This window comes from Aotus nancymaae, unplaced genomic scaffold, assembly GCF_030222135.1.
Source record: "Aotus nancymaae isolate 86718 unplaced genomic scaffold, 86718_ANA_hifiasm-v0.15.2.pri h1tg000016l, whole genome shotgun sequence".
NCBI lineage: Eukaryota > Metazoa > Chordata > Mammalia > Primates > Aotidae > Aotus > Aotus nancymaae.
This window is the reverse complement of record NW_026988428.1, coordinates 72,349,502-72,493,680: the sequence shown is the minus strand read 5'-3', so window position 1 is coordinate 72,493,680 and position 144,179 is coordinate 72,349,502. Positions and strand designations below refer to the sequence as shown.

General features: G+C 44.5%; 1 protein-coding gene, 4 long non-coding RNA genes and 3 pseudogenes across 10 annotated transcripts; 4 read left to right on the top strand and 4 right to left on the bottom strand.

Moving 5' to 3' along the window:
• Window positions 1–7,194: 7,194 nt before the first annotated feature.
• Window positions 7,195–13,680, top strand: LOC105707863 (splicing factor U2AF 35 kDa subunit-like protein; annotated as a pseudogene).
• Window positions 13,681–44,903: 31,223 nt separating this feature from the next.
• Window positions 44,904–66,618, top strand: LOC105712379 (WAS protein family homolog 2). Of its 5 annotated transcripts, XM_064377613.1 has the most exons (12): window positions 49,710–49,728; window positions 50,105–50,185; window positions 54,699–54,852; window positions 62,693–62,804; window positions 63,010–63,156; window positions 63,334–63,470; window positions 63,713–63,848; window positions 64,110–64,311; window positions 64,400–64,555; window positions 65,262–65,420; window positions 66,176–66,244; window positions 66,385–66,618. In XM_064377613.1, exons 3-12 carry the CDS (start codon window positions 54,704–54,706, stop codon window positions 66,516–66,518), a joined length of 1,401 nt encoding a protein of 466 aa, XP_064233683.1. In that variant the 5' UTR covers window positions 49,710–49,728; window positions 50,105–50,185; window positions 54,699–54,703; the 3' UTR covers window positions 66,519–66,618. The 5 variants fall into 5 exon arrangements, with proteins under 5 accessions (XP_064233685.1, XP_064233681.1, XP_064233684.1 ...); XM_064377611.1 differs by lacking the exons at window positions 49,710–49,728; window positions 50,105–50,185 and adding an exon at window positions 44,950–45,057; XM_064377614.1 differs by lacking the exon at window positions 50,105–50,185 and having other exon boundaries at window positions 49,705–49,728.
• On the bottom strand, window positions 47,872–49,092 carry LOC135275425 (uncharacterized). Its single transcript, XR_010343048.1, has 2 exons — window positions 48,770–49,092; window positions 47,872–48,013 (listed from the first exon to the last, which is right to left on the bottom strand). It is a non-coding gene; the product is annotated as an uncharacterized LOC135275425 (long non-coding RNA).
• A 165-nt stretch (window positions 66,619–66,783) lies between the features above and the next one.
• Window positions 66,784–101,215, bottom strand: LOC105710516 (gamma-tubulin complex component 5-like; annotated as a pseudogene).
• A 1,018-nt stretch (window positions 101,216–102,233) lies between these two features.
• LOC135275423 (uncharacterized) lies at window positions 102,234–108,147 on the bottom strand. The gene is made up of 3 exons (XR_010343044.1): window positions 108,009–108,147; window positions 104,081–104,308; window positions 102,234–102,969 (listed from the first exon to the last, which is right to left on the bottom strand). It is a non-coding gene; the product is annotated as an uncharacterized LOC135275423 (long non-coding RNA).
• A 2,530-nt stretch (window positions 108,148–110,677) lies between these two features.
• On the bottom strand, window positions 110,678–135,332 carry LOC135275424 (uncharacterized). 2 transcript variants are annotated; one of them, XR_010343047.1, is made up of 3 exons: window positions 135,228–135,332; window positions 111,030–111,101; window positions 110,678–110,797 (listed from the first exon to the last, which is right to left on the bottom strand). It is a non-coding gene; the product is annotated as an uncharacterized LOC135275424 (long non-coding RNA). The 2 variants fall into 2 exon arrangements; XR_010343046.1 differs by lacking the exon at window positions 135,228–135,332 and adding an exon at window positions 134,940–135,084.
• On the top strand, window positions 120,062–132,840 carry LOC105707507 (uncharacterized). The gene is made up of 2 exons (XR_010343045.1): window positions 120,062–121,579; window positions 131,912–132,840. It is a non-coding gene; the product is annotated as an uncharacterized LOC105707507 (long non-coding RNA).
• A 3-nt stretch (window positions 135,333–135,335) lies between the features above and the next one.
• On the top strand, window positions 135,336–137,847 carry LOC135275344 (putative POM121-like protein 1; annotated as a pseudogene).
• Window positions 137,848–144,179: the final 6,332 nt, after the last annotated feature.

Below are 144,179 nucleotides of genomic sequence, written 5' to 3'. Positions count from 1 at the left end.
CATATGTAAAACACCCACTAGGTGCAAAGTAATGTAACAGAATCTATGCAGGCCACATTTAGCATAGATAATAAATTATCATTTCTATAATCAGGTGGATTCCAATCTCGTAGAGTAGATATGACATGCACGTGAATAGGCAAAACACAAGTCAAGATTTCTGTAAGAGCTATTCAAGTCAAGTGCCATAGAGTTCAGGGGAGGGAGAGGTTTCATTTGACTGTTTTGATCTGGTGAGTTCTGATAGAGGTGTTATTCAAGTTGGGCCATGAAGAATGGGAAATATTTCAACAGGTAGTCAGAACAAGGGGCCAGAGATGAGAAAGATATATCAGGCAGCAGGGAAAAAGCTAAGGAATGGAAAAATAGCACTTGGTTTAAATTAATTTGACAGGGAAATGACCCTTTTTCTTTTCTTTTTTCTTTTCTTTCTTTCTTTTTCTTTCACTCTCTCTTTTTCTTCCTTTTTTTTTTTTTTTGAGACAGGGTCTTACTCTGTCATCCAGTCTGGGGTTCAGTGGCAGGATCATGGTTTACTGCATCCTTGACCTCCTGGGATCAAGCAATCCTCTAGTCTCAGCTTCTTGAGTAGGTGAGATTACAGATGCATACCACCATGCCCAGCAGAGGAAGTGAAAATGAGTTGTTCTTTCTTCTTTTGTTGGAATGGGATGAGAAGGAGGCAAGGCTATGGGTGCCCTTCGCATGTTTGTTGTGCTGTTCTGTTCTTCACATACATGTACATCAGGCACCCTGTCAACCTTCCATCCCCCCAGGGTAGGCATATTTATGGGTACCATGAGCCCAGTGAGCTGGGCCACCCCTCACCAAGTGGTGCCAGACTTGAATAACCTTATGAGAAGGAACCTGTGCTCTGCAAATATATTGGTTTATCTGCATTTGTGATGTGTTTTTATTTTGCTTTTCTTCCATTTATCTTCATAGCAAACTTTCTCTGCTGATTATTTCTTTTACTGTGCACAAGCTTTTTAGTTTAATTAAGTCCATCTGTTTATCTTTGTTGCATTTGCTTTTAGGTTCTTGGTCATAAACTCTTTGCCTAACGTCTAGAGAAGAGTTTTTCCGATGTTATCTGTTAGAATTTTTATGATTTCAGGACTTAGATTTAAGTATTTGATTCATCTTGAATTGATTTTTGTATAAGGTCAGAGGCGAGGATGCAGATTCATTCTTCTACATGTGGCTAGCCAATTATCCCAGCACCATTTGTTGAACAGAGTGTCCTTTCCCCACTTTATATTTTTGTTTGCTTTGTCAAAGATCAGTTGGGTATAAGTATTTGGCTTTATTTATGGGTTCTCTACTCTGTTCCATTGGTCCATGTGCCTATTTTTATACCAGTACCATGCTGTTTTTGTGACTATAGCCTGGTAGTATAGTTTGAAATCAGGTAATGTGATGCTTCCAGATTTGTTCTTTTTGCTTACTTTTGGTTTGGCTATGTGGGCTCTTTGGTTCCATATGAATTTAAGGGATTTTTTTTCGAGTTTTATGAAGACTGATAATGGTATTTTGATGGGAATTGCATTGAATTTGTAGATTGCTTTTGGCAGTATGGTCATTTTCATAATATTGATTCTATCCATCCATGAGCATCGAGTGTGTTTTCATTTGTTTGTGTCATCTATGATTTCTTTCAGCAGTGTTTTGTAGTTTTCCTTGTAGAGGTTTTCACCTCCTTGGTTAGGTATATTCCTAAGTAGTTTGTTTTATTTTTTGCAGTTATGTAAAAGGGGTTGAGTTATTGTTTTGATTCTCAGCTTGGTTGCTGTTGGTGTATAGCAGTGCTACTGATTTGTGTGAGTCGATTTTGTATCCTGAAACTACTGAATTCATTTATCAGATCTAGAAGCTTTTTGGATGAGTGCTTAGGGTGTTCTAGGTATACAATCATATCATCAGCAAACAGCAACAGTTTGACTTCCTCATTACCAAGTTAAATACCCTTTATTTCTTTCTCTTTTCTGTTTGCTCTGGCCAGGACTTCCAGTACTATGTTGAATAGAAGTGGTGAAAGTGGGCACTTACGTTGTTCCATTTCTCAGGGGGAATGCTTTCAGGTTTTCCCCCTTCAGTATAATGTTGGTTGTGGGTTTGTCTATGGACAGCTTTTATTATCTTAAGGTATGTTTTTTCTATGTCGATTTTGCTGAAGGCTTTAACCATAAAGGGATGCTGGATTTTGTCAAATAGTTTTTCTGTATCTATTGAGATGATCATGTGATTTTTGTTTTTAATTCTGTTTATGTGGCGTCATTTATTGACTTATGGGTGTTAAACCATCCCTCTATCCCTGGTATGAAACCCACTTGATCATGGTGGATTTTCTTTTTGATATGCTGTTGGATTTGGTTAGCTAGTATTTTGTTGAGGATTTTTGTATCTATGTTCATCAGGGACATTGGTCTGTAGTTTTCTTTTTTTTGTTAAGTCCTTTCCTGGTTTGGGTATTAAGGTGATACTGGCTTCATGGAATGATTTAAGGAGGATTTCCTCCTCTATCTTTTGGTATAGTTTCAGTAGAATTGGTGAGAATTCTTCTCTGAATGTCTGACAGAATTCAGTTGTGAATTCATCTGCTCCTGGACTTTCTTTTGTTGGCAATTTTTAAATTACAGTTTCAATCTCACTGCTTATTATTAGTCTGTTCAGGGTTTCTATTTCTTCCTGGTTTAATCTAGTTTGTATGTTTCCAGGAATTTATCTATCTCCTCTTGGTTTTCTAGTTTATGCTTGTAAAAGTGTTCATAGTAGCCTTGAATGATCTGTTGTATTTCTATGTCATTAGCTGTAATATCTCTTGTTTCATTTCTAATTGAGCTTATTTGGATCTTCTCCTTTTTTTTCTTGGTTAATCTCACTAATGATCTATCAATTTTTTTAATCTTTTCAAAGAAACAGCGTTTTGTTTTATCTTTTTTATTTTTATTTTTTGTTTCAATTTCATGTAGTACTGCTCTGATCTTTGTTATTTCTTGTCTTCTGCTAGGGTTTGATTTGGTTTGTTCTTGTTTCTGTAGTTCCTTGAGGTGTGATCTTAGATTGTATATTTGTGCTCTTTCAGACTTTTTTTTAATGTAGGCATGTAATGCTATGAGGTTTTCGGCTAGCACTGCTTTTGCTGTATCCCAGAGGTTTTGATAGGTTGTGTCACTATTGTCATTCAGTTCAAATAATTTTCAAATTTCCATCTTGATTTCATTGTTGACTCTAATATCATTCAGGAACAGATTATTTAATTTCCATGTATTTGCATAGTTTTGAGAGTTCCTTTTGGAGTTGATTTCCAACTTTATTTCACTGTGGTATGCTCAAAATTATATCAAGAGCATACTTGATGTAATTTTGATTTTCTTAAATTTATTGAGACTTGTTTTGTGGCCTACCATATGGTTTGTCTTGGAGAATGTTCCATGTGCCGTGAATGGCATTAGAGTTTATGTCCATCGTTTCTCTCTTGCCTTTCTGTCTTGATGATCTGTCTAGTGCTGTCAGAGGAGTATTGAATTCCCCCACTATCATTGTGTTGCCTTCTATCTCATTTCCTAGGCTTATTAGTAACTGTTTTATAAATTTTGGAGCTCCAGTGTTTGGTGCATATGTATCTAGGGTTGTGATATTTTTCTGTTGGGCTAGTCCTTTTATCATTATATCATGTCTCTCATTGTCTTTTTAAACTATTGTTGCATTAAAGTCTGTTTTGTCTGATATAAGAATAGCTACTCCTGCTCACTTTTGGTGTCCATTTGAATGGAATATCTTTTTCCACCCCTTTACATTAATTTTATCTGAGTCCTTATGTGTTAGGTGAGTCTCTTGAAGTCAGCAGATACTTGGTTGGTGAATTATTATCCATTCTGCCGTTCTGTATCTTTTAAGAGGAGCATTTAAGCCATTTACATTGAATGTTAGTATTGAGATTTGAGGTTCTATTCTGTTCATTGTGCTAGTTGTTGCCTGAATACCTTTTGTATTCAGGATAATTATTTTGTTTAAGGAGGCTAAAGATAGGACCCCTATCCCTCCTAGCTTGTAGGGTTTCTGCTGAGAAATCTGCTGTTAATTTGGCAAGGCTTTCCTTTATTGGTTACGTGATACTTTTGCCTCACAGCTCTTATGATTCTTTTTTTCTTTTTGACTTTAGATAACCTGATGACTATGTGCCTAGGTAATGATCTTTTGGCAATGAACTTCTTAGGTGTTCTTTGAGCTGCTTGTATTTAGATGTCTAGATCTCTAGCAAGGGCAGAGAAGTTTTCCTTAATTATTCCCTCAAATATGTTTTCCAAACTTTTAGACTTCTCTTCTTCCTCAGGAACACCAATTATTCTTGTGTTTGATTGTTCAGCACAATACCAAACTTCTTGGAGGCTTTGCTCATTTTTAAAATTCTTCTTTCTTTGTCTCTGTCAGATTGGATTAATTCAAAAGCCTTGTCTTCAAGCTCTGAAGTTCTTTCTTCTATTTGTTTGATTCTATTGTTGAAACTTTCCAGCATATTTTGCATTTCTCTAACTGTGTCATTCATTTCCAGAAGTTGTGATTTTTTTTTTTAATTTATAAGATATATTTCTTTGGAGATTTTTTTTTCACCCATATCCTATATTTTTTTTAAGTTTCTTTAAGTTGATTTCCCTTTTCTCTGGTGCCTCCTTGATAGCTTAATAATTGACCTTCTGAATTCTCTTTCTGACAATTCAGAGATTTCTTCTTGATTTGGATCCATTGCTGGTGAGCTAGTGTGATCTTTTGGGGGTGTTATAGAACCTTGTTTTGTTATATTACCAGAAATGTTTTTCTGGGTTTTTTTTGTTTTTTTTTTTTTTGATTTGGGTAGACTATGTCAGAGGAAAGGTCTAGCCACCCAGTGGGGCTACCAGGCTCTGGACTGTTACTGGGGAGTGTCTGCAAAGAGTCCTGTGATGTGATTCATCTTCAGGTCTCTCAGCTGTGGATACCAGCATCTGCTCTGGTGGAGGTAGCAGGGGAGTGGATCGGACTCTGTCAGGGTCCTTGGTTGTAGTTTTGTTTAGTGCACTGGTTTTCTCAAATGCTGGTTATATTAGCAGTGAAGTTGTTGCATGGACAGACTCAGGGCCTCTGGGTAGCCAAGATATTACAGGCAATGGAATTAGCTGTTGTTTTCTCCTTTCTTGGGGCAGCATTGTTCTGTTATGAGTTGCTATAATGGCTTCAGTTGGTTGGCCTCCAGCAAGGAGGTGGTGCTTTCAAGAGGAGCATGCATCCATAACCTGGCTCCTGTGCCCCTTCACCTCTGGAACTCCCACCCTCACTCTTGTTGCTGGATCTCCCTGCTGGATCAGTCTTTCCTTCAGGTGAAACCTCTGGCACTGTTTGTAGGTAAAATCAGGGCCCCGGCTTTATTTTGGGAAGTTCTGAATAATAATTACTAGGGAAAAAAGGGAGGAAGCAACCAGGTAAATCAAGAAAGTAAGGAGTAGCCGCTGCTGAGGTCTCCACCTCTGTGTTGTCACTGTGCTGTCATGGTGCTGCTGTCAGCACACCCGGGCCCACCCAAGCCTTTTCATTTCTTAGCTACGTTTGGTCTCATTAATTCACATCTAGAAATATATTTGAATGAAAAACAATCCAGGATATATGCATACATTAATTTTCAGGGATGTTTAGCAAGGCTACTTGTGTAGAAAAATTGGAGCTAGGTAAATGACTAACAATAGGCAACTGATTCTAAATCATGGAAATTTGTTAAGAGGAATTTTTGTTTTTAGACAGGACCTCACTCTGCCCAGACTGCAGTGCTGTGGCATGATCATGGCTTACTGCAGTCTCCAACTCCTAGGAACAAGTGATTCTCCTGCCTCAGCTTCCCGAGTAGCTGGGATTACAGATTCACACCACCACCCCTGGCTAATTTTTAAATTTTTTTGTGGCGACGGGAGCCTCTCTGTGTTGCCCAGACTTGTCTTGAACTCCCAGGCTCAAGCCATCCTTGAGCCTTGATCTCCTGAAGTCCTGGGATTGTAGGTGTGGCCCACCACACCAGCCTTTTAGTAGAATTTATTGTTCACATTTAAAGTCATTTTAAGGGAGAATATTTATAATCGACAGAAAATGCTCACTATAAGTCAGGCAGGATGGCTCACGCTTATAATCCTAGCCCTTCGGGAGGCCAAGGCAGGCAGATCACTAAGTCAGGAGTTTGATACCAGCTAGGACAACATGGTGAAACCCTGTCTGTACTAAAGATACAAATATTAGCTGGGCATGGAGGTGTGTGCCTGTAGTCCTAGCTACTTGGGAAGCTGAGGTGGGAGAATTGCTTGATCCCTGGAGGCAGAGGTTGCAATGAGCTGAGATCATGCCACTGCACTCCATCCTGGGCAAAAGAGTGAGGCTCTGGCTCAAAAAAAAAAAAATGCTCACTATATATTGAGTGGGGGAAAGTGGTTTACAAAATAGGTTTTGGGAATGGGTGCGGTGGCTTATGCCTGTAATCCCAGCACTTTGGGAGGCAGAGGTGGCACGAGATCAGTAGTTCAAGACCAGCCTGGCCAACATGGTGAAACCCCATCTCTACTAAAAATAAAAAAATTGGACGGGCGCAGTGGCAGACACCTGTAATAACAGTTATTTGGGAGTCTGAGGCAGGACAACTGCTTGAACCCGGGAGGTGGAGGTTGCAGTGAGCCAAGATTATGCACTCACTGCACTCTAGCCTGAGGGAAAAAAAAACAGGTTTTGGCTTAAAAAGAAAACAGGGAGATATAATATGGATAGACAAAGACAGGAAAGTGATATCTCTAGGTGGCTGGATGCTAGGCGTAAGTTTTATGCCATGTTATTTTTGTTTGTTTATTTGTTTTGAGATGAAGTCTCATTCTTGTTGCCCAGGCTTGAGTGCAATGACGCGATCTTGGCTCACTGCAATATCTGCCTCCTGGGCTCAAGCAATTCTGCTGCCTCAGCCTCCTGAATAGCTGGGGTTACAGGCGCCTGCCACTACGGCTGGCTAACTTTTGTATTTTTAGTACAGACAGCGTTTCACCATGTTGGCTAGGCTGGTCTCAAACTCCTGACCTCAGGCGGTCCACTGCCTCGGCCTCCCAAAGTGCTGGGATTATAGGCGTGAGCCACCATACCCGGCCGCCATGTTATTTTTGTAAAAATAAGATTAAAAATGATATTTTTTAAATCTCGGGGTTGAACACTCGGGGGTGGTCAGCAGTTCACTCACCAGTGCTTGTGGGCTTTGTTCCCTCCCTGGAAAGGGATGGAGAATTCCATGTCCAAAGGGAGCCTCTGCCGTCCACGGTTCTGAGCTTCAAGTCACTAGGACTTCTTTCAAACATGTGTGATGAGGAGACTCCAATGTTGGTCTCAGTTCCCAGGCTGAACTCAGCAGATCAGCCCATGAAAACTTCTGTATTGAGACAAAAGGATTGGAACTGTCGGAAAGCAACACCTATTGTCCTGGTCTTGACACCAAGGAAGAGGACAGATGACAAAGAAACTGAAGACAGGTATTGGAGAGAGGTATAACATTCCAGTCCCTCAATCTAGAAATGCTAGCAGGACCAACACAGCTTCATAGACCCGGCTAGGCACGGTGGCTCATGCCTGTAGTCCTGGCACTTTGGGAGGCCGAGGCGGGTGGATCACCTAAGGTCAGGAGCTTGAGACCAGCCTGGCCAACATGGTGAAACCTTGTCTCTACTGAAAATACAAAAATTAGCAGAGGTTGCAGTGAGCCAAGATCGCGCCACTGAGCTCCAGCCTGGGTGACAGAGTGAGACTCCATCTCAAAAAACAAAAACAAAAACAAAAAATAGTTCCAGGGTCAGAATCCCCCGGTGAAGATTCTTCATAAGAAAAAAGACAGGATTGTAACTCATCAACGGTTGCAGGGCAGGCCATGGGGAAAGAACAAAAATTTTCCAAATTATCAAAACTGGAACTCTAACTTTTCAGGTCCCAGCTTACTTTTTAAATCTCAAGCTAATCAGAACTTTGCCAGGGCCAAATTTAGTGAGCCTCCATCACCAAGAGTTCTTTCTAAACCACCAAGCTGTTTCCTTTAATTCTTCAGATAAGGAAATAATGACATTTTAACTTAAAACCTTACTTAAAGTACAGGAACAAAATAAGATAAAGTACTAATGTTTACATTAAGCTACATTTACAGATAATTGTAAGTTGGTCTAAAACAAATTCACCAAGGGATTAATGTATTTGTGTAGAACTGTAAATTAATGTAAAAAATATAATTGACTTCATCTCATTTGTTTCATGTGTTAGGTGCACTGTGATGTAATGATAGCATCAGTGCAACTTAAAGTAACTAAATTAATAATTGTACTTACTGTTAAGTGTTCTCAAAAATTTTTTTTTTTTAGGCATAGTCTTGCTCTGTCACCCAGGCTGGAAGTGCAGTGGTGCAATCTCGGCTCACCGCAACCTCTGCCTCCCAGGTTCAAGTGATTCTTGTGCCTCAGCCTCCTGAGTAGTTGGGATTATTGGCATATGCCACCACGTCTGGCTAATTTTTGTATTTTTAGTAGAGATGGGGTTTCACCATGTTGGCCAGGCTGGTCTCAAACTCCTGACCTCAAGTGATCCACCTGCCTTGGCCTCCCAAAGTGCCAGGATTACAGGCATGAGCCACTGCGCCGAGCCTCAAATGAATAACTTTTTTTTTTTTTTTTTTTTTTTTTTGAGACGGAGTTTCGCTCTTATTACCCAGAGCTGGAGTGCAATGGCACGATCTCGGCTCACCGCAACCTCCGCCTCCTGGGTTCAGGCAATTCTCCTGCTTCAGCCTCCTGAGTAGCTAGGATTACAGGTCCGCGCCACCGTGCCCGGCTAATTTTTTGTATTTTTAGTAGAGACGGGGTTTCACCATGTTGACCAGGTTGGTCTCGATCTCATGACCTCGTGATCCACCCGCCTCGGCCTCCCAAAGTGCTGGTATTACAGGCGTGAGCCACCGCGCCCGGCCTCAAATGAATAACTTTTAAGTGAAACCATTCAACTTTAGATTTGGAGACTGGCAAGGGAATCAATGTTTTCTATTGAATGTTGGGGAAAAATAGTAATATAAGATTATTATTCAGGGACAGTAGGATGTTGAAAATGAATCACATTATAAACATCTACCTAAGACATAGGATTGAGAAGTAGGTAAACTTCTGAAAGTTCAGAATACTAGCATCACTTAAATCAGTAATATGCCAACAGCCTGATGAAATCCGGTCTCTACTAAAAATACAAAAAATTTGCCGGGCGTGGTGGCATGCACCTGTAATCCCAGTTACTCGGGAGGCTGAGGCAGGAGACTCACTTGAGCCCAGGTGGCAGAGGTTGTAGTAAGCCAAGATCATGCCACTGAACTCCAGCCCGGATGACAGAGTAAGACTCTGTCTTAAATAAATAAGATGTAAACTCCTCCATAATACCTTGATAACATGTTTTTTACCAACCCTAGGGGTAAATGCTAAATATGTTAACCCAATAGCAAGTAAAATAAAATGTGGGTCAATTTAAAATTTTTGGCTGGTGTGGTGGCTCATGCTTGTAATCCCAGTACTTTGAGAGGCCACGGCAGTTGGATCAGCTAAGGTCAGGAGTTCAAGACCAGCCTGGCCAACGTGGTGAAACCCTGTCTCTACTAAAAATATAAAAATTAGCTGGGCGTGGTGGCACACACCTGTAATCCTAGCTACTCGGGAGGCTGAGACAGGAGAATCACTTGAACCCGGATGCCAGAGGTTGCAGTGAGCCAAGATTGTGCCACTGCACTCCGGCCTGGGCAACAAAGTGAGGCTCAAAAAAAAAAAAAAAACTAAATAAATAAAATAAAAATTTCAATTGTTAATGCTGTTTTCTAATTTGGCACCTTTTAAATGTTTATAAGCAGATGGCTGAGTTGTATTTTTCTACATAAATTCGGATGAAATAATATTGTCCAAACTAAATACTGATATTCTAAAGAAAAGTTTATGAAGTATTTAATGTCCATAATATGTATTTGAAGCAGGAATTTTTTAAACCCCCATCATGCCCCCAACTACAGAAGAAACTCAAATCTCCTCTTTAAATCCTGTCTCCCTCTTGTCCCCCGAGAGGCTGTCAGGTTTGAGAAGTGGAAGGGCACTCACTCCTGCCATAGCCCCCACATATGGAGAACCCACGCATCCAAGGAGCTGGGGGACAGAGATAAAGCTGGTGAGACCCTTGCCCTCTGCTAGGCTGTGGAGAGAGCAGGCCTTTCAGGATATCCAGGCAGGCTAGTGTCATGGCCGGAGTACAGGCATCTGTACCAGCTCTGGTCCAGGCACCATCCCAAGGCTGCCCTGCAGGGGGAGCATGTTCCAAAGTGTTGAATTCCAGAATCCATCAGAAATTATAAGGCCAATTAAATGCCCTCGGTTTAGAGCTCTGATGAGGCTTAAAAGGCTTCAAACAGCTCCTTCAATCCCAACTTATTGTCCCCAGAAATTTCCCAGTGCCTATCACTGTGAGTGGGAGGGAGCAGGGCCTTGGTCTCTCCTCCAAGTGGCTGGGGAGTGACCACCTTAGTGTCCCAAAGCAGGGACTGGATCGAATCCCACTCAAGACCAGAAAACCAGGGGGATGCAGAAGCTAAGGCGGCTGCTGGTTCCCTGGGGACATAGCCTGGGGAGGGTGTCCTGGCTGACAGCCTGTCTCAGGGACATCTGCTCACAGGTCCCTGGGAGCTGTCATCATCTTTTTCAGAATCTGTCATGTTGCCATGCACCCCTAAACAAACAAGACACCCCTTCATGCTAGTCTCTCCAGCTCTGTTGCCCTTTTGGAGGTTGCTAGTGACAGGAAGAAAAGAATGCCTTCCTTGAGTTTTCCCATTCAAATGCTTATTGGCTTTGCACCCTGTGCCATAAAATTGTAAAATAAGCTACCAAGATGTCCAGACAAGATGGACTGTCTGTGCCTATTAGAGGAGCTCCAATTTTCTTTTCTTTTCTTTTCTTTTTTTTTTTTTTTGAGACAGGATCTCACTCTGTCACCCAGGCTGAAATGCAGTGGTGCAATCTCAGTTCACTGCAACCTCCAACCTCCATCTCCTGGGTTCAAGCAATTCTCCCACCTCAGCCTCCCGAGTAGGTGGGATTACAGGTGCACACCACCACACTCAGCTAACTTTTTGTATTTTCAGTAGAGATGGGGTTTCACCATGTTGGCCAGGCTGATCTCAAACTCCTGACCTCAAGTCAGAACTCCACCTCGGCCTTCCAAAGTGCTGACATCACAGGCATAAGCCACTGCACCCAGCCAGAGCTCTACATTTAAAAGCAGAACCCTGTGGCCATAGCAGGATGAGAAAGAGTACACCTTGGTTTCTCAACAAGCAGCTCTTGACAAACATCCTGCTTTACAGCTCTGAGCCAGAAAAGTTTTAGTAACCACAGCCAGGATAAACTGTAGCCAGAAAGCTACTCCTCGCCACCTACCCAACTCTGTCCCCCATCCCACCCCTACCCCCCAAAATGAACAGCTGACAAAGACTTTTGGTTTGGGGCTTGAAACTCTCCCAATCAGGGCTGGATTATTTGACCAATCAGAATTGAAGTAGTTTTAATCCTTCATCAGCATCAACAGACTTAAGACTATGGGCTAGAAATCTTATTTAAGCCAGACCCTCCCTTTGTTCTTTGAAGAGGACACTTTCATTTGTACTGAAAGGCTGTGCCTCCCAATCGGTGAATGTTTTTTATGGAAAGTAAAGCTCTCTCTTTTTCCTCTGCTGATCTCATGGTCTTTTGTTAACCCCCACTAGGCCTTTCTAAACAGGGCCACAGCAGGAAGGTCTGATAATGGTGAAAGGTGACTGAGACAAGGCCTACCATGCATATTTGTAGAAGCCTTAGCAATAATAATATAATCCAACTTCCTCATGTGACAGATAAAGAAACTGAGGCTCACTGGAGTGATGGGCCAGGCATGGGTGGCATACTAGCTTCAGCCCACAAAGACAGCCCTGATAAAGCCTGGAGAAGTTTGTTAGGAGGGTTTCCCACCTAATTTCCATCCACCTAGCTACTAATGCCTGGAAAATTGTAGTTTCTACCTATCTTGAATGAAGACCTGTATATAAGCTCCGTGTCTCTCTTTCTCTCTCTCTCTCTCTGTGTGTGTGTGTGTGTGTGTGTGTGTGTGTGTGTGTGTGTATGTATTTGCTGTATACAGACTTTGCATTTTTTCTGACTTAGCATTACATGGTGAGCTTTTCCCAGTGTCATGCAGGAGGCTCTCGAATATGTTTGTAGGAAGAATGCCAAACAGTCTTTGAAAAAGCTCAGCTTTAAGAGCCACCCCATATTCAACTGATACAGTTGAATGTGTCTCACAAGTCCTATTGCTATGCCTTTAGGTTTTTTAAATCAGTTTTACCTGTCAAAAAAAGTGCTGCTGAGAACATCCCTGTTAAGTCTTTGCATTTCTGACTCTTTATAAGTGATTCCTAGTACTAGACGTCACATTAAAGACCACAGATCTTTTGGTGCACAGTGCTTAGTTGCCTACTAAAAGGACTGTGCTAGTCTATACATCTAGAGGAATGAGGGTGCTCACTTTCTTTCATTGCTGGTGAGGCTGACAATTTGTTATGAGAGGAGGAAAGTGACACAGTCCATATGCAGCTAGATGGTGGTCACGTGGTGTATTCTAGGGGCAATTACCTTCTTTGCTTGTGCCACTGGCCCATTGTGCTTGGCATCTCCAGTATACCCAGCACCATGCATGTTGCTGACTTAGTGAATGTGTTCTTACCTCACGTCCTATCTCTCATCCCAGCTCCCATAGGTCACAGCCCGATCGATCTCTGGGGCTGTCATTTTTCCCTTCCTCTTCAGTGGAAAACAGGAAGACACGTCCCGCGCGGGCGTCGGCAGGGTTGGCAGCGACAGCAGCAGTGTCTGAGGCGGCGGGTGGGAAATGGTGGAGTATCTGTCCTCCATCTTCCGCACCTGAAAGGTAAAGTCAACTAACTGTTCATTTTATTTCAAAATTGGAGCATGTCGTCACGGAGACAGGTGCTCTCGGTTGCACAATAAACCGACATTTAGCCAGACCATCTTGATTCAAAACATCTTTCGTAATCCCCGAAACAGCGCGCAGATGGCTGATGGCTCACACCATGCGGTGAGCGACGTTGAGATGCAGGAACATTGTGATGAATGTTTTGAGCAGGTTTTCACAGACGTGGAGGAGAAGTATGGGGAAGCTGAGGAGATGAACGTCTGTGATAACCTGCGCGACCACCTGGTGGGGAACATGTCCGTCAAGTTTCGCCGTGAGGAAGATGCGGAAAAGGCTGTGATTGACTGGAATAACCGTTGGCTTAACGGTCCGCCGATCCAGGCCGAGCGGTCCCCGCCGTGAGGGACTTCAGAGAAGCCTGCTGCTGTCAGCACGAGGCGGGAGAACACACGCGGGGCGGCCTCTGCAACTTCATGCATTTGAAGCCCGTTTCCAGAGAGCTGCGGTGGGAGCTGTACGGGCGCGGTCGCAAGAAGCATAGAGCAAGATCTCAGTTCCGTGAGGTCGTTCCCGTGGTGGTGGCGGGGGCGGTGGCGGAGGCGGCGGCGGACGGGAGCGTGACAGGAGGCGTGGAGAGACCGTAAAAGATCTGCGCGATTCTGAGCCATGCCATTTTTACCTTATGTCTGCTAGAAAGCGTTGTAGTTGATTGACCAAACCAGTTCATAAGGGGACTTTTTAAAAAACAACAACCAAACACAAAGATGGGTTTCTGAATAAAATTTGTAGTGATAACAGAAAAACAAACAAACCAGGAAGATACACACGCTGCCAGCACCAGGCATAAGGACATCATGGTGTTCTCCTTCCTGTCTTTGCTTTCCCATTTGTCCTTTTGCTTTGTGTCCTTCCCAGTGCTGTCATATGCCCTGGGTGGCTGCTGTCACTTTTACTTAGGGATGTTTTGGTTCCACATAAAGGACAATAAAAGGAAGGGCAGATCTCATCTTTCCTGTACTCATTCATTTATTTATTCATTCAACAAATATTTCTTTTGCCACCTATTGTATATGGGCCAGTATGCTTATTGGAGACGTAGAAGGAAATAGTATTGGTATGAGTATCTGACAGTGCTGGACATGCACTAAATGACAAGCACTGTATTCAGGATAAAATTACATACATGATCTTATTTAATACTTACCACAGCCCCGTGAGATAAGTACTGTTATTTCTCCCATTTTAAAGATAAGGGAAGTGATACCTACAGAAGTTAAAGGTCACAGTTGATTAACTGGTGAAACCTAGATCTCAATCCAGGCCATCGGCATTCAAAGGTAGTTTCCACAAAGGTAGGCAGAAGGGGTGTCATTTCTGAAGGCCTTGATAGGGCTTGTTAAAGAAACGGTAAGAAAGTGAATGTGGCCAGGGCACAGAGTTCTCAAAATTGTACCTACAATATTTGTGATTGTACCTCTATCATAATGTGAATGGCAGCTCCTCCTAATCTCAGCCTGCTCTGTGTTTTGCTTGGGTACAAACTCAGCCATGACTTTAGGGCTAAAGCACTGAGCCTCCTGCAGGCTCCACTGAAGTCCTAAGCATCTGTCTACTTTGATGACTTTGTCCACTGGAATTGCCAACTTTCCAGTGTTCCAGAAGGACACTCTAAGGGCCCATGAAGAGCTCCATCAACATCATGGATGCTACTTTACTTTGACCCCAGTTGTTTTTCCAGAGTTTCAAATATCCCTTTATATACTTTTTTAAAAACTATGTTAAGTGAATAGTTATCATCAGATGCAGACTCAGGTAGGGAAAAGAAATATGAGCAGAAAAACTAACTCAGGAGGTCTCTAAATCCCATCAATAATAAAGCTCCATAGTAAAATGACAGAGCTGTGTTCTGTTGGTATTCATTATTCCCAATGAGAGCACCGCTTTGCCCACAATCTGCATTCTAATGTTTCTTCTCATGAATGGCTTTATTATTTTGCCAAGTCACCTAGATATGCACTCCCATGTTACAGGGGTTGTGAGGACAAATGAAATAAAGCAGTGGTTCTCAAACTTTCATACAGATTCCTGGTCCCCTCCCTAGACTTTCTGATTCAATTCATTCTACTTTCTATGTGGTGGTCTGTCTTCTACTTTGTCCTAGTCTATTTTAAAATTTTGTTAGAAACTGGTTCAAATTATTTAAAGAAGGCCAGGCACAGTGGCTCAGGCCTGTAATCCCAGCACTTTGGGAGGTGAGGCCAGCAGATCACTTGAGGTCAGGAGCTCCAGACTAGCCTGGCCAACATGGTATATTATAATAAACAATAAAAGATGGCTATTACAATTACAACTTTGGGGATGTGTAACCACACTTAATAACCACATGAAAAAAGACACTAAGAAGAAACACATGTTACTGCTGACCAGTAGCACAGGTCATTGTTCCTTAGGAGCTGGTCCACCATGTCCTCCACTGGGCACAGCTGGGCACTGCTCTGTAAATGAGGGGAGTGTCTCTCACATCACCAAGTACTAATCAATAACCTTATCACATACCTCTATACATATAAATTCAATTCTCTATCCTGTATAAACACAGAACCCCATCTCTCTATCAGAGACACACATACGACATTCCCAGAATACATAACCCTAATAACCACTTACTAAAAAATACAAGCACATAGCCCCACAAAACATTCATCCAAACTGCCATGCCCTTGAACACACACACACTCAATACTCATGTAGTTCTCTACATGCCCTAAATATACCCACAATTAACTAACACCACAAATATGTAAACATGCCACTTCATATCCCCAAATACACATACAGTTCCATAATACCTGCACATATATAATCACACTTCCAAATGCTCACACAAAAATAACTCCTCCATCTTCCAAGACACAAGAATCATACAAACTCCACCTCACAACTGCACACATTCATCCTACCAGTTCCCGAAAAGTCATGGATCTTCCCTCACACATTGAAATAGCCATACACAACCCCTGAAAATCATGAAAAGAAACACACAAAATCATGCAACATGTCCTGAGCACACAAAGGGCCTTCCTACATTCCCCAAATATGTAAACCAAACAGAGTATACATCCACAAAAATACAGACACAAACACTTTCTCTATTATTGCCCACGTGCAAGTTATAATTCTTCCAAATATTCCAAACATTAGACACATACAAATCCCCAACAATCATTTCAGAAAACACATCTTCACAACCTAAATCACAAATATCTAACCCCAATTCTTCTGGCATACATATATTACATCTAATATCTTCCAAATATAAACACTAGCTCCTACACACTTGTGGGTAACACCCCCCATGGGCACCGAGGCAGGAGAGCTGTGCAAACCCTAGGCACAATTAGTGCCTGAAGAATATCTTAGTTTATAGTGTTATTACTCAGCTATTTCCTTTATATAATCCTTCATATATAATCATATATTAGTTTATAGAATTAGTGCCTGAAGTATAACTTGCTGCTTACATATATCTAGCTTATATAATCATACTTAATACTTATATCTAACATACTTAGTTCTATGTAATCTTTCTATATAATCATATAGGTATTGTAGTCGGAGCTGTACTGATGCATTTAGTGCCTATTTATATAATCCTTCCATACAACCATATAGTAGTTCGTAGTGGGAGGAATGCCTAAAGCAGTCACAGAACAGAAGCAAGTACATGGGAAAACAGCCAGACCAGGACAAGAACCAAAGACCCAGGCAGTGGCATCCCTGCCTGAAAGGACATACACTGCATGGCAGGCTTAGAGAAAGAGGGTCTCCTCCTGATAAAGGAGTTGTAGTACCTTGCATCCAGTTCCTGCGGAAAGTAGGCCTCAGGCCTGAGATCCAGGAAATAATCAAGGGAGAAGAACTCCTCTGGTGTGACCAGTCACGGCAGCTGTACACCCTGTCAGACTTTTCTCGCTTCTGTGCTGGCTCAAATCATCCTCCCATAAATATCTTAAGAGAAGAGCACAAGCCTGTCAGCTCCCACTGCATTGGCTTACAGTATCCTTCTATTAGAAATGCTTTGAAGTCTCCAGCCCCCAGATAAGACGTGTTGTGCATGACACCTGTTGCGCACGACACCTGTTACACACAGCCCACCTCCTTGCCTCGGTGACCTAATGGGGGTGGACCCCTTTTCTGTACATGACCCTCTACTACTGTGCATGGCATGGTCCCCTACTGCGCATGGCTCACCTCTTTGCCCAGGTGACATAATGGGGTGGCCCCCTCACTTGTGACTCATGTGATTTTGTATGCCCTATCACTAAGCCTATAGATGATGACCTCACTCATGACCCTTCCCCCTGCTTGTACCCAATAAATACGGACACTTCTGGGCATTCAGGGCCCCCACTGGTCTCCGCTCATAGGTGGCATGGCCCCCCAAGTCGAGATGCTCTTCACCAGTTCTTCAGTGTCCTGTCTCTTTACTTCTCAGATCCTGCACTTCAGCACAGCATAAGGAACACCCCACAACCCTATTGGGGGCCCAATAGCCCTACACACATTCTCACAAAAACAGTTATGAATAGTTATGAAGGATCTTTTTTTTTTTTTTGAGACAGTCTCGCTCTGTTGCCCAGACTGAAGTACAGTGGAGTGATCTCCACTCACTGCAACTTTCACCTCATGGGTTCAAGCAATTCTCCTTCCTCAGCCTCCTAAGTAGCTGGGACTATAGGTGCATGCCACCATACCTGGCTAATTTTTGTATTTTTAGTAGAGATGGGGTTTCTCCATGTTGGTCAGGCTGGTCTTGAACTCCTGACCTCAAGTGATCCGCCCACCTTGGCTTCCCAAAGTGCTGGGATTACAGGTGTGAGCCACTGTGCCCAGACCAATTATGACCTTCTTTAATCTGCAATCTCCACACAGACACCACCAACCCACATATGTGAATACATATTAGATTCTCACCAGTTAAATACATTTCAAATTCCAATCTAAGAAGTCATATAAATACATTTTTCACATACACACAACCACCCCACAAATCTCATACCCCCCAAAATCCAAAACAAACCTTTCTTACATTCTCAAGTACACACACTCCAACTGCCCAAGAAGACACGCACATGTGTGCAGTAAATTTTAGATATAATACATGTGTAGCCTACAATTTACAAATAATAATATGCACTACTTTTTATTATAAATTCCACGTAAGTAAGCGATTCTCATAGAAGTTTTTGACTTTGGCCACACTCTTGCATCCACAACCAACTTCTGCTACCAAGTGAACGGACTATGACTGAAGGCCTGTTCTTCCACTTTGCATTGACAAATGCTTCATAAGTGCCAACAGGGAGTATTTCAGGAAATGATCACAGTGTGCACCCCTCCATCTGAAAGCTTCTTCCCTTCCCCAACCCCCTCCCATCAGTGCAAAATTACTGCGGCCCAGCAGGGAGTGACCTGTGTGTCTCAGGAGATTTTGTTGCTGTGCTCTCAGTACTCACTCCTCATCTCCTCTGACCAGTTTCCTAACACTCCTCCTGTTCACAGCACAGAACATGAGTGCTCTTTCCTGCCATTTTGATGCTGATAAATGGTCAGTGATTCTCAGTGTGAAAATGAGAATGAAGCAAGTTTTTTTTTTAAAGACAGGCTACAATAATTCCCATGCTGAGAACGACATTCGATGACACTGAATTCCAAAGAGCAAGGCTGTATGCTGAAGACAAGGCCAGCAGTGAGCAGAGAGAGGCCTGCCAGGATTCTGATGTGCACAGGGGTGTATGGGAATGGGGATGGGACATTGATGGAGAGCATCCTGGCTTGTTTCAGAATGGACATGGGTAGTGGATTCCTAACTCCTGGAGAAACCAGAGCTCTAGGAATTGCAAGCCGCTTTATGTGAGGAAAGAAAAAGATGGTGTTATATCCTCCTGTCCCTTACATCTGGGCCTACTGCCACTAAATCTAGAAGCTGAGAAGGGTATAATGGCGACTCCAGACTTCACTGCATCAAATCAGCCTGCTATTTTTTCTACAATGGTTGTGTTTAGCGGTGTAGCCAAGATTCACACTTGAGTCTCCTTACTGCAAGTTCTCACTCTCACAGTGGAGACTTGACAATAATCACTTAATATGTTACACTTTTTTGGGAAGATCCCAGTGAGTTGTGAATAACACAGATGAAGGACAAACAGATTTGTTGTAAAAGTATACTCTAAATATCATATGGATCACAAGTACAATAAAAACTAACTTACTGTTTACCTTGAATTCAAATTCCACTTGGTATTCCTTATTCATACTTACTAAATCCTGCCACTCTTCTTCCATGCATTTTTAATTTTGAAAAGATGTTACAGTGTCTCATTCTAGCAATTTACCTGAGGAAATAAAGACAGGAACCACATTACTGACACAAACATAGTCACTGCAAATAACAGAAAGCTGAAGCATATTAATATATTAATTTTTACCCAAAAAAAATCTGAAAGCATTTTTAGACAACAAAAATAGCTTCATTATGCTTTTGTTTGCATAATATATCTCTGGAAAGATGAAAAAGAATCAGAAGACCCGTTTGCTCCAAGAATGAAAATGTTGTGGACAGGGAAAGAGGTGGGAGGAAGATGGGTCACTGCCTATTTCACTGTCCACAATTTGAATTTAGAATCATGCAAAAGTGTTGATTGGTTAAATTAAAATCATTTGAAAGATTAAAAAATAAACTTTTAATACCAGCACAATATGCTGGGAAACAAAATGAAAGGCTTTCTGGCCACATAGCCACTCTTTCTCGGACTGAGGCTTTCCAGCAAAGGAGATGGGAAGTAAGGATGGCCTGCGGGTGTGGACAGATTCCAGCAACATACACGGCCTGGGGGCACAAGGACTGCTTCCATAACAATAATGAGCACACAGCCACCTAATAGCCTAGATCCTCTGAACCAGGCACAGGATACAGACGTGGATCATCTGACAAACACAGGGGTTCTTAGGACGGATTCTAAATTGTGTTTAGGAAGTGCAGCCCCTGTTGAAATTCATCAAGAGTAGGAAAGAGCCCAAGTGGGAAGGAGCATGGGTTCAGGGGCACAAAAGTAGGTCTGTTGATAAAGAATGGAAGTAAAGGGGACATCAGGTTGAAGCTTTGTGCTGTGAGTCAGAAGGACAATTTAAAAGTTGCCTAAAGAAGCGCATGCTGTCTGTGTTGCTGCCGTCCAGCTGGAAATGAACCTCAGTTCTTGCCTATTGGCTGGAGCCCTTCACAGAATGTCCCCCGCCCCTACCAGTACCTGCTGCAGCGCCCCTCCCCCTCTGCAGAATGTCTGGGGTCCTATGTTCTAAACTTCTTTACTCTCAAATTTTAACTGATCTACCTGAACTCAGGAGAATCTGTTGAGGCAGGTCACTCTCTGGGTCCTGCCCTTGACTTTTCTCATTGTGGAAACTGTCAGACAGCGGTGATCAGCACCCAGCCTGAGGGGATGGCTTCAAATGGAGGTGAGTCTGTAGGGACAGGGGCATTATCCAAGTCTCTGCCATGTTTCAAATCCTTGGGAATTCAAATTTGACACTGCCTTGGGGACAGTTGATAGGACTGATGTTGAGGGAGAAAGGGAGCACTGGATGTCCTCAAAGACATCACACCTGGGGAGGGCCATGGTATCCTGAGTCTGTGGTTAGGGAGGACAGCTCCTTAGAGGTGGACCAAGATGCCTGGGGAAATACACCATGTAGGGGAAAGGACGGAGTGGATGTATTGATTCTTTCTAGAGGGGGACAGGTCACGTCACTGCATGTTTGTAGGGAGTGGTGGGATGGTGTTGTGCTGGTGGCCCAGGGAGGATGACAGGCAAGCCTGAGCCCTGTGTTGTGTCTTCAGGCTCCTGGAAGGTGCCCTTCCATAGTGTTCAGAGGGATTTGGACTGGATTTTTCTAGATCTTAGGGAGGAGTGGGGAGAAGTGGTCTCAGCCAGAAAACTGTTGGGTGTGTTGGCTGTGACAGAGCACGCAGTGACAGCCTCTGGGTGGGTGAGGCTGGGGGCTACTGTAACTGCCGCAGCCTCTCAGGTCCCTCCCCAGAGGTGGCTTCTCCATCAGTTCAGGTGGCTGTTGGCTTTGATTTAACAAGGGTGGGGGCAGTTGGGGAAGTTCAGGCAACACGGCCTGGGCTTCCCAGTTTGTTCTGAATTGTTCATCCTTTTGTGGAAGCCCAGGTCTTCAGACCCACTTCCTCTTGTCTGCTAGCTCATGGCCTGTCCTCTGCATGTTGTTACTGTGGAGATGAAGGATTTGCTTCTATTCCATGTCTACTACCTCATGAACAGGGGACAGGTGTGTACTCTTGCTGGTTCTCAGTGGAAGGGTCTGGAAAGACTGGTTTCCTTTTCAGTAAAGGAAGGAGAGTAACGCACAAATAGGAAGATGGTCCTCTTATTATTATTATTGTTATTCAAGTTAGGATGTGTGTCCTGACTGATGAGGTGCATGTGCTGTTTCCCTTATCCCCCTAGACTGGAGACTGCATGAGGTCCTAGTGAACAAGGATGAGCTCCAGACAATGTTGCCCACCTGGCCCGTGGCCCAAGAACCTCTGGTTCTTGGTTGGTCACTATATTCAGTTACTGGGAACTCAAAGGAAAAGGACCAGAGGTGGGGACACGCATGTTTCACCCACAGTACTGAGTTCACTTGTCAACACTCTAACACTGAGGACTCGAGGGGCAGTCATAGAGGCCACCTGGTGGCTTGTGTTGATGTTTGATATTGGGGACATTTCCTGGAGGCTGAGGAGCCCATGTGGGGTAGAACAGGACAGGGACACATGGCAGGTCAGGTTTGGGGGGGACAGGGGCTGGGTGTTGGGACCAGGTGGGCTTGGGATGGAGGGTGGGCTTGTGGACTAGGACTGACTGTACCATCTTACAGCCCAGTTCTCAGATCCCTGGCCCGGCGGAAGCCCAGCATGACCCTGGAGGAAGGACTGTGGTGGGCCATGAGGGAATGGCAGCACACAAGCAACTTTGACAGGATGATCTACTATGAGATGGTGGGAAAGTGAGTCTGGGGTGCAGGGGCAGAGCCCGCGTGGCAGGGTGAGAGAGGGTGACAGAGGCCAGGTGGCCATGGTGGCTTCTCAGCATGGAGCATGAGGAGGGTGTAGACAAACAGGCCCTCCTGGGCCTCTGGCTCCCTCAGGAAGCTGCTCCTCCCTTCTAGAGTGCTCTGGGGTCTCTATCCAGCCCTGGTGGGAAGCCACACCCTGCCTGGCCTGGGGCCAACCCCTGCCTTGACACTGGGGGTCATGGAGGGAGCAGCCAGCATCACGGCCCAAAGGAGATCACCACCAGCTGTGGGGATGGGGAGAAGGGATGCTGGTGACTATAGACAGAGTGGGGTGCACTCTCCTCACAGCAGTGGCCAGAAGTCAGTTTTCACCCTTCCCAGCCTGGCCAGGATTGGAGAAACCTGCGTTGGGTCAGGGGAGACCTGCGTCCAGGACACCATGAGACCCATCTCTGGCCTGCGTGCCTTTGCTCCTGGGCAGTCCCCTCCATTAAGACAGAAAGACAGCAGCCTCAGGGGAAAGGGGCCCTGTCTTCTGGGACCAGCTTTTGCTTCCTCCTGAGCAGGGGTGTCCCAGGCTTCATTTTCCTGGGTTATCCTTCAGGGACCCACAGTCCCAATCTCAGGACTCCTGCATCTGGACAACATTCCTGACACCTTCTGCCATAAACCCCACCCCTGGCCAGCTGAAGCCTGGAGGAAGGGTCCCCCTGGTGCCCTTCTGGGCCTCATGTCCCTGACTTGGGTCAAGAAGCCCTGTTGATGCCATGGGCTCTGCAGGGGCCTGGTGAGGGGCAGTGAGCCCAGAACTCTGGGAGCAGCTCCCTCTGGGATGGGGAGATGGGCCCCATAGAGGGCCTGGACAGCCCACCAGAGGCACTCCTTCCCATCCCTGCCATTGGCTGCTGCCTGGTCCTGGGGGAAGGGGGCCTGGACCCCCTCAGCACAGCCTGCACCTTCTTCACCCCAGGTTCCTAGAGTTTGAGGCTGAGGAGGAGATGCAGATTCAGAAATTGCAGTGGATGAAGGGGCCCCAGCGCCTGCCTCCTCCAGCCCTGCCGAGGCTTGAACCTCAAGGATCTCCAGCCCCTGAGGTGGTCAAGCAACCAGGTATGGCTTTCCACATTCCCACAGGAGCCATGGCAAAGGCCAGAGGGGCCAAGGGAGGCCACTGTCCCCACACCCCATGCCTCCCTTCAAGAGAGGGATTTGCTCCTTCCAAAAAGACAGCTCAAGAGAGCTGGGAGGCTGGGCGGCTGTGGTCATGAAGTGGGTATTCACCTGGTCACGTTTCCTAACTACTCTCTCCCCTCCCCATTCCAAAACTCAACATACAATCTGCCCAGGAAGCAGGGATGAGCGGGTAGAGTACTCAGCTTATCAGTGACTCCAAACTTCCTCCAAAATGATGCTGTCTCACATGTGCCCCTCCTGTGGCATCTCCTCTGGGGGCACTGTGGTTCAGGTGGTCCTGACCCAGCTGAAACCCACTTCATGTCCCTGAGCCCTGCCCTTCCCTGTGTGGTGCAGGCAGAAGGAGCAGCCCTCACCATCCTCCTCCCTCCCTGCCTCAGTGTACCTTCCCAGCAAGGCCAGCTCCAAGGCCCCACCTGCCTGCCTGCCACCACCCAGGCCCCAGTGGCCAGAGGAGACTAAGGTCTCTGAGGAGATCCCCCCTGAAGTGGTGCAGGAGTATATGGACATCATGGAAGACCTGCTGGGGCCTCCCGATGGGGCCATGGAGGAGCTTGAAGGACAAAGGGAAGAGGGCGAAGTGGAGCAGGAAGAGGATGGGATGCTTTCAGACCCCGACCTCCTGAGCTACATTGACAAGCTGTGCTCCCAGAAAGACTTCGTCACCAAGGTGGGCTCACCTGAAGTGCTGGGGTCTGCAGGATTCCAGGACATGGCACTTGCAGGTCCTTGGAATTAAGCTCTGTTCCTTAGCTACTCTACAGGGGGTGAGTGTGTTTCCGTGGATTTGAGTGTCTGTGTATGTGACTGTGTGTTTGTGTCTATGATTTGTTACTATGTGTCTCTGTGGTTGTGAGTGTGGCGTGTGTATGTTACTTGTGTCTGTGTCTTTTCATGTGTCATCTGTGGGTCTGCTTGTGTGTCTGCATGTGGATTGTGTGTCTCTGTCTGCATGTGTGTATGCTACCAGGTCTGTGGTCTGTATGTGTAGCTGTGGTAGCCATAATATGAGACAGCTCCAGAAGGGTGGGGACGGGGAGCTCGCTGCTTTCTGCATCTCCTCCAGGTGTCCTTGGCTCCAGGTTACTCCCTGCCCAGGAAGCTCACATCGTCTTCCTTCTGTTTCCAGGTGGAGGCCATCATTCACCCCCGATTCCTGGAAGAATTGCTTTCCCCAGATCCACAGATGGATTTCTTGGCCCTAAGCCAGGAGCTGGAGCAGGAGGAAGGACTCACCCTTGCCCAGGTAGAGCAGGGAAGGAGGGGAACCCAGGTACCCCGGGGACAGGAGGCACCCGGCATACAAACCCTACCTGATTGCTTACCCCACCCCACGGGGATGCCCGGCTTCTTGGGGAGCCACTCCGAGGTGGGGAGGTGCAGGTTCAGATGGAGCAGGATGGAGAGGAGCCAGGGAGGGGAGTCAGGATGCAAACTACAGTGAGGCCCAGCAGGATGCCTGGCAGAGCCACACCCTCTGTCTTTGACATGAAGCCCAGCTGCCTCAGGCTTCCCTGCCTGCCACCCAAGTGCCCTGGTCTCCACCACCCTGGGCCCTGCTCACACTTAGGGCAGTGCCAGTAAGTGCTCCCTTTCCTCCCATAGGTAGCAGAGAAGCACCGCCTATCCCTGAAGGAGGAATGGTGTGCAAGGGCAGCTCCTAGTCATGGCACCGCCCAGTTGGACTCAATCTCTTCTGAGTCTGCCATGGGCCAGGGAGCAGAGATGTCCCTGACCCCCAACAAGGGGAGAGCATGGAAACCTGCCCACCCCAGACAGCTGCCCGTGACCCTCAGGGACGAGGCAGAGCATGCACTGGCATAAGCAGGTCCATAAACCCTGTTGTGCTTTTGGAGAGACTGGATTCCAGCAGGCTGAAGGCTGCCCAGTCAAATTCTCCTCCCCAGGACCACAGACCCACCCCACAGAGGGCTTCCTGGGACCCTCAGGGATGAGACAGAGCACGCACTGGGATGGCTAGGTCCAAAAACCCTGTTGTGGTTTTGGAGAGACTGGATTCCAGCAGGCTGAGGGCTGCCTGGCCATACTCTCCTCCCCAGGACCACAGATCCACCTGCCCTGGTGTGGGGGCCAAGGACACCTGGTGTCTCCCTGGAGCCTCTCCTGTCAAGGAGTCATGCAGGCTGTCTAAGGGGTCAAGTGAGGAGGAGAGGGAAATCCCTGGTATAGTTTCTGTCATGGGTACCAACTACAGGCTGCGGCCCTGGAAGCTTTCCCAGAGCTCTGTCCCTGCCTTGGGCCTTCTCAGCGCAGAAGGGCGGGGACCCCAGGGAGCTCTTCAGTCCCAATCTGCAAAGAGAAGGGGCCTCAGCCCAGCACCAGCTCCTGCCACCAAGTCCAAGAAGCGAGCTCTCTTCAGAGGCCCATACCCTGCTGAACAGACACCCCACCTAGGGCCTGGGCTCAGAGCCTCTGGGGCGCAATCCATGACTTGGGGGCTGGGTGGCCCCTCACAGTCCCAAAAGAGAAAGGGTGACCCCTTGCTCTCTAAGAGGAAGAAAAAGCAGCACTCTAGCCAGTAGAGGGACAGGGCAGGCTCTCTGGTGCCAATCCTCAAGGGTGGGGCTCTAAACTCTCGGACCCTCATGGCACTGGGTGACCCAAAGAAAAGACTTCTCCCCCAGTGCTGATCTTGCTGGGCATTAGCTTTGGAGGGTGGGGGAGGGAGGAGAGGGAGAGAGAGGAGGAGGAAGAGCATGGTTGAAAGGGAAGGGAGGGCCTGGGGGAGGGGGTAGGAGGTGGGGAGCAAAATCTTGGGGGTCTCCTGTAAATATAAATAAATATAGTTGTGTTGGAAATGCTCTCGGGGCTGCTGCCTCTGTCCTCAGGGCCTTGCTGTTCAGTGGAGGGGGTCTGTGAAGGAGTACAGAGGGACCGGGAGATGCCAGGCACTGGAGACCCAAGAGATTATTTTAGAGTTGTATTCACAGTAGGTATACCATAATTCGTGTCATCACCTGTTGCTGGACGTTCTCGTTGTTTCCAGGTTCTGGGTATTTTGAATAAAGCTGCTGTGATTATTACTGGACAAGTTTTTGTGTGGACATATATTTTATTAAGAGTAAAAATATAGAATCGAAATTGCTATAGCGTATAAAAGTATGAATTTAACTGAATAAGAAACTGTTAAATGGTTTTCCAAAGTGATGGTACTCATTCTTATCTTTGCAAGCAATGTATGAGAGATTCAGGTGTTTCACATCCTTGTGAACATTTGGTATTTCCATCCTGTTTTTATTTAATCCATTTGAGTGGGTGAGTAGTTATATATCAGTATGGTTTTAATAAGTGTTTTCCTCTTGACTAATGCAGTTGAGCATCTTCCCATGGGTTTATTGGCCATTTGTGCATCTTTTTTGCCCACCGTTTCTATTGAATTGTTGGTCTTATTTGTGCGTTGTAAGACTTCTTTATATATTCTGGAAAGCAGTCTTTGCCAGATGTATGTATTGCAAATATTTTCTCCTAGTCAGTGGCTTTCCTTTTCATTTTCTTAATATTATCTGTTGAAAAGTGAACGTTTAGGCTGAGCATGGTGGCTCATGCCTGTACTCCCAGGACTTTGGGATGTCAAGGTGGGTGGATCATGAGGTAGGCATTCGAGACCAGCCTGAACATGGTGAAACCCTGGCTCTACTAAAAATATAAACATTAGCCAGTCATGGTGGCATGTGCCTGTAATCCCAGCTACTCAACAAGCTGAGGCAGGAGAATCATTTGAACCTGGGAGGTGGAGGTTGCAGTGAGCCAAGATCATGCCACTGCACTCCAGCCTGGGTGACACAGCAAGACTTCATAAAAGAAAAGAAAAAAAAAGAAAAGTGAAGGTTTTTATTTTGATGGAAAACTTAACAATTTTTTTTCTATGATTCATGCTCTTTGTGTCCTATCAAAAATCGTTTGTCTATCCCATAAACATGTTCTCCTAGGTTTCCTTCTGGAGATTTTAAAGTTTTTTTCTTTTATGTTTAGGTCTATGATCTATTTCACAATGATGTTTGTGTTCAGTATGATGAGTTAAGGTTCATTTCTTCCTTAAATGTTTGACAGAATGAAGCCATGTCTGCCTGGAGGTTTATTTGTGGGCAGATTTTAAACTACAAATTCAGGTTAATAGATATAGGGCTATTCAGATATTCCATTTCTTTGTTTATTCATTTTAGTATTTGTGCCTCTGTAGGCAGAATGGCCTCCCAAGAATGCCCACGACTTAATCCCCTGAACCCCGCCTGTGTTACTGTACATGACAAAAGCGACTTTAAAAATGTGCTCAAAATAAAGATCCAGAGATGGAAAGTTAATCCTGGATTGTGTGGGTGGACCCAATGTAATTACAAGTCTTTGTAAGAGGGAGACAGGGGTGTCAGCGTCAGAGAGATGTGACCGGAGAAGCAGAGGCTGGAGTGATGTGGTTGCTGCTGAACCAGAAGCCAAGGAATGCTGGCAGCCTGAGGACACTGGGAAAGGAGGAAGAAGATTCTCCCCTAGAGACTGCAGCAGGAACCCAGTGCTTCCTCGATTTCAGCCAGCTGAAGCCCAGTTTAGGACTTCTGACTTCTGGAACTGTAAGATACTAAATCTGTGTAGTTTTGAGTCTCTATGTTTGAGGTCATTTATTACTGCTGCAATTAGAAACCAGCACAGTGTCTTTCAAGAAATGTATCTATTTCATCTGCATTTTCAACCTTTTGGGCATTAAGTTGTTTCTAATGCTTTCCTATTAATGTTTTAATGTCTGTAGGCTGTGTCGTGATGTCCCCTATTTCATTCTTGATATTGGTAATTTGTGGATTTTTAGAAAATCAGTCTGGCTAGAAATTTATCCATTTTTATGATTTTTCAAAGAAGCAGATTTTGATGTTCTTTTTCTCTTTCTCCATTTTCCATTTCATTGATTTCTACTCTTACCTGTACTGCTTCCTTTTTTCTACCTACTTTTGTTTCCATTTGCTCTTCTTTTACTAGCTTCTTGAGGTGGAAGCTTAGATTATTGATTTATTGAAAAGAAAGAAAGAAAGAAAAAGAGAAAGTGTTGGACTTTGTTCTCGGGATCAGCTTGATCCTTTCAAGACCTGTGCTGAAGCTTGTGTGGGGCAAATCTAGAGCATTTGCTACTCCAGGGTGAGTTTATTCCTACTATAAGGTGTGATCATCTGTCATCTGTTTGAATGCCATGGAGGTCTCTTCACTCTGGCCGGTCAGAAGCCTTGTGTGAGCCCTGCCCATTGTCCAGCTTGCAGCCTCCAGTCCTTATTTGATCAGTCTCGTGAAATGTCTCCACATACATGTGCAGCTTAGTGTTCAGCCATGGATTCAAGGAGGGCCTGGGCCGATTTCTGGAGACCTTTCTCTACATAACTCTTGCTGGCACTCTGTGTTCTGTATTCCAGCCGCCTCAGCCTCCCCAAACTCCACTCACTGTGTCCTCAACTCAGAGAGACCATCATGCTGTGCTTTGGTTCCCCTTCCTGCACTGCCATCTTTGAAGTTTCTGCAGGCAGAGGGCCAAGTTCATTGGGGGGTTCTCCTGGTTTCTTTGTCTTTTCTTTGGAATCATGGTCCTGTGCTGCTCATTAAACATTGGTTTTTAAGTACATATGTAGATTGGGTGGAGCCATTTTCTTGGCATTGATAGTAGAAGGGCAAGCGCAGTTCCAATTTTTGGCTTCCAGACAGTTTTTCACAGTGAAATCCCAAAACACTAGATCTAGTGCACCTGAAATGTGGAGAACTCCTGGGGCTAGAAGGCAATAAAAGTAATACCTTGCATTTGTGCCACACTTTTGAGTTCAGAGACATCTTCATGTTCATGACCATTTAATCCTCACACCCACCTCTGAGCAAGGCAAGAAAAGGGTTATTGTCCCCCTCTTAGGACACAAAATCTGAGGCCCAGGGGAGTCATGACTTCCCTGAGGAAGGACGGTTGGTAAGCAGGGCTACTGCAGCTGGAACTCCAGTCTTCACACCCTGATGCTGGACTCGTATCTGCAGTGAGAGAAGTGGGGATCCCCAGAAGGCCAGGCCAGAAGCAAGTGTGGGGTTCTCCCTCCCTGAGCCACACCACGCAGGTTTGCTCTGCTGGGCCCACGCTGGGTCTGCCTTCCTCTCCTCTGCACCCAGCCTCTCTTGCCACATCCTGCCCCACCACTGTCCTAATGAATATTAGGCTCCAGCCAGGCCGTTTCCTCCTCCCACACCACAGCTGTCTTTCTCTTGCTCTTCACTCTGTGTAAAGTGTTTCCTCATCCTGAATCCCTGCATGCCCAAGTCCTGTCCCATCAAGGCTCTGCATCAATGCCACTATGCCAACGGTAGCTTCCATTTTCTGTCCCATGATTCTCATAGCACCTCACCTATATCCTTCTTTGATCTTTACCACTGTCTTTGTTGTGTATGTGTAAAATCCTTGAGGGAAAGAATTAAAGCACTTACCCCACACTCCAATCTGCGCTGTCTGAGCCTTGAGCACAATGGGCGTTCAAAAAATATGCGATTCATAAAAAAGTAAGGAAGTGGTGGGGAGGGATGAGAGAGAACGATGAGCAACTATGCTTAGTGGTTGAGACAGACGCAGCCCTAGAAAAGGGCACTTTTCCCCTGTGGCTTGGAGGGCTCACTTTTTACGTGGCAGTGTAAGATATTTGATTGAATTGTGTGTATGTGTTTGTATATATGTCTATATTACATGTACATATGTTACATACATTACATAACTTTTTCTACATGTATGTATAATCAACAATAAAATGTTTCAAAATTGAGATTATAGAATGAGTCCATCTCTAGATTTCCTTTTTTGGCTCTGACATGTATGCTTTAAGATCATAATTTCAGAATAACTTGATGGGAACAGAAGGGCTATTGATGGAGGCTTTAATGTCCAAAGACCACCTGCAGGAACAGCAAGGCATTTGGTTTTTCTGTCCCATGTACTAATTCAGTGCTTCCCTCTCCCTTGACCACCTGACAAGAGTGGAAGACACGGCCTCCCTGCCAAGGAGCTGCATCACCCCAGGGAGACTTTCTCCTACTTAAGCATAAAAGGCCTGGTTTCCCACCAGGCTCAGGCTGGACAGCACTCTAGATGGGCAGAGGGTTGGGAAGGGACATCTGCTCCTGCCCAGACATTCTGATGAGTCCTGGGTGACTAGAGAGGGTGTTCAGGGCCATTTTGTCCAGCCCTCTCCCTCTGGGCTGAACAGCAGCCAACCTTGCTGTAACCACTCATGCACACCTGTGTGGCTATTGCTTCTGGCTCACATACACTTCTTATGTGTTCTGTAGCTGGACTTGAGATAAATCAGGTCATTATCCCGCAGGGAAATGAAGCAAATACAGCCTTTCCTTGTGACCTTTTGAAGCTGTTTTCATAGGTGTTTGCTTTATTAGGCCATCAAAATAGTGATGATAATCTGAGTCAGCCAGCATTGATATTTTACTTTATGGTTCTCAATTTATCTGAATCTTGGTTTCCTCAACCATGGAGTGGGGACAATAACTGAATCCACATCCTAGGTTACTATAAAGATAAACAATGCATGTTAGTGCATACTCATTTTATTTGATTCGTAGTGAGTGATACACGAGATGTGCACAGTTATTATTCCCGTTTCTCAGATATGGCCAGTGATGCTCAGATATAGTAGATGACTTGCTTGAAGTGATATGGCCAATGGAGGCACAACTGGGGCTGAAACCTATGTTTCCTACTTTAAGCCCTTGCCCCTATTTCTCTGCACCACACATTAGGACATCTGATGTGGAGAGAGTACCTGTGGAGTTAGCAATGACCCTGAAAATGGATGCTTGATGATGTGATGTCAAATATGCAAAGGGAACAGAGGCACACAGAAATCAAGTGGCTTGCTCAAAGCTAGTATATAGCAGAGCCAGAAACCCCACTCAGACCAGGTTGCCCTGTGTTTTCTCAGCCAAGGGTTCTCTTAAATTCAGCCTGAGGCACAATTGTTTTTGCATTTCACATAGCAACAGTCAATTGAGGGGATGCAGTGTACAGCCTAGAGATGGGAGGGCGTCTCTGGGTCCCTGCTATAGTCACAGTTGCATTCTGAGCTAGAAAAGCCCCACTCTCCCCTGATGCCTGCCTGATGGGTGGAGCCAGTCCTGCCAGGCACTGAGCCATCTGGAGTGCCCAGGCCCTCACTCCTTTTCCCAGGACACTAGTGTTTTTGAGCTTCCCTGGATTTAGGAGTGGAATAAGATAGTGGAAAAGAATATGCATTCTGGAAAAGGCAGGCATGGCCTTGAACCCTCATTCTGCCCCTTCCTGGTGCTGTGGTCTTGGGGAAGTTATTTAACTTCTCTGAGTCTCAGTTTCTTCCCCTGTACAATGGGTAGAATGGAGTTGTTGTGGGAGCACAATGTCTGGCACAGAGTACATGCTGATCAGGTTTTAGTGTTCAGTAGGGGCAGTGAAAGTTTTCCTGGAGCCAGAAGACTGAGTTTGCCCCCCTGGTCATGGTACCTGGGGTGAGTTTTTTCTCTCTCTGAGCTTCCCCATCCTCATCTATGAACTGGGTTTGTGTTGGTATACCCTGAGCTTACATCTGTAAATTCTATGTGAACAGGAAAGTGCTAGACAAATTGTTTGGGGAGTGAGCCCAGATCTAAATTTTGGGCTCAGCTATAGGTGGGAACATCTCTCCCGCTTTGGACCCCCACCTCCGTGGCCCCAGCAAATGACCTGCCTTGAATTTGGAGAAGGTTAGAAGATTCCATTACAGACATGTTAAACAATCCAGCAAGCCCTGCTGTGAGAAAGGCACAGAAAGAATCTTCCTCCTTTTATTTTTTTTGAGACACAGTCTTGCTGTCACCCAGGCTGAAGTGCAGTGGCATGATCACAGTTCACTACAACCTTGACCTCCTGGGCTGAAGTGATGCCATCTCAGCCTTCCAAGTCGCTGGGACCACATACATCTGCCTACATGCCCAGATAATTATTGTATTTTTTACAGAGACAGGATCTCCCTGTGTTGCCCAGTCTGGTCTCGAACTTCTGGGCTCAAGTGACCCTCCTGCCTTGGCCTCCAAAATTGCTGGGATTATAGGTATGAGCCACTGAGCCTGGTCTCCTCCTTCTTTAATGCTGGCTTTGAGGAGGGCATGACGTCAGTGAGTTGAGTAGCTGAAGGTACACATCAGAGAATCCTGGTTACTGCTCTAACCTGTCCTCGCTGCACCCACTCCCTGTGATCTGGGACCATGCTCTGCTTTTCCCTGGGCCTTGAAAGTCCCACAGTGGAGCCAGGTGGAAATGGAATCACATGATCTGGGAGGAAGGACTGACTGTGGAGCTCACCCACTCTAAGACGACCTTCCACCCCATCAGGCACCCACCACACCATCCCTGATCAGCAGTCTCTGCCCAAAATTTCCCAGGACAACAGCTCTCTGCATCACCAGATGACTATTCAATTTTAGGATGATAAGATGGCTAGAAAGATTTTCCTTAGATTGAGCTGTGATCAACCTTCCTTTGTCTTTCGCCCACTGGTCTGAGTCCAGCTCTCTGAAGTCTCATTAGACAAGTTAATCCTTAAAACCCCTTCTAGTTCTGCCTTCCTGGGGAGAGAGGAGGAGACAAGAAGGAGGGAAGCAAGAAGGAAGCCACATTCCAAGCCACCCAAGCTTGCTTTCTTTCTTTCTTTTTAAAAAATTAATTCATTAATCAATTTGCTTTTATTATACTTTAAGTTCTGGGGTACACGTGCAGAACGTGCAGGTTTGTTACACAGATATCCACGTGCCATGGTGGCTTGTTGCATCCATCTCCCCATCATCTACATTAGGCATTTCTCCTAATGTTATCCCTCCCCAATTCCCCCACCCCCTGCTATCCCTCCCCTTATCTCCCCACCCCTTGACAGGCCCTGGTGTGTGATGTCCCCCGCCACCGTGCAGACACTTTTCAAAAGAAGACATTTATGCAGCCAACAAACATATGAGAAAAAGCTCATCATCATTGGTCATTAGAGAAATGCAAATCAAAACCACCCAAGCTTTCTTACATCACCCTGGCTACACACAGAGTTGTCACATTTGACAAATTGTTTTAAAATCTTCTCGTCTTCTGATTGCTGCCAACTCTTCCCCTCAACACCCACAGAAACATCGCTAAGAATGACCCAGGAAGTGAGGAGAGTCACAGAACCCCACCTCTGGGGACTTCTGTTTAAATAGCTATATTCAGTAGCTTTCAAATTTTTATTGTTATAATTCTTCAGAAGAATTCTTTTATTAAATAAACACTTACATGAAACTCGAGATGGATGAATAGGTGGATGGGCAGATGGACGGATGCCTGAGTGGATGGTTGGATGAATGGATGGGTGAATGGATGGGTTGGTGGGGAGGGAGGGAGGTAAAGCAATGAGAACAGTGTAGTTAAGTAGACATACCCTAGAGCCACACTACAAAGGCTGGAATCCTTGCCTTGTCATTTACTAACTGTGTGGCCCTGAGTATTTACTCAGACATTCAACACTTCAGTTTCTTGTCTGATGATGGGCATAAACATTGAAACCCATCTCATAGGAATATTGTGACTACTGCATGAGTGAACATATGTGAAGCATTTATGGTGGCACCTGGGGAGAGGGGTGCCCTGTAAGTGTTTCTTATTATTATTTTTACTGCTGACTGAAGCTGAGGAGAATCTACCCTGTCCCAACCGGTATAGTTCCTGAGACATTGGTGCTCCTGGGAAACATTGCTTTTAGGCCACTTAACTAGTTCATGTTCTCATTTAATGGGGCAAATAGTGAGACCCAGAGAGAAGACATCACTTGCCTAGGCTCACACGAAGCCAGATTTTGAACACAGGTCTCCTGGATCTTGGGCTTTGTGATTCTCAGAGAACTTTCTACATGTGCTGAACTGTGGGCTGGAAATCAAGGGAGTACATGAGGAATTTGAGAAGATCCAGCAACCGGTGGCTCTGACTTTGGCTGAGCTGCTCTGTCTGCTCCCAGACCCCTCCAGGATGGGTCCCAGAGGTCTTCTGCTAATGATGTAGCAACTTGAGCCCTCTTTTGGAGTGGGGATGGAGGTGGAGGGATGCAGTGAGCTATGAAGCTTAGTTCACACTTGGACGATGTCTTAAGAGCACAGGCTACAGGTGTTACCTGCAGTATGTGGAAAGTGCAGTGATTAATTCACAGATAGGCCTTGTCAGCTTCTCCACCCCCTCATGCCCTCGCTCTCACTCTTGCTCTGACATGTGAGAGCAAGTGTCTCTCTCCTTTCCAGAAAGAGAGGCGATCACAGGCACTGGTGCCCCTCTGACATTTATGTGGGATCTCCAAGGTGATGGAAGAGGGAGGCCTTTAGTTTGTATCAAAACCAGAAGAACTGCTTATCTTCTATCAGGTGACAATCCTTCATTCATTACTTAACACATATTGATTAGCATCTACTATGTGGCCATATGTTAGGCGGGGCCACCGTCTGAGTCCTGCGAAGTTAGTTGCACAGTGTCTTGCACTCAGAATGCCCCACATTTGCTTCAACACTCTGCTGTCACATTAATAATGATATCTTTACACTTCTGTTTTGTTAGCAAAGTCTTATAGGACAAGGGAGCATGTCCAGGAGCAGAGGAGCTGCGTATGATGTGCATGGCCGCCACTTGCTGCTGCCCCATTCATATAATCTTCTCCACACCCCTGGAGAGCCATGCTGCCAGGTGTGCAGGAGACTCTGCCATGAGTGGAGTTAGGGTTGTTAGTCAGTGACCGAGTGAGCAGGGCACCAACAGACTGGAGGGGCCTCAGTTTCCACTGAAGCCAGAATGTGCTTGTACACAGAAAGAAGGCAATGACATTTGAAGAGACACAAATGATGAGGAACCCTGTTGTATCCTCTGTTATTGGAGTTACTTTCCTGGGCTAGCCGACCCCTGCATTGCGATGACGTAAAAGGAAAGGGAAGAACACGATGTCCTCAGTACTCTGAGCGCGCCTGATCTCAACTCCGAAGCAAAGCGGGACCGGGCCTGGTTAGTACTTGCATCAAACAAAGAAAGGGAAGAGAGAGCAGCCTATAGCTCCTGTCCTTTCAGTCCTTCCTTAGTGTCCATGACCCAGAGGTAGAGAGTGTTGCTGGAGTGTGCGGGTGTCAGGAAGTGAGAAACAGTTGAGCTGGTTTTGTGCAGCATCTCCACTGTTCTGGTAAGAATGAAACACATACACACGTATGAGCTATGGAATGTGAATTGTGTAATTGTGTTGATTCCACATATGAAGTCCATGCTCATATTTTCATTTATAACTTGCATCCTACAATATAAAAAAAAGCTAAAAATTCATGATAATTTAAATTTGTTTTTTAACTTAGCATGACATTAAATAGCAAATAAAAATACCTTGACAAGTCAAATGAGAGAGAATACAGAAGGAAGGGAAACGCTGTATATTTGAGCACCTTCAATGATGCTTTTTCCTTCTCTTTGAACAGAAGCACTACGTTTTCATTTTGCACTGGGCCTCATATGTTATGTAGCTGGCCTTTGTGTTAGGTACCCAGGACACATGACAAATGAAACAGATTCTAATCCCAGCACTTTGGGAGGCTGAGATGGGTGGATTACTCGAGGCCAGGAGTTTGAGACCAGCCTAGCCAACATGGTGAAACCCTGTCTGTACTAAAAATACAAAAATTAGTAGGTTGTGGTGGTGAGCACCTATCATCCCAGCTGCTCGGGAAGCTGAGGCTGGAGAGGTTGCAGTGAGCTGAGATGGCACCACTGCACTCCAGCCTGGGTGGAAGAGTGAGACTTCATCTCAAAAAAAGAAAATTAAGAAAAATAAGAAAAAAAAAAGAAAGGAAAGAAGGAAGGAAGGAAGGAAGAAAAGAGGCTATTGCAGTAATGCAGTAATGCAAGTGAGAGATGATGGTGGCTTAGGGCGTGGTGAAGATGGAGGAACTGAATGAGTTCAAGAGATAGGTAGGAGGAAAAGCGATGGATTGGATGGGAGTAGGGAAACAGAGGAGAAGAGGTATCAGGAATGCCGCCTAGGTTTCTGGTCTGTGCCACTCTATGGATGGTGAGGTCATCTACTAGAGAATGTGTCAGTGGTAGAGGCCAAGGTCTGAGAACATAGGAGGAAGAGTGAGAGGGAAGATTACAAGTTTACCTTTATGTTCAGTTGAGGTTCCTTAGAAACATACAAGCAGCAGTATGAAGAATTCCATTGGTATATTTGTTCAGAGCCCAGAAGTGAGGTTTAAATAAGAAGAAATAAACTCACTAGTAAAAATTGCAGACACACAAAAGGCTTGAACAGGCACTTCACAAAATAGATTATCCAAATGACCAATAAGCTTGTAAGTGCTCAACATTATTAGCCATTAGAAAAATGCAAATTAAAACCACAGTGAGACACCGTTTCACACTAGAATGACTAAAATGTTAAAAGACCAACAACACTAAATGTTCCCAGGATACAGAACAACCAAAACTCTCATATATTATGGGGGACAGGGAAAATTGCACAATTGCTTTGGAAAAAAGGCAGTTTCTTCAAAAATTCAATACATACCTACTATACAACTCAGCCATTGTATTCCTATTTACCTAGTAGAAATAAAATCATTTGTCTACTGAAAGATTTGCAAAATAATGTTCATTGTAGCTCTAGTCATTATAATCCTCAAATAGAAACAACCCAATGTACATGGATTGTGAATAGATGACAATTGGTGGTCCATCTATACAATGGAATACTGCTCTTCAACAGAAACCAACTACGAATCCATGTAACAACATGACAAGTGAAATAAGTCAGATATAAAAGAGTACATATGTATCATGCAATTTATAGACACTCTAGAATACTCGAAGCTAATCCTTGGTGATGGAATCAGGTTTGAGGTTGCCTGGGGCAGAGATGGGAGCGGCTGACTGTAAGGAGGTATGGGGAGGGTGTGACTTTTGGAGAGTGATGGAGCTGCTCTGCATCTCGATTGTGATGTGGTTACACAACTGTATGCGTTTGTCAAAACTCACAAAACTACATCCTAAAACGTATGAATTTTACTGCAAGTAAATTTGACCTTAATTAAAAATTAAAAAAAATGGAAACCATGGATTTAGGTAAGATTCACTAAGTGATGAGGGTAGAGTTGAGTTACCAGAGAATTGCTATCTCCATCTTGCAAGGGAGAAAAATGAAGCTCAGAGAAGTGAAGTGGCTTCCCCAAGATTACACAGCTACTAAGTAGCATAGCTGGGGTTCAAAACCAGAGCCATCTGCTCAGAAGGCCCATATATTTGTTTTGATCCCTCCCATCAGCCAGGCCTGGGCCCATGGCTGAGCGTGACGGCCAAACAGGGAGGAGGCCCAGCTCCTCTTCAAGGAATAAAACAGTGTGCTCTTCCTTGTATATGAAAATGATATTCTGTTCCTTACCCGTCACCAATCGCACAGGCACTTAGGTTGCAAGGCGTGGGGACTGCCATGATGATGATGGTTGTGTCCTGAGCCAGCCACATTCTCCCCAGCAGTCCTCAATGGGAATACCAGCAAGATGCCAGGCCACAGTAAGGGATTCTGCCAGGGCCCTCCAGACACCCAGAGGGTCACGATAAGATTCGCTCCAGAGGAGAAATCGTACCCTGCCCCAAACTGCCAGGGATCTCGACACTGACATAGCTCTTTATACTTTATTAACTGGGGAAAAGTACATTCAAAGCTCTTTTCCAGCTCATTGACCTGTTGCAGCTCTCATGATCTGATCTCTCCCTAGGATTGTTACAATTGCCTCAAGATGGCTCACTCTGCATTCTGTCCCATCCGACTCAAGAGGGGCTTCCTTATACCTTATACAAAAATCTACTCAAGATGGATTAAAGACTTAAATGTAAAACCCCAAACCATAAAAACCCTAGAAGAAAATCTAGGCAATACCATTCAGGACATAGGCATGGGCAAAGATTTTATGATGAAGTTGCCAAAAGCAATTGCAGCAAAAGCTAAAATTGACAAATGGGATCTAATTAAACTAAAGAGCTTCTGCAATGCAGAAGAAACTATCAGAGTGAACAGTCAACCTACAGAACAGGAGAAAATTTATGTAATCTACTTATCTGACAAAGGTCTAATATCCAGAATTTACAAAGAACTTAAACAAATTTACAAGAAAAAAAACCCAACCCCATCAAAAAGTGGGAAAAGACATGAACAGACACTTCTCAAAAGAAGACATTTATTCGGCCAACAAACATATGAAAAAAAGCTCAACATGACTGATCATTAGAGAAATGCAAATGAAAACCACAATGAGATATCACTTATGCCAGTCAGAGTAGCAATTATTAAAAAGTCAAAAAACACAGATGCTGGGGAGGCTGTGGAGAAATAGGAACGCTTTTACACTGTTGGTGGGAATGTAAATTAGTTCAACCGTGATGGAAGACAGTGTGGCAATTCCTCAAGGGTCCAGAACCAGAAATACCATTTGACCCAGGAATCCCATTACTGGGTATATATCCAAAGGATAGAAATCATTCTTTTATACAGACACATGCACATGTATGTTTATTGCAGCACTATTCACAATAGCAAAGACATGGAACCAACCCAAATGCCCATCAATGATAGACTGGATAAAGAAAATGTGGCACATATGCACCATGGAATACTATGCAACCATGAAAAGGAATGAGATCATGGCCTTTGGAGGGACATGGATCGAGCTGGAAGCCATCATTCTCAGCAAAATAACACAGGAACAGAAAACCAAACACCGCATGTTCTCACTCATAAGTGGGAGCTGAACAATGAGAACACATGGACACAGGGAGGGGAACATCACCAGGGCCTGTCGGGGGTGAGTGAGGGGAGGGATGGCATCAGGACAAATAGCTAATGCATGCAGGGCTTACTACCTAGGTGACGGGTTGACAGGTGTAGCAAACCACCATGGCACATGTTTACCTGTGTAACAAACCTGCAAGTTGTGCACATGTATCCTAGAACTTAAAATAAAATAAAATAAACCCAGGGAGATAAAGACAAGCAGGAGAGAGGGAGACAGAAACAAGGAAGGACAGTACAGGAAGAGGAAGTCAGGCAAGAAGAGGCAGGGAAGGGAGAGGAGGAGTGCACAGGAGAGCCAGAGACAGGAAGGCCTGGTGGGGCCACTGTGGTTCTCCGTCTCCTCTTTGCCTGGCCAACGCCCAGAGGACATTCCTCCCCTGGAACCCGAGACCACACCTGCCCTTCTGTGTGTCAGCCAGGAACCTCTGGCATCTAGCAAGTGGCAGCTTCCTCATCATCCCATCTGGTCCAAATTCCACCCACATTCAGCCAGGGTGACCATGGTGGCTCCTCCCCAGGGTGGAGAAGGTCTGTCCTGCGGCTGTCTGCACTTCCCAGTGGAGCTGGCTTTGAACTCACAGCTCTTGCCTCCCTTTCCATTCCCTAGAATGCTGTCTGCCCCTAGGGATGCTTTTGTAGCAAGCCACTTTCTCCAGCTGGGGACTAGCATCAGGAGAGCTCCTTTCTGGCTCCTAGGTCTGGAATGAAATGACAAGCGTGACTTTGGTCAAGTTTGACTGCTCTGTATCTGGCCATCCTTGTGTATAACGATGGGGAAAGGAGAGGCACTTCTGTTACTACTGACCAGTTAGTAGGTGTGGCATTGTGCAGGTCACTGCAGACACCTAAAGCAACCAGATGTATATCCATAGTCATCGGTGTTTTAGAGAACATAGGAATAGGCTCACAGTCTATTCTCCACCTGCATGACTACATTTTCTATCATAAAGGATGTGTCAAGGAAATGTGTGTTAGAGCTCTGACTCCAGAGGTCCACCAGCCAGAAAATGGTTTCCAGCTTCCCAGTCTCTTCCTGTTCACCATCATAACCATCCCTGACCCATGAACCCCCATGCGCACTCATTTTCCCTGTTAGTACTTAGTAAGCACCTCCTATGACCTGTGGATGCAGCAGTAAAGAAAACAGGCAAACACATTGAAGACAAAGAAAGCCTGGGAGGTTGAGGTAGGCGGATTGCTTGAGCCAAGAGTTCAAGACCAGTCTGGGTAACATGGTGAAACCCCTTCTCTATTAAAAAAAAAAAATACAAAAACTAGCTAGGCATGGTGGTGTGTGCCTATAGTCCCAGGTACCTGGGAGGCTGAGGAGAAAGGATCTCTTGACCTGGAGAGGCAGAGGTTGCAGTGAGCTGAGACTGTGTCACTGGACTCCAGGCTGTGTGACAGAGCAAGAACCTGTGTAAAAAAAAAAAGGAAGGAAGAAGGAAGAAAAAGAAGGGAAATATGGAGTGTTGGGGATGGGGATGGACATGGGTTGCAGGCAGCCAGGAAAGTCCTCTTTGAGATTTTTAAGTAAAAATCTGAAGGAGGCAAGGGAGTGAGCCAAGCATTTACATGCAGGAAGGGCTCTCCAGGAGGAGAAGGCAGTGAGAGCAAAGGCTGAGAGGCAGATGCAGTGCTGATGGCTTTGGAGAACAGCAGAGGGCCAGCATGGCTAAAGCAGGGGGAGTCAGGGCAGTGCGGCAGGAAGTGAAGGCAGGGAGAGGGGGAGATGCAGATTGTTGGGGTATCAGAGGCTGTGTGACTCCCAATTGCTGTGTGACAAATTCCTACAAATCCAGCAGCTGCAAATATGACCCACTGTCCCTCAGTTTCTGCACGTCAGGAGCTGGCACAACCTAACTGGTCCTCAGCCAGTGTCAGCCAGCACTAGGTTCTCACCTGGGCCTCGGCTGTGCGGATGGCACTGCTTCCAAGCTTGCATGGCAGCATTCAGTTCCACACAGGCTGCTGGACACAAGACATCAGCTTCCCGGTGAGTGTTGATTGGAGGGGGCTCTTAGCTCCTCACAGCTGACCCCCTGCATGAGGCAGCTTGCAATACGGCAGCTTACTTCTTCAAGGGTGGCGAGAGAGAGAGAGAGACGCCAGCAAGACAAGTTATGATCTTACATAATACGGTCAATACATGAATCACATATATACTGCCACCTTCACAAGCAAGCCACAGGTTCTGCTTACACCCAGGGAAGGGGATTATTCAAGGGTGTGAATGCCAGAGGTGGGGGTTATGGGGATCACCTTAGTATCTGCCACCACAGCATGTCCTCTGTCCCTCAAGACTCATGTACCTTGTGCATGCAACATACATTCACCTCTCTCAAGATCCCCTCATGCTCACAGTCCAGAATCTCATCTAAATCGAATTTAGGTGTAGAACAGATTTCTTTAGATGTTCCTCTGGTCTGGAAAACCATATGCAACACACAATGGTGGGTAAAGCTTGAGACATTGCTGTTGAGTAAGAGGTAGCAGGGCAGGGATGAAGGAATCACTGGTCCATGGTGATTCTGAAATCCAGCTGGAAAAATGCTGGTGTTTTCTAATTCGGTTTTAAGACGTGGGAATATTCCATGTCTCTTGGCTCTGCCTTCTGGGCTTCTGTTCTCTGGGTCATCCTTCTTTTCTCATGAAAGATCCATGTGTTCGTAGCCAAGTAGTTTTAGCAGCCTTCTCGCCAGTAGAGTCTTAGGGCTCTGACAGTCTTCTTTCATTTTGCACTCTGCCCCTTACAGACCAATCTGCCAGCACTCTGGCGGAAACAGCTTTCTCGAACCTTTTGCCTGTCTTCTGTGAGTTTAAATGGGGCTCACAGTTAATTTGGTAAGAGCCATACCCATTAATCTTTTCAAGATAAGCTCTTCTCTACCATTCTACCTTCAGTTCCTGCCAAGATGGCCCCCGGAGTAACTCACTGAAGCTTCCCAGAGGCCCTAAGCTTTGGTTGAGAGGTTCTGCACCGTACACCCTTATAATCTTTTGCAACAGGCCTCTGTGTGATTCATTGCTACTCCCATCTTTTGATTTTTATGCAGAATCAACAAAAGACTGGACAGTCACACTCTATGCCACATGGTTAGAAGCCATTTGTTAATTTCAGCATCTTTTACCACATGGGGAGACTGACAATTTTCAAAATCATCAAGTTCTGATTCAATTTTAACAGTTTAAAAACCAGTCTCTTTCTCAATTAACCTCTCTTCTCTCACACTGTGTTATAAGCAGCAAGAAGAAACCAGGCAGCACCCTCAATGCTTTGCCTGGAAATCTCAACTGCATACCCAGTTTGTCACTTACATGCTGTGTTTTCCACGTAACTGCAGGCAACCATTTTTCTAAGCTTTCTGCTGCTACCTAACAATGATCCCTAAAATCCTCACTGCCTTTGAGCCCTCACTGGTGAGTCCCCCAAGCCCAGGTTTCTAGCAACAGTCTGCTCACCATGGAGTCTGTCTGTCACCACTTGGGCCATTTTAAGGGACCAGTGCTTTCTGAGATGAGGCTTGGAGCTCAGGAGCCACATGATCTGACTTGGTTAAGGATGCTTCTGGCTTCTCTTTTGAGAATAGATTGAAGGGGCAAAAATGGAAGCAGAAGAGCATTTAGGAGGCTCCTGTCAAACCCACATGGAAGGCAGAGTCTGAGGTGTGTTACCGGACTAACACTGACACTGTTTCCTTGTACTTCTGAGGGGTCCCTGGAACTTCCCCAGGAGATGAGCCTTCTTGCCAGCAGGCCTCAGCCCCTCCCCTTCAACTTTACTCAGGACCTGGCCTCCCCTCCTTCAGGTCTCTGGAGCCCCCTCGCACACCTCAACCCACTCTCGCAGATAGCTCTTCCTTCACCTGCCGTTCTGTCTGTCCACAAAATATCACCAGAGTCTTCTGTGAGCGCAGCATGGTAAGAACACGGGGAGTACAAGGAGAAATAGAAACAGTTGCTATGCTGGAGAAGCTTATGCCCAGTGGTGATGATACTGCTGGAGGTGAGACCACTCTGCCAGCACATGAACAAAGATGGTAGGGGCACAGTGGCATTCAGGAGTGCAGATCTGGGGGCATCCAAGAGGCTCCTAAGCCTCAGTATATAAATTGACAGGTCACAGCCTGCTCCAGGAAACGCCTTCTTAAGGATTGGAGTTGTCTCTGCACACCCCGTTCCCACTCCACTAAACTGCCCTTGGCCCTGCCCCAGGAGCCTCTGCTTGGCCTCGCTAATTCCTCTCTTCTTGAAGCCAGAGTGAGGTCCCTCTTGGAGGCCTTTGCATCTAGAGAGAGCCGTACAATAGAAGCATAAAGTGAGCAACATACATAATTTTAAAATTTCTAGTAGTCAAATTAAACATTTTTAAGTGAAATTAACTTTAATAACACATTTACTTAACCCAGTGTATCCAAAAGATTGTCATTTCAACAGGCAATCCTATTTTATAAATCACTAATGAGGTACCTGAAAAAAATCCCTTTTCATACTAAGTCCTAGAAAATCTTATTGTATTTTATACTCGCAGGACATCTGAGTTTGGATGTTACCTTTTTATTGGAAATATGGGATCTGTATTTACATTTCACTGAATTTACATTGAAAAGGTGGGTTTACAAAGCCAACTTGTCTCACACACACCTAAATGTTTTCTGGTAACTGGGTGGAGTATCAGTTCTTATGTTTATCTTTGCATTAGTTAAAAAATGAATTAACAGTTCGAGTCCTTGGCCGCACACAGGAGCCACGTTGCAAGTGCTCAATGCTCCCACGTGACTCGGGGCCACAGAGGACTGACTGCCGTCTTCTGTCTGGGTCCCAGCTCCACCACTCAACTTCGGCTTTCTCCATGGTCTGGTGGCCTGAATTCACCCAGACCCTGCTGTCCTCGGCTTTTTCGTGCAGACATTCAAACAACTTCCTCCCTTCCTCCCGGCACCCCCAGCCCATTGCCAGCAGCCTCTGAACCAGTTTCCCTCTTGTCCTCCTCTCAGCCACCCAAGACTCACACACCCATCTGGCTCCCCTGGCCCACTTTTCACCTGGTCCTCATAATCTATGCATAAACATTAACATACCAGAGAGTCAATCTGCATACTGATTACGTGTGCTCTGGTCAAATTCACGCTTTCAAGATCGGGGGCTTTCTTCCCACAGTGAACAGGACCTGAGGAAATCGTATCTTGTCTTCTTGTCACCTCGCCCGTGGTTGTTTATCTTATGAGATAAGGGGTGTCTCAGGTGAAGCAGGACAGAGAGGATGCCAGCGCAGGGGTGGTAGGGAAGATTTGGGGAGTGCCTGTTGGGGTATGTGTTTGTGGGAGGAGGACTTTTCACATATGGCTTATGTGTCAGGAGGATCTCATTGTTAAATAAGCACCTAACTGATGATTGATTTCACATTTCACACTTCTAAGTTTTTATAATTTAAATTCTTTCAACCGGGCTTTTTTTCCCCCCAAGCTCTAGATATCTGGCTAGAATTGATTTGATTTGCACAATCCTGCCTGTGAGATTTAGCCCCACCCATGAGAGCCCCCTCAGAGCCACACACAGCCAGGACACCTCTGCTGGCCTCCTCTTTCCCAGCCTTCCCACTGGTGGCAGGCCCCTGGCTCTGGCCTCCCCTATCTGGGAATGAGCCAGCTGCACGGCTGCTGACAGTGGCTGAGATAATCCTCCCTGAGCTGTTCCAAGGATTAGTTCTGCAGCCCTGTGCCCAGCTCCCACACAAGTGGGATTTCAGGGCCAGGAAAGGAAGGGTGCAGCTCCTGCAATGTGGAGCAGCCTACCAAATGGAGTCCTCTCTCACCTGGGAGAGCCGGGTGCTGCCCCGAGAAGGATGCATTTATGGCTTCATGAAGTCCTTTCTGACCCCCGATGCTGCTGCCTTTAGGTAAGCCTGAGCAAATCTGTGGGAGGCCCATTTTGGCATGAGAAAGGGATGGCTTCTTCTAAGCCCGCTGGCCGTGATCCCAGGTTCCTACACATTCTGGCTCAAGTCCAGACTCTCTGTGACATAGGAGACCCTCCATGAGAGGTAGTATAATATAGAGGATACACGTGCTTATGAAGAGGCTGCCTGTCTGAACTTGGACAAGTTATTTTTATTTATTTATTTATTTATTTATTTTTATAAAGTCTCATTATGTTGCCCAGGCTGGTCTTGAACTCCTGGGTTCAACTGATCCTCCTGCGCCGGCCTCCCAAAGTGTTGGTATTACACTCTGGGTTCTCTTCAGATCATATGCATCTTTTGCCTTTTACCAAAATGATGGGATTATAGTGTGAGCCACCATGTGTGGTCAATTTTTTTTTTTTAATTGAGGTGAAATTCACATCAGTTTGACCATTTTAAAATGAGCAATCAATGGCATTATACATTTGTAATTGTGCAAACACTATCTCTACGTAGTTCCAAAACATTGTCATCATTAATCTATGGACACAGGCATCATTTTAAGCATTTCAAATATGTTAACTCATTGAATGTTCACAACAAAGACAGATTCAGTTATTGTAAATTTGTAGAGTGAAAACTGAGGCACAGGTTTCATGCTTAGGATCACACAGCTATGAAGCAGAATAAGGACTCCAGCCGAGGCAGTCTAGTCCCAAAGGCCTTCCCTTCCTAGTAACCACCGTGCTCTACTGCCTCTCAGAGAACAACCCAAATAGCACAACAAGAGGGCTAAGCTATCTGGTCTGTCTGGTGAAGATTCAAATGCTGCTCATTTCAGAGAAGCGGACGCTTCTGGGCTGCAGAGGCTTCCTAGAGAAGGAAGACCATGTAAGGTCTAACTCAGGGCAGGTCAGGATGGTGTGAATGACTCACTCTGAACACAGTCATCCATGGGTGTTTATTAAAACTGGCTCTGGAACTCCCACAGGGAAGGTTCTTATCTTTGCCTACACAGCACAGAGCTCTCTGGGTAGAGTTCTAGACCCGGCCTCTTTCAAATACGTTAGAAACCTCAGCAAGAGGAACTATTTTCTGTCTGGCTGCATCCATCTGTTTAGAGAGTGGGATATGTCCATCCTCCTTTCTACAGGCATACTTGGAAGCCCTTCCCAAAAGCAAGACCTCTTGGTGAAATTTACTGCTGGAGAGGAAAGTGGTTTTCAGGAGAGGGGAGTCTATTCCAGGAACTGTGGCACAGAAGCTAGAGGCCGGGTAGGGAACAACTTAAACTAAGTCCTTGGTCTTGTTTCCAGTTTACTTCCTGTGGATCAGGGCTCAGGATACCCTGTCGCATGCTCTTTACCCCTCCACCAGGAATTCCTAAAATCCATGCTCATGGATCCTGGGAAATCCAGGAGGCTGGGGATGCACGCAAGCCTCAGCAAGACTTCCAGGGACCAACCCTGTAGCCTTTATTCCTCAGGCCCCTCAGCCCAATGGCCAGCAAAGGCAGGCGGGGCTTCCGTGTCCACACATGACAATGACCTGCAGCTGTTCTTTGTCTAGGCTGAGGTCAGGGATTCCCACTGCAGCTCCAGCGGCTGAGAGTAAAAGTCTTTGCAATCCAGCTCCTAGGAAATCTTTAAAATTAGGTCTGGGGTGAGCCTGTCAGTAGTAGATTAGGTAGAGAACTTTTATGAAGTTGAGGGTGAACCATCTGGAGGGTGAACTGGCTGGGGGTTTCTAGAACTGAGGGTGGTGCCTAGCAGTGCATTTGTGAGCAGGCACAGCCAGGCTTGGTATGTGCTGTGCTGTGTGTGCATATTCACAGGCATCATGGAGCATATATACTTTCCTTTTGTGTTGAACTAAACCTGACAGATTATCAAGTACTTTTTTTCCTGAGACAGGGTCTCTCTCTGTCACTTAACCTTGAGTGAAGTGGCACAATCATAGCTCACTGCAGCCTCGACCTCCTGAGCTCAAGTTATCCTCCCACCTCAGCCTCCCATGTAACTGGGACTACAGGTGTGTGACACCATGCCTGACTATTTTATTTTATTATTATTATTATTTGAGATGGAGTCTTGCTCTTGTTGCCCAGGCTGGAGTGCAGCGGCGCTCACTGCAACCCTCTGACTCCCAGGTTCAAGCCATCCTCCTGCCTCAGCCTCCTGAGTAGCTGGGATTACCGGTATGCACCACCATGGCTGGCTAATTTTGTATTTTTAGTAGAGACGAGGTTTCTCTGTGTTGGTCAGGCTGGTCTCGAACTCCCGACTTCGGGTGATTCTCCCACCTCTGCCTCCTAGAATGCTGGGATTACAGGTGTGAGCCACTGCACGTGGCCTTATTTTTGTAGAGATGGAATCTCATAATATTGCCCAGGCTAATCTCAAACTCCTGAGCTCAAGCAATCCTTTCGTCTCAGCCTACCAAAGTGCTGGGATTACAGGCATGAGCCACCACACCTAGCCAGATTATAAAATACTTCGATATCCTTTCTCTGCAGCCTTCAAAAGGAGGCAAGGCAAGCACAATTAAACCCCATTACAAATGGGGTGACTGAAGCCCCATTCATGGCTTGCCCAGGGTCACACAAAGAATGAGTGGCAGAGCCCCGAGCCTGTGTGCTTCCCTCTGTGCCAGGCTGCTTCACCCAGACAGGGCTGCACCTTGTGCATGGGACATTTCTCCTTTCTTATGTCCTGAGTACCTTGAGCTACTCAGATATTGCTCGGGGGGGTGGGGGGTGAGGGGAAAATGTTTTCAGGTTGTATTAATCAAAACAAAATACCACACAATGGGTGACTTTAAAATCATACATTTATTCTTCACAATTCTGGAGGCTTGGGAATCCAAGTTCAAGGCGGTAGATGGACTGGTTCCTGGTGAGGGCTCTCTTCCTGGTTTGCAGACAGCCACCTTCTCTGCATCCTCACTTGGTAACCTGGTAAGAAAAGACAAGTGAGAGAGAGAGAGAGAGAGAAAGAGAGAGAGAGAGAGAATATTCTCTCTCTCTTTTTTTTAACCAGACTTATAATAAGGGCCCCACTCCACAACCTCATCTAACTGTAATTACCTACCAAAAGCCCATTTCCACATACCATCACATTAGGGGTTAGGGCTTCAACATAAGAATTTGGGGAGGACTTATACATTCTGTCTAAAACATGGGTGGAAACCCATCTCTTCCTCACTGCTGGTGGGGAACCACACGCTGCAGCCAGTGAGAAGTTGCATGTTCTTGTTACAACTCGATCCAACTCCCCCAGATGAGGGGGCAGGGAAGAAGGACAAAACTGGGAGAGTGAGCGAGCATTAGGAAGAGAGTAGGGTGGCCAGACGTAGCAAATAAAATATAAAATGCTTAATTTTGAATTTCAGATAAACAACCAATAATATGTTTTAGCGTAAGTATGTCCCAAACTAAGCTTGGGACGTATTTGTGCTAAGAAATTATTCGTTCTTTATCTGAAATTCAAAGTAACTGGGCATCCTGTATTTTAATCTGGCAACCCTAAAAAGATAGGGCCAAAAATGCTGGGGCAAGTCAGCAGCTTCCAGGAGGGACTACTGCTGGACTTCTGGACTGATGCTCTTTTTATATAGTTAACTTTTTACAAAAGCCTATTTTCTTTCTTTGTATCAGCTTTTCACTAGCTTTTAAAAAATTGTGGTAAAACATACATAACCTAAAACTCACCATCTAAGCCATTTTTAAGCATACAGTTCAGTGGTATTAAGTAGGTTGACATTGTTGTGCCGCCATCACCACCATTCACTTCCACCACTCTTTCACCATGCCAGCCTGAAACTCTGCCCATTGAACACACGCTGCCCAACTCCACCTAGCTTCCCCATCCCTGGCGGCCACGGCTTCTGTCTCCATGAATTTGACCGTTCTAGGTACCTTACATAAGTGGACCCATCCGATATCTGCACTTTTGCCTCTGGCTTCTCTATTTAATTCTTAAAGGGGGATGGGAACTAAGTGGACCACAAGGGAGCTGCCCACAGAGGCGAGGACAATGTCAGGTGTGCTGGGGGGCGCAGGAAACAGGTCCGGGCGTTGAGCCCGAGAGCAGGGGCGGGCCCTGGGTCTGGGCTGGGGGTCCTGCCCCGGGGCGCACCCAGGGCGAGGGCCGCCCGGAGGAGCCGAGGCTGGCGGACAGCCCGGCGTCAGCCTGAGGGGAAGGCAGCGAGGGGACAGAGGACAGAACCCTGGGAAGAGGGTCTGCAGAGCAGAAGGCACGGGTGGAGGCTGCCTGGCGCGGGGAAGACAAGAGATCGGAGCCGTGTGCACGTCGGGAGCTCGGAGTGCGCGTGAGTCCCGCGCCCAGGCTCGCGACTCTGCCGGCCAGGCCAGCGCTCTGGGTCTACCGGGTACTGGAGCCGCGCATAGGGACAGCCAGCGGAGGGGGGATGGCGCCGCGGAGAGTGACGGCGGCGCTAGGACCCGGCGGCGCGGGCGGGCGGCGGGCAGAGGCGCGGGCGGGCGCGGAGACCGGAGGCGCTAGGACCCGGCGGCTCGGACGGAGCGGAAGCGGCGGCGGGAGCTTCCGGGATTGCGGTGCGCATATGAGGAGGCGTCCGGGGCGGCGGGAAGTGGAGTCGCGGGGTAGCTGCGGGGCGAAGTGGGGGAACCGCAGGGGCCGGAGTGAGGTGGGTGGGAGGCCTGGGACCTGCCGAGCTTGTGTCCCGCGGCCGCTTCCCGGCGCCCGCCTCCACTGCGCATGCCGCAGCTGGGTCCCGACCGCCTGGGAGGCGTCTTGGGCCTGTCCGGGAGCCTCCTCCCTGGAGCCGTGCCCTGCGCCCCGGCCTTGCCTGGCCCTAGCGGAGAGGCCAAGGCCCGCGGGGTGCAGGGACCCGGGCTCTGCGGGGTCCCGGTTCCGCCTCCCCGCTCCCACGCCTTCCCTCCCAGGCCGGGTTCTGGGAAGCCTTGCGGGGCTCTTTCGCAGCTGCTGCCCGCCCGGAGCGCCCGGGCCCTAGTAGGGGACCCCACGTTTCTGACACTGCTTTGGGTTCCCGGGGCCTACAGCGAGGCCTGTAACTCGGGGAGAGACCCAGGAGTGGGGTGTGAGAGAACGGTCTGCAGGGAGGGCTCCGAGAGAGGCGTGCGGTGAGTGCATTTTCCTGGGAGCGCGCAGTTTACACCACATTCTCTAAAGCGGTGCTGTCCACTAGAAATACTGTGCGATACACATGTGCAACTTTTGTCACTTAAAAAGAATCACAAAAAACTTGATGAACATGACAGATGCAAGAAAAACACAATTATTAAATAATATTTATACATTTGTGGAATCTATTGAAGAGTAACAAAATGGATAGACAGGAAATATCACGGACCTAGAATGAATTGCAGTTACCCAGTTACCCACTGTGGAACTGAGGAGCTAGGGTGTCTCATTATAAAATTCCCTTAGAGAAGACGACTTTTCAGATATTTATTGTCTGTCCACTAAATAAGAGATGATACATCACCTTTTCTGATGAGCACCACAGGCTTTTCAAAAGATGATTGCCAATTAACCCCTTTCTGCCTGGGCTTTCTCATCTGTAAAAATAGTACTTCCTACCTCTAAAGTGTGTGGTGAAGACAAACAATTGGGGTGATGTATACTAAAGTAACGAAAGTGCTTACCACGCAGGAGGGGCTGGTTAGTGTTAGATTCCCTTGTTCTTCCCTCAGTATCAAAAACAGATCTAATTTAGCTTTACATAAAGGCAAAGTATCAAGATAAGGTGACTTGTTACTTTGAAAACAACAAAGCATGTCAATAAATAACAAAAAGCTTGGAATTCAGACAACAGATCCAAGTCTGGGCTTGATCTCAAGCTAGTGTTTTGATGTTGAAAAAAATGTGATTTGGTCTTTCTAACCCCATTTCCTTATCTAAAATTGGGGATGATGATAAATTCACTGATATTAAGAGTTAAATGAGATTCTTGAGGAGTAACGCCGGTTCTGACATATGTAGGTAGGCATGCCCTGCTGAAAGAGGGACAATAAGGTTATCTTCATGATCATGTAAAAGCTACCAGATATAGGAAGAAGGGGCCATAAATGATAATGTTAGATGATTAATTTTGATGCTTAGGTCGGAGTTCATTCTAGGATATCTCCTGCCCGAAAAGAATAGAGACTCATTTCTTTGGACTCACAGGACACTGAGTGAGAGGAAAGAAAAAGAAAAGAAATGTTTAAGTCACATATGTGATTTCTAAGAGTAAAAAACAGATGAAATTAGTAATACATTTTTTAATCCAGTATATCCCAAATATGGTTATTTTAGCATATAATCAACATAAAATATTTTAATAAGATATTTCACATTCTTTTTTCTTAGTGTTTGAAATTTGGTGCATATTTTACACTTACGGCACATCTCAATTCAGACGGTCCACTTTTCAAGTGCCCAGTGGCTGCATGTGGCTGGTGGCTACCATACTGGACAGCACGGGTCTAAGGATTTCATTCCTGGCACAGGTCTGAACTCCTAACCTTAATTTTGAGTGTTTTTTAACAAACTGACCTCTGTTTATCATTCTTCTAGTACTTCCCCAAGGATGATTGTACCCTCAGCACTCAAGACCACTTGCTGTTCCCCTACACACTTTTGTTCAAGCTGTTTCTTTCACCTGGAGTGCTGACTTTGCACCTTCTTTCTCGTACCTGGTAGAAAGGCACACATTCGTGTTTTTTTTTTTGAGATGGAGTTTCGCTCTTGTTGCCCAGGCTGTAGTGAAATGGCCCAATCTTGGCTCACTGCAACCTCTGCCTCCTGGGTTGAAGTGATTCTCCTGCCTCAGCCTCCTGAGTAGTTGGGATTACAGGCATATGCCATCACGCCTGGCTAATTTTGTATTTTTAGTAGAGACGAGGTTTCTCCGTGTTGGTCAGGGTGGTCTTTTTTTTTTTTTTTTTTTTTTGAGACAGAGTTTCGCTCTTGTTACCCAGGCTGGAGTGCAATGGCGCCATCTCGGCTCACCGCAACCTCCGCCTCCTGGGTTCAGGCAATTCTCCTGCCTCAGCCTCCTGAGTAGCTGGGATTACAGGCACGCACCACCATGCCCAGCTAATTTTTTGTATTTTTTTAGTAGAGACGGGGTTTCACCATGTTGACCAGGATGGTCTCGATCTCTTGACCTCGTGATCCACCCGCCTCGGCCTCCCAAAGTGCTGGGATTACAGGCGTGAGCCACTGCGCCCGGCCGGTCAGGGTGGTCTTACTCCTGAACTCGGGTGATCTGCCCAACTCAGCCTCCCAAAGTGCTGGAATTACAGGCGTGAGCCACCGCACCTGGCTGAGAGGCATACATTCTGCTAAGAGCTTTATCCTGACTCCCCTAACCCCAAAAGGGATTTGTCACTCCTTAGCCTCATACTCATGGCTGGATTAGAGTGAATTTAATTTGAGTTTAATTGTTTTTGAGACTATCTTCCTGGCTAGTGTAGTGTCTTATTCATCTTTGTTGTGATCATGGCCTGTACCTAATAAATAATCAGTAGATATTTGCAGACAGAAAGTAAACCACTTATCAGGTGTATTCAGTCCCTTTCTTTCTTTCTTTCTTTCTTTCTTTTTTTTTTTTTTGAGACGGAGTCTTGCTCTGTTGCCAGGCTGGAGTGCAGTGACACGATCTCGGTTCACTGCAACCTCTGCCTCCCAGGTTCAAGCGATTCTCCTGCCTCAGCCTCCCAAGTAGCTGGGACTACAGATGTGCACCACCATGCCCAGCTAATTTTTGTATTTTTAGTAGAGACGAGGTTTCACCATGTTGGCCAGGCTGGTCTCAAACTCCTGACATCAGGTGATCCATCCACCTAGGCCTCCCAAAGTGCTGAGATTACAGGTGTGAGCCACCATGCCCAGCCTTCGGTCCCATTCTTTAACGGGCTTGCTGCTTCCTTTTTGAGGGGAATTGTGTATGTAGTCTTATGTGTGTGCAAGCAAACAGCATACACACAAACAAGGAATTCATCTTAAGATGCGCACAGGAAATATCTTGCACCTTTATCCTCTTTGCGATCTTACATATGGGAGAACTGAGGCACAGAAATAAGTTAGGATGGCCAGCAAACTTGCATCAGTATAAATACAAAGAAGGGGAGGGAGGAACCTTCTTACAAGGGCTGTGATGGTCTCAGAGGGTTAGGCTTCTCAGATGGCTGGGCATCAGCTGGCCATGCTTTGGTTATATGATTGGAGGAAAAAGAAGTGGGAGGTGAGGAGTAACTCCTGGGCCCTGATGAGTATTCAAGCCAAGTACAGATCTGGAAAGCCTGTACACAAAGGAGGAGCTCACTGCTGGAGAAAAAGCTGAAGAGCAGGATGGTCGCCTGAGATCGTGAAAAGTGCTGGCCTGAGGAGGGTAGAAGGAAGGGCTGGGGAAGCCAGCAGGGGAAGCAAAGGTGCAGGCTTCAGCTGTGTGAAGATGTTCGTGCGGTGTGTTATGTGAAATATACAAATTATTATTGGGAATAACCACATCTCAGCAGTGCTGGTTCTCAGTCTGGAGAATGGGAAATAGAAAGGATCAGATTCAGAGAAGGCAACTTACCCAGTGTCACAGCATTTTAAACTCAAATGAAACCTAGGCCCTTCATGCCACACTCACCAGCCCCACCCACTTGTGTTGCAACCAAGGCCCCACTGTAGTGCTTAGGAGAGCAGGTTTAGGGCACAGTGCCAGGGCTGATTAATGTCTTCCTTACCGTTTTCCAGTGAGGGGCTGTGATTAGGCCTATTTATAGGGGCCTGGTCCCTTAATATTCTGCCTGGTGCATCTCTTGCCAATCAAATCAGTGCCGTCTGCAGTGTGATTGCTGCTTTAGTGGCACCAGGGAGAGGAGTTAATTAAACCCAATATAAATAGACTCTGCCCTCACTTTGCAATTCCAGGAGTGTTTTTCCTTCCTGTCCTCCACCCCCACATGCACCTCCTTCCTCTAAAGCCCCCTAAGCTCTTATCTAGGTGAGCAGGGCTGGACACCCCTATACCTAGAGTCACTAGCCACTGCCCAGTCTGTTTCAGGAGGAGACCTCAAATTCTCAGGGGTTAAAGTGGGAAGAGCCCATGTGTGCACATTTTTTGTGCTTTTCTAGAACTGGGTACCATTTGGCAGTTGATCAGGCAATCTCCCCAACTACCCCATTTCCATCCCTTGGTTTTCAGCCTCTTTTTTTCTCTGCAACTAAGGTTTCTTTCTTGTTTATCCGAGGTCGGGAGCTGAACTGAGACAGTGTATGGAAAGGGTGCCTGGCAGCTACCAAGCACCTTGTAAGGGGTCAGAAATGTTGCACCTTCTCTGAACTCCTCCGTTGGCCCTACCAATTCCCCAGTCCCTGGACCTGCCCTCCCCCTCCCTCATTCACTCAACAGGCATCAGCAGACTCCCATCTGTGTGCTCCTGGCCTCCTACCAAATGCTCTGTCCGCTTCTCCCCTATTTGTGCAGGCTGAAGCTATGTGCATAGTGGGGATGAGGGCTGTGTTGTCTCTCCTTCCTTTTTGAGGAGAATTGTGTATGTATTCTTGTCACTCCTTAGCCTTGTACTCATGGCTGGATTAGAGTGAGTGGGTGCGGGTGGGCGTGGGCAGCTCTGATGCTCCGGCTCCCACCCACAGGCACCATGACTCCTGTGAAGACCCAGCACTCCCTGGCAGGTCAGACATATGCCGTGCCTCTCATCCAGCCAGACCTGCGGCGAGAGGAGGCCGTCCAGCAGATGGCAGATGCCCTGCAGTACCTGCAGAAGGTCTCTGGAGACATCTTCAGCAGGTGGGTGCTGCCACCCACCTCCTCCTGATCAGAGGACCATCCCCATCCTGGGCAGTCCCAGCAACCTACCCTCTGGGAGCAGCCCTCTAGGGGAAATCCTGGTCCTGGGGGACCCATCTGGTTTCCTTGTGTGGGAGGGGCTGAGGTAAGAGCCCAGCTTGGAAGGTTTTGCTCCTGAGAGTCTGAGAGCTCACTCCCTTCCACCCCATTTAGCCTCCTGGTTTCCTATGGTGGCTCTGCTCTCCTAACTCATTCTCTTCCTCCCATTTGGGGGGCGTATTCCTTCACTTTTTCCTGCAGCCAGCAAATAGTTACCCAATAGAGTTTCTGTGCAAGGCGTTGTAAGAATCTCTGTAGATCCAGCCATGGATAAGGCAGCATCCCTCTCCAGCTGGAGCGCACAGGCTGGCAGGAGAGAAAGACCTAATAACCAATGCATAATTACTTATTTAATAACAGTTGTGACAAGGCCTGTTGATAATATTTGGTAATCATTGTTATTTATATAGCATTAACCATGCACCACCGTTGATTTGAGTGCATTAACTCATTTAGCCCTCGCCACGCTTTATGAGCAGGCACTGCTGTCATCTCCATTTTATAGATGAGGAAACTGAGGTGCAGAAAGGCTGAGAGACCTGGCCAAGTGACAGAGCCAGGGTTCAAAGCCACAGATCATGGCCCCAGGTTCTGTGGGTTATTACCGCCTCTGTGGAGGGGAGGTAGGGTGCTGCGAGGCTCATCCTGGCTTGGTCTTGGGTCAGGGAGACCTGGCTTGATCTCGGGTCAGGGAAGGAGGATGTGAGGAAATGACGTTTGTGGTAAAGTCTGAGGGTTGAGTGGGTAGGTCAGGAAGAACATTCCAGAAAGAAGGAAGCACATGAACTGTAGCCCAGAGGTAGAGGACCTAATAGAAAGCCAGCATGGCTGGAGCACGGAGTGGCCATTGAGGGAGCCGAGTTGGAGGGCTAAGCTTCTTGTATCAGCAGCGCTGACCTCGCACAGTCCTTGGGCTCTGGTGACTTTTCATTCAGTGTTTATCTAATATGAGTGAGTGAGTGATGTTTGCTGTTTCCCGGCAAAGGTCCCAGCGGTTGTTGGATGCACAGGTCCTGTCTTTGGCCATGAACAACCTGAAATGAGGCTTGGTCTCCTTCCTGGGATCCCACATAGTGCCTCACATGGTGGACCCCAGTGGGAAGTATGTGACTGCCTGACTCAGGTCCCTCTCATGCTCCAAGTCACCCCTGCCCTGCCCTTGCCTGGTTGTTGCCAGACCTGGAGCGCCTGATCCTTCACTGTGCAGCCTCCTCTTCTGTCACCAACTGGAAGCCTACCTCTTCCTGAATGACCTCCCCCCACTGACTCACTGGCTTGCCCCAAGCTTGTCAAGAATGTCCCTGTAACCAAGGGGTCATGCACTGAAGTGGCTGAGGGGGTCACCTTGGAGCTGATGCCTTGGCTCAGATCCAGCTTTCCTGTTTGCTTCCTCTGTAACCTTGGGCAACTCAACCCCTCTAAGCCTTAATGTTCTCATCTGTGAAGTTGTGGTAATAATGGTAGCTTCCTGATAGAATTATTTTAAAGACTAAATGAATGAAAACATGCAAAGGAATGAAACAGTGCCTGGCACCTAGGAAGACTTCAGGAAATGCTAACTCCTCCCTGTTGATAATCTTGACCCGTCTACTGGACTTGGTTGCCATTCATGAACCTGTCATCCGTAGTTACAGAAATTGTTGGGTGCACCTTTTGTGCTTATCATTGTGATAAATGTGCCCAAGGGACGCCTAGGCAAGAGGATGCAGGTCTTTAAGCGCCATCAGCTCCAGATTATGGCCACCCCATGTTCAGTGCTTAGAATGGAGGCCAAAACCATTCCCTCAGAAACTGTGTTTTCTCACCAAGATGGGGATTGCATGGTTGCCCTTCTCTGAGGGCAGCCTTGGATTTTTGGTGTCTTTCCTTTCCTGTCCTGGTACTTGGCACCTTGTAGACAGTTGCATGTCCCCTGCCCAGGGATGGGATGAGGAGAGGGCAGGAAGGCATCTTCTGGAGAGTGGAGTGCTGCGTTCATTGAGTGTGGGATCTTCAAGTTGCTGGCACAGCCCACGGAGGGGAAGATGCTTCTCAGGAGCACTGGGCCTGAGTCCTGGCTCTCTCACGCCACGTTCCAGGTCACTGCATCTATCTCTCCACCATGTGCTCCACATCATGCTGGATCTTTAAGAGACACCAATTATGTGGCTGAAACTGTGTCCTTAAAGAGCTTGGAGGCTGGAATGGGAACATGTAGGGCGAGACTAATTGTTAATTGTGTAGCATGGACCGTGTGGGCTTCTCAGGGCCTAGAAGGGAGAGAAATCAGTAAGAATTGGTGGCACACCTGTCAGAACTCCCCAAACCAAGCTAAGCAAAAAGTAACCAGTAGGGCAGCCTTTGGAGTTAGGGCTAAAATGACGTCATCAGGACCTGGCTTTGCTTTCCTTCCTTGTCAGTTTGCTGCTTTGGGTCTAGCTGCATTCTCAGACAGGCCATATTCTCGTGGTGGCAAGGCGACATGGCAGAGTCAGTTTCAGCAGGAAAGAATGCTCTCCTGTGTCCCCCACTTCCTCTAGAGGCCACACTCACCTGGATTGGTCCTTGTGTCTGTCCCAGAATCCATCGCTGGGGCCAGGGGACTATGACATGCTACTTGGCTTAGACCAAGGTGCTCTTCAGACCACCCACCTGAAGCTCAGGGTGTAAGCCTGCAGGAGAGATAGATTCCCCAAAGGAAACGGGGCCATTGCTTGAGTAAAGAGGAAATAGGTGCTGGAGAGGAAAGCCACATGCCTACTCCACCTAGGGCAGGCTCCTGGAGGAGGAGGGCAGGGTAGGGAGGTAGGCGTGCAGGTTGCCCTGATAGGGTCTAGAAATGGGGGCCACAGGCTTGGAAAGAAGCCTTAGTGTGGCTTGGAATGTGGTGTATGATGTCTGCTGGGAAGGCCAGCCTGCACAGGGGCTGGAGGGGTGTAGGGGTTCTGCATGGGGAGCACAGACAGTGCTGCCTCTCCCTTGCACTCAGCTCACAGGGCATGAGAGGCTGATTTCCCATGAGCCTGTGGGCCAGGCCTCTGGATGGTGCCGAGGAGCTTTGCCTTGGTTCCTCCGTGTCCCCACGGGGCCTTGAATCTCTACCCTTAAACATGCTCCTCCTGCTTAGAAACCTCTTGCACAGAAGAAACACGTGGGCAGAAGAGAGACTCTCTCTCCCTCCCACCCCATCTCAGGCTCCAGCACAGCCCAGTCCCTGGCCTTACTGGTGCCTGTGCCCAGTGGCGCAGGCAGGTGAATGCCTGGCAAATTAGCATTCCAGGCTGTGCTCTCTCCTGCTCTGTCGCAGCCGGGAGTGGCAGAGACTGGAGGGAATGACAAGCACCTCCCAGGCTCTCTTTAGCTGTGCCCCTTCCTGTCTCCTCTTTCTGCCCCTCCATCTCTCCCCTCTTCACCTGGGAGAAGCCAGGCCCCAAAAATATCGGGCCAGATATGTCACCTGCTTCCCATGACGTAGGTGACAAGGCAAGAGGGAGTTGGGGTGGCACGGGGAAGAGGAAGGAACAGACTCTGTGTGTGGAAGTTTGGATGCTGTCATTTGCCATTGCCAATCAGCCCCTGCCCAACCTCTTCACCCAAGAGGCCGTGCCACTGCCCAGCACCTTCCCCCCGAGAAGGGTGATTTTCTCTGCAAAGCTCTTGGTCCTTTCCTCCATCTCTTTCTTTTTCCTTTCCCCCACCTCTTCCTTTCTTCTCCCCTTCCTCTTTTCCCCTTTCCCCTTGTCCTCACTTCCTCCATCCTTCTCCCCTGTTCTCTCTACTGATTGGCACCTGGTGGTCCCCAAGGTTACAGTCGCAGTAGATCACTGCATAATTAGCAAGTCGTTCTTACTTATCCCAGAGTGGAGAAGATGAAGGTAAAGGCAAGAGCACAGGTTCAGGGTCTGCTTCCCTGGGGTCACGACAGGCAGGGGAGGAGAAGCAGTGAATCAGGAGCGGGAGGAGGTGCTCCCTGCTTCCTCCTCCCCACAGCCTCTAGGGACTGGTGTGCTGATGGTGATGGGCCATCATCAGCTCCTTGTCACCTTCACAGGAATCACATGATGTAGAAAGGACCATTCCTATTTTTCAGTGGAAGAAGCTGAGGCAAAGACCAGTGAGTGGCCTCCCCAGGGTCGCGCTGCTGCTAAACAGACGTGAAACCCAGGCCCATGGGATGCTGTGGTTATTGATGCTTATCTCTTACTTACCCGGGAGGCCTGAGTCTCTTTGGGAGTGTGTTGTCTGATTTGTCTTTGACTCCCATGGCCCCAGCACTGTGCTTTCAAATGGAATGTACTCAAGATACTGAACAGTAAGGGGTGGAGTTGGGAGATGGGAATCGAGGGATGCTTGGAGATGGTCCTCTCCAGGGGAGATAGAGGAAGACGGACCCTTAGTGAGACCACGCGCAGAGCAGGCTGGGTGAGCCAGTTCTGTCCCTTATGCCCACAGAGCAGCTTCCTCCCTCGTGTTGGGTGAGTGTGCCAGAGGGGATGGCTTCAGCACTGAGCTTGTAAACTGACCTACCTTGAAGTAGGCCACCAAGCCAAGGGTGTCTATACCAGGTATGGCAAACAAATGGCTCTCATGGCACCATTCCCCCACCCTCATGGTGGGCATTGTTCATCAATGCCCTGGCCCCAGTGAGGCCTACAGGCCTTCCCAACACAGCCTCCCAGACCATCCTGCCAGTCCACAGAGAGAGCAGACATGCTGCAAGCTTTCTGACCCTGAATGTACACTTGTCCTCTGCATCATGGCCTGTGACCACGAGATAATAGACAGTCCGGGAGCTTTGTCAGCAAGCATGCCGTTCCTTAGTCTCATAGGCTCCCGGTTAAGGAAAGAGCCCCAGGATCATGTCTTCTGCCTCCACCTCAGGGAGGATTCATGCTTGGAGCACCCTGGATGGTGCTTGTGAGCTGCACCCTAATTGCTCTTCAAAGTGATGCAGTTGTTTATTAGAAAGTTGTTGTCTTTTTTTTTTTTTAAATGGCACGGAGCTGTTTCCTTGCAACTCTGCCCACTATTCCTGATAGAAGTTTACGCACTTCACCCGACAGCCCTTTTGATATTTTTGATATTTGAAGGGAATGATCATATTCTCGAAGTCATCTGATCTTTAGCCAGAACATCCTTCAGTTATCTTCATATCTTGGCAGTTTCTCACTCATCACCATCCTCATCACCCTCCTTGAGATGTTCGCAAATTTGTCACTTTCTGTTCAGCCAGTGGCTGTTACGCATCAGGCCCCATCCCAGGTGCTAGAGACGTAGCAGTGAATGAGACAGAGGGCAGTCTGTACGGGAGGTCAGAGTCCTCTGACTGTGGATCCAGTTTAAAGGGATATGACTGTGGCTGAGACTGGTGCCTGGCGTAGACTCATTCGTGAGTCCAGGGCCCTGTTTTCTGTGGTGCCTCCACGAGAGTGCATGGTCCCTGCTGAGTGGAAGAAGGATGAAGGGCAGAAGAAGAACAGGGAGCTGTGTGCCCTAAGAGCTCATTGCCTTTTTATATTGATTAACATGCTTTTAGCTTCTACTGAGCTTATAGTTAACAGAAGCTTCCAGGTCTTTCTTCACCTGAACTGTGTCTAAACCAAGTTCCCTCCACCTTCTATATTTGTGCACTTGATATTTAAACCCTAAATGTTGGGCTTCACATTTCTTCCTTATAAATGTCATCCTGATGATTGCAGTCCACCCTGTGGCCTTTAAAAATTATCTGAGCCTTGATTCCATCATGCAGACCATTTTACCCCTCTGTACTAGCCCTCGTTTTCTAACCAGGTGTTGAATGAACTGGAAGGGCCCTGCCAGATTTCTCCATGCAAGGCTGGAACCAGACCATTGTTCAACAGTGCCCTTCGGGGCTGTGGTTCATTTGGCTCTGATTTTTCCCATATGTTCTCTCCTGCAACCCCCATAGCTCCATCTTGTCCACAAGATTTTGTTAGAAGCCGTCAAAATCCATGCTGACTCAAGATGCACTGTGCTGCAAGTTTTCCCCAGGCACAGCAGGCTAATAACCCTGTTACAAAGAGAAATGCTGTGCGTTTTGAGCAGTGCTGGCCCCTGGGACTCACCTCTGCCTTTTCTAAGCACTTACAGACTCTGTTTAATAATCCATTCCAGAAACTTGACAGGGCTCATTGTTGAGCTTGGTGTTTGCAACTTTGAGTGATCAGCCCTTCTCTCCTCTGTGGCAGCACCAGGACGGAGCAGACTTTGTCCCTCCCCAGTCCCAGTTTCCTCCCACTGCCCCTGTGGACCTCGAGTACAGAGCTTATGCAACTACTGAAGATTGTGTTCAGTACCCAGGGACAGAATAAGGCTGCCTTGCCAACTGGGGTGAATTAAAACAGCTTGTGCTGGAGGACCCCTCACAGCAGATGAAGGCCTCTCCCCAGCCAGAAAAGATGGAGCTGGGTGGTTACCCTGCTTCCTCACTGGGAAGAGACGATGCTCTTCTTTCTTCATTCTGAATGGTGGCCACCTTCATACTGGTCTGTCATGGAACACTTAAGCTGCTTGGGTGCCTGTTGGTACTCCCAGCCCTGCCATGCCTGAGCCCCCTGCAGTAATCAGGGCAGACTCATTAGGGGATGGGGACCCCTGGATTGTGAAATTGGCTCTCTGGGGCCAAGGCCTTCTGAAGTTGGTGGGAGTGGCTTTGGCTTGTTGGGTCTGATTCCAGGTTATTGGCTCTAACCTTTAGAGAAATCCCAGCATTCCCTAGCCCAGAGTCTGCAACCCTTCGCCATCCCACGTCCTCCTCCTGCCTTTCCTCATGAACCCCAGTTGTGCCTCTGCCTTGTCATCCCTGTGCCTCACACAGGCTCGCACGTACCAGGTGAATGCTGAGGCTTCTCTAAATGTGGAGTGTGGCCCTTGTGGGCAAGGGTTGGGTTCTTAGGGGTAGGGGAGCTACAGAGGTGACTGGGAGGAGGATGGTGTGTCACACACGCATCAGAGTTAACTTTGCAGTGAGAGCGGCCTTACTGTGGCCAAACAACATGGAAAAGCATGAGTGGGGTTATGTACCTTAAAGCATCAGGCACCTGGGTCTTGCACACCAGGAGCCAGCCACAGGGTTTTCTGGGGAAACGGCATTCCCTGAGATGCAAGTGCACAAGAATGCACTTGTCACATCTGGGGAACAGCAGGGCAGTGGTGTCACTGGGCCCAGCCCGCACCAGGGGAGCTGGAAATGGGTGAGGAGCTAGACCATTCAGAGCCCGTGGGCCGTGGTTGGGACCCAGGGCTTGCTCAGTGAGCTGTTCACTATGTGCAGGGGCAGTTCTTCCTCAGAAAGGCAACAACACTCAGTTCCAGCCTTGCCATTCTCAGCCTCCAGTCTCAATTCCCCCTCTGCAGAGGCCACTTTGTCTACTGCACGTGATGGTGAGGGGTTGTGAACTGCCTTGCCCCATCAACAGCCATGTGTGCATGTGTCAATACCATCCTCTGCATGCCCTGGAGGCTGTCCTTCAGATAGCACGTGCAGGTGCCAGCATAGTGCCAGGTGGCTGCGTGTCCCTACCGAGTGCAGGGAACTCAGTACTGTCAACTCCTCGATCCTGCAGGTCAGATTGTCCTTGTAGAGGCCACCTGGATGGCACCAAGTTCGGCCCTGGCAAGTAGATGATGCTGACTTAAGAGCCCTTGCCTGAGGACCTGGCCTAGCAGGTCTGCTGTTAGGAGCAGGAGGTGTGCAGGGGGTAGGGAGCAGCCCCAGCTTCTGTGATCTTCTCCATGGCAGGATCTCCCAGCGGGTAGAGCAGAGCCGGAGCCAGGTGCAGGCCATCGGGGAGAAGGTCTCCTTGGCCCAGGCCAAGATTGAGAAGATCAAGGGCAGCAAGAAGGCCATCAAGGTAGCCCCCATACCCCTGTGTCCTGAGGCTGCTGGGCTGTCCCTCCGTTTCTCCATGCCTCTGAGGCTGCCCAGTCTCTGCCCTGATGCCCACCCATACCTTGGGCTTTCATCCCGCCCCGGCTCCCAACCCCACCCTCTCCTGCCAAGCAAGCCTAGCCCTCTGAGCCTCTTGGGGCCCCTCAGACTCATCCCTGTGTCCACAGGTGTTCTCCAGTGCCAAGTACCCTGCTCCAGAGCGCCTGCAGGAATATGGCTCCATCTTCACAGGTGCCCAGGACCCTGGCCTGCAGAGACGAACCCGCCACAGGATCCAGAGCAAGCACCGCACCCTGGACGAGCGGGCCCTGCAGGTTTGCTGGCCATGCACATCACACGGCCTGTCACACACCTGGAGGCCTGGATGCTGGGGATGAGCCCGGACTGCCATAGGGTTCTGTCCCGCAGAGGAGGCTGACTGGGAAGGGGTGGCAGCTGATTTGGCCCAGCACTAAACACTCACTATCCCTTGGCCCCCCTGGCCCTCCCAGGAGAAGCTGAAGTACTTTCCTGTGTGCGTGAATACCAAGCCGGAACCTGAGGATGACGCAGAGGAGGGGCTTGGGGGTCTTCCCAGCAACATCAGCTCTGTCAGCTCCTTGCTGCTCTTCAACACCACCGAGAACTTGTATGGCCAGAAGGCAGGGCCGAGGGGTGTGGGTGGGAGGCCCGGCCTGGCTTAGTGGGGACCGAGGGCATCAGACACAGGTATAGCACCGAGGCTGGGAGCCAGGGGGTAATTGGGTGGCTTGGCTTGGGAGGCCTGGGACCCCACTGTGCACACTGTGCCCCTGATGGTGTGGGAGAGGTGGGAATGTGGGCTCAGGATGGCAGGTGTCAGCTTGCCTGACCCCCACGTCGCCCCTGTAGGTACAAGAAGTATGTCTTCCTGGACCCCCTGGCTGGTGCTGTAACAAAGACCCACGTGATGCTGGGGGTGGAGATGGAGGAGAAGCTGTTTGATGCCCCCTTGTCCATCAGCAAGAGAGAGCAGCTGGACCAGCCGGTGGGAGGAACAGGGCTGGGGTGGGAGGAACAGGGCTGGGGTGGGGACAGGTGCAGTGACTGGGGTAGGGAGGAACAGGGCTGGGGTGCGAGAAACAGGGCTGGGGTGGGGACAGGTGCAGTGGCTGGGGACCCTGCCAGGGCTCCTCTCCAGGCAAGGCTGTTGAGCCCTTTATTCCACTCGTGGGGGTGCACACAAGGCCTTGCAGTATGCCCCTGCAGGTCCCTGTCACCTCTCACATGTCCATACCTAATCCTGCAGGTTCCAGAGAACTACTTCTATGTGCCAGACCTGGGCCAAGTACCTGAGATTGATGTGCCATCCTACCTGCCCGACCTGCCTGGCATTGCCAACGACCTCATGTACAGTGCCGACCTGGGCCCCGGCATTGCCCCCTCTGCCCCTGGCATCATTCCAGAACTGCCCACCTTCCACACTGAGGTAGCTGAGCCTCTTAAGCCAGGTGAGCTGGGCGCTGGGATGGGAGCTGGGCCAGGGACCTCCCTGCTCAGACACCTTTTTCCCTAGACACCCCACACTTTCTCTTTCAGACCTAGAAGATGGGGTGCTCACAGCACCGCCCCCGCCCCCACCACCTCCCCCGGCTCCTGAGGTGCTGGCTAGTGCACCCCCACTTCCACCCGTAGCCGTGACCCCCGTAGGCCCAGGCGCCAGGCAGGACAGCGGCAGCGGCGGGTCTCCTTCAGGTGGGAGCAGCTCTTTGGGGACACCTCTCTCATTGCTGGTGTGCTCGGTGCACTCAGGTGGATTGTCCGTGGGTTTGTTAAGGGGTCAGAAATCCTTGATTTTTTAAAGTAGCTCCCATTTCAAATGTCTTGTTCTACTTGGTTCATAAAATAGTGGTTTTCAGACTGTAGAGCTCTGAAATGCTCACCTCCTGGGCGGAGGGGGCCTGAACAAGTGAGGCTCTGGTTCCCCATTCCAAGTGAAACCAGTGGAAAGAAGAGGCCTGATAACAAACTACGGAAAGAAGGTCTAATGACGAACTACAGCAACAAATGATTCCGTGTCCCTGAAATTACAGCATTTCAGCTTTACTGTTATATCTCCCATCTATAGGATCCAGAAGTGGCACAAAACCCCTCTGCTGGCTCGTGTGTGCAGCTGACTGTCAGTGCCTGGCTAGCTCAGGGGTCCAGCTGTGCAGGGTGGGGGCTGGAGAGGGGCAGGGGGTGTCTGCACACACATTGCCTGCACTCAGGTGTTGCAGAAGTCAGTGCCCAGGTCCTGTGTGCCCAGGCCCCGCACAGTCTCCAAAGGCTCAGCATCCCTAACACGGGCCTCCTCATTTGAGGGGAGGTGCCCTCCCTCCTAGCGGGCTCTTGGACATGATAAGCTTCCCCAGCCCTGCCTGAGCAGCCTTTCTTCCTTGTCCTGTTCCCCACCTCCCAGCTCCAGTCCAGGGAGCTCCCAGGGAAGTGGTCGACCCCTCTGGTGGCCGGGCCACTCTGCTAGAGTCCATCCGCCAAGCTGGGGGCATCGGCAAGGCCAAGCTGCGCAGCGTGAAGGAGCGAAAGCTGGAGAAGAAGAAGCAGAAGGAGCAGGAGCAAGGTGAGCGGGCCCCGGAGCCTGCGGTTGGAGGGCCTCGGACAAAAGCACTGCCTGTCGTCTGGCACTGAGTCCACAGGGTGCTTTGCGCCCACCCCCTGCTCCTGTAAGCCTGCCCCTGCTTCCCCTAGGGCACGTGCCAGAAGCCCCAGGCCACCGTCCGAGGTCCTCAGCCCTCCTGCCTGGGCCATGGCTCCTTCCTGGTTTGGGAGCCTTAGTGGAGCTTTCCTCTCTAAGCTCACTCAGCTCCAACTGTGACAAGGAGAATCTTCCTCGACTGCCGAGACTGGTCCAAGGCAATGGTCAGCCACCACAGCCTCCTGAGCTATTTTTAGAGACTGGACCTGAGGCCTCCTAAGGCTACCCATAGTGCCTGCTGTGAACGCAGACACCGGGTGATGTGATGCCTTCGCATACTGCAGCAGTGCCCTGGGCACTGCGGTTCTGAGCTTGCGCCCAGCGCTGCTTGTGCCTTGCTCAGTGACCCCAGGCAAGCTGCCTCACCTCTCTGGGCCGGTTTCCCCATCTGTGCAGTGGTGCTGCCTACCCTGGCCCTGTTCCCGAGGGTGGCTGGGAGAGTGCTCCTCAAACGTATTCGCTTTCTCATCAGTGCCCAGTGTTGGATCAGGGATAGACTGAAGCTCTGAGCTAACTGGGAAACAGTAGCCTTGGAGGGCTGGGGAGTGTCGGGGTGGGGACAGGGAGCTGGGGTTTCATGTGACTGAACCATTCACTCCATTCTGGCTTTCCCATTGCAGTGAGAGCCACGAGCCAAGGTGGGGACCTGATGTCAGATCTCTTCAACAAGCTGGTCATGAGGCGCAAGGGTAAGAGGCAGGGCCGCTGCCTGCCCTGGGCCGGCACATCGTAATTCTCTCCTGCCTTTTTCTTCCTATGTTTAAGTCTCTGGGGGCTGGGGGAACCAGTGCTTCCCACCCACCACCCTCACTCAGCCTTTTCCTTCCAGGCATCTCTGGGAAAGGACCAGGGGCTGGTGAGGGACCCGGAGGAGCCTTTGCCCGTGTGTCAGACTCCATCCCTCCTCTGCCGCCACCACAGCAGCCACAGGCAGAGGAGGATGAGGACGACTGGGAATCCTAGACTTGGGTCATTGCTCCAACCTGGACACAGCCAGGACAGGCTCCTCAGACCTGCTGCCCTAGGAGAGGGCGGTGATGGAACTGTCCCGGGACTGTGCGGGGACCACCTTCAGGGAGCGAGAGGCTGGCCTGAGGCCACAGGGCTGGGGCGGGGGCTTCTGTATGCCTGTGCTCCACCGGGGGACGGCTCCACCCAGCCTGCACCGGTATGTTCTCTTCCCTAAAGAGGCTTCCAGAGAAAACAGCAGCACAAATCAAAGAAGAACTGAGCAGAAACCAACAGTGCACTTTTAATAAAGGACCTCTAGCTGTGCAGGATGTAAACGTCTCGGGGTCAGTGACTTTCCTCCTGTCCCTGTTGGTCCCTAGGCAGTGGGGGCAGAAGATGTGAGCTGACCATGATCCCTTTCCCTGGGGTCAGAGGAGGAGAGGTGCAGTCAGCAGGGGCAGCTGTTGCAGGGGGGAGGGGTAGTCTCCTACAGAAAAAAGATTTCAGTGACAGACACGGGGTCTCTAAAAATAGTCATGCTGAGAGCCGAATGGCCCTTGGCATCATTGCTGGTGTTGGGGTAGGTGTCTCAGAGTTTGTTCAAGTGGTTGAGAGGGAGGGAGGGAGGTGCCATCGACTTGCAGGAACTGGCACGAAGCCAGGGAGATAGAAATCTGGGGAGAGCTGTGGGGCGGGTTGGGGGCAGGGCTGCAGAAGGAGTGACTCAGGAAGAAGGTGGGGGAGGTGACAAGCCCTCAGGTGGGAGCCCTGTGGCCTTGGGGATCTTTTTAAATTGAGACTAGATGGTGAGTAGTCCAGGGCAGCTAACTTCAGCTATTATAAAAAGGGCAGAAGCAGATGGGCCTGCTCCATCTCACCTCTAAGAAGGTGGTCAGGACTGAAATGCCACAGTAGAGGCTGCAGCCCCCACAGCCTCCTGCAGAGGCCCAGTGAGAAGCCTGGCCCTCGGCCACGTGGGATGGAAGACATTGGATTCCACAGACGAGAGCTGCTCTGGGAAGACCTCAAGGGTGGCTGAGACCCACCGTTTCTTCAGATTCACCTGTTTCCACCTGTGGGCACTAATGCCTGTGCCTGGGTCCTGGCAGCGCTCCGGCACACTATCCTGGATTTCACCTTTGTAGTAGGATCCCTGCAGACCAGGCCCACGACAAACAATCTCCAGCAGGCAGGGCAAAGGAAGGGCGCAGCGCCAGGCAGTGGTGCAGCTGCCCGTCAGGAAGAGGCCGACTTCTCCCAGTGGAACTGGGCAGGGAGAAGTCGGTGAGAATGTGATCCTGGGGTGGTGGAGGCTCTCGGGAAAGGAAAAGGGAGGATTGAACTTCCACACGGCCGCAATGGCAGAACCAACAGTGGCTGTGACCTCCATGAAGCCTCGGATTTAGGCCGGCAGCTTGGCCAGGACGGGGCCGGGCATATCACTGGTCCAGGAGCACTATGCTGGCAGAATCCCTTTGGTGCCCGATGGCCCTGCCCTCATGGGACAGGAGGCTAGAGCTCTGAGTTACAGCTGCCTTCCCGACAGCACATTTCCATGGCATCTCCCTCCCCTTCCTCAGCCTCAGGTGGGAAACAGGGCAGGCAACCCCCCTTTCCTCTTCTCCCCTTCTCTAGCCCGCATCTGTCCAGCCAGCTGGAGGCAGCCAGGCTTGCTGTGGACTGGTTGATGGCCTTCTTGCAGAGCTTCTCCACCAGATCCTTCCTTGTGGATGCCTGGCCTGGGGCTCTGGGCTGGGGGTGAAGGGGATGACCCATGAGGACTGTTGCCTGCTTGCAGCTCTCCCTGGGAAAAGACCCTGCCAGGCCTTGGAGCCAGACCAGGAGGCTTCATTGGCCAACACAAGCAGCAGGGGTCCAGATGACATCGCAGGGAAGATCAAGAGGGTGTGGAGGGGCATCTGAACCTCCGGAGGGGACAGGAGATGCTGGCCCAGCAGGGAAAACCTGGCTGTGTCACTGCTAGGAGTGATGCCACTCCCACCCACCACCCACTCTCTTCCTACCCTCTGCAATACGGGACACTCACAAAGGGCGTGATCCAAGTAGGCCATCTTCTGCATCTCCGGAGACTTATGTTGGGGAAGGGCATGCCTGCCATTGCCACACACCTCGGGGGAGACAGGAGCCTGGGATCATCACCCACACATCACCAGCTGCTCCGTTCTGCCACTTCCTTGTCTGTGCTCACAGCTCTGCCCCTCCCAACTCTGCACCTACCACTCAGAGATGGCTGGTTTAGCTGACAGATCCTGTCTAGGCCAATGGATTTGTGTCCTGCTACAGCGATGGCCGGCCTGATTTTCCACCTGTTCTCCCAGGGCCAAACCCAGAGCTGCTGAGCCCCTCCCTCCAACTGGTTGGTCTGAGCAGTCGCAGCCTGGCTTTGGGCTCTGATGGCAGCAGACGGCAGGTCGGGGCCCAGCTGCTGGAGGGAGGGCTGGTAAGAAGATGAGCACTACTTACCAGCCTAGGTTGTCAGAGAAGTTGATCCCTTCACTCATCTTTCCTCCAGCCACAGAGAGGAGCAGGGCCCCCATCACCAGCCTCTCTCCTGGCCACAGCCTGGTGAGAGACACCCAGCCCCAGAGGTGCTGAGCCAAAGCTTAGATGACACTCATAACATTTCCAGCTGCCTCCCCACCAACGTCTCAGGCCCAAGCCTCAGAGTTACGCCTGCACCTGAATGCACCTGGAACACGAGAGTGGCACCTGCTCCACCTGGTGTGCGCTCTTGGGTTCCTGGAATATGTGGAGGCAGAGGGCGTCTCCCAGAGATGGGTTCAGGGCGCTGGGTCTCGGATCTGCTGGTGGCTTTGTGTTTCCTGGCCAGGGGACAGGAGAGCCTTGCAATCTGGGACTTTGGGGAAATCCTCTGTAGTCAGGGACTGGGAGTGGTGGGGATGACGAACTAGAAGCCTGTCCTGACTTGAGCACAAGAGCTCCCAGGAGGACTCGGTGGCACTGTCCTTGTGAGTGAGAGGGCCGGCTGATGGGCCACTCACCTTCTTTCTGGTGGCCAGGCGGCCCAGCAGGCTGCCGTTCTCCCAGTGGGCGTGGACCTGGCGCAGGTACTCGTAGGATGGGAAGAAATGGACTAACCCTCCAGGAATCACACCACACAAGTTACAGAGGAGGCCACCCACCTTGTCTATCTAAGGAAGGAAGAGAGGGAGCCCCCATGGAGCAACCCCTCAGCCACCCACAAATGGTGTCTTGTCTTGAGGATCAAAACTAAGGAGAGAGACCCAGGGCATCACTGCAGCCAGTGGGGAGGACTTGGCTTCCCTGGGTGGGAACCACAGGGTGGAAGGTGCAACCTCCCACCAAACACACCCAGGTGCTGCTGCTGACTGTGCCTTTCTGACACACATCACAGCACTAGCGTCCCGGGGGGCCTTCCTATTGCCCTGGCACTGAGTCCTCCCTTCGTCACTCTGGGGTCCTGACGGGCACCACTGCATGCCCCAGGCATGCCACAGGAGATGCCCCCCAGTCCCCACATCCCTGCCTATGGCAGGAGAGGATATAACCAAAGAGCAAGAGAGCCAAAGGGAATGAGCAGCTTTCTCATGCGTGGCGTCCTCAGGGGATGCCTGGAGGTTTTAAGAAAATTTAGCAGCCTAAGGGTTGAGGGGTGGGGAAGCTCACACTTTCCTCCATAATCATCTAGATTGATGCTGCTCATCCTGTGCGACTCTGTAGCGGGTGTCCCAGTGCAAATTCTCAAACACCTGAAAATACTCAGGGTGTGCCAGAGCGCCCCTGCCCTGGAAAACCCTTTCCTGCCCAAGCCCAGGCTGTGGCAGGGTGAGCTGGCTGGCACTGACCATCTGAGGCAGCTCTCTCTGCTGGAACATGAATTCCAGGGGCTGATTGGAAATCCTTCTGCAGATGCAAGGGGCAGGATGCTGTCTGGAGGGATCATGTGACCCGGTGAGACCCCGGGAGGAGCTGAAAGCTGAAGATGCAGGTGTGCTGCAAGGCACAGTGCAGGAAGGGCATTTCCCCATCTTCCAGCACAGGAGCAGCAACTGACAGTGCTCACCCACCGGCCATCACTGCTGTCACACTGGGCAGCAGGCAGCAGAGCAGGAGAGCCTGGGTGAGCACTCAAAGGGTGGGGCTCCCATCCCGGGGTCTCCTCCGCCCCTGTGCCTGGTCACAGTGTGAGGTTACATGCAGACAACAGGGGCCAGAACCTGAACACTGGCCCGTCCCACCCTGGGCATGGCTCCTCTCCACAGGAAAACTCCACTACAGTGTTCAGCTTCCACCCCAGCACAGGCTAGCAGTTGCTGCCGGAAGTCAGACACCTGGAGACCAAGAGCACAGCATCAGGACCCTGTGACCTCCCAAAGGGCCGGTGGAAAGGAAATGGGAAGTCTGGGCTAAGATACAGCAAGTACACGTGAACAGAAAGAAGAGGTCAAAGAAAAGGCTGACGGCAAGTTAACAAAGAAAAATGGTGAACGATACGTGGTACGGGTAGTCTCATTTAAACTACGCGCAGGAACAGCAAGGGAAACCCGGCAAATTCTCACAGTCATTCTCAACCTGGCCATGCAGCAAAATCATCAGTGGAAATTTAAAGACATACACATGACCAGGCCCCAGCCCAAGCCACTAATAAGAATCTCCAGCCCTTCCACCTGTTAGACTGGCAAAAATCCAAAAGTAACCACTCTGTGGAGAAACAGGCATTCCTGGACATTGCTGGTGGGATACAGAACAGAACAATTCTTGTGGAGGGCAATCAGATGGCAGTTAACAAATTAAACATATTTACACGTTTAAACCCAGGAATCCCATATTTAGGAGTCTACTGAGAAGATACAGGCCACAAACACCAAACAGCATCTGCTCTGCGTGTTTCGCTATAATCGTGTACCTGCCTAACCAGAGGGTACTGGCTGAATGAGCTCTGCTACATCTGCCTGTCGGAGAACACGCAGCCCACTAGAGGAGCAATGGCCTGGGCAGCTGACTAAGATGCCTTCCATGTCAATCAAGCTTGTCCAACCCATGGCCGTGGGCTGCATGCAGCCCAGGACATAAACTTTCTTAAAACACACGGAGAAGGGCCTGGTTTCAGGTGACTTTACAGCCTAGTGACCACACATCCTTAGTGGGTTACATTCTAAGAGCAAAAAAGAAATGCAACTTCAATCAGATTTATTGTTATAGGTAATATTGGTATTATGAATTCAAAACTTTTATGTATATTGAGGGATAGAGTAGATAAGAATTACGTTAATATATTAAAAAAAAAAAACCCAAATGTTTAGCTTAAGAGACAAAGAGATACAATATAAGGTCAAATAAATGAATTCTTTGATTTTTATTTAAAAATACAAATATGGACTCATTCTGAAAACACATTTCTTAGATCTGTCTACTGAAATGACCCAAGAGCACCACAAACACCCTAGCACCCACATCTTGATTTCTAAATATCATTCCCCATTAAAAAGAAACCAGGGTGGTCTGGTGTGGTGGCTCATGCCTATAATCCCAGCACTTTGGGAGGCTGAGGTGGGTGGATCACCTGAGATCAGGAGTTTGAGACCAGTCTGACCAACATGGTGAAACTCCATCTCTACTACATACAAAAAATTAGCCGGGCATAGTGGTGCACTCCTGTAGTCCCAGCTACTTGGGAGGCTGAGGCAGGAGAATTGCTTGAACCTAGAAGGCGGAGGTTGCAGTGAGCCAAGATTGTACCATTGCAGTCCAGCTTGGGCAACAAGAGTGAAACTCTGTCTCAAAGAAAAGGAAAGAAAGAAAGAAGGAAAGAAAAAGAAAGAAAGAAAAAGAAAGGAAGGAAGAAAGAAAGAAAGAAAGAAAGAGAAAGAAAGAAAGAAAAATAAATAAATCAGGCCAGCTTGAAGAAATGAGTCCAGTGTGGGGACAAGGACGCCCATGGGGAGCCCAGGACATTCTGTTGTGCTGGAGGTGAGACTGACTGGGCCACAGTGAGGACCTGAGCTAGCAGGAAGCGGCTCTCACACCAGCTTCGAAACAACCTGAGTGTCAGAAGCAATAGGGACTATAAACGATGTTAACGTGCGGGATGAACACAACCATGAGTCTACACACACAAAAATGTAAAAATAAAACACTCAGGCAGCTGACCCAGGACTTCCAGCAGTCTTTCATCCCGCAGGCCCTTTGCTAGGATGGTGATATGGTCTGGATCGCTGTCCCCACCAAATCTCATGTTGCGTCGTGATCCCCAGTGTTGCAGGTAGGGCCTGGCGGGAGGTGATTGGAACATGGGAGCAGTTTCTCATGAATGACTCAAACCATCCTCTTGGTCCTGTCCTCATCATAGTGAGTTCTTGTGAGATCTTCTATTTCCAAGTGTGAGACACCACCCCCTCCTGCCCACCCTGCTCTCTTGCTCCAGAGTGGCCGTAAGCTGTGCCTACTCCCCCTTCACCTTCCACCATGATTGTAAGTTTCCTGAAGCTTCCTCAGAGGCCGAGCAGATGCTGCCGTGCTTCCTGTACAGCCTGCAGAACCGTGAGCCAATTAAACCTCTTTTGTTTATAAATTACCCAGTGTCAGGTGTTTCTTCACAGCAACCTAAGGATGGTCCAGTACAACAGATGGAATCACCGCTGCACTAAGATGTGGTTGTATTTATCCCATGTTGTTTAAAACAGAGTCAAAACTGGACATAGCCTGAAGATCTAACGGGAGAGCGGTGGCTACATAAAACACAAGCCTCCATATAACTGGAACACAGTGCAGCGGAATACATGCGTGCTTGCTGACAATGGAGAGCGTTTATGACACTTTGCTGCTGAGTGAAAAAAAGCAAGTTACAACAACAGCGTGTGGAGGAAACACCATTTTGTTTCATTTTAAAAATATGTATCCACATATATAAAACTTATGCATAGGAAGACCGTTATGATATATACCAAAATGAACCATTTTGAAATGGAATTATGATTTTTCCCTGTTTTTGACTATCTGTGCTTTCTGCAATGAAAAGAGAATAATTTCATAAAAACAGATATTAAAAGTTAAGTGTATAGGAGAGAGAAGTTTGCTAGTTCTATGGTCCGTGCAGGAAGGGAGTGGCACTGAGGCACCTCAATGAGAGTTTGAAACCACAGAACAGCTTTCTCTGGGAGAAGCGCGATCTCACTCCTAAAAGGCACAGCAGTAAGACAGGACAGCAGTGCCACCTAGTGGACACAAATGGATCCGCTTGAGCTCACCCTTTCTGGCTTGGGGCCCCAGGAGCGAACAGGACTGATGGTGCATCTCCCCCAGGCTCTGTCTCATCCCAACGCCTGCAGCACAAGAGGCTGAGGCAGGTGTCCTTACCGGCTGCAGGGTGCCCCCCAGATGGTGCCCACACCAGCCGGGTAAAGTGCACGGCTGGATTCAGGAGCAAGAGCCTCTGACTGACGCTGCCTGGAAAAAGAGATCTGTGGGAGGTGAGTGCTATTGTCGCAGCAAAGGGGGTCCCCAGGTGGGTCCATGTCTCACGCAGAAGCACTAGAGCTTTTTCTTTAAATTAAGTCCCATTTAATCTCCAGGGCAACCATCTCGCTAAGTGGGCTGTACTATCTGCTCCCTTTTCATATGAGGAAACTCATATGAGGTCGAGAGAGAAAGAAACTGGTCCAAGTCACATGGCTCACAGATGATGAAACCATGATCCAAACCAAAGCCCAGCTACCCCCAACACAAGCTTGTCTGGGGCCCTTGCCCGAGAGGATCCCCATCCCAGCCCCTCTGTCCCCTCCTGTCTACCTTCACTGCTTGCCCAAGTCACAGTGGGCCAGTGCCCACTGCACTGCTTCCTCCTAACCCAGGAAGGTGCAGAAGGAAAGAATCCTTTCATGCTGAGCTCCCTGGGTGAGAGCACTGCTCCGTACTGTTTTGTGAAGCCAAACAGCTGGGTGGGATGAGAGAGAGCAGCGGAGAGAAATGAGGAGCAGCCATGAGAGGGAGGCTGGGTGAACCAGAGGCTCTGCCAGGCCTGAGACGCCTGCAGCCCACAGCCCACCACCCCAGCAAGGCCTGCTGCACCGAGGAGGGTGGGGATGAAGGGGACTCTGGAGTTCCCCAAGGCCAGAGGCGGAATGCATGTGAGGGGCAGGGGGGTGGGGGTGCAGCCGGGTCCTGCTCAGGCCCACAAGACAGTGGAGCAGGCATCTCTCTGTTGACTGTGCTCTTCTCACAGTGCCTCTGCGCCTGCAAAACCCAGCCCAGCTGTAGGCATGTGTGCAAACAGAGTGAGCTGTCATCTAAATTTTTAAAAAGATTTCCGCCTCCACCACCCAGGAAGCACGATCCACTCCCACCCTCCAAGGCATCCTGAGCCCCTTGCTGCCAACCTGTCATCCCTCTCCAATGCCGCTCCTCTCTACTGCCCCTGCCCACAACACAGCGCCCTCCCAAGTCAGGGAGACGCTCTTCTCAAACATGTCTCTGTGGCTTTCGAGTCTCTCTAAGGTTGTTCAGGAAAATGTATGCCCCCTCGGCTTTCCTTCCAGGTGACAGCATCTAAACTGGGCCTTGAGAAAGTAAGACTTTAAGAAAGGAACTCCTGTGAGCAAAGGCACAGAGGAGGTGAAGCCTGGGGCCTGCTCATGGGCAGGGGCAGTGCTGTTCAGTTAATGGTACCAATGCATGTGGTTTGGTGACAGATCTTAGCTTGGGATTAAGACATGAAAAGTTTGGAGCCTTTATAGGTTTCTAAAATGAGTGACGGCCTTTGACAAAGATTCTCCCAAAGGTGGGTGATGAGACCCATAGGAAGAAGTGGGGAGAAGGAAAGTAAGGGGGGCAGAGGGAGGGCGAGGGAAGGAGCACGTGTGCCCATGTTCCAGTGGTGGGAGAAGGGTGGGAATACAGGACTGTCTGAGGCTGCCGGGCCTGGCGGCTGTCACAGGTGTGTGGGACACAGGGGAAGAAAGGCATCAAAGATGACCTGGATCCAGCCTGTCTGAGAAGGATGATGGCAGTGACAATGACCCACATGGGAAATTCAGGAGGAAAGCTGACTTCAAGGATAAAGTCAGGCAGGATGGGAGGAACACAAGGCCTCGAATCAGCACAGCCAGGTTTGGAGGCTGGCTCCACCATTCGCTGTTGGCTCACTCATGGGAAGCCTGTGCATGCCATCCTCCCGAAGTCACCTCCCTGGGCCTCGGTTTCCTATCCCTGCCAGGGACCACAGAAGATCCTAGCTCAGAGCCACTGTGCCTAGCATACCACCTGGAACACAGGCCGTACCCCATCCCCGGGGGCTGCCACTGTGGCTGAGTTGAGTCACGAGGTTAGGGTTCACGTGCCAGTGGTCAGGCTCCCCCCGGGGGAGTGCCAGGTATGCAGACCTGGAGTCAACAAGAGTCTGAGGCTGCAGCCAGACCCAAGGCCCAAGTTGGAATATGAGAAAGGGGTCACACAGAACAAATCAACATCCCGCTTCTGTCCAAAAGCCCGAGGGAGGCTGTGTTTGCAGAGGGAGGGAGGCGGTGAGGATCTGGGGTCCTCATCTGTGCTATGGGGCACCAGGAAGGGTAGCTTTCTCACCCATCCCTGTGGCCTTCACCCTAGAGGAAGGTGACTTTTGTCTTGCAGGCACGCTGCATTAAGGGTTTAGTAATTACATGTCTGTTTTAGATCCTCAGATGGCTTGGGGACAGAAGGAATTTGCTTTTTCTTCTGTCCAACGTCTTAGCACAGTACTCTGCACAGGTGGTGATAACAAGGAAATCGGATGTGGAATGTGGGGATGTGGAATGTGGAAAGGTGAACGGGTTGATGTTGTCTATCTGGCTCTGGAAGAGAGAGGCACTGATTCTTCAGCTCCATCCCTAGGAGCAAACACATGACGGGCCTTGGGAGTTTCACTCTGATCCCTCAGCTTTCAGTCCCAGGGTTAAGCTCAGAAGTGGCTCAGATCAGCTCTGGTCCCTCTGACAGCAACTCCCTTACCTGTCTGTGAGAGGCTCTGTGTATTGGGCTTTTGCTTAACATTCCATAAAAAAGAGAATCCAAACAGGTCAGGATAGTGGTCCTCTGGCCCCTCTTCGCTACCTTCTTTGCCTTCACACTGTGCACATCAAATAAGAACAGCATCCATATTTGAACGGTTTTGTTTTGCTGTTTGCAGCATGCAAAGGATCCACTGAGAGGGCAGGCGGTCCAGGAACCTCCCACACCTGACTCACATGCCTGTGAAATGGAGTTCCCCGACGCCCCTCGCGGAATGTGTAACGGGGGTGGCTCACCTACTGGCTCACACCCCTAGGGGGAGCATGCAGATGGGCAGGTGCAGAGGCTGGGGTGAGCGCTTTTGGGCTTCGGCCCACGGCAGGGTCTAGAGGTGAGTGTCTGAGTGTCTTCGACTCCTGAAGCCCAAGTGGGCATGTGTTACAAAGCTCTTTCAGTGTGCTGTCTGCAGGCTGCTTGTGTTGTTAATCGTGTTGTTAAGTAGCTCAGTTGACCCTCTGCCTTATTTGAAGGGCAGAGGGTCAGTGTGACAGCCTTCTGAATTCTGCACTCTTGCCCAGTTTCCCAAAAAAAATTGGATCACACATGGGCTCAAAGGATAAGTGCAAGGTTTTGCTGAGTGGTGGAGGTGGCTCCCAGTGAGATGAATGGGGAGTCGGAAGAAGGGTTGGAGTAGGAAGGTGGTCTTCCCCTGGAGTTGGGCTGCCCAGGGGCGAGAGTCTTCTCCTACTGCCCCTGGCCAAACTCCCCTTAGTGTCCAGACATCCCTCCTCTTCTCCCTTTCTCTGCTGCATTGTTCTGTCATTGCTGGTCTGCTGGTCTTGACATTCAGCCACTTGCGTGTGTGCCCACTAAGGTCTTGGGTTTATATGGGGGCAGGATGCAGGGAATGGTGGGCCAAAAGGCAACTTTTTGGGCACAAAACCAGATATGCCTGTCCTCATTTAGGGCCATGGGTCTTCAGGGTTGAGGGTGGGGCCTTTGCCAGGGAACCACCCTTTTCTATCCAGTATTTCCCTGTCTCCTGTCTGTATCATCTGCACATGGAACCGAAAGCCCTGTAAGTTCATGCTTTTCACTTTTCCTCCAGGAGGCCAGGACACAGCAGCCAGACCAACACATGCAGGGCATGGGAGCACACAGGAGCTGCCCAGACCACATGGTGAGCCTGAGGCAAAGCAGGGCTGGAGGCTCAGAGCAGCAGCACAAGGCCAGCTCCCACCAGGAGAAGCTCCCACAGGCTTTCTGCAGCTTCCCCTGTTTCCACAGATGCCTTCCAAGGGGCTGCCCCATGATAAACGAATGGGATGCAGCAGAATCATGCACAGCGTCATGGGAGCTGGAGCCGTAAGATCCCAGACTCCCATGCTAGGCTTGTGAGCCGTAAGCGGCCCTTGCTCTGAGCACTAGTTTATGCATCTATCAATGAGGGTTCAAATGCTGGCCGTGCTTTCTCACAGGGCAAGCAAAACTGCATATGCAAATACTCTGAACACCCCACAGCACTACGCCTATCAGGGAAACACTGTGCATTCTTGTGGTGCTGTATTCTTACTATCCCCAGAGCGGGGCCTGGCAAAATAAAAAGGGCAAAGAACACTGGCAAAGAACCCACAGGTCTAAAGAAGCTCAAGTCAGACAACTCAGCTAAGCTAGAAAGTATAAGAATTTGTTAAATCAATGACCAAGACCCTTCTTAAAAACAGAATTGGCCAGACATGGTGTCTCATATCGGTAATCCCAGCACTTTGGGAGGCCGAGGAGGGCAGATCACTTGAGGTCAGGAGTTCAAGACCAGCCTGGCCAACATGGTGAAACACAGTTTCCACTAAAAATAGAAACAATTAGCTGGGCATGGTGGCTCGTGCCTGTAGTCTCGGCTACTTAGGAGGCTGAGGCAGGAGAATCACAGAGGTTGCAGGGAGCCGAGATTGTGCCACTGGACTCCAGCCTGGGCGACAAGAGCAAGACTCCATCTCAAAAACAAAAAAAATTAATGTGCAAAGTAGTTCCAGGTTTCTAAAGTTGAATGTTCTGAGCAGTAAGCTTTGATTCCTGAAAAATATACTGACCAGAACATTCTTCAGTGATGTCCAAGAAGTGAGGTGTGTCTGCTCTGCAGAGATGAGTCAGGAGTAATCAAGAAGCGGGAGGCTTGTCAACTCTGCCACACCAGAAATGACACTCAGCAGGGCTTAGCAACAGCAGTCGCCCCCACTGAACCCACAAGGTAAAGTCTAGGAGGAAACAAGAGGGGAATTAGCCATGTTACAGAGGAACTACTGAGGTTGGGACGCCCCACAGGAAGGAAAATGCCAGGAAGATAGAAGCTTCTGGCCACAGTGTTCTCACATGGATTGTAATTAAAAAGTAGCTTTGGCAGCCATTCCAGAGAAAGCTCATGAGGAGAGACGGGGTCACAGAGCTGCCTGGCAGTTCTGGAGTTAAGCCCGGCCCTGGAGAAGCTGAAGTCCAGGGGGCCACCTGCATCTGCATGGCTGGAATCAAATCCATCACTTATTCTCCTCTTCCCTCCAAACTGTCACTGTCCTGCTCTGCCACTTGCTAGCTGTGTGACCTTAGGCAAGTTACTTAATGTTTCTGAGCCTCAGTAAATGGCAGCTAATATTATTGTTTATTGTTATCAAAAGTGGTTAAATTTTTATACGGTCATGCACAGCCATTATCAGTTAGCACTGGGAAAGGCAAACATTTCTTCTGATGCATAAGATGGTAAATATTTAGACACTGTAAGCCAAGCAGCATTACATATATATATGTGTGTATAGTTCATACATACATTGCTACAGGCACTCAGACACTGGCTCTTTCGCCAACGGCAATGACTTTCTGGCCAAGACTGGATCAATCAGTGGTTCTTCTCATGCCACATTTTCATGTGACATGTCAAAGGCTGCTGCCTTCTCTGTCCTGTCATTACACAACATTGAGTGAGCCCACTCTGGCCCCACTCCTAGAACCTCATGACTGGGACCCGGAAGTGAGAGGTCAGGGGCCTCTCTTGCCATGAAGTTCTAGCTACAGCTCCAGCTCTGGACTCACCCGGGGGCCATGTTTGTGCATTCCCAGGCCAGTGCGGGCTACACTTTGCCCCCACTTAGAACACCTGGGGATGCTGAAATGAACCAGATGTGTCAGCGGCCAGAGAGAAAGGCAGCGGCTAGTGTGGCCACTTGCTGGGGCCTCCCCTGCATCCCTGGGCTGGTGTGGATAGAACGATAGAAAGATAAGAAACCTGAACAGACCAATTATGGGTAATGCAATTAAAGTAATAAAAAGTCTCCTGTCAAAGAAAAACACAAGAATCATGGTTTTACTGATGACTTCAATGAAACATTTTTCAAAGAGCTAATACCAATTTTACTAAAAATATTTGCCCAAAAATGAAGAGGAAGGAATACTTCCAAACTTGTTCTATGAGGCCAGCACTACCCTGGTACAAAAACCAGACCAAAACACAACACAAAAAAGAAAAAGACAGGCAAATATCCCTGATGAACACAGATACAAAAAATCCTCAACAAAATACATGAAAGCTGCATTTGACAAGACAATAAGCATCATCTGCCATGACGAAGTGGGATTCATCTGAGGAATATGAGGATGATTCAATAAACACAAATATATAAATGTGCTACATCACATTCAGCAAATCAAGAAAAAACTACATAATCATTTCAGTAGATGCTGAAAAACATAAAATTCAACATTCCTTCGTAATAAAAATTCAAGAAAGCTATTTCATTACTGCTGCCACCAACAAAAGATACCTAGGGATAACCAAAAAGTGGCTAAATTTTAATAGGGAAAACAATGAAAATAGCTTGGACATGTTAGTTAAAGCTTCACACTAAAAAATATGTTTTACAAAGATAAAATCTTTAGAAAACATAGCATAAACAGTGTCTCTTATACAGTATTTTTTTTTTTGAGACAGAGTCTTGCTCTGTTGTCCAGGCTGGAGTACAGTGGTGTGATCTCAGCTCACTGCAACCTCTGCCACCCAGGTTCAAGCGATTCTCCTGCTTCAGTCTCCTGAGCACCTGTGATTACAAGCGCATGCTACCATGCCTGGCTCATTTTTGCATTTTTATTAGAGACGAGGTTTTAGCATCTTGGCCAGGCTGGTCTTGAACTCCTGAACTCATGATCCACCCATTTCGGCCTCCCAAAATGCTGGGATTACAGGCGTGAGCCACTGCACTTGGCTTGCAGTATTTTTTCTATACATTATCTCATTTGATCTTCACAATTTTTTTTTTTTCGAGACAGAGTCTCGCTCTGTTGCCCAGGCTGGAGTGCAGTGGTGTGAGCTCACCTCCCGGGTTCAAGTGATTCTCCTGCCTCAGTCTCTCAATTAGCTGGGATTACAGGCATGCACCACTACACCCAGCTAATTTTGTAGTTTTAGTAGAGACAAGGTTTCACCATGTTGGCCAGGCTGGTCTTGAACTCCTGGTGTCAAGTGATTTGCCCTGCCTTGGTCTCCGAAAGTGCTAGGATTACAGGCATGAGCCACTGCACCCCGCCTGCTCCACATTACTGAAGGAAAATGGGCCATGGTAGGCCAAGCAATGTGCCCACCTGGGCTCAGGTGATTACTGCTGGAGCAGACATCAAAGGAAGTTAACCTTGCCAGCACCCAACTTGATCTTCCCTGCTGGAAAAATCTGTCTTCCTCCTGCCTGCCAGATGGGTGGTCCCAGGAACTGGCTGAGCTGACTCCTCTGTAGGCTGGTGCTTGGGAAACATTTATGAAAAGCAGGAATACAGACAGGCACACAATGAGAGGTGCTGAGTGGGTGCTGGCCTATCCAGCATCCAAAAGCTGCCTGGAGTGGTACCTAGCAAGCATATGGCTTTCAAAGAACCAGAGACCACTGGTTCAGCAGGTGCCTGAGGGTTTGGCCACCATGTCTAACATTTAGGAGAAGACATTTGGAAGCTTCTTTCTAATCTTTAAACTTGAAGCATGCAAGTTGGATGGATGGGTCAAGGCCTGGCTCGGCCATTGATCAACCATGTCACCTTGGACTCCTCCTTTCTCTGTGTCAGTTTCCTCATCCACAAACGGGACAGTAACTGCACCTCCCTTGGAGGACTATGAGAATAATTAGGATGTATACAACTTAGAACAGTGGTCAACAAACTACAGACCACTGCCTCTTTCTGTACAGAGGTTTCAATGGGACACAGCCAGACTCATTCCCCATACATATTGTCCACACTGCATGGGTGCTACAGCCCAGCGATGACACGACCTGCACGGCTGTCAGCAGTCACTACCTGGACCTTGACAGGTAACCCTGGCTTAGAATGATGCCTGGAGCATGAGAAGTACTCATGAAATGTTAGCTATTATTTAAACCCAAAGTCACCTTTAGCATGATAAATGTGAGTATGTGCACAAAGATACAGACACAAGCACTGATTGTAGAGGTGTAAAACAGTAAATAACTATAATATCAATTAACAGGAGGCTGGTAAAATTATGGAACATCCACACTACAGACTACTATAGTCATCTGGCTGGGCACAGTGGCTCGTGCCTGTAATCTCAGCACTTTGGGAGGCTGAGACGGGAAAATCACTTGAGGTCAAGAGTTCAAGACCAGCCTGGGCAACATGGTGAAACTCTGTCTATACTAAAAATACAAAAATTAGCCAGGTGTGGTGGCGCATGCCCGTAATCCCAGCTACTTGGGAGGGTGACATGGGAGAATCACTTGAACCAGGAGGCAGAGGTTGCAGTGGGCCAAGTTTGCACCACTGCGCTCTTGTCTGGGCCACAAAGCAAGACTCTGCCTCAGAAAAAAAAAACAAAAAACTATACAGCCACTTAAAAGACTAAGGGAAATCTGTGTGTATACACTGTATATATCAACATGTAAAGATTGCTAAGATGTTTAAATAACCAAACATCATTAAGTGAAAAATGTATGATGATAACATATGCAATATGCTCTCATCATGTTATAAAAAAATTACGTATGCACAGCAAAGACTGTATACTACTTAAAAGTACCGAGGGAATTTCACTTTCAGCATACATGTTGGTTCCATACTATTTAATGTTTTTAATGAACTATAGTTGTGTAATTTTTCTCATCACTTTATCATTTTAGTCTCTCTCTCAGGCTGTATCCGAGAACCACAATTTTAAAACCTTTGTATCTTTACGCTTCAGGGACAAACCAGAGCATGGCTGAATCTCCAACTCCTTATGCTAAGTGAAGCAAGCCAGACTCCAAGCCCACACGTGACTTTCTGGAAAACGCAAAAGAGCAGGACTAAAGAACAGACAGGTGGCTGCAGGAGCAGTGAGGAGGAGAGAGGCTGCCTCCCTGAGTATCCTGACTGCGGTGGTAGTCACTGCAGTCCACGCATCTGTTAAAGCTCACTGAACTAACTGCACACCAAAAAGTGAATCTTACTATATGTAAATTTTAAAGTAAATTTAAACACACACACAAACGGGATACATTTTCTTTGAGCACGGGCACACAGACACTTGTCTTAACGCAGGACTCCAGGGCACGTCAGTTGCAGGTACCCTACAAGTGCACACCTGCTACGGCCTGCACCCACCCACAACGTGATTCGTTCTTCCAGGCTCCGTGCCTGTGGGTCTAGACTTCACATGGAAAGCACTGGCCAGCGCAGGCAAAGGGTGGCCCCGCAGGTCCTGGCCTGGCCGGGGCTCTGTCGCAGCCATCAAGCTGTCAGGCACAGCGCCAGCGGCTCCGACCATGCCTCATCCCGGAGTCCACCCGATGACTCCAGGAAATGCCGCCGCTCCCGACGTGGCCACGGTGCCCTCCGCCGCCAGAAAACAAACGCTCCAAGCCTCAGTCCCCAGGGGGTCCGCGAGGCATTGGGCGCTGGGCTCCATCCGCAGCCGCTCCTTGAGTGGACTTCACGGCAGAGCGGGCATTGTCTCGACATCCCTCTCGGCTTAAAAAAAAAAACGCTCCTTCAACCCTGTTTCCCAATTATTCTTGCTCCCTTCTAGTCACACCCACGGTGTACTGCAAACGAAACTCATGCATTTCAGGCTGAAAATACACAATTCAGAAGGCTCCTGTGAAACAGCGCTGCCCCTAAAACAATCGCGCCTCCTCAACAAAGCCCAAAACTCCTGTCTCCAAGAATGCACGGAACAGTCCCGCGGACCAGGCTCCCTCAGGTCCTCAGGGGGCACGAAACAAAAATGGGTTCAGATCCCACTGCACAAGCTTAGAGCAACACTAGCAATCTGCCTGCCCCTTACTTCCAACAAAAAACCATGAAACATGGAGGTGTCCCTTCCCTATGGGAGCCATACCACGTGCCAGGAGCGAAATCGGGGATCCGTCACTTAGGGCCGCGAGTGTGGGGGAGGGGAGCTCAGAGCTGAGGCTGATAGGCCGGAGCGCAGGGCCCGCGGGGCGCGGTTTAGGGGATGCAGGGTACTGGAGCCTGGGGGGTGCAGTTTAGGGGTGGGGGGACCTGGAGCCTGGGGGGTGCGATTTAGGGGTGGGGGGACCTGGAACCCGGGGATGGGAGCTGGGGACGCTGGGGCCAGGGCGATCCTGGAGGCTGCGCCGCTGGGGGGCTCAGTCCCGGCCCCACCGACCTGGCTGGCCCGGGTTCCGAGGGCTACCCAGACCCCACGGAGGGCGCGGGCATGTGGGGTTCCTTACCTGGGTCCACGGCGGCTTGGGGGTCCGGGCGGGACCCGGGAGTTTTCTTGGCTGAATGAGTCAGTTGGGCGGGCAAGAAATGCACCAGGAAACGCTCGGCCTCCTCTCCTTCCTCCCGGGGTGGGGGCTCTCCCAGCCCGGCCCCTTCCTCCCGGCGCTCCTCCCTCCCGGCCGTGGCCCTGCCCCACCCTACCCTGGCATCTGCCGCTCCCTCCTCCCGTGGGGTTGGGTTGCCCACCGCCACCGCTGTGCCGCCGCCACCCACCCCTGCAAAGCCAGGCTACTGTTTTTTTGTTTTCGGACAGTCTTGCTCTGCTGCCCAGGCTGGAGCATAGTGGCATCAACTTGGGTCACTGCAACCTCTGCCTTCTGGGTTCCAGTGACTCTTGTGCCTCAGCCTCCCAAGTAGCTGGGATTATAGGCATGTGCCACCACATCCAGCTAACTTTTATATTTTTGGTGGAGACAGGGTTTTGCCATATTGGCCAGGCTGGTCTCAAACTCATGGCCTCAAGTGATCCACCTGCCTTGGTCTCCCAAAGTGCTGAGATTACAGGCATGAGCCATCGCACCTGGCCAGTTGTGCCACTGTTGCCACGAACTCCCTCAGTGTAGGTCACTGAGGTACTTGGAAACATCACTGAAGTGGATTACAACTGTAGAAAGTACATAGAGACTGCACTACTGCATTCATCCAGAACCAAGGCCAATGCATTCCACTGAACCAACACTCCAAGACCCATTCATATGAATAACTCTTTCCTACAGAACGTACTCCATAAAATTGGAAAAGGTGGCTTTCCCACTGGATGTGTAGAAATCAATGTAGAATCCACCAAACATGAAAAAACAAAGAAACATGACACCTCCCAAGGAAAACAATAACTCTCCAGTAAGAGACTACAATAAGGAAATACAGGAAATGCCAGAATAATAATTCAGAATTAAAATCTTAAGGAAACTCAGTGATACACAATAGAGTACAAATAAACATTCAACAAAATCAGGAAAAGAATGTTTTGAATGAGAAATTCAACAAAAATAGGTATTTAACAAATAAGCAAATTTTACAGTGAAAGAATTCAATGAATGAGGCCAGGTGTGGTGGCTCATGCTTGTAATCCCAGCACTTTGGGAGGCCAAGATGGGCAGATCACCTGAGGTCAGGAGTTTGGATCAGCCTGGCTAACATGGTGAAACCCCGTCTCTACTAAAAACACAGAAAATTAGCTGGGTGTGGTTGCGGATGTCTGTAATCCCAGCTACCCAGGAGGCTGAGGCAGGAGAATCACTTGAGCCAGGGAGGCAGAACTTGCAATGAGCCAAGATCACACCACTGCACTCCAGCCTGGGTGATGGGAGTGAAATCCTGTTTTAAAAAAAAAAAAAAAAAAAAGGCAAATGATCCGACAGACATTTCTCCAAAGAAGTCATACAAATGGCCAATGAATACATGAAAAAATGCTCAGCATCACTAATTACTAGGTAAAATGCAAATCAAACCATAATGAGGTTATCATTTCAGCCCAGTCAGGATGACTATTTATCACAAAGACAAAAAAAACGCTGGTGAGGATGTGGAGAAAAGAGAACTCTGACACAATGTTGATGGGAATATAAACTAGTGCAGACACTATGGAAAACAGTTTGAAGGTTCCTCAAAAAACTACAAATAGAACTACTATCCGATGTAGCAATCCCACTGGTGGGCATTTACCCAAAGGAAAGGAATCAGGATATCAAAGACATCTGCACCCCCATGTTTACTGCAGCACTATTCACACAGCCAAGATATGGAATCAACCTAGGTGTCCAACAACAGATGAATGGGTAAAGATATTGTGGTACACACACACACACACAGACACACACACACACTCAGAGATAAAAAAGAATGAATCCTGTCGTTTGCAGCAACACTGATGAAAATGGTGAACATTATATAAAGTGAAATAAGCCAAGAACAGGAAGTTAAACACTGCATGTTTTCACTCACATGTGGTAGCTAAAAAATATTTATCTCACGTTAGTAAAAAGTAGAACAGGATACTAGATGCTGGATTTTGCAGGGGGAAGGGAGGAAGATATTTGTTAAAGGATACGAACAGCTAGCTGGAAGGAATAAGTTCTAGCGTTCTGTATCACTATGCGATGCCTACAGTTAATAATATAGAGTTGCACATAGCTAAGAGGAGGATACTGAATGTTCCCAACATAAAGAAGTAGTAAATGTTTAAGGTGATGGAAATGCTAATTATCCTGATCTGATCACTGTAACTGTATCAAAAACCACTCTGTACTCCAGGAATATGTACAATTATTATGTCAGTTTATAAAAACAATAAAAGAAAACAAATGGCTGGGAATTATTTTTCAAAGTTCCAGTCCTAACTGAATCTGGAGTGAGGAAAATGAATGTGGAACTTATTGTCACTGCCTTTTAAAACAGAGCACTAAAAGTTTTCAATAAGACAACCTTTTTAAAAATCAAGAGCAGCATGATTATTAATTCTATCACGATTGATAATTATCACTGAAATAAGACAGTGTGATGACTTGCAAACTACAAAATAATCAGGTATCAGGATGACAAGAGGGAGTAGGGTCAGGTGTCCCAACGTTGAGGAAGACACAGGAACACGGAACAGGTACCTCTGGCTGCGGCCTGGCAGGTGGTGCTCTCTGCACACTGCAGGTTCTTCAGCAGCTGCATGGACTTGTCAGCCATTACGATCTGCTTCAGGACAGGTTTGAGGAAGGACACCATAGTGTGCTGCCTGCTGGAGGGCCCCTGGTCACTGCTGGAACTCACACTCCTATTATCACTCATTTTTTCTTCACTTTCTGTCTTTTCTGACACGCTGTATAACGTGTAAGTTGCATACCAGAAGTCTGTGATTAACTGGAACATTTTTGTTTCTAAAGAGATTCAAAATAATTTTAAACTTTAACTTCTCTTCCTTAAAAGTAGTATACTTGTTCTAGTTTGTTGTCCAGACATTATAAAACATAATAATATTAATTATTAGTAAACTGAAACAATCTTTAGGCAAATGGGGCAGTTTTAACCTGATCTCAGTTTAAAGAGAAAAGCAAATAAATACTTTCAACAGTATAGGTAAAATTTAAGTAAGTAGAAACAGTTTCCTGAATTGGAATTATTTAAAATATGACTAATTTGGTCCTCTTTAGAAGTAGAATAAGTTTTTCCCATTTACCATCTCCTGTGAAACTAATCTGCAGACTTCTCTACCATTTTCCCTACCAAGATTCTTAACTGGACTACTTTTAACAATAAAATGATGGTCAATCATCACCCTACAAGAACAGTCAGAGTCCCATTTTTCACAGAAATTCTCATTTGAGACAGATGAATCAGGACACAGTGACAGAAAAGAGACTACGTTGAAGGGAGGTCAGTTCACTTATGTGAGCATCACATACATATTGCTATGCTTCCCCAACAGTAAGGACTTTAAGTTACCCTTCCTGATGCGTTCAATGGACAGCTATCAATAGAAACCACATATCTAAATACACCACATCATTTAAAATTGGGTTAAAAGAGTACAAATAGCTCTACATTATAGTTTATACGATTCTATTCAGAAAAATCGAATAACTGAAGGGAAATTGTCATAAATGGATTAAGATTTTTCTTAATTGTTTTATTAAATAGTATACTAAGGTACTGGTTGAATTCATTTACTTCAGAGAACAGTAAAAAAAAAATTATAGTAAGGTAAAAGAAATGAGTAGCTAATTCTGAGAAACATATGTATTAGAGGCATACTCTGTAGTATTTCTGTATCTCTTTACTGATATTTTACACTGGAAATAGCAGAAACCATCTGATATCATCTAAACTCATTTTATGGGAAGCAGTGTATACTAGCTAGCCATAAATACACTATCATCCAAAAATATGATTTGCTTAAAAGTCGTGAACTGACAAAACCTGGACAAAGATATTAGTAATCGGCTGGTATTACTGACGCCTTCCATAAAAATGAAATAGAACTAGCCTATGATGACAACAAGTTCTGTGATGTGGACTGTACTTTCTTAGTACCGTTTGAAACTAATAAAAGATTTGATTTTCACAGGGAGCAAACTGGTGACACCAGCCCCCAGTGACCTTGTGCTCTGCTGCAGCTCACCTCTGGATGATGAACTCCCTGGCGTCATCCCACAGGTGCCCAGGCATGATCCACTCATCCACTGTCTGCAGGTAAGGCCACACCATTTCCACCCAGAGGGAGAACAGGAGGGAGACCTGAGGTAGAGTGTGTGCATGGTCAGCTCTCAGGGCTCCCTGGCCACTAGAACAAAAGGAGGTTTAAACATTTCTGAAATGCCTTGAAATTTAAAAATCCAAAAACATATACTATAAAATTCTTACAAAAAACTCACCTAAGTATGGAAGGATCATATTGTTTGCAGTCCAGACTGGCAAACTTGAGAGTGAAAATGACATAGAGGCAGGTGTGACCTGAGACAGCCCTGGCAGGTGAGCAAGGTTTCCCTATTTAAATCATACTACTAGCAAGGTGTCTATTAAGAGTGAGGAAATTACTGGCAGTGCTAAGAGAAAATCGATCTCTTTTATATTGAAATGCAGTATCAAATCGGTGAGAAAAAAAGTTATATTGACAAACTAGAAAATACACCTAATATACATACCCAAATAAAACTGTAGGATTCTAAATTACGCCTCTAGATAGATGTTTTAATCTATATATTGTTTGAGACAGGGTCTTGCTCTGTCACCCAAGCTGAAGTGCAGTGGTGCAAACATGGCTCACTGGAGCCTTGACCTTCCACACTCAAGCAATCTTCCCTGCCTCAGCCTCCCAAGTACCTGGGACCACAGGCATGGCTACTACTCCATAGCTCGCTACTTTTTTCTGAGACAGAGTGTCGCTCTATCACCCATGCTGGAGTGTAGTGGCATGATCTCAGCTCACTGCAACCTCCTGGGTTCAAGTGATTCTCCTATCTCAGCCTCCTGAGTAGCTGGGACTATAGGTGTTGGCCACCATACTCAGCTAATTTTTGTATTTTTAGTAGAGACGGGGTTTCACCATGTTGGCCAGGCTGGTCTCAAATTCCTGGCATCAGCACACCTGGCTACTTTTAAAATTTTTTGTAGAGACAGGGTCTTAGTATGCTGCCCAGGCTGGTCTCAAATTTCTGAACTCAAGTGATCCTCTCACCTCAGACTCCTAAGTAGCTGGGACTACAGGCGTGAGCCACTATGCCTGGCCTAGATTTGTATTTTTTAAATACAATATAAAATATATAACATAAAATTTATCATCTTACCTATTTGTTTCTTTTTCAAATTTTAATTTAACTTATTTTTTTAAAGACAGGGTCTCACTATATTGGCCAGGAAAGTCTCAAACTCCTGGGCTTAAGCAGGCCTTCCAAAGTGTTGGGATTATAGGCATGAGCCACTGTGCCCCACTCTTGCCATTTTTAAGTTCAGAGGTTTTAAGTGCATTCACATCGTTGTGACAAATCTCCAGAACTTTTTCATGTCATAAAACTGAAACTCTGTACCCATTAAATAACAGCTCCCTATTCCCCATTCCACTTTGTTTCTGTGAATGTGACTACTTCAGATACTTCATGACTTAGTTTTTATGTAAGAAAGCATTATTGTAAATGTCTATATACATCAGCTAGGTATTTTTCACATGTTGCTTTGCCCTCGCCTCATCCCTCCGAGGATCTTGGCAGTTAGAGCTGAAAAGCTAGTTTCCTACAGCCTCAAATTTGGAAGCTAATTTGAAAACTCTGAACTGTCCAACAAGTCACCATTCGAGTATCATTTAACACAGAACCATGACCAGCTGTCTCCCACCCCTCTGCTGTGCAGAATGGAGTCACACACTTTAGGCAGAAATCTCACATACGGTTTGCTCAGAGGCTTCTCCAACATTGTCATATTCGAGAATGGCCTTGTACAGGGTGTTGAGCAGGTGAGAGGCCCGGACGACATTTTGAGTATCAGGTGGAACTTCTGCTACTCCGGTACTGAACACTCTGTGCGAACCTTGAGCTGAGCCAATCGAGGTGACAACTTGTCCACCACTATTGCAAGAGTTCTTGTAGCATCTGCAAATATCAACAAATCAAACTCAACAGCAAGGAAAAATACATGCATCTAAAATGTGACATAAATGCTGGCAAACTATCAGGTTTATGGGCAGGCAGGGCAAAATGAAGGATGGTGGATTTCGATCTCACACCACAAGGACCTAAATTCCCTAAGGAAGAACTCCTGCAAGTCATGGAGAAAAAGATAACTCAGCAGAAAAATAACATATGAAGGAACTGACAGTTCACAGAAAAGGAAAGATGAGTAGTTCTAAAACATATAGAAAGTCACTCGACCTTACTTATAATAAAATAATGCAAATTAAAATTATACCAGGTAAAACAAAACACCTCCCCATGGGCCAATGTTAGTGCAGGAGGCTGTGCCTACAGAGGGCTGCACAAGCTCCTGTGAGGTGATGGCACAGCTAGGACCTCAACATGGAAGTCACCATGTGGAACTAGACATGTGATAAAACAGCTTGGAACTATACAAGAAGATACTACACCCGCCCCTGCTCAAAGCAAGTTCCTGCAACACTGGTAAACTGTGTCAGGTCTGCATCTTGGCTAATGGGCTGTGCCAGTGTCAGTTTCCCAGTTTTGATCATGTACTGTAACTATGTGAGGTTTTGCCACTGGGGGAAGCAAAGTAATGGAAACACAGGACCTCTCTGTATTATTTTCTGTGGTAGTTCAAAATAAAAGTTAAGGGCAAAAAGCTACATGGCTTACCATTTTACATCTGCCATAATGGTGAGGACCAAAACGTCTGACAACACACAGACGGCAAGAGTGTGAGGAAACAGGTATTCATCTACATGGCTCACAAGAGTATCCATTTATTTACTTGTACCTCCCCATTAAGTAAAGTGGCAAAACGCAGCAAGATCACACATGGCAATTCCATTTTTAAGAACCTATCCTACATGGTCAGGTGTGGTATAATCCCAGCTCGTGCCTGTAATACCAGCATTTTGGGAAGCTAAGGTGGGCAGATCACCTGAGGCCAGGAGTTCAAGAGCAGCCTGGTCAACATGGTGAAACCCTGTCTCTACTAAAAATACAAAAAATTAGATGAGCGTGGTGGCATGTGCCTGTAGTCCCAGCTACTCAGGAGGCTGAGGCAGGAGAATCACTTGAATCCAGGAGGCAGAGGTTGCAGTGAGCTGAGATCGCACTACTGTACTCCAGCCTGGGCAACAGAGCGAGACTCTGTCTCAGAAAAACAACAGACAAACAAATAAAAAACCAAGAAGCTCTTCATATTTTTATGGTATTATCCTCAAAATTTAAATTAGAAATATTTGAAAGAGTAGTGTAATGACTGTTACGTATGGGTGTATGTATATACACTGCTTGTGTATGTTGAACTCTTTCTGGAAGGACGTGTAAGAAGCCGAGGACCTGGCTGTCTCTGGGGAGGGGAAGTGACTGGCTGGGGAACTGGTGCAGGAAGAGTAATTTAGATTTTTCAGTCTAAATCCTCTGTAGTTTTTTGATTTTGAGAGATATGAATGGGTTAAAAATACAACTTTAATTTTAAAAATGAAGTATTCACAAGAACTACTTATTTGCCAGGCAACTTTCCAATCTTATACAATGAAAAATCTAAATGGTATTCCAATTATGAGTTATGTGTAGTATGAGTAAAACTGAAGAACATTTAATACCATTACTGATGATGCACTTCTCAATTTCTGCAAGTTCCTCTTTGAAACCAATGAAGTATTTGTACAGGGCTCACATGAAAGCCTGGTAGGTTCTAATGGGAGCTTCAGGTGCTTTCTTAGGAACAGACCCACTTCCGGGCAGCATGCTTTCAGAACTGTGTCCCATGACTTCATCAATGAACTCCTGGAGTCGAAATACAACCTGGTCATACGCTGCTATTTGTTCCAGCACAGATCGTAAACAGCTCTGTGACAGAAGCAAACTGCAATTATTCAAAGGTGATCGTCTGTAAACATTCAAATTCATTTCCCTCTCACTGTAAAATATTTCTTTCACAATTCTTTTAAACAGTATGTTTAGTAGAAGACAAAGTCATAAAATGATAAATAGTTTTATACACAAAGGAAAAAGAGTGAGCATTAATTTCAACAGACTAGAGAATTATGGCTTATATTTGTTAAAAATATACATAAGGTAATCTACTTAAGGCAAAAAAAATTACAGTATATAGCTTTTACAATACAGAATGACAGATCTAAACAGTAGAAAATGCAAATTGAAATTAAATATGTCCCAAACAATATTAAGGAATTCTCTTAAGTACTGTAAAGATGCACAACTCAATTTTTCTTTTTGGATATTAAATATTTATTTATTTATTTTTGAGATGGAGTCTTGCTCTGTCGCCCAGGCTAGAGTGCAGTGGCGTGATCTCAGCTCACTGCAACCTCTGCCTCCCAGGTTCATGCGATTGTCTTGCCTCAGACTCCTGAGTAGCTGGGATTACAGGTGCCTGCCACTGCGCCTGGCTAATTTTTATATTTTTTAGTAGAGACAGGGTTTCACCATCTTGGCCAGGCTGGTCTCGAATTCCTGACCTCATGATCTACCCACCTTAGCCTTTCAAAGTGCTGGGATTACAGGCGTGAATCACTGTGCCTGGCCTGGATATTAAATAATTTTAAATTAATCTTTTTTGCATAAGGAAGCACAAACAAGTACAATTATAGTTAATTTTAATATTGCAAAATGTTCTAAAATTATATTGCTACAGTTTACATAAATCCTATTATTTCTTAAATAACAATAAATACAAATAACTTACATGTGTTAAACGAGTTACTATAATACTGTTTCTCACAGTTACTTTCCCATCTAACAGCTGAAATATAAAGAGCTTTTTCACTCCTGAAAGTAACCTGAAATTAGATAAAAAAGATGAGTGTACTTTAAGTCTAGAAAAATATTCATGACAGTATGCCCAGAAAAAAATGTTTCTTTTTATAAGGTCTCACTTTGTAACCCAGGCTGGAGTGCAGTAGCCATCACAGCTCACTGTAGCCTCAACCTACTGGGTTCAAGTGATTCTCCAGCCTTGGCCTACTGAATGGCTGAGGCTACAGGTAAATGTCACCATGCCTGGCTAATTTTCATAATTTTTGTAGAGATGGGGGTTTCAGCCATGTTGCCTAGGTTGGTCTTGAACTCCTGACCTCAAGTGATCCACCCGTCTTGGCCTCCCATAGTACTGGGATTATAGGTGTGAGCCACCATGCCCCACTTCAGGAAATTTTTATTAAATATTCAGAATTAAGGGGTAACAAGGTCAGATAATAAGAAAATAGAAGACATCAATCTTTTCATCTGATTACCTTACAACTCAAGATATTTCAACATCGCCTTAGCGAGAAGTCCAAGACATATTGTCAAAGCATCTCCCTCATATACTGGATGACCCAAAGAGATCTTCCTATTTCTAAGAATGCCAGCATGTCAATATCATACTTTATAGTGAGAGCACCAGGACCTGGAATTTTAGTAGTAACAGCACCACATGCTGCATTAGATTTCTGGCTTCCAGGTATGGGCACAGACCCTCACTCATACTCTCTGCCTATTAAGAATAGTAGTAAACCTTGCTTTGAACTCAAGTGTTAAAGAAGTGATGGACTAATCTAAGTAAATCATATGCTAAACTATTTAAAATAAAAATGAATTAAATGTGTCAAAATCTCTCAATCTCCACAGTCAAATCTGATCTGAACTTTACACCTAATGGTCTATTTCTAGTTTGCATGTGAAAATGCTTTAATAGTTTCCTTTAATAAAATTTTTGCTTCTCAGTAATCAAACATCATAAATAAAGACTCTTAGTTAAGTGAATACATCTTACTGCAGGGTTTCCCAAAAAACCTGAGTCTTGGTAACCAAAACCCTGTCATCTGGAACGTACAATGGATCACTGCTGTACAAGTGTTGGTCCCTATGAGACAGCAAAGATAAACAACAGAAAGGTTTCTAAGTAAGTAAACAACTAATCTCAAAGAATATTTGCAATTTAGTGCGAATCTTAACTGGCTATCAATTATCAAGCACATATAATAAATGTCTTAAATGCCCCCCATATTTTCACATCACTCAAAATCCTGAGAAACACTTTCAGAACAATTGCAATTGTTATGTTTATTGCTGATTTAGGCAAATGTTTACAACTATGTAATGCTGTTTTCTGGAAAACAATATGTCTATTTTTATAGTAAGTATACCAAAACAGAAATCAAATAATGCCCTAATATGTACAAATCCATTTACCTTGAAATTAACAAAAAAATTGAAATACAGATTATAATTAAATAATACTATAATTTTATGATTTTCAACAATTAAATAATCCAAAACTATTCAACTAGAATTTTCAACACTGTCCAGGTGTGCTGGCTCATGCTTGTAATTCCAGCACTTAAGGAGGCCAAGGCAGGTGGGTCACTTATGGACAGGAGTTTGAGACTAGCCTGGCCAACATGGTGAAACCCCATCTCTACTAAAAATATAAAAATTAGCTGGGTGTGGTGATGTGTGCCAATAATCCCAGCTACTGGGAGGCTGAAGCATGAGAACTGCTGGAACCAGGGAGGCAGAGGCTGCAGTGAGCCACTATTATGCCACTGCACTCCAGCCAGGGTGACAGAGTGAGACTTTCTCTCCCTCTTCACCAAAAATCAATAAATAAAAAATAAAAAATTAGTTGGGTGAGGTGAAGACTGCAGTGAGTTGAGATATCACCACTGCATTGCAGCCTGGGCAACTAGAGTAAGACTCTGTTTAAAAAAGAAATTGTCAAAACCAAAACAAATTTAAATTTCAGAGAGGAACTGAAGTCACAAATCAAAGCCAAATGTTTAAACATCAAAGTTTCTTCTATTATCACATTAAATGAAAACTTTAGCTTCTTACCAGACAGCAGCTAAACTGGAGTGCAAATGTAAGCTATGAGGAAACCGGGAGGGCCTGGCTGTCCAGTACTGATGGACCATGTGATGTTCCAGCCAGCTTCGGTCACCTGACTCATCTGCTTGAAAGAAATGCAGTAAGTTTGAGTTATAATAGTTAATAACAACAACAATAAATATTGGGTCACAATATCTGAACTTAACAGATTCATTCAAATGCATAGTTGAAAATGGCTTTTTAAAAATAACAGCTACCTAACAACATTTACTTATATATGATCATTTATTTTAAACCATATATATCGGCTGGGTTCTATGGCTCATGCGTATAATCCCAGTCGTTTGGGAAACCAGGGTGGGATGATCACTTGAGTCCAGGAGTTCAAGACCAGCAACACATTTAGAAAGAAACATATACTAAATTTAATTAATGTAGTTGACTAGAAAGTTAAATAAAATTGTCCCACATATAAAAAGATATAAATGGTTTATGTTAATAGTCCAATAACCATTAAGGAAATTAAAATGGTAACCAAAGACCTTCCCAACCACTCCCGAAGTCTCAGCACTGGTGCTAAATTTTGAAGGATTAGATAATGTCTATCTTACATGAGTCGTTTGAAAAAGCAGAAAAAGAGAAAGCCACCTAACATTTTATGAGGCTAATACAACAGTGATGCTTAAACCAGATAAAGACATGATAAATGTAATTCATCAGAGAATAAAGATGAAAAATCTTACATTAAAAAAGAGCTAATCTGCTGGGCTCAGTGGCTCACACCTGTAATCCCAGCCTGGGCTGGTCTCTAACATAGTGAAATCTCATCTCTACAAAAAAGCATTTAAAAAAAAAAAAAAATTAGCTGGGTGTGGTGGCATGCACCTGAAGTCCCAGCTTCTTAGGAGGCTGAGGTGGAGGATAGCTTGAGCCCAGGAGGTTGAGGCTGGAGTGAGCTGTGATCATGCTACTGCACTCCAGCCTGGGTGACAGATCAGGACCCTGTCTTAAAAAAAAAAAAAAAAAAAAAAAGGTAATCCAAAATTGAACCCAATCTAATAATGCACTAAAAAATAACATTATCAAACAAATTTAGGTGAAGAATTCAAGGATAATTCATTATCAGAAAGTCTATCAATGTATTATTAGGATAAAAGAGAAAAGTTATGAGATTATCTCACAGATAAATAATAGCATTTAATAAAAATTCAACATTTATTTATGATTAAAGACTTGTAGAAAAAAAGGAATAGAAGGATATTGTCTTAATTTGATAAAGGCTACATACCCTGAACTGATACCAAACAACCATCACACTTAACGGAGGAGTTTCAGATATAACTCCCCTTAGGATGAGACCTAGTTGTCCAGGAAGCCCACTCCTATGAGCTGTTGCTTCTGCTACAGAGTAGAGGGCTAGGCTGCTGGGCCAGAAAAGAGATTAGATCACGACATCACAGAGAAGACACAGGCATAAGAACTAGCAGGAGAACATAAAACCATATTTGCAGATTACACTAATCATCTATGTAAGAAACCAAATGGAATCAACAAAGTATTATGATTCATATCAGAATTCAACAAAAAGGCTGCACATGAGAAAACCAGTATTATTTCCTCTACATCAGGAATAAACAAAAGTATCATTCACAAAAATAAAAACTGTAACAGATGTAGAAATTAACAAAAGAACACTCCAGATATTCAAAAAGAAAATTTCCAAGATCTAGTAAAAGATAAAGAGTTATAATAAATGTTGATATTAACATGTTAAGGCAATCAAACCTCTCCAAGTTAGATCTATAAATTCTCTGCAATCCCAATAAAAATTCCAGCTGGATTTTTTTTTTTTTTTTTGAGATGCAGTTTTGCTCTTGTTGCCCAGGATAAGAATAATGGCATGATCTTGGCTCACTGCATCCTCTGCCTTCCTGGTTTAAGCAATTCTCCTGCCTCAGCCTGCCAAATAGCTGGGATTACAGGTATGCGCCACCGTGTGCAGCTAATTTTGTATATTTAGTAGACACGGGGTTTCACTATGTTGGTCAGGCTGGTCTCAAACTCCTGACCTCAAGTGATCCACCCGCCTCAGCCTCCCAAAGTGCTGGGGTTACAGGCAGGAGCCAGGTGGGCCTTTTTTTTTTTTTTTAAAGTTTACCATCTTGCTTCTAAAATGTCTATGGAAGAACAAAAGTTCGCAAATAGCTAAGTCAATTTTGAAAAAGAACAAAGTGGACTGGGTGCAGTGGTTCGCACCTGTAATCCCCACACTTTGGGAGGCAGAGGCGGGTAGATCAGTTGAGGTCAGAAATTCGAGACCAGCCTGGCCAACATGGTGAAACCCCAACTCTACTAATAATACAAAAATTAGCTGAGTGTGGTGGTGTATGTCTGTAATCCTGGCTACTTGGGGAAGCTGAAAGGGGAGGAAAAAAAAAAGAGCAAAGTGGGCTGGGCACAGTAGCTCACATGTGTAATCCCAGCACTTTGGGAGGCAGAGGCGGATGAATTGCTTGAGTCTAGGAGTTTGAGACTAGCCTGGGCAACATGGTGAAACCCTGTCTCTACGAAAAATAGCTTGGTGTGGTGGCACTCGCCTGTGGTTCCAGGTACTTGGGAGGCTGAGGTGGGAAGATTGCTTGAGCCCAGGAGGCAAAGGTTGCAGTGAGCTAAGATTGTGCCACTGCACTCTAGCCTGGGCAACAGAGTGAGACTCTGTCTCCAAAAAAAAAAAAAAAGAAAAGAAAAAAGAAAGAAAAACAGAGCAAAGTGATTCTCCTGCTTCAGCCTCCCAAGTAGCTGAGAGGAAATCTGCCATCTATGTATTAAGACATAATATTATAAAACCACATAAATAACAGTCTGTCTGTTTCCAGGTCACACTGACACCAAGAGCACAGATTAGAAAGTCTGGAATAAATACAGCTGTCCTTCAATATCCACCAGGGATTGATTGCAGGAATGCTGCAGACACCAAAATCTGTAGGTGCTCAAGTCCCTAATAAAAAATGGCATAGTGTTTGCATATAATATATGCATATCCTCCCTTATAGGTTTTTATTTTAATTTTTTTTGAGACAAGGTCTCGCTCTGTTGCTGGAGTGCAGTGGCACAATCTTAGCAAAATCAGCCCTCCAATTAAAAAAAAAATGGAAACATTTAGGCCTAAGAAAGTTCTCAGAACTATAGGAAAAAAATTACAAAATTACACTCTGCATGCATTAATTCAACACTAATTCTATGGTACTACTACTTAAACATCACATAGAAAAGATTACTAATAGTTTTAAAAATTGCTTTTATAAAGATGATACCACTTAGCTGATACCTTGATCCCATGGAACTGATCTTGAGCTTGCCTTTTCTTCTAGGGAATTTGTCCATTAGAAAATGCCAGCACCTCACAACACACAGTACCTTTCCAACTGACACAAGGACCCAGTTTTCTGTTTTGATCTTGTTCTTCTAACGGTGCCCTGTCTACCTGAATTCCAGAGTCCTCTCTGCTTAATGGCTATTGATCATTTTCCTCGTCACTTTCTTCAGACCAATTCTGATTTAAAAAAGAAATACACTTTAGCCTTACAGAGTATAACACTTAAAGCTATTTATATTAAAAGACTAAGAAGATTTTGAAGAAAAGCAAAAATTTTGAAGCAACATGGAACAGAAAAAAAAAAACCAAATGAATTTTTTTTTTCTAAATATCTTGGAAGTGCCTATTATAGGAATGGAAATATAATTATTACTTTTTATTTTTTTCTATAACATTGAAACAATAAGGAATGGAATTATTTTTGGTGGCAAAAAGTCCCAAGATCACAGGTTCTTAAGAGATACTTATACTCAACCCTTTTAACTTATCTTTTTTCTTTTTTGGAGATAGTCTCTTACTTTGTCACCCAGGTAACAAAGTGCAATGGCATGATCTCAGCTCACTGCAACCTTGACCTTCAAGATATTCACGTGCCTGAGCCTCCCGAGCAGATGTGATTATAGGCATGTGCTACCATGCCCAGCTAATTTTTTGTATTTTTACTAGATAGGGTTTCACTATATTGCCCAGGCTTCTCTCGAACTTCTGGCCTCAAGTGATCTACCTGCCTTGGTCTCTCAAAGTGCTGGGATTACAGGTGTGAGCCAGTGTGCCCAATGTGCCCAAACAACATCTTTCTTTAAAATCTATTTTTAAAAAATAGACATAAGAACTTGCTGTGTTACCCAGGCTGGTCTCAAATTCCTAAGCTCAAGCAATCCTCCTTCCTCAGCCTCTCAAAGTGCTGAGATTAGAGGTGTGAGCCACCATGCCCACCCCCTTGTAACTTGATAATCCTAGTGATTTGGTGCAAAATCCTAACCAGACTTCCATAATAAATGACTCTAGATTAGTTAAGAGTGTTCCTGTTTTAGCTTAGTTGACCTAGGTGGGAAGACACATTAAAATCATCTCTATCACCTGGTGTGTATTTAAATTTTTAATAGCAAAACTACTGTCACTTACTGGTGTGTCCATGTCTGGATCAATGTCCATTTCTTCACCTTCCATCAAGTATTTTCCCAAGTCAAAATTATCTTTCTTTTCTAAAATGTGACAGAAGAACTTCATCAGCTTTATTATATCTATCTTTGAAAAAAATCTCAAAACTAAAAGAAAAAAGACTAACAAGACTTAAAATACAATCAGATAAAAATTTAAAAATATTGAAACATTTATTAAATTGATATTCTAAAACATTTAACATTTTAATTAACTCATTCTCAAAGGTGAGTGTTCTCTTTCTCCTATGGTTTTCTGCCTTCATTCATAATGGAAGCAGATGCTACTTTTCAGTTAGAGATTAGTACAATTTTTTCCTCATCCAAATTAACAAATATCTGAATTATAAAAATCCCTATCATATATTATACTGTGATTAACTTTTGTCTCTTTCTTAAAGACAGAGGCTACAACTTACTCATTTTTGAATTTCTAGGGCCTAGAATTCTAAATGGCCACAATTTTAAAAAATGTAAACATGAACTATTAATTTTTCTGATGGTTTAAAGCATCGTAACATTAGAGCATAGCCTATGGAACTAATGTATATGTATATAGCATAGCCTATGCAAAAAACGTTTTGCCTTTTTTATTATCACAGCCAGCAATCTGTACTTAAATAAAATTTCACGACTGAAAACCCCATCTGATTCTATTCCAGTAAATGGCTGAATGGAACACCACTTTACCTATAATTTAGGTATAGGTAACATAGTGTACCATTTTATGAAAGTAAATAGCAACCTCTAATGTCTCTCCTAGCTCTAAAATGACGAACATCTGCCGACTGTCATATAGAAATATTAATAGAAAAATAACTTGGGATTCAGCATTTACGTTTCTGTATTGTATAATCTATTTCACACATTGTTTATTTTTATAAGTTACAGTTAGGAATTCAGTTTATTACTTCAGAAACTTGGCATGTTTTAAAAGAATCTGAAAGTCCTGTATTCCTATTATAAACCAACTAACTAGACACTTCACGGGCTATGATCATTGAGGTAACTAAGATTACAGGTTTTGAAAACCTAATCATTATTCAAGAAGATTTTTACTGAAATTAAACAGGTGGAACATTAACATTCTTTTACTAATAACTTCATTATGAATAACGAATTAGAGTATTGTTTAATTTACATCTCCCATAAAGAAAAATAGGAGATCTCACTCCACCTAAATATCTAAACTCTGTAACTCTTTAAAAATTATTTACAAGAGGCCGGGCGTGGTACTCACACTTGTAATCCCAGCACTTTGGGAGGCCAAGGGGGGCAGATCACGAGGTCAGGAGATTGAGACCATCCTGGCTAACACGGTGAAATCCCGTGTCTACTAAAAATACACACACACACACACACACACACACACACACAAATTAACCAAGCGTGGTGGCACGCGCCTTGGGGAGGCTGAGGCAGGAGAATCGCTTGAACCCAGGAGGCAGAGGTTGCAGTGGGCCGGCGACCCCTCCGCGCCGCGACCCCTCGGCGCCGCGACCCCTCGGCGCCGCGACCCCCCCCCCCGCGCCGCGACCCCTCCCCGCGCCGCGACCCCTCCCCGCGCCGCGACCCCCTGCCCCGCCAAGCCCCTAGATCCCCCCAGCTCCGCCCCGCGACCCCCTGCCCCGCGCCGCGACCCCACGCCCCGCGACCGCCCAGCCCCGCCCCGCACCTTAAGTTGGACCAGGCGAAGTTTAGGGCGAGCTGGAAGCTGGGGTCTGTCTCGTCCTTGAGGCCGGCGATACTCCAGACGAGCTCTGGCAAGTCGCGCTCCTGCTGCGGGTCCAGCCGGCTCCAAGGCTGCCCATGCCGCGCCATGCTCCGCGCTCCTGCAGCGCGCGTCTGGCGCTGTTTGCGCGAGAGGTCGGGCTCCTGCGACAGTGGCTTTCTGAGCTGGCGGTTTTCTCGCCATACTTCGACCTCTCCTGCCAGGCAACTGGCGAACTGGCAGTTATTCTCACGACAGTTCAACCTCCCGCTTGGCGGGGGCTGGAGCGTGCATTTTCTGGTCGGTAGGTACCTTTTCTGAGGCGCGGCTTAGGGGTGCGGGGACCTGGAGTCCTGTTTAGGGGTGGGGGGACCTGGAGCCCGGGGCCAGGAGCTGGGGACGCTGGGACCAGGGCGATCCCGGAGGCTGCGCCGCCGGCGGTGCTCAGTCCCGGCACCGCCGCCTTGGCCGGCCCGGGTTCCGAGGGCTACCCGGACCCCACGGAGGCCGCAGGGCGGGCGCGGGCGCGCGGGGTTCCTTACCTGGGTCCACGGCGGCTTGGGGGTCCGGGCGGGACCCGGGAATTTACTTGGCCGAGTCAGTCAGTCGGGCAGGCAGGGAATGCGCCAGGAAACGCTCGGCCTCCTCTCCTTCCTCCCGGGGCGGGGGCTTTCCCGGCCCGGCCTCTTCCTCCCAGCGCTCCTCCCTCCCGGCTGCGGCCCCGCCTCGCCCCGCCCCAGCCCCTGCCGCTACCTCCTCCCTCGGGGCTTATCCCTGGCGGGTTTACCCCTGGCTGGCCCGCCGCCGCCGCCGCCGCTCAATTTCAATCTGCAAAACAGGCCCTGGATGATCTGCCCTTCTGATACCCCTTGGCCTCAATTTCTGGTTTCTTTTTTAGGTACTTGGAGAGACGATAAAGGGAGAAGAAAATGTCAGAGAAAAGATCAGTGTCACTGGGCAAGCCATGGCCTGAATCCTGGCTCTGACAGACCACTTCTAGCCTCTAAGTGGTACTGAGGCTAAAAGTGCTGTGCTCCTCAGGCCTCCCTGTTGACCCCAGTGAGTACTTCACACTGAAGCAGAAAGATACCTGCCCAAAACACTTCACTTTCCCTCCAGTGACTGGGAGGCCTGGGGAGCAGGCCCTAGGTCCTGCCACAGTTCCATGTAAGGCCCTGGCTTTGCAAACACTTACCCCAGTGCTCCTATGTACACTCTGTGAAGGCAGACTGGGAGTCAGGGGCAGGGGAAATGGACACAGCCATGGTCTTGCAAGGCCCCTGGTCATCAGTGTGCCCCTCACAAATGCTTCCAAGTCCTCCTCAAAGAGAAGGGACTGTATTCATCTGTTTGTCACACTGCTATAAAGATATTCCAGAGAATGGGTAATATATAAAGAAAAGAGGTTTAATTGGCTCACGGTTATGTGGACTGTACAGGCATCTGCTTCTGAGGTGGCCTCAGGAACCTTACAATCATGGTGGAAAGGCAAAGGGGAAGCAAGCTGTCTTACGTGGTGAGAGCAAGAGGAAGAGAGAGAGGAGGAAGTGATGCATATTTTTAAACAAGCAGATCTTGGGATAACTCTATCACAAGACAGCACTAAAGGGATGGTGCTGAATCATCAGAAACCACCCCTATGATCGAATTACCTTCCACCAGACCCCACCTCCAACACTGGGAATCACAATTGGACATGAGATTTAGGTAGGGACACAAATGCAAACCATGTTGGGAAGATTGCCATAGGCCTGTCAGGAAGGCCTGGAAAGCACAGGGCCTGAAGGGTCAGGCCCTCCCTGGTCCTGTGTGGGCCTGGTCATCAGCGGTGTCTCAAGAAAACGTTTCTGAGTTCTCCTCTGGAGGAGGGGGCCCAGGCCCAGGCCCAGGCCAGTGACGCCACCAAGGGAGAGTTCCAGGCCTAGCCATGGCCCTTGCTTCAGACACTCTTTCAAGCAGGGACCAGCCAGCTTGAGAAGCCCCCTCAGGGTGCAGGCTCCAGGCTTGATCCATTTGGTCAATGCCTCTCCCTAATGATTTCTATTCCTCTCTGGAGATGGGGGCATCTTGGCATGAACAGGAAGGCCCTGGGGATGCCAAGACTAGTTACATTGCTGCATAGGACCTGGTCCCTTTCAGTGGCAGGACTGGCCCATGCCACTGAAAGACCGAGCCTTGTGGGTCTGGTCAGGGCATGAATCTCCCTGAAACATTTCCAAGTAGGCCCTTGGAGTGGGGGCAGTGGGCTGACTAGAGGAAACCAGGGGAATGCATCTGGCCTCAATCATGCAGAGTCCCAGTACTTGGTAAACTAGACCAACAAATCTGTAAGTATCCAAGGGTCAGGATCAGCACAATTTGGACAGGTCAGAGGAGGGCCACTCAATCTTGCCACAGCTCCTCATGGGGCACAGATGGATGTGTATCTTAAAAATATTTCTGTCTCTCTCTAGTAGACAGTTCCATGGAGGGCCCTGGAGCTCTGTTGTATGATGAATCTCCAAAGGTTTTCTAAGTCTCCCACTGCAGGGGAAGCGAAGCTAGCCAAGGGGCCCGAGGTGGGCCCACGCAGCCCTTGCTGTTCAACATGCCTTCAGAAAACCTTTCCAACTCACCTGCCAAGGTTGATGGCAGCTGGAGCAACTCTTCATGCGCTGGGAGGATTTCCAGACCCACTGAGGTTTCTTGAGGGGCTGGTCCCTGCATATGCCTCCCAGAAAATGTCAAAGTATTCCTTTGAAAGAAGGCCCTGCTTGGCTGGGCTTTGGAAGATGGGCTTTAAAAAATTATCAAGATACTCATCCATGATCAGGCCCAGGGAGGTGCTGTCCTTTGGACTGTGCCTAGAAAACATTTTAGGAGGTGCCTTGATAACTGTGTCCCAAAAGGGAATGCATTCAGCTGGTCAAGTAAACCCAGGCAGGCCCCACCCTGGTGGCGAGGTGATGGAAATGTTTTAAGGAGGCACATGTGATGACCAGGCTGGACAAGGGCGCCTTCCTCAAGTCTCTCCCTAGCCCTGAGATCACTGTCCCAATATGGCCCTGCCACCAGTGCAGACAGCTGTTGCACAGATAGGCTGTTCTCTCCACTTCTGCACCTTGCACACATACTCTGAGTGACTCAGTCCCACAGCATATCCACACCTTGCTCACCTGTTCCACATCATGCTCATGTGACTCCGTGCACACCTAGGTGTTCTATGCACATCTGCTGTTATTGTATTGATTATATATATTTTTTGTTTTAATTTTTATTAACAAATAATGATTGTTTTTATGGGGTGAAGTGTGGTATTTTGATGTATGTGTACAGTATGGAATGATTATAGCAAGGCAATTAACATATCACCCATCACCTCACATATTACTTTTGTCTGCAGTGCGAACATTTATTTATTTAAACATTTTTTATGGATACACAATAATTGTACATGTCTTTGGGTTACATGTCGTATTTTGATGTAAGCATCCAATGTGTAATAATCAAATCTGGGTAACTAGGATGTTCATTGCCGTGAACATTTGTCATTTCTTTGCATTGGGAACATTCTATGTCTTTTCTACTAGCTCCTTTGAAATATCTAATAAATTACTGTCAACCACAGTTGCCCAACTGGGCTACTCAACACTAGTCTTATTTCTTATATTGAATCGCATCTTTGTACCCATTAACTAACCTTCTGTATAGCTCCTCTCTGCACTACTGCTCACAGCCTTTGGTAAATGTCATTCTATTTACTACATCTGTGAGATCAATTTTTTTTAAAGGTCCCACGTATGAATGAGAACATGCAATATATGTCTTTCTGTGCCTGGCTTATTTCACTTAATATAATATCTTCCAGTTCCACCCATGTTGCTGCAAATGACAAGATTTTATTCTTTTTTATGGCTGAATAATATTTCATTGTGTATGTATATGACTCTTTAAAATCCATTCATCCATTGATGGACACTTAGGTTGATTCCATATCTTGGCTATTGTGAACAATGGCGCAACAAACACGGGAATGCGGATATCTCTTCTATATTGATTTCCTTTCTCTTGGTTATATACCCAGTAGTGGGATTGCGGGATCATATGGTAGTTCTATATATAGTTTGCTGAGGAATCTTCATACTCTTTTTCATACTGGCTGTACTGATTTACATTCCCACCAAGAGTGCACAAATGTTCTCTTTCTCTGCCTTCTCACCAGCATTTGTTATTTTCTGTGTTTTTGATAATAGATATTCTAACTAGGCTGATATAACATCTCATTGTGGTTTTGATTTGCATTTCTTTGATGATTAGTGACATTTAGCATTTAAAAATATACCCGTTGGTGAGTTGTATGTCTTCAGAGCTATGTCTGTTCAAATCTTTTGCCCATTATTAAATCAGGTTATGTGTTTTTTTGTTATTGTTTGAGTTCCTTATATATTCTGCTTATTAATGTAGTCAGATGAATAATTTGCAAATATTTTTCCCCATTCTGTATGTTGTCTTTTATCTCTGTTGATTGATTGCTTTGCTGTGCAGAAGATTTTCAGCTCGATGTTTTCCCATTTGGCAATTTTTATTTTGATTGCCTCTGCTTTTGAAATCTTGCTCAAGCCATCTTTGCCCAGACCAATATCCTAAAGCATTTCCACAATGTTTTCTTTCAGTAGTTTCACTACAGTTTCAGGTCCTACATTTAAGTCTTTAATCTATCTTGAGTTGGTTTTTTGTATATGGTGAAGATAGGGGTCTGGTTTCATTCTTCTACATATGAATATTCAATTTCCCCAGCACCATTTATTGAACAGACCATCCTTTCCCAAAGTATATTCTTGGCACCTTTGTAGAAAATGGGTAACTGTAAATGTATTGATTTATTTCTGGGTTATTTATCCTGTGCCATTGGTGTATGTGTCTTTTTTTAATGCCAATACTATGTTGTTTTGGTTATTAGAGCTTTGTAGTATGTATGTATGTATGTATTTGAGATGGAGCCTCACTCTGTCATCCAGGCTGGAGTGCAGTGGCATAATCTTGGCTCGCTGCAGCCTCTGCCTCCTGAGTTGAAGTGATTCTCCTGCCTCAGCCTCCCAAGCAGCTGGAGTTACAGGCGTGAGCCACCAGGCCTGGTTAAGTTTTGTAGTTTTGGTAGAGACAGGGTTTTTCCTTATTGGCCAGGCTGGTCTCAAATTCCTGACCTCAAGTGATCTGCCTGCATCAGCCTCCCAAAGTGCTGAGATTACAGGCATGAGCCACAGTGCCTGGCCATATTTATTATTCATTTTTTATATATTTAGTGGGTACAAGTGCAGTTTTGTTTCATGGATATATTGCATCATAGTGAAGTTTGGGCTTTTTGTGTACCCATCACTTGAACAGTGTACATTGTACCTAATAGGTAATTTTTCACCCCTCACTGCACTCCCACCCTCCCACCTCCAGTGTCTATTATTCCACTCTCTATGTCCATATGTACCCATTGTTCAACTCCAACTTATAAGTAAGAATATGTGGCATTTGACTTTCTGCTTCTGAATTATTTCACTTAGGATAATAGGCTCAAGTTCCATCCATGTTGCTGGGAAAGATATTATTTAATTCTTTTTTATGGTTGAGTAGTATTCCATAGTCCACATTTCCTGTATCCAATCATTCATTGATGGACACTTAGGTTGACTGAATGACTTTGCTATTGTGAAAAGTGATATGATAAACATACGAGTGCAGGTGTCTTTTGTATAATGATTTATTTTCCTTTGGGGAGATACCTCGTACTGGATTGCTCAATCTAATGGTAGTTCTATTTTTAGCTCTTTGAGAAACCTACATAACATTTTCCATAGACGTGTAGTAATTTATATTTCCATCGACAGTCTATGAGCATTCCCTTTTCTCTACATCTTCACTAACATCTTTTTTTTTTTTTTAACTTTTTAATAGTAGCCATTCTGACTGGTGTAAGATGGTATCTCCTTGTAGTTTTCATTTGCATTTCTCTGATGATTAGTGATGTTGAGCATTTTTTCATGTTTGTTGGCAGTTTGTATGCCTCCTTTTGAAAAATTTCTGTTCATGTTGTTTGCTGACTTGTAAATGGGTTTATTTTTTCTTGTTGAGTTCCTTGTAGATTCTGAATATTAGTCCTTTGTCAGGTGCATAGTTTGCAAATATTTTCTCCTACTCTGTGGTTGTCTATTTGCTCTGTTGAAGGCTCACACCTGTAATCCCAGCATTCTGGGAGGCCAAGTTGGGCAGATAACAAGGTCAAGAGATGAAGACCATCTTGACCAACCAAAAATAAAATGAGACTAAAAAAACATTTTACAAAGACAGCAGAAGAATTAAATACTTAGGAGTAAATTTAACAAATGTGCAAAAGTTATAACCTAAGAACTCTGAAATATTGCTGAAATAAGTTTAAGAACAATGAAAAGATATCTAATATTCATAGATTGGATAACAACCCTCCACATTTGACCTACAGCTTCAATTAAGTCTCTAGCAATCCCAGGTGACTTCTTTATAAAACCTTGTCTCTACTAAAAGTACACAAATTACCTGGGTGTGGTGATGTGGGTATGTAGTCACAGCTATTGGGGAGGCTGAGGCAGGAGACTTGTTTGAACCCAGGAGGTGGAGGTTGCAGTGAGCCTATATCATGCCATTGCACTCCAGCTTGGTGATAGAGTGACACTCCTTCTAAAAACAAAGGAAGGAAGGAAGGAAGGAAGGAGGGAAGGAGGGAAGGAGGGAAAGAAGGAGGGAAGGAGGGAAAGAAGGAGGGAAGGAAGGAAAGGAAGAAAGGAAGGAAGGAGAGAAGGAAGGAGGGAAGGAAAGAAAGAAAGAAAGAAAAGGAGGGAGGGAGGGACAGAAAGAAAAAGAAAAAGAAAAAGAAGGCACTGTGGTAGTTCCTCATACGATTGGACATACAGTCACCATAGGTCTCTAAAATTAAGGTATATTTATGCTAATTTGTATATGAATGTTAGTAGAACAGCATTATTCACAATATAAATGTTTCCAACAACTGGTGTGGAGGTGGGCCAAGGTCGATGGTGATACCCTTGAAGTGGATTTACATCATATATTTACTTAACAGTGAATTATGTGTATAATATATTATACACAAATATATTATATTTAATAATTGATGCAAATCCATATATTCTATAGTAAAACCACCTTGAATTCAAATTGCCTGTTAAACATGAGTATGTACAATAGAGTCATATATGATATAGGCTTTGGTAAGAGACTGTCTGGAGATATAAATTTGGGACTCATCATACCATTCAAAAATGCATTGTACAGGAAGAGATAACCAGGAGATTGAGATTAAATGCATCAGGAATAATTCAAATAAGAGACAGACTAAGAAATAACTGTTATATTTAACCAAGTGTGGTGGTCTTTTCTATGACTGTATAGTATTCCATGGTGTATATGTGCCACATTTTCTTTATCCAGTCTCTCATTGATGGGGATTTGTGAACAGTGCCACAATAAACATATGTGTGCATGCATCTTTATAATAGAATGATTCATAGTCCATTGAGTATATACCTAGTAATGGGATTGCTGGGTCAAATAATATTTCTATTTCTAGATCTTTGAGGAATTGCCACACTGTCTTCCACAATGCCTGAATTAATTTACAATCACACCAACAGTGTAAAAGTGTTCCTATTTCTCCACATCCTCTCCAACATCTGTTGTCTCCTGATTTTTTAATGACCACCATTCTAACTGGTGTGAGATGGTATCTCAATGTGGTTTTGATTTGCATTTCTCTAATGACCAGTGATGATGAGCATTTTTTCATATGTTTATTTGCTACATAAATGTCTTCTTTTGAAAAGTGTCTGTTATATCCTTTGCCAACTTTTTGATGGGGTTCTTTGTTTTTTTCTTGTAAATTTTTTTAAGTTCTCCATAGATTCTGGATATTAGCCCTTTGTCTTATGGATAGATTGCAAACTTTTTTTCCCCAACAATGACAACAAATTAAAAAAGAAACCATTATATTTGGCAAAAAGTAAGTTGATGATGTTAAATAGAGTGCTTTGGGTGGACTGTTTTGGTTGAATGTCTGAGTGGTTAAGGTAAGTGGAAATTTCAAATGAGAGCATATTATGAATGGTAAAAATGGTCAGCTGATGTTTAACATTTTAAATTTAGCAATTAGGGTGTCAGGATGACCTTGTGAGAAAGGACTGTGAGTTCACTGTTGTGGGATAAAAACCTAGGAAAGAATAAGAACTGATGGAAAGGAAATAGCTAATAGAAATTCTCTGTGGAAATTAAAAGCAGAAAAAAAAGTTAGTATCATAAAAGACAGTTTTTGTTTTGGATCATAAAATATGGAGTTTTTTATAAATGTGTGATAAGGATATAAGGACAGTGATGAGAATAAAATAAATTACATGAAAGAGAAAAAATTAAACATATAGATGGGTTGGACATGTTTTAAAATGTAATAACGATTTTGTGTTTGAACAAATAAGTACATATAAATAAAAGTGTGATTTAGATCATAGTAACAAACAGTGAAAGTCAAAGAATTTAATACTCTGCAGCATAAAATTTAACCAAATAATTGGAGGAAACAATATTTATGATAAATTCTGAGAATAGAAACAATGCAAAGAAAGTTCAAGAAATGAACATCTTATCAAATAATAATAAAATAGATAACTACTTGCTTCTTCCCTCCCTTTTTATTTTAACTACTATTTTTACTTTTCCCATTGATATATTTTACCAAACAACCAACATCTTCTATGGAAATATTATCTTTTCTCTCTTGAAATTTGCATTAGTTATTACTCATTTTATGCATTTTCATTATATTAACAGCATTTTTAGTCAGAAAAAATAATTCTGTCTAAAAATTCTGTTCTAATATTTACTTGATTTGAAAGTACTGTTGCCTTTTATTTTCCTTATTATTCATGTTGTTTTGTTTCCACACATAATGAACAATTGATCTTCACAGTAGTAATTTTTCTGGCAGCTTGTCTAGAGACAACTTAAAATTAGCTTCTGTCCTCCACAAAAGAGAGTTTCAATTTACTATTACCATGCAAAGTCTGAATTTTGTATCTATTTAAATTCAAACTTGACTTGATTAATAACTTCAGAGTAAAATCAAGTAAAAAAAAAAAACCCATAATTTAAATGCAAAATGACCAACATCTAAAAATAAGTGGAAGTTAAAGGGCTCACTATTATGTATTCCTTTCATCATGTGGAATATCTCCTGGATAGTTTTCATAGTGTCATCATGGGTAGACTTGGCTTAGATCTTGTGCTGCATTGTTTTAGCGGATGTCAGCTGCAGACATTGACTAAAAGGCACAGAAAGAAAACTTATGGGAAATGAACATTTCTTTCATACCACTTGGAGATAGGACTATCATCTTGGTGTTAAGAGGTGGTTAATGCCTCAGAGAAGTTTGATTGTCTATTTCTTTAAAACAATGTTTTCTGAAGATACAATACCTTAAGTTAGAGATTTTGGTTGAATATTCTCTAAATCAGACATAGATTTTTCTATGGTGATCAGTAATCCATATTTACCTGTTAACATTTCCTCGGAACAGCGCATTATATGGAATCTTGTTCTCTTCTTTTTGGATTGTATACTGAATTCTGCTGACAAGAAGAGTTTGAATTAGCAGAACCCTGAGAATGGAAACTTTAGAAGAGACTGATGAAGAAAGTACAGGAGGAATTTCATCTTCAGAAGTAGAAATTGTCCCTGACCACAGATCCCATCTAAGCTTTCCTTTTAGCATTTTCTTGTCAACTCTTCTCTACTGTGGTGAGGTGGCCTCCACTTTGTATATGTTTGTTATTTATCAGAAAGGTAATGACATATTCTGGATGTCATTTACCATCAGCTTTATTATTATGGGGGCAATTTTTGATCAAATTACCCTGTTTTTTTTCAACAAAGACTTGAGAAATAAGGTTGTGTTATTTTTTTGGCACATTCTTCTTTTAGGACCTATAGTGAGGTAAGTGACACAAATATTTCTCATTCACTGTTTCCAACGAGTAAATTGAATATAAATAGTTGGCTAACAAGATTAAGGATGTCATAATTAATGTTTCTCTAATGGAAATGCTTCCCTATTAGTTTTATTTTGTTTTCACAATTTTGAAAGGGTTACTGTGTGATTGTCATTGGTTGTAATATAATAGTAATTTTATCAAATGCAAATGGAAATAAGTCAGTCATTTCTTCTGTTCTTTTTATGCACATATTGTATACCAGTCTTTTTTTTTAATTATTTTTCTCATTCAGCCTAATGGGCATTTTAAATAGTTATGGGGGATAAATATGTAACCCTAAATTAAGAAAGAAGAGTAGCATAAGAAGATAGAAAGCTTTGAAAATAATCTCATAAACTTTGTCAACTGAGGGGATTTAACTTTTTAATGGTAGATTCTCCAGACATCCTTGAATTTGTAGCTGTCACTTGGAATATCAAAATGTAGCTATGCAATTTATTTCCACATCACTTTTGTTTGTTACTTCACTGATTTGTGTTAATACTATAAATTTTGTAAGATCTAATTTGAGCCAGTTCTGTATTTATAGTTCAGAGATACTAACATGTATACACAATTATATACATTTTATAGAATTTGGAGTCACTGGGGATAAGTGTTACCCTTTATTAAAAAGGTAAAATACAAAATTAGCTGGTAGTGGTGGTGCGTGCCTGTAATACCAGCACTTTGGGAGGTCAAGGTATGTGGATCATGAGGTCAGGAGTTTGAGACCAGCCTGGCCAAGATGGTGCAACCCCATCTCTACTACACATACAAAAGTTAGCTGGGAGTGATGGCAGGTGCCTTTAATGATAACTCAGCTACTCAGGAGGCTGAGGCAGAGAATTCCTTGATCTCAGGAGGCAGAGAGGTCAGTGAGCCAAAATTGTGCCACTGCATTCTAGGCAGGGCAACAGAGTGAGACTCTGTATATATGTATATTCTGAATATATTTATTTATATGTATTCTGTAAATGCACATAATGCAGAGTGGTTTACAAACATAATGCAAAAATTTGAAACCTCAAAGTCTAATCTTCTATACAAAGAATTAGTAACAACAAGAGCAATTAGTAACACTAGCAGGACAATAAACACTCCTGCAGGGCCAAAGAGAATCCCAGTGACAGTTCATGAAGTGATTTTGTGCCATTCTCTGGAGCTAATTTAGCTTTAATTGACTGTATCTCCTGAAAGAAAAGGACTTAGGCAGAAACCACAAGAAATAAAGACATTAGCCACAAAACTCAATAAATAAATAAAACCTCTGACAATATTAAAACTAGTAATCCGTGTGTTGTAAAAATGTATCTAATTTTACTATTTAAAAATGCTAATCAATATTTTGCAAAATTTTTGCAATAGGGTGGATGTGGTAACTCATGCCTCTAATCTCAGCACTTTGGGATGCTGAGGTAAGTGGATCACCTGAGGTCAGAATTTTGAGACCACCCTGGCTAACATGGTGAAACCCCGTTTCTACTACAAATACAAAATTAGCTGATTGTGGTGGCATGGGCCTGTAATCCCAGCTACTTGGGAGGCTGAGGCAGAAGAATCAGTTGAACCCAGGAAGCAGAGGTTCCAATGAGCTCAGATCATACCATTGCACTCCTGCCTGGGTGAGAGAGTAAGACTCTATCGCCCTTGAAAAAAGAAATCTTGCAGTAAACAACATTAGATGAAAAGAAAAATAATTTATAAAAATATGCCTATAAGTGGAAGATACTAGATTACCCATTTCCTTAAAAAATATTCAAAGAAATGTGAGTTATAAGTAATAAAGTATTTGTTCAAAATATCTCCAACATAAACTTTACCATTTTCTTTCCATCCTACACTTCCCCCCACTTTTGATAACTCATTTCTTCTTTTACTATCTGTTCATATCCTACTTTCTTCCATCATAGTGTTGTGTTATTCTAAATAAAAAATCTTTATGAATGGTTCAATCAGTGAAAAGAATGGTGAATTCTCCCTGGCTTGAAACAGGATATTTGCAATATACTTGTTGAGAATGTATATTTAATATTTAAACTTATTTACTCTATTATCAAAAGAGGTTCTCTCAGGGAGACTATGTTCTACTAAGCAGAAATAAAGATTTCCAAATTATAGTATATATGCCTTTTCTTTTTCCCATATGATATGCAGATATCTATTATTCGTCACTTAAAATGTCAGTAGTAAACTTTTATTTCCTCTCAGACGCATGCACTATTTAGAAGCCTATTTACATAAAGCCATATAAAAGGCTTTAAAATACATTTCTTTATTGTTAATGACAATAATGGCCATGTGTTTAGTAAATTTCTGTGTGTGGTTTACTTTCTGGTGTGGTATGTAATAATTATTCTCTAGGTGTTCTAGATTATATGACATGCTGTGAAGTGTATAATATATATAAATAGTTTAATTATGCAATTGCATATGACATCTATATTTCTATGTATGTTCCACATGCAAATGATACAAGAATCAGCCACGTTAATTATAATGATCTTGATTTATCTAATAATTAAATAAATATGTTAATGTCTCTTACTCATTTCTCTGGCAGTATCACTATTATAGTATCAATTTTGTCTGTTTATAGCTTTTCCGTACATAGAATGAGAACGTCCTGTAATCATCTTTTACTTTTTTTTGTAATATTATTTTTTAACTTTTTCTTTTCAGATTAGCAATTTTCATTAGTATGTGAATAAACTGTAATTTAGTTAATATCTCATCTGGTAATTATGTTGTAAAATTTTTTGTATTATAATAATTCTGTAACCCTATTATATTTGTATGTGTTTAAATAAGAATGAATACGGATAATGTAAAGGTGCTCTTAAATGTCACCACAAAGAAATGATATAATTTATATGGTGATAGACAGCCTTGTTGAATTTTTCTACAGACTAGATGTATGAAAAGGGTTACTAATTATTATTTGCATAAAGAATAAGGCTTCACACTTTTGCATAAATTTATATATATTTGCATTTACCTTTTTAATGATTAAATAAACTCTTCTAGTGCTGTGATTATAGGCATGAGCCACCATGCCTGGCCTCTAATTTTTGTTTTTTCTTTTAGTCGGTTTTGACATTTGTGAGCTTTCTTTCTGATTTGTAAAATTCAAAATGGGTTGATAATTTTGACAGCTAAACATAAACACATTTCTTCAGTCAGCTGTTCATAATATTTTAATGTTTTTCTCTGAAATTTTAAAATGTTTTTATAATAAATTACAATAGAATTTTGCTATTATTCAAGAGTTTTTATCTTACCAACTTCTCTATACATACATATATATATATAAGTTAATATTTTAGTTCTGTATACTTACTATGTGATATCATTTAATTTTAGGCAGGAGTGAGAACAGAATTAGGTAATTTATGTTTTCAAATATTAATTAAAAATTATTTACTGTATAATTTAAAGGTCAAATTGAAATTGTTTCAACTTGAAACAATTACTTTTTCTATTATATTTAAAGTACCATAACTGAGTTTATTTTGTTATATTAATTTGTCTTACTCATAGGTTTAAAATCTTAGTATGTATGTGACTAAACACAAAATCTTGCAGGTCAATTCTTTTTTAACTGTTTTTCACTGTATGTTTTAGGTAATCTCATGCTTATTTTTCTATGTGAATTTTAGAGCTAGCTGTTGATACATTTTATTTTATCAAATTAAATTTATAGATTAAATTTAGGAAAGACTAACATGGTTTCTAAGAACAATTCTTCATATTTATGAACTGCATAGGAATTCATTTTTTTTTAAGATTAATATCTCTAAAGTGATATGTGTGTTTTTTAATTGAAGTTTTTATAATTTTTAGGAGTCTTGCATCATGGAGTTTACATTATAGGTTAATAGTATGCAAGGTATGTTTTTATTTTTATGTTTTATTTCTTTTTGTAAATGAGGGATCAAGTGATATTTCAAATTATATAAGGTTTGTTAACTGTTTTGTTACCGATTTAAAACTTAACTATTGCATCAAAAATGTGATCTGAATTATAAAATGAAAATGTATATTTATATATAAATTAAATGAACATATAAATTAAAATATATAAATATAGAGAGTCTTGAATTATGATCTGAACTGATGTCAGCTATTGTAATTTTTTTCACGTGAGCTAAATTGGAAAGTATGGCTTAATTGGCCTAATTGAGTTTCTTTTAGTGTGTGTGACATGAAGTTTCATTTTTTTTGTTCAGGCTGGAGTGGGGTAGCGCTCACTGCAACTGCCATCTAGCAGATTCAAGAGATTTTACTGTTTCAGCCTTCGAAGTAGCTGGGATTATAGGTACCTGCCACCACGTCCAGCTCATATTTTATTTTTAGTAGAGATAGGGTTTCACAAGGCTGGCCAGGCTGGTCTCCAAATCCAGTGAGGAACTGTGTGACTGTCCAACCAACATTTGAGAAACTGTAGGACTGTTTCCAAAAGTAGCTACAATATCTTATCTTCCCACCAGCAATGACTGAGGGTTCTAATTTTTTACATCATAGCCCTATTGTGAATGAATAAAATCTTGTGATTTTGGCTTTAATTTCTTCTTTGAATGGTCCTGACACCCTTGTTGAAACTCACCTATTGGTAAATACAAGTGTAGATTTTGGACTGTCAGCTTTATCCCCTTGACCTAGATACTTATCCTTATTACCAGACAGCCTTGAGGATTAATGTTTTGTAATAAGTTTTTTAGTAGAAAGTATAAATTAACAAATTAATTAAGTTGGTATTATTATTTTTGCAGAATTGTTTGGCTATGTGGAGTCCTTTGCATTTCTTTTCTTTTTTTTTTTTTTGAGATGGAGTTTCACTCTTGTTACCCAGGCTGGAGTGCAATGGCGCGATCTCGGCTCACTGAAACCTCCGCATCCTGGGTTCAGGCAATTCTCCTGCCTCAGCCTCCCGAGTAGCTGGGATTACAGGCATGCGCCACCATGCCCAGCTAATTTTTTGTATTTTTAGTAGAGACAGGGTTTCACCATGTTGACCAGGATGGTCTCGATCTGTTGACCTCGTGATCCACCCGCCTCGGCCTCCCAAAGTGCTGGGATTACAGGCTTGAGCCACCGCGCCCGGCCCTGCATCTCTAACTGATCACTTGTTTGTTTCTGCCAAACATTAATAATAACAATAAAGGCAACTGGAATTTTGATATGGAACAAATTGATTTTATAGATCAGTTTGGGGAGCACGGTCATCTTAACAACGTTAAGTCTATCAACCCATGGGCATGTAATGCATTTCCATTTACTTAGGTGTTTAACTTCCTTCGTTGATGTTTGGTAGTTTTAAATGTACAAATCTTATACTTCTTCCTTAAAATTATTTCTAAATATTTTCCTTTTTAGGTTATTACAAATAAAGTTTTTTAAGCATCATTTTCAGTTGTTTACTGCTACTATGTAGAAACACAACTGGTTTTTGTATAGTGATGTGTACCAAAACCTTGTTGAATCCATTTACTAGCTTAATTTTTTGTGTGTGAATTCCTTCAGATATTCTCTATGTAAAGTCATGTCATCTTGAGTAGAGGGAGTTTCACATCTTCTTTTTAAATTTGTTTTTCTTTTATTTCTTCCCCCATAGCCTAACAACTAATTGTCTTGGGTAGAACCTCTAGTACCACACTGAAAAATGAGTTTACATGTTTCACTTATTTCTGATATAAGGGAGGAAGTTCAGTCTTTTGTCAATAAAAAGAGTCAAATTCTGTAAAATATTTTGAAGATGTTTATTCTGAGCTAAATATGAGTAACCATGGCCCATGATAAACAATTCCCAAGAGGACCTGAGAACATTTGCCCAATATAGTCAGGCTGCAAATTGGTTTTATAAATTTTAGGGCGGCATCAGATATCAATCAAATACATTAAGAAATACATTCATTTTCTCCAGAAAGGCTGGACAACTTAAAGTAGTAAGGTGGGTGGGTGGGGGTGGATTTCAAGCGTTAGGTAAATTTAAATATTTTCTGATTGACAATTGGGTGAGTTTGTCTAAAGACCTGAAATGACAGAAAGGAAACATTCCGGTTAAGATAAAACAATGTTGTTAAAATAAAAATAAATTCCATGTGATGAGAATTTATGGTTTCCAGGGCATGACTCCTCATGCAACTTAGATAGGAATTTGGGCAAGATTAAGAAAATCAGAGCTTAGTAGTCCTCACTTCTGTGTGAAATATTATACTAGCTGTTATATTTTCCTTAACAAATACACTTTGCTATTCTGAGAAAGGATTGGTTGTTGAGTGTTTTTATTCAAATACGTGTTGGATTTTGCAAAATAATTTTGTCTGCCTGTTGAGATCATCCTGTGATTTTTGTCCATTTTTCTATTAATGTGATATATTTTACTGATTTTTATATGTTGAATCTGTTACAAGAAATTAATCCTGATACAGACTCCAAGAGACGGTTCTTGGATCTTGTGCAAGAAAAAATTCAGGGCAAGTCCACAGTGCAAAGTGAAAGCAAGTTTATTAAGAAAGTAGAGAAATAAAAGAATGGCTACTCCATAGACAGAGGTTGCTCATTTTTCTGGTTATTTCTTGATGATATGCTAAACAAGGGGCGGATTATTCCTGGCATGCCTCCCCTTTTTAGACCATATAAGGTAATTTCCTGATGTTTCATGGCATTTGTAAACTGTCATGGCACTGGTGGGAGTCCAGCAGTGAGGATGACCAGAAGTCACCTTTATGGTCATTTTGGTTTTTGTGCATTGTGGCTGTCTCCTTTACTGCAACCTGTTTTATTAGCAAGTTCATTATGACCTGTAATTTTATGCTGACCTTTTGTTTTATTCTGTGACTTAGAATGCCTTAACAATCTGGGACTACAGCCGCCTATGTTTCAGACTCATTTTACCCAGCTCCTGTTTAAGATGGAGTTGCACATGTTTACATACCTCTGAGAAATCTCTTTTTGTTGCAGGAATACATCCCAGTTGGTTGTGTATTATCATTTATATGTATTGCTTGGATTGGCTTTCTAGTGTGGTGGTGAGCATTTTTCTTTTTGGCTGTGTTCATAAAGGATGGTCTGCAAATTCTCCTAATCTTGTCCTGATTTTGAACATGCTACTGCATTTATAATAGATTTTATTATATTTATGCCTGATGCATACATTTGTTGTCTTAAGATACCTTTGGTGTCTTAATGAGTGTGTAGAATGATTTACATGAATTATTGGATAAGATTAAACATTAGATATTGTAGCTAAAAATGTCCTCAGTTATCCTCTTTCACTCCTTATCTTCCTTTCTTTTACTTTGTGAAGATAAGACAATTCAATCAAATATCTTTCATTTCGTATTCGTGTTTACACTTTATGAAAGCATCTAAATGCAACTTCATACTCAGCAATTTACTTCATACTTCTGGCGATGTAGATGAATCTGTCAGTATTTCCTCCCCCCAAATCCAATAAAATTTCTCAGATAATATGATGGAAGATGAGGGATACGAGAGAAACTGTTTTTCATATTTTCAGAAGCAAAAATAATGTAGAGATAATAAACGATTGTGTGTGCCTAAAGGTCAAAAGTATCTAAAAGTTATAATGATACAATCTCCTATTTATCATACATTTAATAATTTCTAAGGAAGACCTAGCTAATAGGGTTTAATTAAATGCTATGTTATAGACATTGGATTATGTGGTAAGAGAGAGGTAAAACAGTAGGCAATGACAGAGGCAACTTCAGAGATTAAAAGCATCAATTTTTTAAAGAAGAGTGTTACATTAATAAATTTTTATAAACTTTAAAAATGTATTCCTTTTTGAAAACTGTAGTTGTATTGTAACAGAAAATGGGCTCAAACCATAAGATGCCTATAATCTCATATTTGTCTTTAAGATTTATGCTGGATTTGTTCATTTTTTTCATGTTATTGAGTGTATAGAAGCTTACATTGATAGGTTTTCTAACAAATTAAAATATTATTTTGTACTGACCTTTTTACTGCTGATGATGCTTTTGGTTTTCCTTGAAATCAGTTTTCCTAAAAGTGCTAATAGCCTATTCTGTTGTTTTTTCTATGTGGATATTTTTTTCTCTCTCTCTCTCTTTTTTAATTGATGGCTTTTATTTCTTGTTCTTATGCTTAATTGTAACTATTTTAAAACACATGACCACTTATACTTGTGAACACGTTACTTTAGTCTGTTTGCATGCATTATGTTATTTTAAAACTTGAACTTATTTATTTATGGAAATCGCATCTTGCTCTCTTGTGCAGGCTGCAGTGCAGTGGTGTGCAAATTCTGCCACCTCACTGCAAATTCTGCCACCCAGGCTCAAGTGATCCTCCTACCTCAGCCTGCCGAGTAACTGGGATTACAAGCATGCACCACCACACCCAGCTAATTTTCGTATTTCAGAGTTTCACCATGTTTCCCAGGCAGAATCTAACTCCTGAGCTCAAAGGATCTGCCCTGACTCTCCTCCCAAAGTGCTGGGATTACAGACATAAACCGTCATACTTGCCTACACTTATTTTAATTTTATTATTTATGTGTCTTTTCTGCTTAGGATACATAAGACTTACTTAAGCTAAGAAGTCATGATTGTAACAATTTGAAATTCTTCTTCCAGTCATTATTTAAAAAATACTGCAAGTTCCTATATTCTTTTAAAATTCTGATCAGATGTGTAGGCTTTGTCACTCTTTTCTTAACTGCCCAATAATCTCCATCTTATAGTTCCTACTTTTTTTCTCTTTGCTACATTTTTTTTGTAATTTTATAAAATTTATTTTTCAGTTATCTAATTACCTTTTAACTATTTAATCCAGCCAATTATATATATATATATGTGTGTGTGTGTGTGTGTGTATATATATATATATATATATATATATTCTAGAACTTCTGTTCATTCTTTTTAAAATTGTTCATCATGGAGAAATTGGTTCTGTTGGTTCTTTTTAAAATTATTCATCATGGAGAAGTTTTCTTTTTTTATACTTCTGAAGCACTTTTTATTTGTTCAAAAAAATAATAATTTTGACTTGATAAGTTTTAAATAGGAAATAAGCTGGGTTCATTTTTATACATTTTATTCACGACATCTTATTTTGTTTTTATTCGTATTTTGCGATTTCTTATAAAGATCTGCTTATTTCCTACTGAATTTTATCTGTGGAGGTTCTTTGAGGACAACTTTGCAGTTAAACTTCATTACAGATCCTATTTGTGTTTGTTTTTGTCATGTACGTAAAACTGCTTTAAGTACTCATTGATGTTTTATACAACTACATTCTTATGATGCTATGTGAGCAAAATTCCATCACTAGTAAAAAATCATAAATCAAAATATATTCCAATGAAAATTTGGAGGAAGTTGAAATCTGTATCATTGGAAGAACATTTAAAAACACCGATGTTTTTAAGTTTATTTTAAGAGAAATAGCTTTTGTATGGGTCAGAACATAAATACATTAGTTAAAGACTGGAATATTATTTAATCAAAGTGATTTTGAAAAAGTGAATTGGCTTGTGTATAAATGAAAGAATCTTTACTTTTTACTTTTTAATCTGTTGTTTGGATCCTTTTATCAGGCTGAAGTTACATATTATTTCAAGTTGAAAATGAAGGGGAGAACTAAAATAAATGATAAGATTAGAAACTGTTAGAAAGTTATGTTTTATTCAGTGTGATTAAGTTAATGTGTGTAATTTAATGGTTTATTTCAAAATTAAGTGTTCATCTACTGATAATCTTTCCAATATTTCTACACATTTGTCACCAGAAAATGTTAATCTCGGATGTTGCTTCATATTAACAGGTGTTTGCAGACCACTATATGTTACCACAAATTATTGAAATATCTTACACTGGAGGCGGAAAAGAGTCAAGTTAGCAACCCACAGAGAAACGAGATACTGGAAAGGAAGATTGGTTACTCAACCCAGTATATTTTAAGGGAGAAGAATGCATTCAAATGCATGACAGTGGTTCAAGCTTTTGTTTCTTCTTTTCCACAATTAATTTTTCAGATATATGTCACTCTCACTATACAAGAATTGCCTTTGAGTAGAGGTAAGTTGGGTTTTTTGACGCTGAAAATCAGGTAGACAAAAGTTGGGAGGGCATAATAATATAACAGAAATTGATGAGTTAAAATATGTAATCTGAAATTACAGATGCACTAAATTTTTTGTAAGATCAAATTTCTATGAATTCATTTGGTTAGTAGTGTATAAAAGGATGCCACTGGAACCTACAGAATTTAGTATGCATAGAAGTTAGCATCAATTTATTTTATTGACCCCGAAGAGGTAAATTAAGCTTGATATAATATTGAGATATGAGGTGGTGGAATAAGTTGTTATCCAAAACATAATATTTATTATAGTTTCCCTTTTGTAAATAGCATTGATTTTAATTGAAATGGAAACTGTGTGAAAATTAGAATGTGTCTAAGACTATTAAAATTTTATAAAAGTCACCAGGCAAATAGTTCTGTATCTTTTATATTAAATTTTTATCTTAGATACAGGGGGTTCATGTGCAGGGTTGTTACATGGAAATATTAGGAAATGCTATGGTTCGGAGTGTGAATCCCATCACCCAAAGTAGTAAGCATAGTACCCAATAAGTAGGGTTTTTTGTTTTTGTTTTTTTTTTTTGGCCCATTTTGTCCTTCCCTCCACCCTCTAGTGGTTCAAAGTGTCTGTTATTCCTGTGCTTATGTTCATGTGTGCTGAATGTTCATGTGTGCATATGAGTGAGAAAATGCAGTATTTGGTTTTCTCTTCTGCGTTGATTTGCTTAGGATAATGACTTTCACCTGCATTTATGTTGCTAAAAAGGACATCATTTATTTCTTTTGAATTGCTGTAGAATATTCTACATGCACATACATGGAATACTAGATGACCATACAAAATATATGAATCATTTACTTTATGTGGTGTGCCACTGATGGTCACCTGGGTTGATTCCATGTCTTTGCTATCGTGAATAGTACAGAAATGAACATACGACTGCATGTGTCTTGGTGGTAGAATCATTGATATTTCTTTGGATATATACCTAGGGATGGGATTGGTGGGTTGAAATAGTAGCTCTGTTTTATGTTCTTTGAGAAACTTCCAGACCGCTTTCCACAATGGCTGATCTAACATACTCCTACCAGCAGTATATAACATTTTCTCAGCATCCTCGCCCAGCATGTGTTGTTTTTTGATTTTTTAATAGTAGCCATTTTTGCTGGTGTGAGATAGTAACTCATTGTGGTTTTGATTTGCATTTCTATGATAATTGCTGATGCTAAATTTTGTGTTTTGTTTGTCTGTCTTAGATGGAGTTTCATTCTTTTTGCCTAGGATCTAGTACAATAGCATGCTTTTGGCTTACTGCAACCTCTGCTTCCCTGATTCAAGTGATTCCCCTGCCTCAGCCTCCCAAGTAGCTAGACTTACAGGCATGTGCCACTATGCCCAGGTTGTATTTGTTTTGCTATATTGGTCAGGCTGGTCTCGAACTCCTGACTGTATCCAGTCGGGGTGGCTCATGCTTATAATCCCAGCACATTGGGTGGCTGAGGTGGGTGAGCATTTTTTAATATGCTTCTCGGACACTTGTATGTTTTCTTTTGAGAAGTATCTGTTCATTTTCTTTTTACCTATTTTCTAACAGTTATTTATTTTGTGCTTGTTAATTTGTTTACGTTTTTTGGATTCTGGATCTGAAGACTTTGTTGGATGCATAGTTTGCAAAATAGTTTCTCCCATTGAGTAGATTGTATGTTTGCTCCACTGACAGTTTCCTTTGCTGTGCAGAAATTCTTTAGTTTAATTAGGTCCCTATTTTCTATTTTTCTTTTTGTTCCAAAGTTGCTTTGGGGGATTTAGTCAAAAAATGTTTGCTGCTCTTAGTGTCCAAAAGAATACTTCCTATGTTATCTTCCATGATTTTTATAGTTTGAGGTGTTACATTTAAATCTTTAATTCATTTTGAGTTAATTTTTATATATTGTGAAAGGTAGGGGTCCAGCTTAAATCTTCTACATATGGCTAGCCAGTTATCCTAGAACCATTTATTGAAAAGAGAAGGCTTTCCCCATTGCCTGTTTCATTGGCTTGTCTAAGATTAGATAGTTATAGGTGTGTGGCTTTATACCTGTGTTTTCTGACCTCTTTTCTTGGTCTCTGTGTCTGATTTGGTACCAGTGCCAAGTTGTTTTTGCTACTGCAGCTTTTTAGTGTAGTTTGAAGTCAGGTAGTGTAACGTCCCTGGCTTTGCCGCTTTTCTTTATGATTGCTTTGACTAATTTGGCTCTTTGTTGTTGTTGTTCCACATGAAATTTCAAACAGTGTTTTCCTAATTTTGTGAAGAATGACATTGGCAGTTTGATAAGGATAGCACTGAATAATTTGAGCTTCTGCCCATGCAGTATAATATAGGCTATGGGTTTGTTGTAAAAGACTCTTAGTATTTTGAGTACATTATTTTTATGCTTAGTCTGTTGAGTTTGTCATGAAGAAATGTTTGATTTTATTGAAGAATTTTTTTATTTTGGTTTTTGCTTTTGATTCGATTTATGCAGTGATCACATTTGTTGATTTACATATGTTGAACCAGCTTTGCATTCCAGGAATAAAGCCTACTTTGATTGTGTTGTACTAGCTTTTTGATGCACTGGGGAGTCTAGTTGACTGATACTTTGTTGAGTATCTGCGTTCATGAAGGATATTGGCCAGAAGTGTTCGTTGTTGTTGTTGTGTCTCTGCCAGTTTTTGGTATCAGGCTGACACTGGCCTTATACAATGAGATGAAAAAAGAAAAGACCCTCTCCTCAATTTTTCAGAATAACTTTTTTTTTGGTAGCATTTTATGAGTTCTTTGTACATCTGGCAGTATTTGGCTATGAACCTGTCTGCTTTAGAATTTTTTTTTTTTAATTATTGGTAGGATCTTTATTACCTAAACAATTTCAGACATAGATTTTGACCTATTCACAGTTTTAATCTCTTCCTGATTTAGTCTGCTTTAGACTAATTTAGACTAATTTAGGAGATTGTCTGCTTCCGGGAATTTATCTGTTTCCTCTAGATTTTCTACTTTGTATCCACAGGTTGTTCATAGTAGTCTCTGAGGATCTTTTGTATTTCTGTGGGATCAGTCATAATACTGCCTATGTGGTTTTGATTGTGCTTCTTTGGATCTTCTCTTTCTTTCCTTTTTCTCTCTTTTTTTGAGACAGAGTTTTTCCTCTGTCACCTGGGATGCAGTGCAGTGGCATGATCTTGGATCACTGACACCTTCAGCTCCCAGGTTCAAGCAATTCTCATGCCTCGGCCTACTAAATAGCTAATAATACAGGCGTGCACCACCATGCCTGTCTCTTTTATTTTATTTTTTTAGTAAAGACAAGATTTTACTGTGTTGGCCAGGCTGGTCTCAAATTCCTGACCTCTAGTGATCCACCCAACCCAACCTCCCAAAATACTGATATTACAAAAGTGAGCCACCATGCCCAGCCCCCTTTTTTTCTTTGTTAATTTAGGTAGCAGTCTATCAATCTTATTTATTTATTTATTTTATTTTCAAGGGCTAAAATCTTGGTTTTGTTTAAGTAATCTTTTATATGGATTTTTGCATCTCAATTTCATTAAGTTTTCTTTAGTTTTAGTTCTTTTCTTCTGCTAATTGGGAGTTGTTTTCCCCTCTCTCTCAGTTCTTTTAGGTGCAGTTTGATTGTTAATTTGAGATTTTTCTAACTTCTTGATGAAGGTTTTTTAGGGTTATAAACTTTCCACTTAACCCTGCTTTGGCTGCATCCCTGAGATTTGGGAAAGTGTTTTCTATTTTCATTTATTTTCAAACAATTACCTTAATTTCTGCCTAAATTTTGATGTTTACCTAGGAGTTATTCAGGTATAAGTTGTATGATTTCCATGTAATTGTGTATTTTGAGAGATTTTTTTGGTATTGATTTCTATTTTTATTGCAGCATGGTCCAAGATTGTGCTTTATGTAATTTCAGTTTCTTTTGAATTTACTGAGGCTTGCCTTATGACTGAGATGAGCTGATAGTCAATCTTAGACTATGTTCTATGTGCAGATGAGAAGAATGTCTATTCTCTGTTTCTTGGGTGGAGTGTTCATTCTGTAGATGTCTGTTAGGTCCAGTTTGTCAAGGGCTGAGTTTAAGTTCAGTATTTCTTTGTTAGTCTTTTCGTAGGACAAGTACTTGTTCTATAAATCAGGGTACTCCATGTTGGATGTATGTATATTTAGGATGGTGGTGGATTGCAACCACTATTATTATGTAATAACCTTCATTGTCCTTCTCAATTTTCTTTGGTTTAACATCTGCTTTCCTGCTCTTCTTGTTTTTCATTTGGATGGTGACTCTTACCCAGCTCTTTTACTTTTCGGCTATGGGTGTCACTGGATGTGAGATGGGTATTGTCTTAAAGATAATACATGCTTGAATTTTGTCTTTTTATTCAGCCTGCCACTTCGTATCATTCCAGGTTAGTATTCATATGTGTGATTTTGATCCTGTCATTGTGTTGTTAGCTGGTTGTTATGTGGACTTGCTTTCCTAGCTGCTTTATAATGCCTGTGGGCTATGCACTTAAGTGTGCTTTTGTGGTAGCAGGTATCGTTCTTTCATTCAGCATTCCCTTGAGGATGTCTTGAAAGCCTAATCTAATTGAAGTGTGGGTCCTTAGCATTTTCTTGTAGGTGAAAAATTTTATGGCTTCTGTACTTGTGAATCTTAGTTTAGTGGGATATAAAATTTCTTGTTTGGAATTTTTTAAAAGAATGTTGAAAATAGACCCACATCACTTCTGGATTGTAAGGTTTCTGCTGAAGATCTGCTGTCATCCTGATAGTGTTCTCTCTGTAGGTGACCTGACAATTCTCCCTAGCTGCTTTTACATTTTCATTTTTGTTTTTTTTTTTAGTTTTCTTGTTTGTTTGTTTTTTCATTGACCTTAATGAATCTGATGGTTATGTGCCTTGGGAATAATATTACTTAGCATTTGACTATGGTTCTCTGTATTCTTTGGGTTTGGATGTCGACCTCTCTAGTGTGATGAAAAAGACTTTCATGACTGTCTCCTTGGGAATAATATTACGTAGTATTTGACTATGGTTCTCTGTATTCTTTGGGTTTGGATGTTGACCTCTCTAGTGTGATGAAAAAGACTTTCATGATTGTCTCCTCAAATATATTTTTTTCAAGTGGTTTATTCTCTCTCTTTTCCTTGGTCTATTCTGCTGATAACACTTCCAATTGCATGTTGATGTTCTTACAGTGAAGTTTTCAGCTGAATAAGTCAATTTTTGGTCTTTCTTTAAGTGTCTAGTTCATCTTTGAGCTCTTGGATTTCTTTTTTGCATTGGTTGGCTTCCTTGGATTGTTTCAATTTTCTCTTCAATTTAGATGAGACTTTTTGCCATCCAGATTCAGAATTCCCATGTCTGTCATTTGAGACCATTGAAATTGGTTGCTGGGGAGCTACCGGGCTGATTTGGTGCTAAAAGAGCTTCTTGTGTTTAGAACTGTCATCATTCTTGCACTGGTTCTTTCTCATCTGAGATGGCTGGTGTGCCTTTAACTGTGATTCAAATTGAGTATCATCATTTGGCTTAATTTCTGGAAGTTTTGAGATGGCAAAGTCTCTGTACAGTGTCATTGTTTCTAAATTCCTGTCTGTGGTTTTATACAGGATGGAGGCAGAATTAGTAAAGCGACTTTTTGTGTTGTAATTTGGGCTAAAATCTAGGAGATGGTGCTGGAGAATAATGAGCAATAGATGGCCTAATACTCAACTGTAGAGTTTCTTTTTGTATTCTGGCATTTATTCCTGTATTTTACTGGACTAGGGACAGAGAGGCAAACCTCTGACTGGATCTGCTCGTGGGCCTTGGGGAGGCCACCTGCAATCACTGTCACTATGTTGAGAGGTTTTCATTTTTATTTTTATTTATTTATTTATTTATTTTGTTAGGTCTTTCCCATGGTGGGGCTCTCTTAAGCAGAAGTCTGGTAGGCCAAGGTTTTACCAAACCAGCCCTGTAGCTTAGGGCCCCCTAAAGCCACACTCCCACCACCTGATTCTACTGCCTTGGTCTCCTGAGTAGCTGGGATTACAGGCATGTGCCACAGTACCCAGCTAATTTTTTCAACTTTTACTAGAGACAGGGTTTCTCCCTGTTGGTCAGGCTGGTCTCAAACTCCCAACCTCAGGTGATCTGCCCACATCAGCTTCCCAAAGTGCCAAGATTACAGGCATGAACCACTGTGCCTGCCCACTAAGGTGAGATTTTTTCTAACTTCTTGATGAAGGCATTTCAGGGCTATAAACTTTCCACTTAAACCTGCTTTGGCTGCATCCCTGAGATGTGGGAAAGTTTTTTCTATTTTCATTTATTTCAAAGAATTATTTTAATTTCTGCCTTAATTTTGATGTCCACCTAGGAGTGAGTTAGGTGTAAGTTGTTTGATTTCCATGTACTTGTGTATTTTGAGAGATCTTGGTAATGATTTCTATTTTTATTGCACTGTGGTCCAAGAGTGTGCATTGTGTAATTTCAGTTTATTTTGAATTTACTGAGACTTGCCTTATGACTGGGCTGATAGTTAATCTTAGTCTATGCTCTCTGTGCAGATGAGAAGAATATCTATTCTCTGTTTGTTAAGTGGAATGTTTGTTCTGTAGATATGTTATGTCAAATTGGTCAAGTGTTGAGTTTAAGTCCAGAGTTTCTTTGTTAGTCTCTTCACAGGCCAAGAAGAACTTGTTCTATAAATCAGGATGCTCCAAAGTTGGATGTATGTATATTTTGATGAGGATTTTTACATTATGTTATTCAGGAATATTGGCCTGTAGTTTTTTGTCTTTTTTGTTGTGTCCTTGTCTGTTTTTGAAATCAGCATGACCCACCCCATGGAATGAAACAGTTCACATATCTTCTTCTTCTTCTTTTTTTTTTTTTTTGGCTAGATTAAAAAGAAATGGCAGGAGTTCTATTTCAGGGGTAGGTAGAATACAGAGTGAATCCATTGGGTTCCTGGGCTAGTCTTTAAAAGGTGGCTTTTCATTGCTGATTTGATTTTTTACCATGAATTTTTTTCTGGGTACCAGGTAAGATATCTCCTTTTTTGTCTCTGATTATATTATATTTTATGGGGACTTTTTTTTTTTCACTTTTGATTTTAGCTTTTTGTTTTCCTAATTCCTTGATTGAATCATCAAGTTGTGTATTTAATATGTTCTTTTAAATACTGTTTTCTCTTTAATGTTTTCATTGACTCAGAAGTATGTTGTTTAATTTTCATGTACTTTTGAATTAGTGATTTCAGAAGAAATACTTGATATGAATTTGATCTCTTCAACTTGATTGTATTTTTGAATTAATGTATGATAGATACTGGAAAATGTTCTGTGTATTTAGTAGAGAAGAATGTGTATTCTATAGCTCTTGGATAGATAGTTCTGTAACTGTTTTGTCCATTTGCCCTGCAGCGAATTTTAGTTCAGTGTTTACTTATTGATTTTCTGTGTGCATAATCTATTCACTGTTGAAAGTAAGGTCCTGAAGTTTTCTATTAGTATCCTGCAGTTTTTCTCTCCATTTGGATGTATTAATATTTACATTATATGTATGCGTATATTAATTATATAGGTGTATTTCTGGTACGATATTTTCTTTTTCCTCTTGCTTAATTCTGTATCATCTCTGTGTCTTTAATATTTGGTGGTTTGATTATATTAAGTATGGGGATATTCTTATTTGGATTGAATCTGATTGGAAGCATTTGACATTCCTGTACCTGCATATTTATATTTATATTTAGGCTTGGAAAGTTTTCTGTTATTATTTCTCTAAATAAACTTTCTACATTTTTTTTTCTACATACACTTTTTTTTTTTTTTTTTGAGAGAGACAGTTTTGCTCTTGTTGCCCAGGCTGGAGTGTAATGACATGATCTTGGCTCATTGCCACCTCTGTATGCTGGGTTCCAGTGCTTCTCCTTCCTGAGTGTCCTAGGTAACTGGTATTACAGGTGTACACCACCACACCCAGCTAACTTTTATATTTTTAGCAGAGACTTTTATATTTCACCATATTGGACAGGCTTGTCTAAAACTCCTGATCACATTTGATCCACCCGCCTCATCCTCCCAGAGTGCTGCAATTACAGGCATGCACCACCTCGCCCAGCTTTACCACACTCTTGAACACCGGTGACTAACACATTCGCTCTTTGGATATTATCCCATAAGTCCTATGAAGTTTCTTTATTTCTTTTTTCCTCTGACTGTATATTTCAATGGACCTGTCCTTGAGTTTTTCTGCTTGACCACTTCTGCTGTCAATGCTCTCAACTGCATTTTTTATTTTGTTGTGGTTTTATCTTCAAGATTTTTGTTAGTATTTTTCTCACATTATATTATCTCTCTGTCAAGTTTCTCTGATAAATGTCTGAATCATTTGTGTTTTCCTGAAGTTCACAACATTGTCTTAAAATCACTATTTTGAATTTCTTGTCAGGCCATGTATCCATGCCAAGTTCTTTTGTGTCAGTCACCACTAGCACCTGATTTTGACCACTTGGTGCCATCATGTATCTCTGATAAATCCTGATCCTTGTGACTATGCATTGATGTCTGCACAGTGATGTAGGTGCCTGATTCAATGTTCACAGTTTGGCTATTTTTGGAAATAAGCCTGTCCAAAAATTCAGGGCAAGAAGAAGGAAATTAAGGTCTTTAAGTTTATGATAGCTTCAGCCCTGGTAGCACTAGGGGGAACCTTGATATCCAGACATTGATGGCTGGAGTAATTTGGTCACCAAAGCTGACGCAGTACCGAGTTGAACACTGGGAGCACTCAAGGCCTGCAGCTGCCATGGTCTGCCCTCTCAGATTTATTCAGGCCTGAGGTCACTTTAGTCAAGCAGTAAAACTATTGACTGGAACTGGACTACATTTTGCTGAGGCCAATTTCTCATCCGTTGCTGGGGTGGGTCTGGAAGCTTGCCCTTTGGTATCAACCTCCCAAAGTGCTGGGGTGAGAAGACAGGCAAATACCAGTCCCAAAACAAAGTCCTATGCTTATTTCCTGGGATCAAGAATCCTCCCAGCTCAGTCTCCTGAATAACTGGGACTAGAGTCGTGTGCCACCATGCCTGGCTAAATTTTGTAGCAACAGGTTTATACCATGTTTCCCAGGTCAGTCTTGAACTCCTGGGCTTGAGTGATCCTCTCACCTCGACCTACTAATGTGCTAGGATTACAGGTATGAGTCACCACATCTGGTCAATTTTACTTTCTAAAATTTAAATTTTAGGTTACTTATTTTTATTCAGTCTTATTTCTCATAAATGAAATTTAGGATGCTAATGATATAGAGTTTCACTTTGAGTTTTCCTTAAGGAATAAATGGAGTGTTGATGCTCATTTTCTAAATAGTCTTAGAAAATGAAAAAGTAATTTAGATTAGAAATGACAATTTGACCACTTTTTGTTTTCTGGCTTCATTTCATTGTGCATGAAGAGTGTATTTTTTTTAACCTGCATGTATATGTGCAATGAGTTTTTACTCTTTCAACTGAATACAGTACGAAATTGTTTAAACAGACTATGCACCTACTTCATAACTTAGGCTTTCTTCCATGTGCTTTTTTGTCTAATTATTAAAAGAACAATGTTGAAATTAATTTTGCTCATGAAGAATTTTCTGATAAAACTTCAGTAACAGACACAAACATACATATGCACACACTCACTTCTTAATTTCTGGAACTTTTAGATTTTCTGTTTCTCTAGTACCTTGTATTCCATCACTCAGCAAAATCTGTCAGCTTCACTTCCAGGATTGACTTTAACTCCACAGCTTATTTCTTGTTTCCTATTATCACCATAGCCTAAAACACAGTTTATGTTACGTTGGCCTCTCCTTTACACTCTAACTTCCTATTTTACACTCTTAACTTTCTATAAAGACTATCTTTTCAATGTCTAATTCAGGTAATTTTATTATTTTTTAATTCAGACTGCTTTCTATGTGCTATCACATCTTATAGTGTCAGACCTGAATGTCTCTCTCATATTTCGTCTTTGCCAGTCTTCCCTTTCAGGGGATGTGTATATACATGTAGAAATGTAGGTATGCATGTATTTGTTTATTTGTTTTTCCCAGGTGTAATATATGTATTGCATACATAAATATTCCAGGTAATAAAAGATTAACAAAGCTTTTATTATTATTATTTTGTAAGTAAATGATTTTCTAAAGGAGTTGAGTGGGGATAAATAGATCTTAAAACCACAAGGTTAGAAAAGAAAGTGAACATTACTAACAAAAAATATTTTCTAACATTTTTATGTTTATCTTTAATAGCCTTGCTGATGACATGCTGCCTGTTATCAGCTGCTTATGGGGCAACTCTCTGCAGTATACTGGCCATCCAAATCAGCAACGATGATACTACCATTAAGCTACCACCAATGGAACTCTTATATGTGATAACATGGCGTTTCTTAGAAATTATCTCACGCGCAGTGGCTCTGGCATTATTCGCTGCATCTCTGAAACTGAAGAGCCTACCCTTTCTATTGGTCATATATTTTGTATCAGTGTTGGCACCATGGCTAGAGTTTTGGAAAAGTGGAGCTCGTCTTCCTAGAAGCACAGAAAATAATTCCAATGTGGTGGGCACAGTACTGATGCTTATCATCATCACACTACTATATGCTGCCATTAATTTCTCCTGCTGGGCAGCAGCGAAACTGCAGTTGTCAAATGAGAAAATATTTGACAGGAGAGAAAGTCGGGGCCATAGAATTCTACACTACAGCTTTCAGTTTTTAGAAAATGTGATAATGATATTCGCATTTATATTCTATAGAAGGGATACTTTACTGAATTGTTGTTACACATTAGTTGCCATACATGTCATCATAATCTACTTATTGGGCTTTTCCTTTATGTGTCTCTTCTATCACTATTTGTACCTGAGGAAGTCAGACAAAGTATTGTAAAGACATACTAAAAATTAGCCAGCGTCACTGTGATATTATGTAAACATCTAAAGAAAACTGAATTAAAAGAATAAAAATAAGCAGCTAAGGAAATATTATCGTTCTTGGAATAGATGGGTAATTTTCATTCAACAAAGTATGAAATATTCACAAAGTATACATATGTACTTTCACAGAACAATGAGTAAAGATGCTGAATGTGACTTTTTAAAGATATTCTTCCATTAAAAAAATTATAAACAGCAAGATCTTGGGAGTAGTTTTCAATAAAAGTTGATTTTTCTCCTGTGACTGTGTATTAGTAATTTTTGTTTCCTCCCTTCCTTCCTTCCTTCCTTCCACCCTCCCTCCCTCCCTCCTTCCCACCTTCACTCCCTAACCCCCCCTTTCTCTCTTTCTTTCTTTTCTTTTTGTGATGTATTCTTATCCTATCACCCAGTATTGAATGTAGTGGCATGATCTCGGATTACTGCAACCTCCACCTCCCAGATTCAAGTGATTCTCTTGCCTCAGACTCCTAAGTAGGTGAGACTATGTCACCTGCCAATACACATGGCATTTTTTTTTTTTTTTTTTTTTTTTTACTAGAGACAGGGTTCCATCATCTTGGCCAGACTCATGTCAAACTCCTGACCTCATGATACACCTGCCTCAGTCTCCCAAAATGCTGGGATTACAGGTCTGAGCCACGGCAACCAGCCTAATTTTTTAAAAAAGTATAATTATGCAATTCATTAAATAAAACAAAATCGAAAGTCCATCTGGGTCCAAAAGCTGAGCAGGAAAAATAACCATAATGCATTTTTCACCTAGTACATTTTTTGAACCAGTGCCATTAATTTAACAAATGTTTGAATCTAGTGTATACATTTTGAGCTTATGAAAATGCTCCTGTTTATATTAATTTAAGGTAACTAAGGTCATTCTCACTGAACTTTGACTGATAGAAAACAAGCAACTCATTAATACATCTGAAAGTAAAAAAAAAGTTGAATTAAAAAGAAATGATCACGTTAATAATTTAAAATAATAATTTACATTTCTGCCAACAGTACACAAGGATTCTCTTTGTTCTACATTCTCAAGAACACTTTCATCTTTATGATAATTCTAACATTTGTGAGAGGAGGGCTCATTATAGGTTTTAATTTACATTTCCTTGATGACTGGTGGTGTTAAGCATTCAGTTGTTCAAAAATTAGCTGGGTGTAGTAGTGCACACCTGTAATCACAGCTACTAGGGAGGTTGAGGCATGAGAATTGCTTAACCCAAGAAAATAGAGAACAAAAAAGCAGGGGTTGCAATCGTAGTCTCTGATAAAACAAACTTTAAACCAACAAAGATCGAAATAGACAAAGAATGACATTACATAATGGTAAAGGTATTAATGCAACAAGAAGAGCTAACTATCCTAAATATTTATGTACCCAATACAGGAGCACCCAGATACAAAGAGACTTAGACTTCCACACAATAATAGTGGGAGATTTCAACACTCCACTGTCAATACTGGACAGATCAACATGACAAAAAATTACAAGGATACCCAGGACTTCAACTCAGATCTGGACCAAGCAGACCTAATAGACATCTACAGAACTCTCCATCCCAAAACCACAGACTATACATTCTTCTCAGCACCACATCACACTTATTCCAAAGCTGACTACATAACTGGAAATAAAACACTCCTCAGCAAATGCAAAAACAAACAAACAAACAAACAAACAAAAACCAGAAACCATAGCAGATAGTTTCTCAGATCACAGCGCAATCAAATTAGAATTCAGGATTAAGAAACTCACTCAAAACCGCACATCTACATGGAAACTAAATACACTGCTCCTGAACGCATACTGGAAAAATAACAAAATGAAGGCAGAAATAAAGATGTTCTTCAAAACCAATGAAAACAAAGACACAATGTACCAGAATCTCTGAGACACATTTAAAGCACTGTCTAGAGGGAAATTTATAGCAGTAAGTGCTCCTGAGAGAAGTGAGGAAAGATGTAAAATTGACACCTTAACATCACACACACACACAAAATACTAGAGGAGCAAGATCAAACAAATTCAAAAGCTAGCAGAAGGCAAGATCCGCTCTTGCCAGCAGGTGCCTTTTGCGCATACCTCGCCGCCCTGATCCCTTAACGTCCCGGGTCCTTTGTGCTCGCCTCTCTCTCCAGTACCTATTTCGCGCGCCCGGCCCGGACCCCCATTTTCCTGCCCTTGCCAGCAAGTGCCTTGTGCGCGTGTCTTGCCACGCCAATCCGTTAAGATGCCGAGCCCTTTATGCTCGCCTCTCCCTCCAGTACCTAGTGCGCGCACCGCTCCCTACCCCGCCCCCGATCCCGCAGTTGCCAGTAGGTGCCTTGTGCCCGTACCTTGCCGCGCCGATCCGTTAAGGTCCCAGGTCCTTAGTGCGCGCGCCTCTCCCTACAGTACCTCATGCGCGCGCCACCCCGTCCGTTGCCATCAGGTGCCTTGCGCGCGAACCTTGCCGGCCAAACCGTTAAGGTCTGGCGTCCTTTGTGTGCGCGCCTCTCCTTCCAGTACCTATCAGGCACCCTCTCTACCCCCGCGCCCTCCCCCGCCACCATTGCCCGCAGGTGCCTCGCACTCATATTGTGTCCGCCGACTCCGCATTGCCAGCGGGTGCCTGGCGCGCATACCTTGTCCCGGGAATCCTGTAAGGTCGCACCTCCGGTGTGGATCTGTCACCTGCAGATCACTGATTGTGACTCTCATCTGTCGATGTCACAACCGCTCAGATTTGAATGATGCGTTTCCTGGCAACAGGAGAATGTTCTCTTAGCCTTCGGCCGAGTTGGCAGCAGACAAGAGGACGCTCAGAGCCCAGCTCTCGAGAGTTCAAGGGTCTGAAAATACCCCACTGCTCCCAGGAGCGGTTACCTGGACACTCTGTGCCCCTTATCCCTGTCCCGGTCCCGTCCCGGGGCCGAGGACCGGCCAGTAGGACTCAGGTGCCTTGAGCCTGCTGCCCGCATCCCTCAGTTCATTTTCCTTGTGGGACCTCTCCGTTGCTCCTGCCCCTGGACGGAGTGGCAAGCCATCCTACGAGTACCCAGACACACGGAATCAGCCTGGTGTCGAAAGAACTCCAAGGTTTTCTGTATCCTACAAGCCCTGTGTTCCGTTCCGGCGATCCTGCCTTCAATTTGAGGCACAGGTACCGCAGCAAGCCAGTGCTGTGTGCTCGCAATAGCAGAATGTCCTGCAGCTCAGCGAGTGCACTGAGCCTAAGGACTCTTAGTGAGGCACTGGAGCAGGTAGTCACCGTTTCGGGGCCCACAACACCCAGCTGTGCCCCACGTTCCTATCCAGAGAAGATCATGTCGAGGGCCCTCAAGGTGAGTGGGACAGGGATGCCTGTGCAGGACAAGGACCCCAGAGCCCAAGAGAAGCCTGATGATCAGAAAGGGGGCCCTGAGGGCACCAGGGATGCACGGTCTGCATTTAGGCCGCTGCGGGACAATGGAGGCCTCTCTCCCTTCGTGCCCAGGCCTGGGCCCCTGCACAGAGACCTCCGTACCCAGAGGTCAGAAATCCCATCTGATAAGAAATACCAGCCCTCCGGGATGAGCTGCTGTACCCAACGAAATGCCATCTCCAGCTCCTACAGCTCCACGGGAGGCTTCCCGTGGCTAAAGAGGAGGAAGGGGCCAGCCTCATCCCACTGCCAGCTGCCCCTCACTTCTTCAAAGACAGTGAGTGAGGTCAGCCCTCCGGCTGTCTCTCGGGGTCAGACCCAGTGTGAAAAGGCGGCAGATTCAGCACCTGGGGAGAAACCGGCCCCCAGGAGTGGCTCCCAGACATCTCAGGCCTCTAGGCCTCCTAGACGAAAGTTCCCTCTGCTGCCACGCAGGCAAGGGGAGCCTCTGATGCTGTCACCTCCCTTACAGCTGGGGTTCCGGGTCACTGCTGAAGACCTGGACCTGGAGAAAAAGGTGGCGTTGCTGTGCATTGACAGTGCACTGCGGGGTGAGGCCAAGGGCATCTTTGAGTGCAGAGCCTCACTGCTTTCCCACGCTTTGGCCTCACCTGCAACAGGGACGTCTTCTTTGCCTTCTGTCCCTAAAGCACCCAGCAGGGATGCACAGCAGGAGAGATGCAAGTCCCAAGACCGCCGGGACCCCGTGGCCCTCCTACCATCTGCTGCAGGGTCCCCCTCTAGACCTCCTGTGTCTGGGAGGAAGCGCAAGTCAGCAGGCCCCTTGGTCTCCTCCTCAGACCCCCTTCCTGCCACCTCTGCACACTCCCGGGACTCAGCCCAGGTCACCTCGCTGATTCCTGCCCGCTTCCCAGCTGCAAGCAGCACCTTGAAGCGGGCTCGTCCATCTTCAGATCTAGCTGCTTCAGCTGCAGCCCAGGCCTCATCTTCTGCTCCAAGACAGCCAGCCCAGGGCCCCAGCACAGCCTCAGGAAAGGACACCACCACCCTGGCCGGACAGAGGGTCAGTGGTCCCAGCCCAGGACTGAAACTTCCCGTTACCGCTGCAGCCACCACCCAGCCCAAACCTGTGGTCCTTCATGGGCAGCAGCAGGGAACCCGCGGCTTGAAGCGGGCTCGTTCATCTTCAGATCTAGCTGCTTCAGCTGCAGCCCAGGCCTCATCTTCTGCTCCAAGACAGCCAGCCCAGGGCCCCAGCACAGCCTCCGGAAAGGACACCACCACCCTGGCCGGACAGAGGGTCAGTGGTCCCAGCCCAGGACTGAAACTTCCCATTACCGCTGCAGCCACCACCCAGCCCAAACCTGTGGTCCTTCATGGGCAGCAGCAGGGAACCCGCGGCTTGAAGCGGGCTCGTTCATCTTCAGATCTAGCTGCTTCAGCTGCAGCCCAGGCCTCATCTTCTGCTCCAAGACAGCCAGCCCAGGGTCCCAGCACAGCCTCCGGAAAGGACACCACCACCCTGGCCGGACAGAGGGTCAGTGGTCCCAGCCCAGGACTGAAACTTCCCATTACCGCTGCAGCCACCACCCAGCCCAAACCTGTGGTCCTTCATGGGCAGCAGCAGGGAACCCGCGGCTTGAAGCGGGCTCGTTCATCTTCAGATCTAGCTGCTTCAGCTGCAGCCCAGGCCTCATCTTCTGCTCCAAGACAGCCAGCCCAGGGTCCCAGCACAGCCTCCGGAAAGGACACCACCACCCTGGCCGGACAGAGGGTCAGTGGTCCCAGCCCAGGACTGAAACTTCCCATTACCGCTGCAGCCACCACCCAGCCCAAACCTGTGGTCCTTCATGGGCAGCAGCAGGGAACCCGCGGCTTGAAGCGGGCTCGTTCATCTTCAGATCTAGCTGCTTCAGCTGCAGCCCAGGCCTCATCTTCTGCTCCAGGACAGCCAGCCCAGGGCCCCACAGCACACTCAGCTGCAGGGGTTTCCTTACCTACCACGTCCACCTCGAGCCCCCCCACCAAAAGAAAGTCGGCCTGGGCTGCAGGCCCGGCTGGGACCCTACCTCACCCAACTTCTACCTCTCCCCGTGATGCACATGCTGCCTTCTCACGCTGTGGCTTGGCCAAAGCTAGGCGGCTCCGCTAAACACTTGGAAGCAGGACCCTGGCCCCCTCGATGTTGGTGGTTTCTGTAACATAAATGGGGCTGCAGCAGCAAAGTGGCAAAGAGAAAGGCCCTGAGAACCACAAGGCAATGCAACGTGAGGGGGCCTGAAAATGAGGCCCCCCACCAAAGGCAGAGCACCCCCATGGTGACTAGGGGACCCAGCACCAGGAGCAACTCTGTTGGGTGGCGCTTTTGTCTTTACTTTCCATCATATCCCTGGGGGACCATTTTAAGAGACACCCCAAATTGCAAGGCGGAGACCCAGTGCCACTGCAAACAAGGCAGGCTTCAGGTGCAAGTCTGGGCCAGCCTCTGACCCTAGCAACCCCACTTCCCACGTGAGCATAGCAAGGAGGCCTTTAAGGTTATTTATTATTTAATCCTAAACCCATCTCTATAATGTTCGTTTATTGGTTTGAGACAGCAGTTGCTGAATCAGATGAAGAAAATAAGCTTTTATTTTTTGTTGAAAGTGCTTATCAGGAAACACTTAAAGAAACCCATTATAAAATGCAAACCTTGACTGAACCCTCAGCTGGGTAAATAAAAAAGTAGTTACACCTGTAAAAACAACCTTGGGGAAATTTGAATATGAAGTAGTTATCCCACTTTTGTGGAATTGTTGTTAATTTTTCTTAGGTGTGGTGATAGTACTGTGGTTTTGATGGAGAAGTCCTTGTTCTTAGGAGATGCATGCTAAAGTACTTGGAGGTAAAGTGTCACTATGTCTGAAACTTAATTCCAAATGATTCAGCAAACAGAAAATGCAGATATCCAACTCACAGCTTATATCCAAAGTGTATGCAGCAAAAATGGACAAATTTGAGGAAAGATACAGAAAATTCAATAATTAGAGTCAGAAACTTTATTGCACCAATTTCAATAATGGGTAGCACAATCAGACAGAAGATTAACAAGGGAATAAAAGACTTGAACAATATTATTTGTGTATTGTCGCATAGTTTGTGAAAACTCAACCTAACAGACATCTGTAGAACCCTTTATCAACAATACAATACACATCCTTCTCAAGCACATCTGGATTATTCTCTAGCACAAAACATGTACTAGGCCATAAAACAAGCCAAAACACATTTAAAACGATTAACATCCTTTGAATTATAGTCTCTGGCCATGATGGAATGAAATTAGAAATCAGAAATTAGAAAACAGAAGGAAATTTGGAAAATTCACAAATATGTAGAAATTAAACAACATACTCCTAAATCATGAGTGAGTCAAATCTCAAGGAAAACTAGAAAATACTTTGAGATGAATGAACACAAAAATGCAACATACTAAAATTTATGGAATGCAGCACAGAATGCTTAGAGGAGAATTTATAGCTGTAACATACCTGTATGAAAAAAGAAATAGAATCTCAAAACAATAACATAACCTTCTACTTATACCTAGAAAAAAATTCACAGTTAACAACATAGTCAATGACTAAACATTGAAATAATTCTCCTTAAGATCAGAAACAAGTCAAGGATGTCTGCTCTTGACACTTTTATTCAATATTGTACTGGAGGTTCTAGTTAGGGAAATTAAGCAAGAAAAAGGAATAAAAGGCATCCAAATTGGAAAGAAAGAAGTGAAAATGTCTCTATTCACAGTGACATAATCTTAAATATAGAAAATCCTAAGGTATCCTCTCCCACCACTGCCACACACATGTGCAAATTATTAAACTAGGAAATGAATTCAGCAAGGATGTAGATATAAGATCAATATATAAAAAAACTTTATTTCGATACCCTAGCAGCATCCAACAATAAAAAAAAGAAAATGACTTCATTTATAACGACACCAAGTAGAACACCTATTTAGGAAGAAATTTAACAAAGGTAGTATAAATGTTGTACATTGAAAAACTACAAAACATAATTGAAAGAAATCAAAGATCTAAATAAATGAAAAGACATCTTGTGCTCATGGATTGGAAGGCTTAGTATTGTTAAGATGGCAACATTCCACAGATACACAGTTTCAAAATAGTCTCTATAAAAATTCCAGCAGCCTTTTTTGCAGAAATTGGCAAGCTGATCTTCAAATTCATATGGAAATTTCAAGAGACCCAGAATAGCTAAAACAATCTTGAAGAGGGGGAATAAATTTGGAGGACTCATGCACACCAATTTCAAAACCTACTACCAGGCAACAGTAATCAAGATAGTATGTTACTAGTATAAGGATAGATGTATACACCAGAAGTGAGAATCTAGAAATAGACTCTTACATATTTGATCAATTGACAAGAGTGTCCAAATAATTCAATAGGGAAAGAATAACATTTTCAACAAATGGTGCTAGGACAACTGGATATTCACTTGCAGATGTGCGAAGTTGGACTCTTCACAACATATACAAAAATTAACCCCAAAAAATTGGCTTATGCAAAGTATTCACGACTAGGACATCAAAAGCACTAGGACATCAAAATAGACAAATGGGACTTAGTTGAACTAAAAAGCTTCTGCATAGCAAAATAAATAATTGGCCAGGCGTGATGGTCCAGTACTTTGGGAGGCTAAGGTGGGCAAACAACTTGAGGTCAGGAGTTCAAGACCAGCCTGAACAACATGGCAGAACTCTGTCTCTACTAAAAATGCAAAAATTAGCTGGGTGTGGTGGCAGAAGCCTGTAATTCCAGCTACTTGGGAGGCTGAGGCACGAGAATCACTTGAACCTGGGAGGTGAAGGTTGTAGTGAGCCTAGATCATGCCACTGCACTCCAGCCTAGGTGACAGAGAGCCTCTGTCTCCAAAAAAAAAATCCACAGAATGAACAGACAATCTGCAGAATGTGAATGTGAATAAATATTTGCAAACCACACATCCGACAAGGGACTAATATCCAGAATTTACTAGGAACTGAAACAACTCAATAACAACAACAAAAGATCCTCTCACAAATAACCTCATTACAAAGTGGTCCAAAGGGGCAAGCATAACCATGGCAACCCTGAGCTGGTTGTGAGAAGCTCCAGGCCCCTTGCTGGTATATGAAATATCAAATTTCAAGCACAACAAGTCACAAATCCAGGATTTGATTGAGATATAATATCAGAATTACAGGAAGAAGAGCTGGCAACAGTGTCTCCAGATGCTCCTGAGCTTATAGGACTTAACAGGACTGTTTCAGGCCACTCAGAGGCCCAAGAGCAAACCCTATCCCTGTCCTTAGGGCGAGGCCCTGCAGCAGACACTGGACCAGCACTGGGAGGAACACGTCTTCTCAGACCCCACTTCCCAGCAGCAGTGCTCCACCTCTGCTGACCTGGAACCAGGTCCTGAATTTAAAAGACAATTTGAATTGGATTTATATCCAGCTGTGATATTGGAAATATCACAGTTGCATATACTCATGATTCCTTTCCCTCTCCAAACCTAATGTCGTGAAAATAGAACATGAAATTTTTTAAAAAGTGGGCAAAGGGCATGAACAGACATTTTTCAAAAGAAGACATACAAATAGCCAACAAGCACATGAAAAAAAATGCTCCAACATCACTAATCATTAGAGAAATGCAAATTGAAACCACAATGAGATATCTTACATCAGTCAGAACAGCTAGGATTAAAAAGTTAAAAAAATCACTGATGTTGGCAAGGATGAAGAGTAAAGGGAACCCTTATGCACTGTTGGTGGTAATACAAATTTGTTCAACCTCTATGGAAAATAGTATGGATATTTCTCAAAAAACTAAAATTAGAACTACCGTTTGATCCAGCAATCACACTACTGGGTATCTACCCAAAGGAAAAGAAATCGTTTAATCAAAAAGACACCTTTCACTTATATGTTTAGCACAGCACTATTCACAACAGCAAAGACACAGAATATACCTAAGTGTCCATAATTGGATGATTGGATGAAGAAAATGTTACCACATTTAGTAGCATACTAAATGTGGTATACTGTTCAGTGGTATACTATTCAGTGGTATAGTGTTCAGTGGTATACTGTTCAGTGGTATACTATTCAGTGGTATACTAAATGTGGTATACTATTCAGTGGTATACTAAATAGTGGAATACTATTCAGCCTCAAAAAAGAATGAATGCACATCTTTTGCAGCAACATGGATGGAACTAGAGGCCTATTCCAGGTGAAGTAACTCAGAAACCAAAAGTCAAATACTGCATGTTCTCACTTATAAGTGGGAGCTAAAAGATGTGTACATAAGGACATAGAGTGTGGAATAATAGACACTGGAGACTCAGAAGGATGAGGGGGAAGGGAGGTTAAGAGATGAGAAATTACTTAATGGATATAATGTACATCATTTGGGCCATGGTTACAGTAAAAGCCCAGACTCCACCACCATGCAGTATATCCATATAGCACAACTGCGCTTGTACCCCCTAGGTTTAGATTTTAAAAGTCAACTCAAAATGGAATGTGAACATAAATATAAAAATCAGAACTATAAAACTCTTAGGAGAAAATGTTGCGGTAAATATTTGTGGGGTTAGAGACAAAGCCTTCTAAGATATGACACCAAAGAAAAAAGTGGCCCAAGAAAGTAATAATAATAAATTAGACTTCCTTAAAAAGAAAACTTGTTCTGTTTCAGAAGACACTATCAAGAAAGTGAAAAGACAATCCACAGGATAGTGTTTGCAAATCATATAACCAATAAGGGACTTGTATCCAGAATATATAAAAAAACCTCAAAACTGAACAATATAAGAAACGCAAGTAAAAATGGGCAAAGTATTTGAATAGACATTTCTTCCAAGAAGATATATAAATAATCAAGAAGTACATAAAAAAGCTCGGCATCATTAGTCACTAAGGAAATGAAAACAAAAATGCAAAACAAGTGATGCAGTTTCACACCCCTATGATGGCCGTATAATTAAAAAGATGGCCAATAACAGCTGTGGGGGAGAGTGCAGAGAAATTGGAACCCTTATACATTGCTGGTTGAAATGGAAAATGCAGCCACTTTGGAAAACTCTGACTATTTCTCAGTACCTTACAAATAGAGTTACATATGACCTAGCAATTTCAATATTGGATATATATCCAAGAGAATTGAAAATATGTGTTCACATAAAAACTTGTACACAAATGTTCATAGCAGTATATTACTCATAGTAGTCAAAAAGTGGAAATAACCTAAGTTCCCATACACTAGTGAATGAATAAACAAAATGTGGTATACACATACAGTGGATTTCCCCTTTCACTCAAAAGATATTTTAGGAGATTATTAAACTTAAATTTTAAAATTAATTTTGTTTGCTTTATGCCAAGAGACTGATAAGGCCTGTTGAATTTATGATTTCTTAAACTTATTTTTTGACAAGCTATTAAATTATAATAAATATTTCAGGCACATTAAAAAAGATAGCATGTGATTTTGAAGCATACATAATTTTATAAGTATTTATTAAATAAAATATGTTAATTATATCAATGGCACCAGGGGCAGATTTTGTAAAAGACAATTTTTCTGTGGATGGGGGTTGGGAGGATGGTTTCAGGATGAAACTGTTCCACCTCAGATCATCAGGCATTAGATTCTCTTAAGGAGCTCACGACCTAGACCCCTTGCATGCACAGTTCACGTAGGGTTTGCTCCTATGAAAATCTAATGCTGCTGTTGAACTGACAGGAGGCAGAGCTCAGGCAGTAATACTCCCCACCCACCCCTACCTGCCACCTCCTGCTGTGTGGCCCAGTCCCTAACAAGCCGTGGTCAGGTACTGGTCTGTGGCCTGGGGATTGGGAACCCCCAAATTGTATTACTCAGCTGTCCCTACATTCAAATATTACTTATTTTCCCTGACAAAGAGGAAAATGTGTTAAAACTCCCCACTACAATTAGTTTCTGTGATTTTCTTCTTGTTGTTCTGTTATGTTTTACTCTATATATGTTTATCTAGTGTTTATGAATAAAATTATACAACTCATACTATAGTGCAGCTTTATCAATGAAGTGGAGATTTTTGCCCTACTTTTTGTTTTCTACTTTAAGTTATACTTTGTCAGTTATTAATCCCTGCTTTCTTTTTATTTTAATTT

What these genes read in the sequence shown, in the direction of transcription:
- LOC105712379 (XM_064377611.1), top strand. An exon ending in TCTGGAGACATCTTCAGCAG is followed by an intron (nt 54,853 to 62,692) that starts GTGGGTGCTGCC and finishes TCTCCATGGCAG; the next exon opens with GATCTCCCAGCGGGTAGAGC. An exon ending in TTCAACACCACCGAGAACTT is followed by an intron (nt 63,471 to 63,712) that starts GTATGGCCAGAA and finishes TCGCCCCTGTAG; the next exon opens with GTACAAGAAGTATGTCTTCC.